The sequence below is a fragment of the Hyperoodon ampullatus genome, assembly GCF_949752795.1.
Source record: "Hyperoodon ampullatus genome assembly, chromosome: 11".
NCBI lineage: Eukaryota > Metazoa > Chordata > Mammalia > Artiodactyla > Ziphiidae > Hyperoodon > Hyperoodon ampullatus.
This window is the reverse complement of record NC_136924.1, coordinates 58,867,424-59,006,552: the sequence shown is the minus strand read 5'-3', so window position 1 is coordinate 59,006,552 and position 139,129 is coordinate 58,867,424. Positions and strand designations below refer to the sequence as shown.

The window sequence follows — 139,129 nt, the reverse complement described above, 5'->3', positions numbered from 1 at the left end:
TTGTGTGTGTGTGTGTACAAGCACGTGTGACAAGCAGGCCTCCCTCTGGGCCAGGCTGCTGTCCCCTACCCCCCAACCCGGTGAACAGATCTCTTAACAACAATCATAATAACAATAAATAATAAAAACAGTAGTTAACAGTCCCTCCCTAGCAGGATAACAATAAAATGCAAGAGGAGATGTTTTGAGGAGGGGACAGGGGAAGGAGTCATGATCACAGCAACCGAGGGCAGACAAGAAAGGAAGGAAGTTAGCTTCTTCCTATGCCCTTGGGGGGCTGGGTTGGGGAACCCCCTCCCCAGATGAGGTCCTGCGGCCAGAAGAGGAGAAGGAGAGCCCGGAGGCCGCTCTGTCCTGCTTCTCTTTCTCGGCTTTTGCTTTGTGCGATCAGGGGAGGAACCTCCATAGCGGTATGGTTAGTGGCTTTGGGGACTCTTTGGAGACCCTGTTTTAAAGAGGAGGGCAAGCGTGCAGGGTCAGGCCCTGCAGGGGCAGAGAGGGATGAGGCGACAACCACAGCCGGGGTCCAGGCCCGGAGAGCGGCCGAGGTGCCCGGGAGGACCAGCCGCCGGGCAGAGATCTAAAAACATTTATGGCCTCGCCCGGAGAGAGGGGAGAGCGAGGTCGGGGCTCCAGTAGTCCAGGGAAAGTTGCCTTCCTGGGGTCTTTTCAAAAAAAAAAAAAGAGAGAGAGAGAGAGAGAGTGAGTGAGTGAGAGAAAGAAGGGAGGGGTTGAGGCGCGTTGAATTTTCCTTCGCGGGCTTGGAGCGGAGCGGATTTCCATAAAGGAAGAGAAGATCACGGTCCCGGATCCTTCCACGTCCGCCTCATTCTATCCAGGTACAATTTGCTGATAATCTTATTAATTTATGTGTTGGGGGGAGGACTGAGTCATACGTGTAGAGATGCGACTGACACTCTCGCGGGGGAGGAAGCTGCCCCACAGTTTCGGGTCTAACGAAATTCCCTTCCTTTAAAAATAATTGTATCCAAAAAAAAAATCAAACAGGAAATATAAAAACGCAAATTAGCCAACTTTTTAAAAGAGAAATAAAATAAAATGATCATAACAAATGAGTGTGAGAACTTTAAAATTTTTTAAGTAACCTTGTCAGAGGTTTGGATTCTTTTTTAGCAGGTGGTGACCCATCTGGTCAGAAAAGAGACCGAGAAGCACACTTTCCACTGAGACACTTCTTTAAGGCCAGTGTAGACACACAAAAATTCGAAAGAGACCCCTGGGCGTCCTCGCATTTGAAAACCACACGGGGTGGAAGACACTGTGATAACCAATCGGGCAAAATAACAATAAAAGGAAAGAACAGCGGTCGAAGCGCTGAGCGCGGGGCGCGCCGAGAGGGCCCAGGTTGGGGTTCCAGGCAGCCACCCAGCGAGGCAGCTGCCCTGGGCGATGGGGCGCTGGGAGGGCTGAGCACCGGCGGTGGTGTGCGACCCCGCTGGGTCTCGGCCTCCCCGGCCCGGCCTGCAGCCCCCTTCTCCCAGCCTCCGCGACACTCCTGGCTCTCTCGGCTCGGATGCCCCGTCGCCCGGTCGGGGGCTTCCCTGGTGCGAGGATTTGGGGCCTAAGAGGACAGTGATTCAGGCCAGACTCTGCTTCATTTTTCTCCCCCTAGGCCCTCTCCACTTGCCCGAGCTCTCGGCCACCGGGAGACTGACGCGGAAGGGGCTTCTGGGCTGCCCCCCACCAACTCCTGGCTGGTTTCCCCAAGTCCAGCGACCTCCAGCTCTCTTTGGGGGGAAAATAGTAGTGCCCAGGCACCTCTGCACCGTGCTCTCATCAGGAATATCTTACAAAGAAGAAGAAGAAGAAGAAGAAGAAGAAAGGCGGCTTAGATTCCTGTTTACATCTAGTTCTACAGATCCCTTCCTGTCTGGAGAGTTTATTTATAACTCCCACTATAACTCTCTCTGTTTGGAGGCACTGGTGACTCTATTGACAGACTGACGTCTAGAAAATATTGCTCTGTCTCTAACCATACCTAAATGTGCTGTGGCTGTATTTACAGATTTATGCTTGAGGAAAATATAATTATTTCCATTGTATTTGTGCATATACAGTAGTTGTAAGAGCAGATTTATATATGGGAAAATATACGACTCTTTTCTAGCCATCCAGCTTTATGGACATTTGATATCCTGACAGATTAATATCTCTGAGCAGCTATATAGATAAATGTATATCGTTGGAATTATGTATCAGGAGATATATACTTATTGATTGTGATATAGAGTAGTTAGAGCATTCACTTAGAGCCATATATGGCTATGGAGATATTTCTATATTATTATCACTATATATAGGCATATCTATTTATAACTGCATAGTTATAAAAATAGACATAAGTAATTATAGTCCTATATGTACATGCTGCTATCTCACTAGAGTTATAGACACTTGCGAATATAACTCTATAGAGATATCTGTATGTATATAAGGGTGTAATTATCTCATGATGTGTGTGTATTTGGGCTTAGGCCAGTCTATCTCTGTACAGGCATATTTATATGCAGGGGCTGGGAGAGACTTGTTCACGGAAATGTTTCCACAGGGCCAACGGAGAGGCTGTATCTGGCCAACAAGGAAACCAGCTACCAGAATTCTTTACTTATGGAGGATGGAGTTACAAGAGGGTAAACAGAGCGTAGGAAGCCTCCAGGAGAGGAGGCAAAAGGAAGGAGATTGGGGCTCGGCACAGATAGTTAGGGAGGAAAGAGGTAAACAGCGGGCACCCACTGAAAGCGGAGCCAGCTTTGTGAGGGACTGGCGCAGGCGGGCATGGGTCTTAAGGAAGGGGAAGCATTGAACTGTCCTACCACCCAGAGATACTCTCCACCGAGGGGGGGAGGGAGAAGGCCTTAAAGGGCCTTCGGTTTGGCTTTTAATGCACCAAAGATCGGCTACCGCCCAACCCCTCTCGCAATCCTGGTGCATTTCTCTTGAACCCTAATTTTGCGGTCTCAAAGAGTAGGCTTTAGCGATGAAGAAATATAGGAGGGACAGGGCAGGAAGTGGGGTGCACTTTTGCCACTTCTGTTCTCTGGTAATATGGCCAGAAAATCGAGGTAATGTGACCCAGTAAAGCTTGCTTTAGCCTGGGTCTCCTGTGCCCCTGGGGACCCTGGTGGACTGAGGGATGAATTTTCCAGTATTGGGCCTATTCTGATAGGAGTTTGGGGAAGGTCTTCCTCACCCCCCCTTCTCTGAGGCCTGGGCTTCAGGGGCCTAATTCTGCTCCATTGGACCACTTCTTCTCTGTTGCTTCCCAAATTGGGGTTTCAAGGGGCCCCTCCAGCTCCCTAATAACCCTGCCTTGGGCCTTTATAGGGAGAATTTGACCTTAATGAGCAGGGACCTGAACCTCTGTCCCTCACTTCTCCTACTCACATCCACATGGCTCTCCTGCCAGCCCCCTTCCAGGTGCCGCTGAGCCCAGGCTCCACAATTCTTCTCCTGTACCAACCATCCCCTGGAAAGAAGACACCCTCAAGCCCACTTCATTTTTTTTAACTGGAGAGTCACAGGCATCTTTGCTGAATGGTTTGCGTGAAGGCGTTTCCCCGCTTAGTTTTAGTGGCCAGCAGGGCTTCCAAGATCTTTAGTATGCTGGGAAGGGAGTGGAGACCCCTTGCTGGGGTTAAAAGCCAAGAGCCAGCCTCCCACCCCTGCCCACTGGAATGGAGCTCCAGAGCAGGGACTCTCTCTGCTGCCTGTCACAGAGGGGTCATCCAATACAAATGACTACTTGTTGCAGTAAACTGAATGGCAATCAATTCAAAAGCTTTTGGCAGAGGGAGTCTCACCCTCCCTGACCACTGGCCACAGGCTAGGGCATCCGAGTGTCCAGGCTGGAGCCGGGCTGGGGGATCACGTGGTCACTGGCTGCAGTGGGCTCTGGTGGGGCCAGTGGTTAGTGCCAGGGCAAGATGGTAGCTTGAGCCCTGAGATGGGGGATTAGGGGGTGGAGTGAGGCGCCTGGAGCCAGGAAATAGGGGAGGGGGCAAGGCAGGCTCCGCCCCCCACCCTCAGTCTCCTGGTTCCCCAGACCCCCAAATATATTAAAACTAAACCAGAGTTGAGACCTGGGCTAGGATGGAGCTGCCAGTGGGCCTGAGGGGCCCAAAGAGGAACCCCCACTTGATCCATTAAAAAATATACAAATGAAACAAACATAAATCAGTGGAGGCAGTTAGCCCTGCTGAGGAAACACCTCTATGCCTCAGCCCTGCCCCAGGGATGCTGCCAAACTGATCAGAATTAATGTTTAAAAAATTTTTTTAACTGTAAAAGGGCTCACAAATTTTCTGATCCAGTCATACCCCCTGCTCAGGTTGTTTCATATGGTTATTTCTTAATTGTCCTAATTCCCTCTTGCTTTGGTCCCTGCAGAATAGTTCCTTCTGGGAGTTTGGGGACAGGCAATCCCTGGCATGGGGTGAGATAGGCAAGTTCAGAGTTTCCCCATCTAGCGAGGATCCAGGTCTGCAGGATCCCATCAAGGCTTGAAGCAGGGAGAACCCTCCCAAATTTGGTTCCTTTTTCTCCTAAGGACCCTTAGAGGCCATCTGCCCGGTGTCTGGGTGAGGGACTGAGGTCTGGAGAGGGGGCCAAGTTAAACCTGGAATCTCATTTCTAGTCCCCCAGCCTTTGACAGTTTCCTCTGCAGATAACCAGTCCCCACCGCCCCCGCCCACCCCACCACAACCCTGCAACACCTAATGCCCACCCGGTTGGTGGATGCTTTCCCTATGGAAATGCAGACAGAGAACTGATGGGCCTGCATTTGCATAGTTTGCCTAAGCTGGACTCTGGGCAGGTAGCTGGACTCTGGGCAGGTATCTGGGCTGGGGCCAGGAGGTGGAGGTGGTTTGCTGTAACCCGCAGAACCTGCAGGGTTCAAATAACAATTGTCTTTGGCCAAAAGGCAGGAAATGAAGAGATGCTGGCCATATGCTGTTGAGCCTGGAGAGGTTGGGTCCCTTTACCTGGGCTGGAATGGCTCTTAGCTGTTTCTGGGTACCAGACCCCTTTGAGAGGCTGTTAAAAACAATCTGCTCTGTCCCCAGCCAATCACGTACACAGTGTGGACAGTTGCCGGGATTATATGGGGCTGGGAAGCCTGGGATCTCTGGGTTGGGTGTCCCTAATTTATATATTTATTTACCCTTTATTTCTGTGACCCATCCCTTGTGGTCTGCTTTTTGCCCTCACTGAGTCCTCCCCAGGTATAAGCCCTGCCTTTCTTGGCAAAGCGCTTTTCCTGCTTTCCTTCATGAGCAGAGGTACCAGGCAGAGGCCTTACACGTTTCTGCTGAGCTCCTTATCTGCTCCCCTGCAGAAACCGGGCAAGTGGCTGTTAACTGAAGCCTGGTCTCCACTGCCCAATTACTCCACGAATTCCTGATGGTGGGGGGGTCTGGGGGCATCTTGGCAGCAGTGGAGACCTGGCTATAAGGGGACCAATTCCCATCTCTAGTGGAAACTTGTATGCCAGGAGCAAGTTGCAATTGCTATAATAACAGTCATAATAATAACAATAATAATTTATTTAGCATATCATTAGATGTGTATTTATTGTCTTCCCTCAGCTTTTTCACAAGTGTCTCCTAAGGAAGTCTCACAACACCCAGGGGAGACAATAATAAGCTAATTACCACCCTTCAGCTCCTTCTCCTCCTCCCATCCACAAAGTCACCCTCTCAGAGATGGAGCATTTACAGAACTCCTCCCGGTGTTTTACACCTGCTTAGCAGTCTTCCCAGTCCCAATTCTCCTCTCCCATTCCCAGATTTTTCCATCCCTGTTAGGGAAGTTTCCCCATAATTAGGAGGAGGAAAGGCCGGGGAGGGGAGTAGCTGAGGCCCAGAGAGTTGTAGGTATTAATATTGTTTCCCTGACATCACAGCAGTACCTAGGATAATGTGGGAGGAACCAAATTCTCAACTTCTCTGATGGCTCTTTGGGGGCAGAAACTGCCTGCACAGGGTTCCCAGGAAGACCGGGTTAGAGAGGGTACTTGATGCCATGATGCCAAAACATCGGAATCAAGTGTAGACGGGTGGCCCGTCCTACAAATGTAACAACATCAGTGGCCTTCAAACTGTTCAGGCCAGACCTCGGAGATGCCAGGCCCCACACATCTATTGGCCTCTTTTGGCAATGGAAAGAAAAGGAGGAGAGAAGGGAGGAGGGAAAGAAGGAAGACATATGTGTGTTTGTGTGTCTATACACGTATGTATATAAATTTATCCGTACATACATATTCATACACATATTTTTTCCTGAGTAAATAACCATGACAGTGGTTATACTTTTTAAAATATTTCTTTGTACTTTAAAATGTAAATTCCTATCTTCTCAGAGATTATAATTAAAATGAAAACCAGACATGTTTTTGGATGACAGATTCTGGGTAGCCCCAGAAGCTTGGACCATCTAAAAGGCCCCCTGGAGTCCCAGTGATCTGCAGAGTACACTCCAGAGTACACTTATTCCTCAGCCCCAGTCCAGGGTGGGGGACTGAAGCTGCTGTCATAGTAGTGTTGGTTAGAGACAGAGCTGCTTGGCCAGTCATTGAGATCCTGGGTGTTGCTGCTCAGACCACCAGGATGCTGAGGCCAGCCCTCCACCTCTCTGCCCAAGTACAGAATTGCTCCTGGAAAGAAGCCAGTCTGGGCTGGAGGGTGCAAGAGCCAGGTAAAGTCAATATCAAGGTGAACTGGAAAAGTCAGAATTGCATCTACTTCTTTTTTTTTTTTTTTTTTTTTTTTTTTTTTTTTTTTTTTTGCGGTACGCGGGCCTCTCACTGCTGTGGCCTCTCCCGTTGCGGAGCACAGGCTCCGGACGCGCAGGCCCAGCGGCCATGGCTCACGGGCCCAGCCGCCCCGCGGCACATGGGATCCTCCCAGACCGGGGCACAAACCCGCATCCCCTGCATCAGCAGGCGGACTCTCAACCACTGCGCCACCAGGGAGGCCCGCATCTACTTCTTAACCTCTCTAAACCGTAGGTGGCATAGTTGACATTCTCAGCCGGTCCCATAGCCCATTTGGTGTCTTTTCTTCTTTTTCTAGTCCTCATGTCTCTCTGCTGCCCACACTTTCCACTGTATCCCTCTGGCCTTTCCATATCCCCAGTTCTATCAAAACTTACTTGTCCTGAGTCCCAGCCCAGTATCCACTGGGTAAAATCCAGATTGCCAGATTAGGAAACCTTAACTAATGTGTTCACATGTACATTCTCCCAGGAAATTGTGTGCTTTTTGGTAGGGATCTGCAGGGACCATTGCCCAGGTGGAAAGAAATAGCTATAATGATGGAACTTCAGATCCATGGCAAGTGGCATGGTATAGATTTGTGTGAGGGTGGTATATGATTTTTCTTAAACCATATCATGAAGGCAGCCACCCATCCTGTCTGTGGGGAAGACCATTTTTGCCCCAAACCTAAGGTTTCCAGGCTGCTTTGAGGGGTCCAGAACTCTTTCTTCCTTTTTTTTTTTTGCGGTACGCGTGCCTCTCACTGTTGTGGCCTCTCCCGTTGTGGAGCACAGGCTCTGGACGCGCAGGCTCAGCGGCCATGGCTCACGGGCCCAGCCGCTCTGCGGCATGTGGGATCTTCCCGGACCGGGGCACGAACCCGTGTCCCCTGCATCGGCAGGCGGACTCTCAACCACTGCGCCACTAGGGAAGCCCCTCTTCCTCTTTTATCACCAGTTTTTGAGAGGTCAAATTAAGTTGGAAAAAGACTGGATTCCATTCAGGTGAGAAGATTATGCATGAATTATCAGGGTTTGGGCTTCTGATTTGTTCAGAATATGGTGATTATTCATTCCGTGACTCAGTTCCAATTCATGGGTAGGGTCATGAAGCCCTCTCAATACTCGTAACTATAATAGCTGCCATTTATAGAGGATTACTCTATGCCAGGTGCTTTATACTGAATTTGATGAAGAAATGTGATCTCAGAAAGGTTAAGTCACCTGCCCAAGGTCACTGAGCCAGGTTTGAACCCTGGCTGTGTATTTCCCCGTCTGCTAGGTCTTAACAGTTCCAAATCATGCCTCCTGGGTTAAATAAACCAAAGATAACCATGGAAAGGAAAAAATTTTTTTTCTGAAATAGTTTTACATCCTCTGGACACACAGAGGCAGCTCCACAAGGCACTTCTACGCTGGCCGATCCAAGTGCATGTACACTCAGAGTTTTCATCCCCCTGAATTCAGCTTTCCTGGCAGCCTCTGTGATTTTTTCAGCATGATGACTAGCCTCCCCACTTAGAGTCAGCCCTTTCCCAAGACCGGAAATATACCCAGAGTTCAGGCACCTGGTTTCTAGGGGAGTCCTTGAGTTCCCACTTCCCCAGGCAGAGTCTAGTTTTCCCCTAAGGCTTAGCCAACGTGAAACTGAGAAGTATCTAGAGATTAATCTTCAGAGCCCCTCATCTCCCTGTGCATCCCCGCTAAGCACTACTTTTCTGATTCTATCCTTGTTTGATAAAGTATCCCAGCGGTGCTTTTGTATTTTAAAGGATGTGATGATGCGCAGAGGACTGCACTTAACACCATGCGCCCTAATGGTGGAACTTAAGGCATTTCAGCAGCAGGATAATTGGGGAGGGGGAAAACAGAGCCTTCCCAGGGGCTTTAAACTGCATCACTGCATAAGGCTGATTCTGCATCTCATTATCCATTAACTTCAGTTGAAAGCTATAAAATTGGATCCCTTTATTCTGATATTTGAAACTAAGCAGAGGGTGGGCGGATTTCTCCCTTTTTACCTGGCTGCTGGCATCCTGCAAACGCCCTCCCCATGGTCCTGCCCCATCTTGTCTTGGCCTCCCTCCCCTCAGGGGCAGAGTCCTTAAGGGAGACAGCTCCCCATGGTGTGTCTGCAGGGGCCCTGTAGGAAAGGTTGAGTCGTCAAATGAGGAGACACCACAGCTAACACCCCACTCCTCCAACCCCCACCACCTCTGGAATGAAGATGGAGAGTTTTCTGTGCCTGGCTTGGTTCACAGAGACACATAGTCCATCATTTGATTTGCTACAAAGAGTATTCCTTCCCCGCCCCACAGCATCCTCTCGTTTTTGCTTAGAGTCTCAGAGCTGGAAGGATCTTTGTGATAACCTAATCGAACCACTTCATTGTAAAGGAAGGGGAACTGAGGCTCAGACAGAGACCAGAACCCAGGTATTCTACTCCCCAAACCAGTATTCTTCCCAGTGTCATACTGCAACTGGCTCGCTTTGCATTTCAGCTAAATACTTTTGGAACTTCTTCCTCCAAAACCCAGGATCTGAGCTTGCTTTCCATGGCAGAGAACACAGGCACCAACCATCATGTTAATGTGGACTCTCTTGCCTGGTTATGGCCACTTTTTTGGCACATGCCTTATACCCACACCATGCTCCACAATCCCACTGGAGCCCATCTGTGATTTCTGTGAAATTAGAGGACCTCTCTAATAAGCAGGGAAGACCTGTTTCTGTGCCACATTACATGTCAGCTCACCTCAATCCACTCCCTAGAGCTGGTCAAGACCTGGAGAGGGGTTGAAGGTCTCAGGGCAAAGAGCAAAGGGGTAAGCACACCTTTTTTTGCCTCTCACATCCTACCTCCAGCCTCAGGTAAGGAAAGAGGCTGTCTTGAACAGAAAGTTTTCCTTAATATGTTGTCAAGCCTTCCTCAAGCTCCAAAGGCAAAACCAAACAAAACAAAACAAAACTCTCTTATTGTCCAATCCTGAGGACTGGAGGCAAGGGAAGAGGCTTGAGCTTACCATGAGGAATGCCGAGTATACATAAGAAAGAATTTGCCAGTCATGAAAGTTGTCAGACACCTGTGTTCTCTGAACACACCAGGTAAGTTCTCATCCCCCTGAGACAGTCAAGTTAACCTCACAGGGTTCCTTCCAGGCCAAAGATTCTGGTTAGAAACTTCCTTTTCCCAGTGTTTGGTGGTCTGTCTCCAAGGTCTCTTCAATACCTAACATCCTGTGATTCCATACTAAAGGAAATCCCCGGTTACACTACACAACTTTTACTATCTTACCAGTGATGTTAATTGTAAGTAGACACAGCTCCAGATAGATGCACTCATGAAATCAAACACACAGCCTTGCATCACAACTTTATTCTTCCAAATGTACAGCCACGAACACAGCCCTTTCTTCTCCTAAATGCCAGTGTAGATCCAACTTTCAATGCACACAACATTTGGGTTCCCTGACTCTCAGGTGCTGCTGGTGCATCTTGCAAAAATTGGTTGAAATGAGAACATTTTAGTCAGTTAACTAGTTTTGCTGAACACAGTGCCACACAGCCCCACTGGTTTATCTCTGCTTAACTGATGGATCTTGTTTTTAAACTGTCAGATCTCACCCATTGTTTTTTTTTTTTTTTTGCGGTATGCGGGCCTCTCACTGTTGTGGCCTTTCTCGTTGCGGAGCACAGGCTCCGGACGTGCAGGCTCAGTGTCCACGGCTCACGGGCCTAGCCGCTCCGTGGCATGTGGGATTTTCCCAGACCGGGGCACGAACCCGTGTCCGCTGCATCGGCAGGCGGACTCTCAACCACTGCGCCACCAGGGAAGCCCCTCACCCATTGTTTTTGACTTAGAATCACTCTGTGGCCATGTGAGGCCTAGTCAACCACCTGGTCTACTCAGTTCCATCGCTGTTATTCTTTGAATTGATTGGTAAGCTCACTCAAAAAAATCAAACCCAGACAACTGACAGCCTCACTCAGGCCCAGAGAAAGCACTCTCAGGTCATGTCTATAAGATGCCAAAACACCCACTTGGGTCAATCAATTCAGTGAAAAATCAGTCTAACCTACAGCTGTGGTACAGTGTAGGCAAAGCAATGTTCCCTTGTCAGCCTGAGGTGACTTGCAGTCTGTACATGACCAGCATCCTTCCCCTTCTCACCAAGCTGACTTATTAGGACAAAGAAACATGTGTTCGTATGGGCACATGCACACATACATACCATGCCACTCTACTCTTAGTCTTGTCTTTCTGGGAGAGAGAGGACTGAGAGATAGAAAACTTGTGCTGGCAGGAGCAGTGGGAAGACCTTGGAATGACTTCTCTTAGGCACATATGTGCATGAATGTGACTCAGATTGTAGCTTTGGCCAATATTTGGCCCAGTTGATAAGATGAGAGGGAATGAGCCAGCTAGAATGGGGCTTGACCATGTTAGCTGCTCATGAGTAAAAATGGCCCAACAAGCATTTGCATGCCTCTGGGTTTTTGTATTTGTGTTTTTGTATTTTTCTTCCAGGACTTGCATGTTCTTGTATCCCTGTATATTCACATATGTCAGAGTGTTTGGGTTTGTGTCTCTGTGTTTTCCCACATGCCTGAGTTTGCATCTACTTGTACATTTGCATCTGTCTCTGAATGTTTGCATGTGTTTGTACATGACCTGTATATGAACGGGTGGATTTGCCTGTGCCTCTGTGCATATCTTTTTGGGTTTCTGTATGAGGATGCTATTACATGTATCTGCATGTCTTTGGAGATCAATGACTCCAATGAGACTTCAGACATCTCTCAAATGCCTGGCAAGCCAAAGGTGAAATCTGATGCTGGAGAATGGTTGGGCAGGCCCTCTGCTCAGATTCCTCTGGCTCAACAACTATTTTCTTCCACGATGAAGTCTGCAGCACCTTCCAAGGGCCCCTTCTGGCTGCCTCCAGCACATCTAGACCTCCAGGGTCCCCTCTCAGTCCATTTTTAATGGACCTAGTGAGTAGAGGGGAGTTTCTGGAGGTGCACTGGGATTTTAAGAGGGAAATACAAAAGGAAACTTCATCCTTTCCTCCCCATTCTCCTCATTTTCCCTTTCTGACATTCATCAATGCTGAGCATGAGGCACAAGGAAGTCAGCCGCTCTGCATTTTTTAGAACTTTTTCATGCTTTAAAAGCTAAAAAAATTTTTGTTGAAATTTTTTTTTTTTTTTTTTTTTTTTTTGGCGGTACGCGGGCCTCTCACTGTTGTGGCCTCTCCCCTTGCGGAGCACAGACTCCAGACGCGCAGGCTCAGCGGCCATGGCTTACGGGCCCAGCTGCTCCGTGGCATGGGGGATGTGGGATCTGCCCGGACCGGGTCACAAACCCGTGTCCCCTGCACCGGCAGGCGGACTCTCAACCGCTGCGCCACCAGGGAAGCCCCTTTGCTGAAATTTTTTAGGTTGGTATGATAATCATATTGTAGTTAGGTTGTAGAAAATCCCTTTACCTTTTAGAGGTATTTATTGAATTGTTCACAGAAGAAATGATATGATGTCTGGGATTTGCTTCAAGGTATATGAGGTAGTGTTAGGTTCAATCTAGGTGAAACTAGATTGGCTGTGGGTTGATCATTGTTAAAGTGAGGTGATGGGTACATGAGTGTTTGACTATATTATTCTCTCTATGATTCTGTTTAGATTTTTCCGTAGTAGAAAAGAATCACATTCATGCAGGCATCTCTTATTCTTTCCCCACTACACTCTCCATCTGGAGATGTAGCTGAAACTCTAATTATTTCCCCCCATTGAATGGATGAGGAAGTGGAGGGCCTTCACTGGGTAAGTGATTTGTTTAAGGTAACTGGGAGCAGAAATCTCTGACTAGAATTCCGGCAGCCTGCTTCCCACCCAGGGTTCTTCTCATTGGACTGTGCATAAACATGAGCCTTATGCAGTCGTAAAATATAGAATTTGTGAATAAATTTCTATCAGATTAATGAAATTACTGAGGTTCAGTTGCTCATACCTTTGCATGGTGCTTACCTAGACAAGTATATGGACATCCAAGGGTTCCACATTTGCATCTGCAGAGACACATACACATCTCAGTTCACACAGCTATCCTTCCCTTAGTTGTACACGTGTAGATCACTTATTTTGAAAACGTGTGTTGCACGTGATGTCCAGGAAAAAAAAAGAAGATGGGGATCAGATTGTTACTTCCAGGTGTGCCTGTTCTGTGTGCTCATGTGAACTGGGCTATCTACATACCCCCGGTGAGAATGTACAAACAGGGGACTTGGAAGGAAGAAATGTCCCTGAAATTAGACAGATCAAGACCAAGACCACAGACACAGAGAGTTTGGTGAGGAAGGGAAAACATTGGTAAGCTGGTGCCTTGTACCTCTCAATAAAGCTGCAACTTCACATGCAGGGATACAAGATATTTTTTTTCCTCTCATACATAGATATGTTCAGATAAATAAAACCACCACATGTACTTCCATAAACAGTGCATGGCACCCAGCCACCTTCATGTGCATGTTACGCAGCCACGTCTTCAGAGGGAGGGATCCTGAGTAGGTGAGCACAAGTGTTGGAGTCAGAGGACAGGAGTTCTGGTCTCCTGTCCACCACTTGCTGAGCATTTCATCTTCAGCAAGTCACATCACTCCTCTTTGGCTCAGTTTCCCCTTTGGAAAAACAAGATTGACATGAATAGCTAAGCTGCCCGTGTCAAACTATGCTAAACATAAAAACTATTTTATCTATAAATATATATTTTACTCTACATATTCACAATAAAATAATGAATATGCACTGATAACATACATAGCACATAAATATTTGTATGTGTGCATATCTATCTATCTATCTATCATCTATCATCTATCTTTCTAATTTAATCTATGGGATAGAAAAATTGAGTAACTTGCCTAAGATAACACAATTCAAATACAGCATGGACTAGTGAAATGATGATGAGTCTTGGAGTTAGAAGCACCATTAAAGAGCTAAAAAGGTGTCCAATATAGTTATCATGAAGTGAGTTCTGCTGGTTGTCTCAGTTGGTTAGATCAGTGGTTCTTAAAGTGTGGTCCAAGGATCCCTGGGGGTTCCAAAGACCCTTTCAGGAGCTCTGTGAAGTCCTTTCTCTCCCAATATGTATCTGCATGAGGCTATGTACTTCATATACTTCAAACAAACAATATATCACAACAAATTGAATGCCGAAACAGATATAAGAATCCAGTCATCTTCTACTAAGCTAGACATTTAAAAGATATGCTTAAATGTAAAACAGTGACATTCTTCTCACTAAATGCTATTTTTTTCATTAAAAGTTAGTTATGATAACATAATAGATTTATCATTGTTTTAAAAGACTTTTAAAATTCCAGTTTTCATTTCTAGTAAGGTAAATATTGATAGGTATAACCCACATAAAAAGAGCTCTTTGAGATTCCAATAATTTTTAAGAGTGTAAAGGGGTCCCAAGACCAAAAAGTTTGTGAACCACTGGGTCAGAGTCTGTTGTTGATGAAGACAAGAACCTGTTAAGGCAAGACCAAGCCAAGTTAGCAAAACCAGGTTAGGTTCTGCTCGCCCTCAGGCGGGTGCTGTCCCTACACCCTCAGCAGCGCTCCCTGCCTAACTCAGTCCCATACTAACAGCCAGTGCCAAGTCCATTATGAGCAAAGAATTGGTTCAGAGTGCCCACTCTCGGGTCAGGCAAGTCTGACTGGAGTCCTGGTTCTGCCAGTGGGGCATATCAGTAGCTACCTGGGCCTCACTCAGCTTCCCCTTGTGTAAAATGGGGATATAACAACTTCCTTGCAGTGTTATTGTAAGGCTCGAATGAAATCAATTTAGCACAGTGCCTGGTACATAGTAAACACTTAAGAAAATGCCTATTATTGTTAAAAATAATAATAGATAGCACTTTTACTGAAAGCTTACTGTATGCCAAGCACTCATCTAAGTGCTTTTCATACATTAATCCACTTAATCCCAAGGCAATTAAGAACACTGGTAGGAGGTAGTTACTCTGCAGTTGCTGCTGCTACGTGGCAGTGGTGGTGGTTTCCCAGGTCCCGCCTATGGGCAGAATAGTGAAGATTGGAGGGTTAGATAAATGTTTGTGGATTTGATTTAACTTTGACAGGTAAGTGAGAGTATTAAGCGAGGAATCTGATCTTCCAGATGCCTCTGACTCCTCTGCCTCCTTCTTTATATAGCCACCCCAGGCCTATGGAGCCAAGTTTTAGGATCAAGAGTGACCCCTCAGGCCACATGGCCTTCAGCAAACGGGCAGGCCTTTTAAAGCAGTGTATGGGGAATAGGGGACAGCAAAAGCCTCTGTCACCAGTGATATGAGTGATAAGTCAAAACACCTACTTCATAGGTGCTCTACTTGGGATGTTATTCTCTGTCACTCATAGCCTCCACACACACACACACACACACACACACACACACACACGCACGCATGCCTTCAGCAAATTCACCTCCCATGCATATATGAACAGAAGAAATGAATGTGTTAAGGTCCTTGCCTCATGCGTGTTTTGAGGGTGTACCTCTAGGTAAACACGTAGCAGACAGAAAGGACTGTGTGACGTTATAGATTGCAGGGAGGAACTCTCTCCCCAGTTTTCTCTCTTCCATCCTGACTAATTAGCAAAGCTGCCACAACAAAATACGAGCGCCCGTCTCCTATATCTTTCTTAGATCGGGTTCCCCCAGAGAACACCTTAGCTGGTCTAGGTCTACCCAACCAGTCAGGGGTGGGTTGGTAGTTCAGTTGCCGCTCATTGTCATGGAAACTGAGTGGCAGAGCAATGGGGGAGCGTGAATCTGGGGCTCCTGGCCAACCACTGATCTTCAAGGAGAGAAGAGGGGCAGGATCCCAGGCAGGGCTGAATCTCAGGACAAAGCTGGAGGGAAGGGAGGGAGGAGGATTTACTCTCTTCTACCAGTTTTCAACTGTGGGCACTAGGGCCAGGACCTCAGGATTATTCCAGTCTGGTGCTCTGGAATATAAGGTGGGTTCTTGCTAGAGACATGTCTACCAGACAGAGTTCAAGAGTCTTGGGCCTGAATGATCCGGACGGAGACCCAGCTGGAGTAAGAGGATAAGGCAGGCTCTTGTTCACCCTCATTATGTTTACCACCCTCTCCATCAAGCTTTGGAGACCATATATTCCTGGATATGAGTGGAGAGAAGGAGGATGTGAGGGAGTCTTATTTTGGTTTCTTTTTTATTTTTTGGATGACAGAGAAAAGAGACCCTCCAACGTGTACAGTGTGGACACTGCCTTGGCCTCCTCAGTTAGGTTACAGAATTCTGGGGGGGATTGAGGGAAATTCTAATTTCTCAGAAAATGACTTTGCAACCAAGGGAAGGGGCAGGAGAGGGTGATAAAGAATGACCAGGTAGAGAGGTTAGAAAAGGCCATCTCCCCTCTATGGTCAGAATATGAAGGTATGTTCAAAATCTGGAGCCCAAAAAAGCCCAGCAGAGAACGGGGGCAATAATCTAAATAATTCAGCACCAAACCCTTCAACCTCAGATTCCCTGCTTTTACCTGAATTTAATGGGTAACTGTCCCAGTGAGAGGAGAGACTGGTCCCTGGGGGCCAAGACTCAAATTGTGCAATTCCAGGACCCTGTCCAGCTGGAAGAATGAAATGAAAGGGACTGGGGGTTGGGGAGGGGTCTCAAGGTTTGGCCTCAAAGGTCTCTGGGCTCTGGGGTAGCAGAATAGACGAGAGGCCAGAGGCCCTCCATTTGGGGGCTTCTTTGACTGCTAGAGGGGGAGGGAGGGGGGAAGAGGGAACGAGGTGCGGGGGAGGGGCAGTCAGGAACAGATGCTTCCAGATCTAAAGAAATAATTTGAGGGGGAAAGGCAGGATCAAACGGAGGAAGACGAGGGGGAGGAGGGGGGAAAGGAAAGAGAACAAAGGTATAGTGGAGGTTGGAGCCTCTTTGGTGGAGAGATAAAGGGCAGTCTGGGTGAGAAGGCTAAACCAACATCTGCCCCGGGCTATAAAACCTTGTTCTATTTGCTGCTGGCCGAGGGGCCACTCTGGAGTGGTCAGATGGGCCCCCGAAGTGACCTGGACTGGAGGCTCAGCCAGGAACCTTTGAACCTCAGCTGTGCCTCCCAGGTTGTCGCCCCTACCTTTTGGTTCCTCTTCTGCTTTCTCAGTTGGAGGGGAGTTTGAGGAGGAGCACTGGGGCTGGGGATTGTCCCGGCAGATTATTGGGAGATGACAGGGCAGAGGAGCAAGAATTCGAGGAAATACGGAGCACAAAAACAGCAGTAATGCAAGGCTTCCTTGAAACTGCTGAGCAAAGACAGACAGACAGAGCTGGAGGCAGTCACATTCCAAAATGGTTCAAAATCATCAGAGAGACTGAGTCCAAGAAGAGAGGTTTCCAGCTGGGAGGCCCACGCATGTCCCCATCTCACCTCTGAGTCCGATCAGGCAGGATAAAGGTGAGGTGGGGGGCTGGAGAAGGGCAGCTAAAGGCAAGAGCAAATGCACATGGGGAATATTCCGTTCCTCTCCCCAGCTTTCCTTTCCTCCAGCTAGAACTCAACCCCTGTTCTGTAACCTTAATTACCGAGGTCTGTTCCAGCTGAGTGGAAAGACTCCACATATACAAAGTTACAAATACTGGGTTACCGCCCAAAGGGACAGAGTCACAGACAGGAGCCAGGCAATCAGCGGAGGGGGGCAACACCTCAGAACAAGAACAAACTGGTTGGGGGACATCTCCCAAGTGACTCATTCCCACACTCCCATGGATAACCCAGCCCTGTCCCCGTCCATCAGATTGGAGAAGGTGCCGCCCCCTTTCGTAAGAGCCCTAATCCTAACCTGACATCCGGAGACAAAGGCCAGGGGAAGAGGGAGGCAATTCTCCCTACGATTTGGGGTGGAGGTGGGGGGAGGACCTCCTCTGATGGAGGAGACTGTTGGTTTGATGACCCGGGATTCTTCAGAGTCACCAAGTCCCGGCTTGGGAATGTTTACTACTAACTAGATCTCTCCTCTCCGTCCTTCCACACAGAAATCTTGAGAGGGTCCCATTTCCTGCTCTTGTAACTCAGAGAAAACTATCCTTTCATTTCCAGGAAATGAAATCTCCTTATTTGGCGGTGGGGAGTTGGTCGGTAGAGGAGCAATCGAGAGTCCGCTCCATTTTCCACGAAAAAATGGAAGGTGGAATAGGGGGAAGCAAAGGGAGCTTGGGCTCTAAAGGGCGAGTCCCCGGAGGTGGAGCGGAGTTCACCGCGCAGTGAACCCGCTCGGCCAGCCACGCAGCCCGAGGCCCCCGCCCCGCGCCCTATTGTCCTCCGTGCGAGCCCGGGGTCGTGACCCAGCTGAAGGTGACACCGCACCCACCCGGAGCGGACGCGGCGTGGAACCCGGAGGAGGAGCCAGGCCGCCGCCGGCCTCTCGCATCTCGCCCTTGCACCACGCTTTTGCCCGGGCTGGTCACATTTCGCCATCTTCTAGACCCTGGCCGCTGCGAAGAGGGGAGCTGTGACCACCCCCACTCCCCCCCGCCACCCCGTCCCCATCCCCGGCCCGAATGCAGGCAGTTGCTCTGTGCCCTGCTGTCTTACGCCCGGCTTCCTGGGAAGCCAGAGGCCAGGAGCGGGGAACCTAGGGTTGGGCTGTTTGGCCGTGCCTCAGATACGCTGTGATTTAGGGTTTCTCCGCCCAGAAGTTCAAATATACTTCCCACTCCCAATCTCTGATGCTGGAAGAGAAGGTCAGAAAGGAGTGAGTAGAGGTGATACTTCTCTGGGCTGGATCCATAGCCCATCACCACTGGCAGCTGGCAGAGCGGATCCTACAGGACCCTACATCTTAGGGAATCTGGAAATTGCTGATGGGGACTGGAAATTTAAAATAGACCCTTTCCATTTATTAGACTATGTAACCCTATTTACACTCAAACATACTGTGAGACCCTCCCTACCCATTCTTGTCTCCCTTGCCTCCTAGTTCATCAGCTAGCTGGGCCTGCAGGAAGCGGCAGGCTGGAAGACAGTGCTGCAGAGGACCTTACCCCTGCCTGCATGGTTGTGGGCTTGGCCTCTGGATGGATCCTGTGTTCAAAGAAGCTACAGAGCTGACACCGGAGAGAAGAGCAGGAAAATCCCGAGGCATAGAGGGAGAGCCAAGCCTGAGAAGAGGCTCCTGGACGTGGGGGGCAGTGAGCAGACCTTGGTTTCTCTCTGTTCCCCAAGTCCAAAGGGGATCTGAACTCCTGGAGCCGCACAGATTTTAAGATGGCTGAGGGAGCCCTTCAGGTCTCTGGTTCAAACAGTGCACCCTACCATTTTTAATTCTCAAGAAGCAGCTAAAACTCGGACACTCAAATCAGCCACACACTGCAGGAGAAAAGTTGAAATGGGGCTAGCTAAATGGGATGCAGAAAAAGCAGGCTGAGGAGGGTGGTCAGTTCCATCAGAAAGATTGGTTACAGGCAAAGACTTTTTTTTTTCTACTAAATCTCCCAAATGTTTATTTTGGGCCCCTACCCATCCAGATAAATCAAGCTAACAGATTAGGAAGTTCATAAAATTGTATTCTTAGGTAATGATATCCAGAGAGGTAATAAATATTCCCTCGGCACTGATGGCTGCTGGAGTTGGGGGTTCCTCCATCTCTTTTTCCAAGTCAGACAAGGATTTCTTGAAAGGGGAACACTTTCATAAGAATTAGCTCTCCAAAAGTGGGGTGCCAGATAGAAGCTGTGGAAAACCATGAGAAGTGGCTTTGTGAACCACGCTCCCCCAGGACTGGGCCAAAAGCTGAGGGAAAGATGGTGAAATTGCCCCAGCACGCTGCTTCTCCCCATCATAGCAACCTCCATCTCAAGGACACCCTTCGGAGTCAGTCTCTTTAATCTTAGAAAAGCAGACAAACTGTGCCTAGCAGAGCGTACCCTGGCCCCAAGCTCCAGAGAACCCCTTAATTGTTTATCTTCCCTAGCACACCCCCAAACACACACATATACATACATCTAACAGCAGGAATGTCTCTGGATTGCAATCCTCCCAGTCCATGCTCAAAAAAAGCTGATGCACAGATTGCAGAGAAAACTTTGTAGGAAACTTCACACAAGTGGCAGTGAGAGGCCCTTAGAGAAACAAAGTTGCCCAGTCCTTCCCCCCAGGCTCACTTTTTCGACTCTCTCTCTCCTTTTTGAGCTAAGTTTCTTCACTCCTCAGGTACACGACTCTGCACAGAAACTCCATTCTTCCCAAGCAGAAGCCCTCCGCTCCTGATTGGATTTCCCGCCGTCCCTCCCCAAGACCGGGAGTTGAGATAAAAGTTGAATCGCAAACAGAGATAGAGTTGAAACTGCTGTGCTTCTCACCCCCAGAGCAGATCAGTGCTAACTACTTACATGTCAAGGGGATTTTTGACCTGTGGGGAATCTCCTGGTGCTTGGAGAGAAGGACCTTGGAAGACTGGTGTCGCCGTTTTCACCCCGTCTTCTTTTTACTTAGCCATTGGAGAGACACACAATACGCTAGCAGGCATTCATGCGCCTTGCCTCTCCCATTACTCGGGCAAGAAATCCCCAGCCCTACAAAAGCAGTGGCATCCTATCTGGAGACCAGGGGCTGAGCAAGGGCTGGCTTGGGAGGGTCGGAGATGGGGGTGGGGGAGAGGTCAGAGGCGCTGCCGAATATAAAGGCAATGGGAGAGAAAATGCTGTGTCCTCCCCGTGAACCTGGGCTGCGTCCTCCCCCCCACCACCACCCCAGCCTTTTCCCACTGCTCAACCCAACTTCAATAAAAGCTCTGGCCCTCAGCTTCCCAGTGAGGCTGTAGCAGCATCCAGTGGACCAAGACAGCTGGAGCTAGGGGCCCCCGGCCCAGGTCGGTCCCCACACCCGACATCCTACTCCTCCCCCCCAGCCTGATCCCATTCTAGGTGGCCAGGTCCAAGGCAAAGGAGAGTTTTGGGGAAAGAGGAGAGAATGGAGCTCGCTGGAGGGAAGGCCATAGGCCAAAATTTTCCAAAAATCAAATGTAAGAGGGTTTAATTTTGTTTTATTTGTTACAAACTAGGGATGTCTGATGTTTCCCCTTTTCAGACCGAGAAGGACAGAGAAAGGAAGGACAGAGTGACCATGTGTGAGAAGAGGAATTAAAAACAGAAGCCCCTAAAGAAGGAAAAATAAAAGAACTGTCCCAATCCTTTTATGCTGCTTTTCCGGAGCAAGAGCACGTCCCTTCAGCAAGTTCAGGAAGAAGCTTAAGACATAAAAGAGAGTGAATTTTCCCCTCCTTGCTTTCACCTCTTCCACTTTAGGGAGGACAGGGAATAAATTCCCCTGAAACCAAATGAGCAAAGTTAGGAAAGGACTATGGATCTTAATTTCCATTTTCCCCTCTCTTTCCATCTTAGCTTCCTTACAGGATTGGAAAGACACCCAGGTCCACCCCTCAGACCTTCCTTCCCTTCCCCCAAGCACAACTAGACCCCCTTTTCCTGCCCTAAAGTCAATTGCCTCAAGATGATGGGAGCCACAGTCAGATTTGGCCCCTAATTCACTTGATTACATAAAATCACTCCAGATAATTGTTGGCCCTGCTTCCTCACACTGTAGGCAGCTTGTTTTGCTGTCCCCAGGGCACCATTGAGGGAGGAGAAAGTAGACCTACAGGACTGATTCCCCCCAACACACACACACACACACACACACACACACACACACACACACACACGCTAAGTACCAGTCAGCAAGTCCTTCAAGAGGAAATAAATCCAAAGCACACCAAATAGATTTTCATAACTTGGTTCTTCTGTTGCCTTTCACTCCAGAATTTGGGGAGAGAGGACAGCGGTATCCATGGCTCCCCTACTTACCCCAGATATCTTCTCCGTCTCTCTTCTACTTCTGATAGCCCTCCATCCTGAAATTTGGTTAAACTGCCTGAGAAGCTCACCAACTACCTCCTCACCTTCTCCCAACAAACAAGCAAAAATTTGAGCAGGCCTTGCTCAGAGCCTGGTCCCCAGGACCAGAATTCTTTGGAGGCTTTGGCTTAAATTAATCATTCAGGTAATCCAGCTCAGTTTTTTGTTGCTGTTGTTGTTTGTTTGTTTGTTTTAGCCCCTAAGGAAACAATTAAAAATTTTTTTTTACAACCAGGCAGCCTTGTTCTGCCTATCCCAAGCCCTGCGGGGACCTGGGAAGTTGTAGGAAGAGGGGTGGTCCCTGCCTCTCCCTGTGTCTTTTCTCAACACCTGGCAGGTCCATGATAAAAGTTAGGGGGAAAAAAATAAAAGTGCTTCATTATCTCTAGGAATCAGGCTTTGAGGCCTACCCATGCAAGGGGGGCCTCCCAGGCCTCTGGCCTCCACTTCACCCTTCTTTCCAAGTCTAAACAAACAGAGAAGCCATCCTGACAGGTCACTTTGCTGCTTCAGAGTCACCAGCTCAAAATGTTTCTTCTTTTAAGGAGAACAGGCATGCTGAGTGGGCATCTTCCTTAATCCCTTATTCCCAAAGATGAAAACTCTTCTTCCTCCCAACTCCCTAAACTTGCCTTCTAGTCTGCAAATTAGGCAGGCCTACTCATCAGAGAGAAAGGAGAAGAGAGGAGAATGAAATAGACAAAAGAAGGCACTGTGCTTAACTCTAGAAAAGTGAGACACTCCCCCCCCCAGCTCTACTCTAAGTACCCCCAGGAGAGTCTGGCCTCTGCAGACTCAGGGAGAAATTGGCCCTAATCTTCCACATCCCCTCTCCTGAGATCCTCTGCCCCAAACCTTTTGCTGGTTCTTCTAAGAACCTTGGGAAACTGGAGTTGAGAGTTAAGATTTGTGTGTTTGCTTAGAGTAAACTTCGGCAACTATATAGAGAAGGTGGGATGTTATACCAGGTCAGAAGGAGGAGGGGGATAAAAAGAAACCATCAGACATTGACGTAAAACTAATTCACATCCACTGGTTTATTATTGATCACGGGGCATTTCACATCGACACTAAAATTCTTTATTGCAAGTTTTACAATAATCAAGTAAATTCAGTCCCAAAACACAATAACCACGATGGGGGGGCTGAGGGGTATTCTACCTATAGACTGCCTCCCTGAACTGAAAGTTCATTTTTATTTTCTTTTGGCTCCTCAAACTGAACAGCTCTGAGAGGCTCTCCAGATGCATTTAGCTTTGTCTGCTGTCTTCCCCCCCGCTCCTCCCAGCTCCCCCCAACAATAATACAAAAGAACTTCATAGCTTTGTTCTCCTTAAAATGACTTCCCCCTCACTAACCTCCCCTGGTGCATTTTCAATGCAAAAGGCCTAAGGAAAGAGCGGGGAAGGAGGAGGAGGAGAAAGAAGAAGGAGGAGAATTGGCTTAAAAATCTCTTTCCTTTTTTCTTTTCCTCATTTCCCCTGAAACGCACCTAAACCAGACCATCGTACCTTGCAATATATAATTTTTGCAGCTTTTTTTCCTTAAAAAATAAATAACCCCCCAAAATGGCCTTTAAAAAAAAACCCAGCAGGTACCATGCTAAGACAACATCACATGCTTAAAAGGGTCCTTAACAGTGGAAAGGAGAGAAGGGCAGGGGGCTTGTTTGTTTATCTGTTTTGTCTGTTTGGAGATGACAAGGGATAAGGTGGGAGGAAGACAGAAAAGAACCTATATATATATATATATATTAAATTCTATAAATAAGAGTCAATTTGTGTGTGAGGGGAGGATGGGGGCCTGGGGTGGGGGCAGGGTGTGAGTTATGTTTTATAACCTGGTAATGTCCTCTGCCCGTTGCTGCTCCGGTGGCGTGGCGCTCTGGGAGTGGTCTTCAGAAGTGCCCGGGGTGGCTGCCGAGAGGGTGCTGGGCGCAGCGCCGGCCGGGGGCGCTGACCTGACTTTGGTGTTGGGGAGTCGGTGGTCCTTCTTCCATTTCATGCGACGGTTTTGGAACCAGATTTTGATCTGCCTCTCAGAGAGGCACAGCGAGTGGGCGATCTCGATCCTTCTCCTTCGGGTCAGGTAGCGATTGTAATGAAACTCTTTCTCTAATTCCAGGACTTGCTGCCGGGTGTAGGCTGTCCTCGAGCGCTTGGGTTCCCCTCCGTTATAATTGGGGTTCACTGGGGGAGGGGGAGGGGGAAAGCAAATAGTGGGGTTCAAAGGCAGCAGGCTCCCCGCCCCCCACCCTCACCCCATCCTCAGCTCTGTTGTAACAGGAGGAGGGGGTAGTGGAAATAAAGTCATCAAGCTAAACGGGTTATAAAGAAGTTGAAGGGAGCTGGAGACTTTGTAGTGTAATAAGAGGGGAATCCTCATTGCAACGACACTGAATTATTTATGCGCCCTTAGAAAGCGAGCATAGTTTTCACACATACAGAACAGATCGTAGCACATGGCTCGGACTGCCCAGAGTAGCTAAGCCATAAAATTTATGGGGGATGTAATTACCCATTCTCGCTCGTAAATCCAGTTCAATTGTGCTAACCCAGAGTCGCTCCTGGAGAGAGAGGGGGAAGGAGAGAAAGGAGGACGGGGGCCGGAGGGGGCCGAGGAGGGTGGGGAGCGCTGGGGAAGAGGGGAGGGAGGGGGAGAGCAAAAAGCAAAGTTGCCTACCCGTGCTAACGTGGATTTTTTTCATCCATGGGTAGACTATGGGTTGCTTGCTGGCGGCGCTGGAGGGATGGTCAGGGGCTGGCTGGCTGCAGGCTGGCGGGGCTGGGGACGGGGAGGCGGAGGCGCCTGAGAGAGGCGCCGGCTCGCAGAGCGGCTGTGATTTCTCGGGGTGGTGGTGGCCCGCCTGGGCCGGGCCGTGGCCTCGCGAATTGCCCGGCCCCTGGAGACTGGTGCAGCTATACTGGCGCTCAGGGTAGCTAGGGCGCGGAGGCGGTGGTGGGTACAGCTCCTGGTGGTGATGCTGGAATCCCGATTCCCTGGTCCGGCCGTAATATTCCGGACTGTGTTCAGGGATGTAGCTATTTTGCGAATATTCTTCGCATGGAGGAAATTTCGGATCGATGTAGTTAGAGTCCATCAAATACGAGCTCATGATCATTAATTTCTGGAGTGGAAAATAATTTTTCTCGCTTTGTCGTTTTTCTGCTCCATAAAGCCCTCCTACTAGCTAGCGACCCTGTAAAGTTACTTTCACCATGTGACTCCGCCGGCCAATCACACGGAGCAACCCAGTCCCCGGATAAGGAACCGAATCGCTTTATTCAAAATGTATCCAATTTTTTGTGTGTGTGTGGTGGTGGTGGTGGTGGTGCTGGGGGGTGTGTGGCGGTGATGCGGGGTTAGCTGGCAGGGGCTGCGGTGCCCCCAATGCACACCCCGCCGACTGACAACCCTCCCCTGCAAAAGGAGATGGGAAGCCCCCAGCTCCCTTCCAGAGCCTGGGCATTGGGGGGCTGTCGGGAGGCTGTGATTCAGCCCCCTCCCAGGGTCTCCCCTTGGGCCTCCGGTGGGCCCCTCGGTCTTCGGCTCCCGAGCTTTTCTAGAGGTCTCCATTCATGGCGATCCTGTCTCAGTCTGTGTAGGGCACCGTGGCAGCGCCCTTCTTTCGCAGGAAGAGGAAGTTGAATCAGGACTGGAGTGGAGGTTGGATGGGGAGAGGCCCAGGCTGAGCCCAGGAAGCTGGTGAGCCTGGGATGCCCCCCATCCAAGGAGACCAGAGTCCAGCCCCCTTCCCCATACACACTCACCCAACCCTCTGGCCGTGGGGCCGGCGAGGCAGGGTCCCAGCTGGACCGGGCAGGTAGAGGCAGCGGGATGCAAATGATTCTGACGTCATTTCTGGAGGTCTGGGGGTTGAGCCCCCGCTGAAGAGAGACAGGAAGTGGTTGGCAAAAGCAGAGTTCAGAAGCCTTGCCCTCCCCGAGTACCCACTAACCCTCCCTTCCCAGCCCAGAGCAGAGGATCTCTCCTGCTGGCCGCTGTTTCCACTCTCCATTCCGTCTGGCCTGCTGCTTTCTGACAACTGCCTCCAAGGCTGGTTCCCAAGGACCTGGAGCAGGGAGGAGTGCCCTGGGATGGTGCCCAGCCAAGGCCCAGGGAGCTCTTCTTTCTCCATCCCCACAGAGGGCAGAGCTAGCTAAGGGGGAGGCCTTCGTCTGTAGAGCCTGCTTCCGGCCAGGGATTGTATCCATGTAACACATGTGTTTACATGTAAACACGCATCCTCAAGGGCCAGCTCCAGGCCGCCTTCCAAAAGCTGAAGGGTGAGCTCACGAAGCTGGGGATGCTGGGCGGGCCTTGGGGGTCTCCAGCCCGTTCCTGCACCCTCCCCTCTCTCTGCTACCCACCCACAGGAATACCCTGATGGTGGGGTGGCAGGGCCATGGAGGAGGGAGGGGGCAAGGAAGAGCTGCTTTCTGACACACTCCCCCTCAGCTAGGGGTGGCCACATCTTACACCAATTCCAATTAACTGATCCCATAACTCAGAGTTGAGGGGGGTGGCAGAAGGGAGAGCCCAGGGAGGGAGCCGGGTCCCCTTGTTGCACTTGATAACAATTATAGTTTAAAATCATAGCTTGCCGGGGCTCGGCTATATTTTACTTGATAACAATAAAAGTGACACATAAAGTTAACTGTTTATGTTTTATTTATTAGACTAAATCTGCCAGCGGTGGTAGAAGCGCTTGCCTCGTCGCTACAGCTTTTATAGGGCTGTAAAACGTCATAAATCAGTCTCGCGGAATCGCCCGCACTCTTTGTGTCGGCGGCAGCGCAGGGCTGGCGGCCGCTGGCTGCCTGCTCCCTCCTTTCCACGAAAAGTCGTAATGTGATTTTTTTCCCCTCTGATTTTATTATTATGATCGCCGCTGTGATTAGTCAATCTACCTTTAATTCGCCGCCCTACGCTGCCTCCTCCCAGCCCAGCCTGGTTGACACTTGAATAAGTACCTTTGAAAACGGCATAACAACTATTTGAGGGTTTAATTAGAACATCTGCAATTAAGGGAATGAGGAAGGGGAAAGGGAAAAGAAATAAAACCCTTGTGAGAGGGAGGCTGAAGGCGGGAGATTCCCAGTCTGTCTCGCACCACCATTGGGATGTCAGAGGTCCCCACTTCCAAATTAGGGCTCACCCTGAGGGCTGGAATGAGAGCTGGGCCACAGCCGATGCCCAAAGAGACTGATTCACCCTGCCTGGGCCCCTGGCTGCCTTCCCTTCTGCAATGCTTAAGGCCCCCACACTCACCCCAGGCTCACCAAGAGCCAGTGCTTGGGGGGGGGGGCAGTCCCTGGATACCCTCTCCCCAAGAGGTCAGTGCCCGACCCCTACCACCAGATGGGTGAGAGAACCGGAATTCCCTGGAGGTTGACCATCTCTTAGAAGAGGTTCTCAGATTTCCAAAGTTGGTTGAGAACTCCTGCCCACTCCTGTCCGGGACCCTCTGCGTGTGAGGACTGGCTGGTTTGGTTGGAAGAGGAACTTGAGACTGTGAGATGGGGAAGGCTGCTGCTTGGTGGACAGTGATTTGGAGTGCGTGAGGGTTTTATTATTGGTGGGAGGGGGATAGGTTAATTATAAGTTGTTGGAAGTGGCAGAGGGAAACCATTGCTGACTGCTGATCTACATAAAGATTCTGAACCCAGCCCCAGACTGCTGCTTGGGGAGAGGCAAAGCTCCTGAGAGCTCAGGTAGGGTGGGAGGAAGGCTGCTGAAGGAGAAAGCCTTCCAGCCCCACCCCCATCCTCCCTTCTAGGCCTGCACCTGGATCAGGCTGCCCCACCTCATCCAGGCAGGGAATAATCTCTGCTCCACCTGGCTCCCCTGCTCCCAGTCCTCACATTCACCTTCTAGCTGCCCTGCCCCCGCCTCAGCTCGCTTTTCTTCCATCTCTTCACCCTCTTGGGCTTATTAGGGAGTCCTTCCCAAGGCATTGCACATGTCACAGCACCACTCCCTAGGATTCTGAGCTCCTGCAGGTGGGTCGAGGGAACGGGAGCAGGAAACCCACTTCAGGTCAGTACGTGTAAGTAGATCCAGAGAGTTCAGATGCCTCCAACCACGTGTCCAATCCGTCTTTGGTTATTACTGCTAACAAATATATATGCATTCATACTATTAATATTTATTAATGTATTAAATGCCTCCTTATGCAGCCATAAATCTGTGGAGTTTTCGTTCCAGGTTTTCAGAGCTAATTCGATTGCACATCCAGAAAATGAAATCTGGGGGACTCCTCCAAGTATGCCCACACTTATCTACATCATTTACCAAAACCCTCTCTTTGGGCTCCTATATCTTCATAGAAAGAAAGTTGCCTATGGGGAAAATAACAAGCCAGACTCTACCACACACACACACAAGAACATTTTCACCAGGATATTATTGCAAGCACAGAAATAAGATCCCTTCGGAGGGCTTCTGTACTTAGCACTGGCTTAACGGGTTAGGGAGGGGGGCAATAAAGCGGTTCTTGCCCGTGATGAATCCTTGTATCTCCTTTTGTGCTTCGCCCTCCTGCCTCCTCAGCCCAGGGATCTCCAACCCCTGCTCTGCCCTCCACCTCTCTCTGCCCCAATTTTATTTTTTATTTTTTCTGATCACCTTTTGCCAGTCTCTAAGCAATCACTGTCTGAATGCCCCCCTCACGCCATATCCTTTCTAAATCTTGATCTCGTTTCTCTTTCGGAAACACGTTTCAGTACAAAGCGCTTCCCTTCTGACACCGCTGAAGAAAAATATGTGTCCATTGTGTGCGAGGCCTTATTGTGCCCGGATTACCATACTGACCGTTGGATAACCCATATTCCTCCCCTCCCCGGTAACAAGCTGCCGGCTGAGAGACCTCAGCGGCTCCACTGATTCTGCGATGCCTTAAAATCTCACCTCTCAGAATCCCTGGATTTTCCTAGGGAGAAAAATAAGTGGGAGAACCAACTCAGGACTTGGAGGGCAAAGAGAAGGAAAATGAGGGTCATTCCACTCCCCACTCTCAGAAGTGCAGGATGTGGGTGTGTGCGGGCACACGCGCCCATGTGTGTATGTGGTTTTTGTTGTTGTTTTAGAGATTAAAAATTGCAACATGTCTCTTTCTTCTTCCTCAAATAAATTGACTTTTAGATGGTATACAATCAAGTAATTCATTTCATTTTTATTTTTTCTCTGAGCAACTTGAAAACCCCAATCTAAAGCAAGGCTCCCATTTTTCCCCATGTGTGTATATGTATATATGTATGTGTTTTGTCCCTTTCTAACGCCAGCAGGCAGGGCTAATGTATGCAAAAGAATATGCAAATGCTTAATTGATTTTTTCTTAAATCTCTTGTCAGTAAAAGTAATGAATTGGTCTAAAATGATTTTAATAACCCAGAAGTGTCACCAGAAAATACTCAACCTTTTTTTTTTTTTCCTGGAATCGCTTATAGTCTCAAAAAAAAAAAAAAGCAATCATGGAATGTTAATTTGCCCCCCTTTAAATATTAAAGATGAATCTCTCTTGTTTGTTCGGAGACCATAGGCAAGGTCCTCTCATGGATTTCCCTCTCCTTGCTTTGCCTTCCTTGGAATTCAATTTTCCTCAAATCTCGTTTAAAGTGGCTTTTTAAAAAGTGGCTGCATTTTAATATTGGTTAGACAGAGTGACCTGCATTTCACCTCGGGTGTTTGACTTGTTCCAATAGGTCACTGCCATGGGGTTATTGATGGGGAAACTCCATTGAAATTTGTCTCTTCGCAAATGGCCTTTAGATCTTCCAACGAGTTCAATAACTAGTTATAATGTGGAAGGGGAAAAATGAAGGCCCTGGGCTAACGAATTTGATGTTTCATTTTTATGCTGGAGAAATTGTTAGTTAGAGATTGGATTCCCCACCCCCTTCCTTGCCCATCCTGGCCTCACTGACTCTTGTCAAGTGAGGTCCCCACTCTTGTCCAAGGCTGCTGGATTGGATCCCCTTTAAAATTGGGGCTGGGGTGTCCCTTTCTCCCTTTGATGCAAGCTTTAATTCTTCTTTTTTGTTGTTGTCGAAAATTCTGACTTATGGCTGCAGGAAGCTTGCGCTGCTGAAGATTTGTAACCTGAACTTTCCTGTTAGAGGGGGAAAGGACTTTTACTTTTAAAGCTCTCTAAATGTGGTTTTGAAAGATCTAGGAATTAGGCTGGCTTAGGGGAGCTTACAGAGAGCTCCCTGACCTGGTGCTCCCAGAATTAAGAAGCAGATAGGAAGGTGGGATCCCTTTGGGGAGCTGATGTGGGCATCTCAACATGCTCTTGGCCTCTGAGCTGCCAGAGACCCATGGGATCAGACACCCAGGACCAAGGAAGGCAGGGACTGGGAAAGGCTAAGGATAGAGGGAGAATTCCAATAGAGCAGGCAAGAGAATCCTGGGTCTCATCCAGGGTCAGAAACAGAATTCATGGGGACTTGGCCCGGTAACTGCTTGCTGAACTTCCTAAGAAGGGCGCCCGGCAAAAGCCCAGTGCCCAGAGATGATGCATTTTACTGAACTGGAGAGAGCAGAGGAAAATGATGGGGGGGGGAGTTGAAGATTTTATAAGGTTTCCCCCTTTTTTTCTGGAGTTCTTAAGGAATGGGAGAGGAATGGGCAGGGAAAGGGAGGAAAGGTCTTCATTTTATTCACCCCAGTCACACCCAAGTTGGGGAGCCGGTGACTTCTCCAGAGAAGCCTCTGTGAGAAAGGGCTGTGGAGAGCTTGTTCTCTCCAGGCTGACCCAGCCATACCCGATCATTATCATCATTAACCTCAGTAATATCATCATTCCCTCACAAACAGAGCTCCCTGCGTGCCTTATTTTTTTCCTCCAGGAACTGTTCCTTCTCCTTCCCTGCCCAAAGGGTCCAGTTAGCTCAGGCCCAAGTTTCCCCTTAATAAGCCCACTCACCTCCCTTCCAAACCTGGATCCCTAGATGACAGTCATTCCAAAGGCAAGCCTTGATTCCTGGGGTGGAGGAATCCAGTCCGAAAGCAACATGTAAGTGCCTGAAACTAGGGTGCCACTTCCCTCTATCCCCTTAAACCCAGAGGCAACGTCTTGGTGCCATTGCGCTCTCAGACAAACCTGCCTGGACAGATCGGGGCACCTCAGGGATCATCACACGCCACAACCCCATGAAAATGGGGGAGCCCGGGAAGGGCCCATCGGGCGGCTTCAGGGTCCGGCCTAGAAGAGGACACACAGCCTGCTCTTTCCAGCCAAGCGGGGATCAATAGGGATCTGTCACAAACTTCCCCGCAGCCCCTCCGCGCCCCGGCCGCGGCGGGAGAGCCCCATCCTCAGGCCGCTCGCCCACCTCGGCTCGCACCTTGGCCGCCTCCTCTGAACCCCGGACCCCCAAGCTCGGGCCTCGCCCCCTCCCCGTTTTAATTACGTGATTGATTTTCGCTTTGGCCGCGTCGGGACGCCTCCGCCTCCGACTGTTTAAATCTTTCGGCTCCCTGTTTTGCATTTCCGAGTCCTCCTGATGGGCTGTAATTTAGAGACTGGCCCTCGGGCGGCTGGGTCCGGGTCCGGGCTGCGGCCTCGCCCTACACTCCAACGAAATGGTCCTCCCGGGCTGTGCGGCGCGGTCCGCTCTGCAGCCACTTCACCGCGCGGGGGTCTCACACCGACCGTGCTCCTGCCCATCCGCCTTGCTGAATTATTTTGTGCTCCGTTATCTCTGATAGAAAAATGTTCCGCGTTGGAGTTAGCACTCCATGCCTGGGCTCGGAGCCGGGCTGCTCAGCATTTTTGTTTTCTCTTCACCCGAATGAGGGGTGTATGTCTGGGAAGGTCTGGATCGAGACCCCGGGAAGCGCGACGCCCGGCTCCAGGCTCGGCGGGGAGCTCCAGGTGCTTCCCCCAAAGACCCGCCCCGCCGGCGGCCCAGAAGCGCCGGGAGAAGCGAATTCGGCCGCAACTTTCCACCACTTCGGCGCGAGTGGGACCGCAGGGCCGGCGGCCCCCAGCCCGCAGTTGGCCGTTGGGTCTGATTTTGCTCCCCAGCCCCAGATAGAGACCCCATCACCCGGGCAGCCCCAGCGGGCACCGGAGCAGCCTCTGGGAAGTGGCCGCGGTCCCACACCGGAGGGACCGAAGGTGAGGCGAAGTAAGGGAAGGACGGGAGGCATTTCCACGGACGGGAAGACTAGATGCGGGGTGCGGAGAGGACAGGGAAGACGTGAAATTTTAAAAAGGAGCCCCTTCTCCCACCGTAGCTGAACTTCCCTTTCTCTCCTCCGGAAGAAAAAAAAAATCCCTCTTTTTCCTCCCTAAACCGCTGGTCTCCCGCTTAATCTCTCATCTATTTACAACTAATAAACACTTCTCTGATTATTTCCCCATGTCCTGTTCGTTCTTTGACCCTTTTCAATGAGGCGAGCTCTGAGTTACTATTAGCACTATTTTATGATCCTGCTTTTCCCTCAGGGAGAGGAGGGAGTTGGGAATGTCCTTCTCACTGGGGAAGAAGTTCAGTGAAACGTGAGTTGGTCACAACCTTCTCCCTGTCCCCACCACCACCTGCAACAGCCCAGCCCCAGCTCCCTCAGCCCCTCTCCCCCCACCCCTTCCCGCAGAAATGTTGCCGGGTAAATAAGAGTCCGCCTGCCTGGCTATTAGGATTCTGGAGACGTTGGCATCTGTAGCAATCATTAGTCAAAGCCGCGCAAGCCAAAGGAGCCGAGGAGTTGGACAGAAAAAATCTTGGAAATGATATACAGGAGCCGTGGAGGCATCAATCCCGGCCGATAAGAGCTCGGCTGCCGGGAGTGAGGCGGCCGCTTAATTGGGCCCTGGGCACCAAGAACAATTGGGGAGGAGGCATCTATGGGTCGGGCAGTGACTCTGGCACCATTTGGGCACCCTACAAAAATAGTGGGGGACTTGAACGCTCTTCTCCCCAAATTTCAAAGGCCCAGTTGGCGTGGGGGGACAACGCCTCCGTCAGCCTCTCCACCCTGGGAGCCAAGAGGAGCGGAGCTAGAGGACTCTTCCCTTCTCTCTCCCTTCTTAGTGACTGTCTTGGGGGGGGTACTGCAGGTTGGGGAGCCTGGGCTGGGATTTCAGGTCACAGGGACAGCCTGGAGAGGACTGTGGCCCCTAGAGCAGGTTTTCGGGGGCAAATAACTCATTTGAACTCAGCCTTGGAGATAGCAACAGAATCACTCCCTTTAATAAGCAAAACAGCCCAAAGATATTTGTTCCCTATCCCCACTCACCTGATGTCTTTATTGACACAGAGATAGAGAGACAGAGAGATGCAGTAAGTTTCAGTCCTTCTAGAGGGAGATCTATGCCCCTACATATAGATACATGCATTATGGAACCATCTCTAAACATACCTTCAAATATTTAAGTTTGCAGCAAAACTGCAAAGACTATAAAGATCTCCAAATATGTAGCTTCAATATGTAGCTATTTTATGAGTTGGGACTTTTGCATAAATCTAGATAAAATTTTCAAAATAGAGATTGAACAACACACGCAGAGTTCTTTCCAACCGAGGGAAAAACCTCACCAATTATTCATCCAGATATTTAGGGAGAGCTATACCAATACACCCCAGCTTATACATCCAACACTATAGAGAGATTGGTAATGTGCTCACAGGAATTTGACAGAGGACCGTTATGTTCACTGTGTATCTATAAATCTAAATATCTATAAATCTGCATTTAAATGTGGAGTAGAGAGGGATGTAAAACACACAGCCTGTTATACACAGAGCAATCTATAAATACATTTTCACGTATACAGCTATGGGATTGCTCAGCTCTCTATAAAGACACGTGTATTTGCATCGAATCTTAGGAATGAGGGAGATTCTCTGATCCTTGTGGGTTTGAGGTACCCCAGCCCAGACTTCTCTGGGAAATAAATGAGAGTAAACTGAAGCCTGTGCAAGTAAGTGCTAAGAGGGCCCAGGGACTCATATAATCTATGGCCTTATTTCCAGCATATGGGGCATCTCTCTGGCGATGGATAGGAGCCCTGACAACTGGACCTGAAAGCATCCTGACTTGATGTAGCCCGAACTGAGACAGAGGTAGAGGACTCTTTACTTCTTTTCCCTTTAGCTCCCTAACCCAAAGCTGGGGGACGGATCCATGGGAAGCTGGGGTGTCTTTAGGAGGGGAAGGCTCATTAACATTACAAAATGGAGCCATTTAGGTAAAATATGAATTTTTTTTTTTTGCAACAGCTTGGTTAGAGAGAAATGTGAGAAGGCTGTGGGCTTACACACAACCCTGCACCCATCTTAATTACATAAAACCCAGTCACTGATTGCAGAGAGTTTCCTCCATTCATACAATGCTAGATGGAGTCATCTATATGCCCCCCTCCCATCCCTTCTCTTCATGAGCTCTCTCTTACAGACCTGAATTCCCACCCTGTCAAGAAGGGGTTTGGGGCTCAGGAAAGATGTCACAGGGAGACAGCGGCCCCAGAAGAGAGTAGAGCCCCCAGGAGTCATGGTATCTACCACCAGGCTCAGAAGCTGATTGCTTTCCATGTTAGTTCCTTTTTAACTAAGGGGTTGGGGGAACCAAGGTCTGTGTGGGCAAAAGAAAATAAAAGATGGCATGATTTTTAAATCTGGAGTTTTGAGGGGGAAAAATCACTAATGAGCCCTTTTCTTATTGGAGGCAGAGGATTTGGGGGACCCTGGACTTCCTTTGATTTTTCTGCTTTGGTTTACTGGGGAAAGGGAGGTAAGGAGGGCCCCAGGTGGGCTTGGAGAAGTGCAATCCAATCTAGTTGGCCAGCTTGGGGGAGAGTGATTTACAAAGCAAAAGCTCAAATGCTACTTCCTGAGAAGTCACCAGATCAAAACAGCCTCCTCTAGGCTTTATGACCCCATCTCTACTCCCGACAGGAAAAGCACCTTCAATAAAACCTCAGCCCACGCCCCCATCCTCCACCCAGAGGAGGGGGAGAGACACAATGTAAAATGAGGGACCTGACCCTTACTCACTTCATACACACACACACAAACACACACGCACACACACACACTCACAGACACACTGGGTTTTCCAGCCAGAAAGTTGACTGTTTTTTTTTTTTTTTTTTTTGCAGTACGCGGGCCTCTCACTGTTGTGGCCACTCCCGCTGCAGAGCACAGGCTCCGGACGCGCAGGCCCAGCGGCCATGGCTCACGGGCCCAGCCGCTCCGCGGCATGTGGGATCTTCCCAGACCGGGGCACGAACCCGTATCCCCTGCATCGGCAGGCGGACTCTCAACCACTGCGCCACCAGGGAAGCCCCAGAAAGTTGACTTTTTAAAGAAGTATTTACTAGACAAGAATTTTCTCCACTATCTGAGCAGAGAAGCAGCCCTAAGATATTTGGAATTGAGCCTGAAGAGCAGATTTGATCAGATAAGGATCTGGCCTCATAGTCCCACATTGCCTTCCAACCCCCTACAACTCAACAGGCCAACAGGACACTAAAGGTCACCAAGAGCCTGGCTGCCCCCATCTGTGGGGGCTGCTTCAGGGGGTTGGTTTTCCAGGGAGGCAGAAGGGAAGATACTTAACAGATGCCTAGGGCTCGAGGGCATGAGTGGGGAGGGGAGGACAAATGGTCTTCAGGCTGGGCTGATGGGAAGAATCATGGGCTACTGGGAAGTTAGTTTAAGGCTGGTTTACTGTGTCCAGCCTGGGCTTCAGACCTCTTTCATACACACTTGGACACATACACTTGGCATTTTCTATGCACTTGTGTCAGGTGTAGAGAAGTAGCCTCCATCCTGCAAAGGCTCCCCAGCATGCCCAGAGCCTTCTGGTCAACCTCTCATTCTAGCTTCTAAGGCCTGGTCATCAGCGGCTGAACAAGGTCCTGGATAACCTAGCCCAACTTCCCTAAGTCCCAAATTTCATCTCCCTCCCACCCCCACCCACACACAGTGAATCTTCCTAGGAGTGGGAGAAGAAAATGGATCCCAGGGTTCTTCTGTAGGACTCAAGGACAAAGAGATCTCTATTACCTCAGTTCCTCAGTCCAGACTCCTTGGGCTCCTGGGGCCCCATCAAAGCAGTGAAGGGAGGTATCACAACAGACACACCATTCTGGGTTACAAAGACCCGACAAAACGGACGTGATTTTCTTGGCCCTCTAACAGCTAGTCTCTTCTTTAAATTGAAGTTCAAAAAGCCAAAAAGCCCTAGCTTGGGGTCCTGAATCCAGATTCTGTCCTTTCTCCACCTCTAAGGGTCTCCAATCCCACTGAGGAGGAGGCTCAGAGCAGTGCCTGTCTCTCCAGGAAAGGAAAGCACAGAATTAAAGCCCAGGACAATGATGTTTCAGCTCAGAAACTCAGCCCAAAGCAATTACACAAAGAGAGGGAGAGTCAAAGACACAGATAAAGTTGACCTGGATATTAAGAGGGGCTGAGGCAATAAAATCTCTCTTCCCAGTGCCTGCTTAGAATGAGCCAACACTCCTGCCCTTTCTTTCCTTACTTTCCTGGAGTCTGGAAACTCCAGCATGAGATACCCACATAGAAGTGAGGATTGGTCTCAGACAAGACTACCACACCATCTACTAGGGAAAAATAAGTTTGTGTGCTCTAATTCTAATTCATGATAGAGGTCAATGGAGTGGTGGGATTGAAGGTGACTTGGGAAGTGGGGGCTCAGTGGTTTCTGAGAAGAGCTGCCCTCCCTCTGGCTTCTCATTCTAATCCTTCCCACCTGACCTGTGACATTGGCCCCAAATCAGCCCCACCCAGAAGGCAAACTGACAGGGGTTGCTGACAAAGCCCAGCTCAATCTGGGCTATCCCTTGACACCCCCAGAGGAGGGCTTAGAGGTCTGGGTGGCACAGCCCATCAGAACTCTTGCTCCTCAGTCAGTTCAAGGAGGGCAGGAGTTCAGGAGGAGGAGAAGGGGAGGGGAACTCAACCAGAAAATTAACCCTGGAACAAAGCCTTGGAGACTGGCGGATGGGGGTGGGGGGAGAAATGCCTGGGTCTGGACCTGAAAGTCAAGTGTTCAGGAGACCTGAGGACAAGCACTCCTGCCATACATGCACATTCTCTGTGCCATCAGATGGTCTTGCTCAGAAATAGTTTATCAGCCATTGCTTGTTCTGACCTAACCCATGTATAAACACAAACACCAAAATCCACACCTTCAGTGGCTGTGTCCTTTGATAACCATTGGCCAGGACAAAGGATCGTCATCATCATCATCATCATCATCATATCTTGTTAAAAGAATGGAAAGGAAGGGGACTTAAATCCATCACCTGTTTAGTATGGGGGCAGGGAGGGGGAAGGGTCCTGGTTTTCTGTGCTGATTTCCTTTTTCAGAATGCTTCTTTCAACTGGCTTGAAGTTATTCAACAAACTAAAGGTACCAAATACAACTTTCAAAAAGTCTCTACTTTTGCTCCCTTCCCCAACCATGCCAGAGACACTTTGATAAAGCTAATGGCTTCTGGAGCATTTCCAGAAAGATAAATCAAAAGAGGTCTCTTCTAATCACTCCACCTGTCCCCAAGAGAATCAGAAGAGAATGAAAACGAAAAGGTGTGCAAGGTAAGTGTATAGGGAATAATCATAGTCAGAATTTGAATTCAGGGCTGGAGTTCGCATCCACACCCACTGTACAGCCTAATCTAGAGTGCATTATCTATAAAGTCCAGGGAATTGGGTAAGATCACACAGGAGAACATGAGAATAATACAGAGGATGCCCCACAACCTCAGATCCCAGTACAGTTGAGACTGATCTCGAAGTATAACTTTGTTAGAACTGGAGGACAAAAGCCAGACTCCCCAGAGCTGGGTCAGGGACAGAGGAAGAGGGCTAGAATATTCTCAGCATCACTTATCCCCTTCACATCAGAGACATGGAGGACCCAAGAACTAAAGAGGGTGGTGGGGAGGGAGGAAGAGGAGTCCGGGTAAGGCCAAGACTGAGACCCCAGTACTTTTTGGCTGATTGGTTGCTAAAGGCCATGTGACCCTGCTTAGCGCATTTCTGATTGGTTGCTTGACCTCTTCTAGGGTTAAAGACCTAGGAGCAAAATTAAAAGCTTTCCGGGTTAGTTGGGGCACCTTGGCACCTGATGGACCGCCCATCCCCCTATTCCAGAGAAACCTCAAATTCCAGAATGGGGGAAGGGTGGGAAAGCCAAGAATCTCAAGGCCCGTTTGTGTTTGTACTACTTCCATTTGTATTAGTCCTACAAAACAGCAAAATAAATAAATAAATGTAAAAAAAACCCCACCACAGCAAAAAAACAAACAACAACAACAACGCCGTGGCAAATTATCTGAGAGGAAAGACAATCTGCAATTACTGGGGTGGGAAGAAGGGGGTGATATTTACATGGAACTTTTGAGCCTAAGAAACAGGAAAACGGGGTGAGGGAGTCATAGAAACCCTCCGGGACTGAGATCTGGCCAGGAGTGGGGGAAGGCAGCGAGTCTTGCCTGGGTGTGGGACTTTGGCCCTGATTAAATTCTGGATTGAAGACCATTAGATTCGCTCCCCAAGACCCAAGGGAGGCTGGAGGGAGGGGGGGAGTCAAGTTATAGACCAAGGGAAACTCCCATCTCCCTGCTGCTTGGATGGAAAGTTTCCAAAAATCCTCAAAATCAGACTGGGTGGGAGGGGTAGGGTCGGGGAGGGCCCCTAACGAGAAAGGGAGAACACGAGAGTTAATTCTCCAGTGGGTTACTGGGAAGAGTCCGCTGGGATCCTAACGCCTCTCCAGAAAATAAAGGGGTGGGAGGCTGGAGGGGGAGGCCGGTGTTGAGGGACTGAGGCCCGGAGGGAAGGCTTTGGAGAGTTCTCCACCTGGGCGCCCCTGCTCTTCAGCTCCTCTAGCATGTGACAGTCCCCTAGAGGGAGGGATGGGGCTCCAGCTCTGACAGCAGGTGTCCTTGGGTCTCTGTCCCCCACCGCCCTGCCAGAGTCTGCCTGGACCCCCTGCCTCTGCCTGATTCCTGTTTCTTTCTCAGTCTTTTGGGCGACAGGGGCACGGTAACAGCATCCTCCTCCTGTCCCCAGCTGCACCTCTCCACCCAGTGGGCGCCCAGAGCCCCTTGCCCCCAAAACATTCCCTCCCCCTCTTCTCTGGCTCCCCTCCTCGCTCCCCTCCCCCTTCCCCCTGGCCTAGATGCCTTGCCCCCTAAGGACCCGCTTTCCACCCTGCTTTGGAATCCCTGGCCCCTTCAGAGAACCTGCGTTCCTATGTTGTCATTTTCTTGGTTTAGCTCCCAGTGAAGCACGGGGAGGTGAACACTACGTGTCCTCCACACGCAGGTGCCTCTGTGCCCAACGCCTCTGCTGTTCCTTCCTAGAAACCTGAAGGGAGTCTCAGCCTGAGATTGGCCCCAGGGCACCATGCCCATATTGGGTCCTGAGGGCTCCATCGCCCAGAGGCCACTCTCTCCTCGGGGCCAGGGGACTTTCCTGGCCAGCCTAGTAAAGACATTGCCTCCACTCCCGTGCCCATTTATACTGCACTCACAGCAGGAGCCTCTAGGCCTCCAGGGCCTAGTTTTACCTCAGGCCAGGGCTAGGGATGCCAGGAAAGACCCCGACAGTTAGAGGGAGGGGGAGGCATGAAACCACACTGGCCCCAGACAGACTAAGACCCCAGACTGTGGAGAGTGGGACAGCTGCCCACCCAGGCCTGGTGGTGAAGAGAGAGAGAATGTTTCGGGACTCCCTGGGCTCCACCCGCCAACTTTAAGATGCTTCCGCCATTTCAGTTCACAGCCTGTGGGCTCAATAGTCCCAAAGGCCTCCTTCCCTGTCCCCCTCCCCAGCTGCCTGCCCTGCCTGGGCTCTGGGCCACTGGCCAAGGGCTGAACTGGCCCCTCCCCAGAACAAGGGCCCCAGAGGCCCTTTGCACTTGCGCCTAGAGTTTACACACTCCTAACAAACGCCAAACATCCCTGTGTCTGCCGCTGTCTTTCTTCTCAACTGAGAAGGGAGAGGGTCAGGGAGACCTGGCAAAGCTCTAAAGGACCCAGGTCTGTCTTTACCCCCGTCGACTTGCAGCTGGAGGGACTGAGGGGCTGGGGGTGGGGAGGGCTGGTCTGGGGAGACAAGCTCCCCCATCCTCCTACCTCCCAGCGGCTTCTCCTCTTCTTCTCCCACCCCGGCCTGGGGAGGCCTTCTTCCCCTCCCTTCATGAGTGGGAACTGCCTCCTCTTTGCCGGGGGGGGGGGGGATTAGGTAAATGGGAGAAAGGGTCAGAGAGAGAGAAAATTAACTTACAGCGTTCGTCTGGGATTCATTTGCGAAGATGTAACCTCTCTCACCATCATCCCCAGCGCCGTAATCCCCTCTAACTGCCAGGCCCTCTGTCCTAGCATTAAACCTCACCAGCAGCTGCGTGGCTGGACAGTTAAGATTATATATGATGTAAATATATTGTGGGTTTGTCAGCTCTCCCTACACCATAAAACTTGGTTTAATGACATCACGTGGTCCCCCAAGAGCCACTCATGGGCTTGCCTTCAGGCCATTCACATAAATAACCTCCAAAAGTTTCAAACTCCTAAATTCACATAGAAGCAGTGCGTGTTTCTCTAATGCTCAGTTACACTAAAAAGCCCTTGCGCTGCTCCTTGGCCTCACCCCCATACCCCCCTTGCCGGGTGGGGAGAGGGCAGAGGGTGGATCTTTATTTATTTATTTACTTACTTACTTCCATAAGGACCTGTCGCCTTCGAGGTCGTGTTGATATTTTTTTTCCTCCTATTTTTTTCCTCCTCTCTCCTCTAATTGCTCAGAGTGGGCCGTGTCCCCCTCTTCCCACTCCCCCGGGAAGGTAAGTCATGCTTCTTTCCCTTCTTTCTCACTGCCAGAGGGGGTGGGTTCCAGGGCAAAGTGGAGAAGCAGGCTCCATGGTCTCTGTTTAGGACCCAGAAGCCCCTCCACTAACTCCCCAAGAGCAATGCCAAACCCTGGTACTTGAAGATTGTTCCAGGAGGCTGGCTGGTGAAGCAGAAGCCTCTGCTCAGGGAGAAAGCAAGAGTCTGGGCCGCACCCACTCGCAGTGCAAGGGAGTACGTCCGAGGCCTCTGTCTAGGTTGTGATCGCTGATGCCGCTGAAGCAGAGGCTGGGCCCTGAGCGCAGGTCTGCGGACTGTGACAGAGGGAGGAAAACTGGCAGGCACGGCTGTGTCTACCCAAGTCTGGCCGACTGGAGTCACTACGCCAGCTCCTCCAGGGAAAGAGAGACCCAAACCCTGCGGGGAGGAGGCATCAGTGCATAGTGGGGCTGGTGTACCCTGCCCAGCGGGTCTGAGCCACACTGTCCCCACCCCTGGCCAGGGGTGATGCGTCCCCTCACCCCACCCCACCTCAACCCCTGGGAGGAAGCGCAGGGCCTCGCAGTCAGGGAGGCTGGGGTGGGTGATGGTGGACACCACGACCTCTTTCTCAGTTAACTGTCACCCACTGGAGACACCAGTGCTTCTCCACGCTTCACTGCTCGCTGAATAGTTTTACTCAGCATGGAGAAAAAATTAAAATAACTCCCTGAAGAAAATTACACATTTTATTGAGAGAAAGGAGACAGATGACTTGGTGCAGGGCTGGGCTGACTGCTGAGCGCTAGTGGAAGAGAGACATTACAGGCTCCCTAACCTGGCCTGAGTGCAGTGAGAAGGGGAAGGGTGTAGCCATGGGTGTGCAGTTCAAGAAACATGTGTGGAGACCTCCTACATGCTAAGTATGGGGTGAGGCAAGGCTCTTGGGTCTTTCAGAAAAAAAAAAAATGACAGACTGGCAGCTTAGGCAGTGGGATTCAGAGAAGTCAGTCCTTATAATAAATCCAAGGAGCATCAGCATTAATAACCATAAATATTCTCCTTGCCCCTCCCCAAAGCCTCTCTGCTCCCTTTCCCTCTTGGCTGCTGGAATAGACTTCTAGCCCAGATCCTGAACTGGCCCCCACCCCCAGTGTGGGGGGCCTAGGCTTGGCTCCAGGAAATCACCCCGTCGTGGGAGGCGGGAGAGGAAATGCAGTAAAGTTTTATGAACCCTTCCCGCATTTGTTTCTCCTATAAAGTACTTCCTCCCCCATCCCATCCCAGGAGCCTGGGGCAGAGCAGATCTTTGGCCTAGGCCAGCCTCAGGCACCACCTGAATTATCTGCCTTTTCCCCTTCCCTTTAGCTCCCCCTCCCCCTCCACACAAAATCCCAGAGACTGAGATAAATGATGGCAAACAGACCCAACTCAGGCACTGGTCTATGCAGCTCCTCTCCCAGCTAATTGTCCTGCATAGCCCTAGGCCCTAGGAGGTGGGGAAGAGAGTCTGAACATTTCCTGCCAGGCAGGTACAAACTGCAGGTTGCCCCACTGCTTCCCCACCACCTTAGAAAGCTCACACACCTCCTCCCACAGCGCCCCTCTACTGAGCAGTACCAACTCTTTCTGAGCATCCTTTTGGGACCAAATAGGCCCCTAGGCTGAGAGCTCAGCCCTTCCTCTATGTCCAGCGAGGCCCGGGGACCACGTAGCCCTGAGAGAGCTCTGCACAGGCCCAGAAGGGCCTGAGTCTGAGCACCATGGAGCCATGGGTCCCTGGTCCCTGCAGGTTAGCTCTGGCATGCTGTGGGGCCGCTGCTAGAGGCTAGAGGCCTCAGATCCACCCAGCCAAAGTGGGAGTGGGTGCAGAGGCCTGAATGCCTGGGACAGCCACAGCATGGGAAAAGCCAGTACAGACGGCTTGGGTGCCCTCCCCTTCCCCGAGAGGTCCTTCTTGGAGCCAGGGATTGGGAAAAAAGCTCAGTTCGACCTTCACTCTTCTCAATACTCCTAGAGGCTCCTAAAAATTCTTTTAAAGGAGAGGCTTAAAGGCTGTGGGCCTCCCCAACACCCCATAGCCCATTTAGACGATTTCCCCCAATACATGCCCCCCAAATAGAGAGGAGCCGCTGCATCTTTAGTCCTCGTCTCTCTTTGTCTTTATTTGATATGACAAAATATAGTTTCAGGAAAGACCTGGAGTCAATAAATAGTTGGACAACAGCGATGAGAAGGACACCGAAAGTCGTGGCAGGGACTACTGGGGCAGCCAGGAGCCTCTAGGACCTTTGCTGGGGTCCAGTAGCAGGGAACCCCAATAGCTGAGCTAGCTAGCGGTCTGAGGCTGGGGGCCTGAGAGGGCATGCAGAGAGCGCAGGCTGGACAAGTTCCCGGGCTTTGGGGTGGGGGGCGCAGGCTGGGAGAGCATAGGGCAACCAAGGGGGTCCTAGGGAGTCAGTCATCTTCCCCCTTTCATATGCAAATCATTTTAAAAATGAACATCGAGTTTAGTGGCTACAAGGAAGCACCCCGAGTCTGGTGCCAGACTCCGCCAGGCACAAACATCCTCTTACCGAGCCCGCAGCCGGGAACAAAGGAGAGGGCGAGGCCGGAGGGTCCCGGCGCGGGGCCTGAGGCGCCCGCAGGGCCCACCTGAACCCCAGCGGCCACGCTGGGCAGGAATCCTGAGAGGCAGCCCAGGCCGGGTTCGCTCAGCACCAGCCCCTATGCCACAGCCCTCTGGGGAGTCTGCGGATAGCCTGCCCTGGGACCTCGGTGCTGAGCAGAACTGAGGGGAGTCCGGGCAGCGCGGGCAGCGACGCGGGAACCTGGGGTCGGTGGGGATGCGGAATGCCAAGGGAAAGAGCTTTTGTCTGTGAGGCTGGGGAGCCGATGCTCCAAGCCCCGCCCTATACCGAGAGAGGAAAACCGAAAAGGAAAGGCGCAGGGACCGAAGCGGGCTCGGGGTGCTCTCAGCGGGCCTCCCCGCTGCCTCTAGAGAGCCTCTTTGCTTTTCATTTTGGAATCTTTCTTCCACTTCATCCTGCGGTTCTGGAACCAGATCTTGATCTGTCTCTCGTTGAGACACAAGTTGTTGGCGATCTCTATGCGCCTGCGGCGAGTGAGGTAGCGGTTAAAGTGGAATTCTTTTTCCAGTTCCAGAGTCTGGTAGCGCGTGTAACTGGTTCGGGACCGCTTGCCGTCAGTCTCTGGAATATAAACCCCCCAAGCCAGGAAGGGGTGAATAGCGTGCAGCGCCCCAGCTTCCCCATCCCAGCCCCAGGCCCCCACCCGCGGCCGGAGGGAGAAGACGCGAGCGGGGCAGGACAGGCCCGGCGGGCCGCGGGCGGGCCCGGCCCAGGCCAGCCTGGCCCCGGGAGAGGCGCCTCCGCCCAGGCAGGAAACTTTCCGCCGCAGCCTTCACTCAGCAGCCGGAGGGGCTGAGGGGGTGGAGGGGAGAGGGAGACCCAGGCTCGGACCGAACAATAAGCACCCTCGAGATCCGAGCACCGGGGACCCCCCTCCCGCCCCTCCCAAGTCGCTGGAATCTTCCGGAGCGGCAAGCGGCGGCCGAGCCGGCTCCGCAGGGGAGGGAGGAGGGACCGCGGGGGGATCCCCGCTCTGGAGCCCCGCGCTCCTCACCCTTCAGATCCCTCTATTTTTTTAACTCCCTCCCTCTCCCCCCAAAATTGAATATTGCCTTTTATACACGTTTTGTTCCTATGATCCAATTATGTCGTCGTAAATTTGGGCGCACACAGCCTCTAAGCCTTTTAGTGGACAGTTTTACGAGCCATTGATGCCTGGATCGTAAAATTTATGGCCGCAGGTTTTTTTTTCTTTATTTGCCCCGCATGGCCTATAAAACCCAGGCGGACCCGAGCGCGCAAAATGAAGTCCTAAAGTTTACCGTGGCTCATGTGCAGTTTGGTCATCCACGGGTAAATCTGTGGCGGGGCCGGTGGCTGGCTCAGTCCGGCGGGCTGCCCTGTCTGCGCCTGCTCCTCTTTGATCTCCCCACTGCTCTTAGCTCGCTCCTCCAGCGCTGGGCGAGCCGCCTTCTGACTGTACATCCCGGGGTTCAGAGGAGCCGCTTCATCTCTGCCCAGAGCGTGTCCCGGAGCGGCCGCGGCGCTGCAGGCGGGGCGGTCGGGGTGAGCCCGGGGGTTGGCAGCCATGTCTACCCCGTGGAGAGAGTTGGAAGGCGCAGGCGGTGGGAAAGTGATGCTTAAGTCCAATCCGCCGTAGCAGTACCTGGATGCCTGCACCTCTGAGGCCGATCCATAGTTCCCACAAGTTTGCATGTTATAGGCAGGGATATTGGGGCTCTGCTTATAGAATGAATTGGCTACGTAGGAGCTCATGGCGGGGAGGGCCCAAAAAAATTTCTGCACCCTTTTTGATTAAGGGTGATTTGTGACTCTTTGAAGTTGAGGGGTTTTTTGTTCTCCAAAGTGCACAATTTATAGGTGGAGATATCTCTTTCTTTATCCTATGCGCTCTTCCCAAATAAGGGAGCCTTAAATAGAGTCACGTGACTCGAGCGGCCACTCATAAATTTGGCTTGATGACCTCCGGGAGGTTAGTGATGGAAGCCGGCGAAACGCATCTTGATATGTTGGCAAAGCCCAACCAAGGGGGAGAGGGAGTGAGGGAGAGAGAGAAAGAGAGAGACGGGGGAGGAAAAAAAAAAAAGGTTCTTGGAATTGGGGGGTAGGCGGGACAACGAGCCCACAGCGACACCTGGTGCCTCCTTGGAGGAATCGCAGCCTGGCTCGCTGGCTGGCCTTCAGGACTCTGGATTTTCCACGCTGTACAGGAGAAGCTGGGTGTTGCTGCAACAAACCACTGAAATGGCCTTTTAAATTGTATTTAATTTTAAGGGGAGATGAGGCTTCACTAGGATGCATAGAGGGTTTGTTTTGTTTTTTGGTTTTTTGTTTTCTCGGGGTTTTCTTGGGTAACGATGGCCCCATCCTCCCCAACCCCGGGGCCTTTCAATGTTCAAATGGCTGAGGGAAGGGGATTGAGGTAGGAGAGCCCCTACCCAGGCCGGAGGGGGCTTATCTCAGGTTCTCTAAACCAAGGGTCGAGGTCCCTTTCCTTTGAGGCCCCAGGGCCCTAATACTGCTGAGGAGGTGCCTGTCAGCCTGAGAAAGTGAACCCAGCCTCTGCAGAGGGAGGCAGGATGCCCAGGAGGAGGGGTCCCGGGTGGGCAGAACTAGATAGGGGGCTCATGGGACTGAGAGTGCTGGGGACTCTGGGATGAGCCTGGAGGTGAGGAGCCAGGGGAAGATGAGTAGGCCTCCTCATCATGCCACGGACCCCAGAGTAGCAACAAGGCAATTTTCAATTGTATGAGTGGGTGGATGGCTAGCTGGGTGGGTAAAGAACCAGACACAATGAACTGGAGGACTGCTCTGCATCCCTGGGTATGACCCTGGTGTGGTACCCATGCCAGGTATTTTGGATGGAAAATAGATGTTAATTGAGGGCATGGAGAAGCAAGATTCAAGCTTCCACAAATATTATATGAGCAGGGCAGAGGAAAAGGCCTGTTTTGTGCCCTTTGGAGGAAAGGCCTCTGGACCAGGCTTTCCAGGGAGCTGGGTTCAGAAGGTCCACAGGAGAGCAATTTCTGAGCTATCTGGAGGTGTCCAAAAGGATCTAGCTGGGGGTGGGGGGATGGGGGTAGGCAGGGCAGGCGCCTGGGCCACCTTCACATCCTGTGACCAAGGGCTCCGCAGCCATTCGGCCCCTTTACATCCCCCCTCCCCTAGCCCCAAGTCTTATTCTTTCCTGACTGTCTCTCCCCAGGAAATATCCGCCCCGGCCAGGAGAAGCCCCCCTCCCGCCCCCGCTGGCAGAGGCGCTGGAAGGGGCGCTGGCGGGGGATCTGGAAGGTCTGGAAGACTGGCGGATTTTTTCCCTCTGGGAGACCCCCTCACTACCTCACCCCCTAGGTCCACTCAGGTTTCTCTGGCTGGGCTTAGGAGAGAAGGCCTGAGCTGGGGAAGGGCTAGGGTCTGGCTGCGCTCCTCACTGGCCTAGTTTGAGGGGAGAAGAAAGAGTAAGGAACCAGACTGGGGCTGGCGCTGTAAGGAGGAAGGAATTTGGTCCCGGCCACGTCAGGAGTCCCAGAGCAGGCGAGAGCTCAGTTTCCAGGCTTTCTTTTCCGAGATGTCCTTGAATCGCTCAATCTCTGCCGAAGGGCTCGGGTCCCGCGGTCTCCTCTTTCCCTCGGTTCTCCGCCTCCGCCACGTTTCGCAAGAGTCGGCCTGGCGCGGGCCGGGGTCTGCCCTGCTGGCTTCCGGCGGCGCCTCCCTCCTCGCTCCGGGGAGTGGGCGGGGGTGACCTGGGGCCTGGATAATGCGTCCTTTCTGGCCTTTGGGGCCCGGGGTTCAGAAGCCGAGGACCCCAGACTACCAAAGGCAGGAAGAAAGGCCTGTGTGGGACCGGAGACCACTCCGACCAACCCGGGCTCCCACTCTACCCCCAGCGAAACCCCGTGCGGCCCTTTTTGCGGGGCGAGGGCGTTGCTCTATGTGGGGAACCCGGAGAGGCCTCCCAGCCACCAGCGCGATCCCCGGGAGAACCGGGAGGCAGGGCTCAGCGCCGGGCCGGGCGAGGCGCGTGCAGGGGGCCGGGGGCTCGCAGGCGGCGGGCAGACGCGAGAGCGCTCGGAGCCTGCTCCAAGTTTCACCCCAAGGCCGGAAGGCGAGCGAATTAACAGAAATCCCGATATAAACTTTTAAAAATAGTATCAGTTTTATTAAATATTCGAGAACGGATCCAGAGGTCGGATTTATACAGGAGGGTAACACGACGGGATTTTTAAAATTTATTATTTTTCTCCTACCGGCTAAACAAACGTCATTCACTATTTTTTCTCTTTTTGTACTTTTCCCTCTTTTGTTTTTTTTTTTTTTTTCCTTTTTAAGATGGGATTGGAACACGGACGGTGCTAAACATAAATATAAATACAGAGACCACAAATACAGCTAAAAATATTCACACAGATATGGTCACAGTTTGTAATATGCCATAATGATCCCCAGGATTCTTTAAATACAATTCGCCTGGGCTGGGCATTTGCTGGGGCAGAGGGGCCGGGCGGGGGCTGCGGGCAGGCCCTGGGGGTTGCTGTGGGACCACCACGCACCCTACTTGGGCCTCCCGCCCTCCCCGGCTGCCACGCCGGGCCCTGAGGCCTGGGAGCGGAGGCCCCCGGGCCCGGGAGCCGGCTCTCTGCGCGGGGGCGGGGGCGGGGGTGGGGGGCGCCGAGAGGGTGGGAGGCCAAGTCCTCGTTTGGAGGGAGATCTGTGGAGTCTGAAGCGAGGTTCAGGCATGAGCCCCAAGGCCTGGGCGAGGGAAGGGGCCTGCAGACGAGCCGAGAACGAGCTAGCGAGGGAGCAGGAGAGGAGGAGGCGCCTTGTGAAAGAGTCTGTGCGGTGAGGGAGGGGGTCCAGAGCTGACTTTTCAGGTCCATATTTGACTCCCTAATTTTGTCTCAGGAAGTCCAAACATCAATTGTGCCAGTGATAAATACAGAGTGTGTGATTAGAAGGGAGTTGGGGGGAGCGAGGGAGCAGGAGAGAGAGGGGTGGCAGGGACAGTCCTGGTCACTCTTTCTGCTTCTCCTCTTCTGTCTCTTCCCGCTTTTCCTCTTTTCCGCCCAGGCTGTCGACCGCGGCCCCTCCGCCGCCCCCTGAGAGCGTGGACGTGAGATTAGACTCTTTTTTCCACTTCATCCGGCGGTTCTGGAACCAGATTTTGATCTGTCGCTCGGTCAGGCAGAGCGCGTTGGCGATCTCGATGCGCCGGCGCCGCGTTAGGTAGCGGTTGAAGTGAAATTCCTTCTCCAGTTCCAGGGTCTGGTACCGCGAGTAGATCTGGCGACCGCGCCTCCGGTCCGCTCCATAGCCGACCCCTAGAGATCCGGGCACAAAACACACTAAAAACAATCAGCAAGGCACCCTCCGCAGACGATTTAGCCTAGCACAGCCCTGACCCTCCCAACTTGGCCAGCAACTCACGGGCCCCCTCGGGCTCCAGCCTTCTCCTCTCTGCCTTGTCTCCACCCCCACTGGGGGGACTACAGCCAGGATCCCAAATTTATTCAGTCCCCCCACCGCCAGGTTGGTAGGTGGGTCCCAAAGAAAGGTGGGGGTAGGGTGGGGGACAGAACCAGGCAGAAAGCTGCAAGTCTAAAAGCTGATTTTCGAAAAATCCCAAACACGGGGGATGGGGCCCCATTTCTGAACGACTGGGTTCCCCCATCTCCCCAAGCGCCCTAGCTCCTTGGAAACTTCTCCCCACTTCTCTGTCCCCTCCTCTCCCCCTCCCTTCTCCTCAGCCTGACTCGACTTTGGGGGCCTCCCCACCCCCTCCCCTCATCCCCTGCCCTGTTCCTGCCCCCTCAGCTCGCCTTGGAGCCCTCCAATCCGTCAGGGGCCGAGGGGGCCAGGCCCCTGCGAGCAAGCGGGAGGCGAGCAAAGGGGGCAGAAGAGGGGGCCCTGTCTCGGCGTCGGCGAGGAGACGAGCGTGATTGTTTTTATGGGGCCATAAAAAACTCTCTCCGCCCGTTCTTCTAGGGAAGCCGGTCATAAAGCCAGTTCAGTTTATTTAATTTATATCTCGGAGCTGTAAAACTCACCACTGTGCGAATTCATTCGCTGCATCCAGGGGTAAATCTGGATACTGGCTTTCTGGTCCTGGGGCGCAGTCCTGCCCTGCTCAGAACTAAAATCCTGAGCAATTGAGGTCTGTGTGTTATGTCCTAAGGTGTTTTGTCTGCAGTTTGAGAGCATGTCTTTCTCCTGGTAAAAGGAATTAGATCCATAGTCATACGGCCCTCGGCTGGAACTGAACACGACATTCTCCTGTGGCGAATAAAAGGGAGTCGAGTAGATCCGGTTCTGGGCAACGGCCGCTCCATAGGTCGAGAAATGCCTCACTGGATCATAGGCGGTGGAATTGAGGGCGACGTTGGGGAGGACGTCCTGGCCCCCGGCGAGGTGGCAGGATAAGGAAGGGTTAGTGAAGTAGGAATTCATCCCTTTGCCTTTACCTGGTCGGGCTATGATTTCTTTAATATTTATTTCTGTCTCCAGTTTGTACTCGGAACTAGATGGTTATAGGGACGGCTCCAATCCAGGACAGACAAAATGACAAAGTCAGCTGACCCCCTCCCAGCCAATCGCAAGCCAGATGTCAAGAAGGGGGAAAAAAATCGCTTCTGCTTCTGTTGATTCCCTAGTTGAGACTAAGTGTGTGCTTTGAAAGTAAGACTTGGATTTCTTTTTAAAATATATATGTAAGGGAACTGTTTTGAAGGTGAAGGAAGGGTGAATGTCCCCGACCAGGGCCTTGGGGCCCAGAAAAGGAGAGCTGCACTCCCAGGAAATCTCTCAGCACCAGCTAACTTCGCTGTGCTGTAGCCACAGCCAGGGCTGGAGAAATCCCTGTATTTTCAATCTGATTTCATCTTTTATATCTGCCCCCTTCTAAAATTACATCTTGATTTCTCCATGGGAGGAACTCCCTCCCAGCTCAGGGAGATCCCCAGAAATCCTACAGGAGATCCTGGTTTGATACTCCATGGAGTGAGTCCACATCATTAAACCAGTATACTTTTCCCAATAATTTTTTTTTAAAAATCAAAAGTGGAAAGAAATTGCATAAAACATGGTGCTCAGAGGAAGGAGAGTCTGGGGTGGAGGGAGCCTGTGGGGAGTCCCTAAGTCTAAAGAGGGAAGAGTGAGACTGCAGGGTGCAGTGGCAGAGCTGAGGTGTGCAGCCATGCATCTGCTTCCTCTTCCTCCTAGCCCCCCATCTACCTCCTCCTCAGGATCCCTTTTGGGGGGAACTCTTGAAGCATTTTTGCCTAAAAGGGAAGATTTATTTTAAAAATAAATAGGAAAGGAAGAGAAAAAAGTAAACGGTGGGAGAGAGAGAAAAAAAAGGAAGAAAGGAAGAAGAAAGAACTCTGAGAGTCTTTCTAGACACATCAACTCCTGTTTATGTTGGTGAGAATTTATGATTTAGAGCCAGCCAGGGCCGTTGGGGTAATTCACATAGGATCCAGCCAGAAAGAGAAGGCCGGCGGGGTTCTGATGGACAGTGAGTGTCTTGCAGGCTCAAAGCCCCTGCCCAGGTCAGAAGCCCCTGCTCCCTCGGACTCTCTGTCCTGCCAAGGGAGGTGCCCCTGGACCTGAGCTCTGGGGCTTGGAGATTCTAGCCAAGGTTTCCCGGGGTGCTCTCACCCAAGGGCCGGCCACACCTAGTGGGGCCGGGCCTCTCAGCAGCCCCCTACCTCCATTTTCTTCCCACCTGGGGGCTAAGAAAAAGGAAGAGAAGGTTAGGAAAAGGCGGCTGTGTCCGAGGCTTCTGAGGGAGCCGCAGTGGGCAAACAGAAACAGAGGAAGGTGTGCAGATGTTCTTTTCTTTTTTCCCCTGATTAATCCAAACTTATTTTGATATCGTAACGTAGGCTGAAAATGCTTTGAGTTGACAAAGAGGGGGTCAGTGGGGCAAGTGAAGGGAGCAGTGGAAGCTCATATTTTCGCCTCACCATTTTTTGGTGGTGCGGGGGGAAACTGGCTATAACAAGAACCCGGATGTCTCCGGATTTTATGATCTTTTCCTTCTGTGTAACAAAGCGGAGTAATCAATGGGTAGCAATAAAGCCATAAACGGGACTACGCTGGGAAAAAAAACTCGTTTATTCATCTTCTGTAACGTTAAGGTTTCCCTGGAGTGTCACTAGGGGGGAAAAATAAAGTTTCGAACCCAAAAGCAGACTGTGTAGGAGCTGATGGAGACATGTTAGTTAATACATGAACCTCGTTACGGGATGGAAGAGTCTTCCTGGGAGACAATTTGTGTTGACTTTTAAAAATACAGCCCCAGTCCTTCAGAAAGGAGGGAAATGTGTTGGTATTTAGAAGGGCAGGGGAAAGGCCCCTATAGTTATTAAGGTTCCCCCTCTTGGACCATACTTTCCTCTCCCCAAGGAGATGAAGGTGAAGCGTAGAGGAGGATTCTTAAATTGAGGAAGAAATTTTTAGATGAGTTGTCTCATTTTGGGGTGCCATGGCAGGTACACAAACAGACACCAGCGTGAGCTGCTTTTCGCTCTAGAATCCAGCTGTCCTCGAATTGAATTCGTGGCATGCCTGGGCAGTGGTTTCCAACAGCTGGCTGGGGCTCCAGGCCCCCTGGAGGGCAAGAGGGAGAGGGAGAGAGAGAACTGGGGAAGGGGTGGAAGACCGAGGGGGCTGAACTAAGGAGCAAGTCAGTGCACCCCTGGATACAAGCAGCCGCTCTCAGAGTTCCCATCCTCAATTCTGTTCTAAGGGTAGCAGTGTAACACGTAAAAGAGGCCGGAAGAGAGAGTAAATTCCCTCCCCACCCCCACCTCCTTTTCAGAGAGATTGCTAGAGGGATAAATCATGTCAGTGATATTTCCTTCAAGATATTAAATTGTTGCAATGTACAACAAATTGAATGATGGAAGATAGGATGTCTTAATGAGGTTTCGCTTTCAATGACTGTTATTTTCTACGTATTTTAAAATCTCTTTCATGGGTGGGTGGGGGAAGGAAGAACCTTGAAAGAAAGAAGGGGCTTCTGGGGAAACGTGCTGCAGCTCCCCAGCAAGGATGCCTGGGTTTCCTTGAGCCCCTCCTAAACCAAGTCTGGAGGGGAAAGGGGCCCCAAAGTTAGGGAGAGTCTCCTTTAGGGCCTAAAAGTGGTGGGCGCGGGGGTGGGCGACCTGAGGAACAGAATGTAAGTCTCAGCCCCGGAAAGTTAAGTGTTTTATTACGTCCCTAAACAGAGGGCAGAGACTGAAAGGTCTCACCGATTTATAATGAACAGGAACCAGCTGCTGGGGGAAAGAGGCAGAAATGCTGGACGGGGGGAGACGGGGAAGCAGAAATACAAATAAATTCCCCTACTGCTTAAAGACTTTCGGCAAAATTAATTTCCAACACACTCTTCCCCCATCACCTTTCATTCCTGAGGAATGAAGCCTTCTTCTTTCAGTTGGATCTTTAATTATGCAGCTGAAATTTGCTGGAAGGATTCGCTCCAAGGGGGGAGAGCAGGTCAGATGAGCCGGATCTTCCCTCCATTGGATTATATTTTCCTTTTTTCATTTCATGATAATTTTATTTTTTTGGCGAAAGAACAACTGTCCATGGGGGGAAAGCTGGGACTTGGGTTTTTCTAAATATATTTATATTTTCCTGTTAAATTTGTCTGAAAACAATTATGGAAACTCATCAGCAGAAGCAAGAACAGATGTTTTATTAAAACTGCAGTTGAGCTCTGTAAATATGCACAAGTCCTGGGAAGGAGGGGCGAGAACTTGTTCTTTGTTTCTATAAAACAAGCCTAGAGAAATCAGAGAACACCCCCCATCAGGCCCATAGGTCTCCGACTTGGTCTGCCCCTTTCGGCCTCCGGAATCAGGCATCAGGGGGTTTGGCAGAAAGAGCGGTTCACTTTCAGAGCTGGAATTAGTGGATTCAAAAACAGAATTCCAAAAACACAGAAAAGGAATGAAGGCGGAAAGTTGCCCGCTCCCTGTTTCAGCCACCCCCCCATCCAAAACACATGCTTTTCATGAGCGCTAGTTATAGGAGAGAACTTACTGTAGGTGCCCTGGGCCTGAGTGGGGGGCAGTCATTGGTCTGGAGTCCCCAAAGTTGCATTGGAGGCTGGGCACTTGAGGGTTTCCCAGGGCAAGTATAGGGCTCCTACTCCAGCCCTACCCCGCTCCAGGCTGGGGGCCTGTGTAGCTCTGAACTGGGGAGAGGATGGCTGGGACTGGACGCTGGCCCTGGAGGGGTTCATGGACAGGCCTCATCTTGCTTGCCTTTGCTTTCCACTCTGCTCTGGGAAATATATTAATTTCTTGGGTAAGGGTATCTGAAGTGAGAGGGATGAGATCTGGAATTTTTATTTGGGGACAATCTTCTCCAGAGGTCCTGCTTAGTTCGTATTCTGCCAGTCTTCTCTCTCTCCCCAGATCCCCCAACTCTGCACCGATGTCTGTGACTCACCCAGCCTCGCACACAGATACACACACTCCATTCCTGGCTGCCGGCGCCACCAACTACAGCTCGGCGCCTCTGGAGGCTGCTCAGGGACGTGGGCACTGGAGCCGCAGGACTCAGCACTCGGCCTGAGTGCCTGGCTGCCTGGAAGCCACTATAGCTGCTGACCCACCCCCTCAATCCTCGACTTCCAGGGCGGGAGAGGAGCTATTGCCCCACTGGTCCCTTTTGTGCCACTGGGCGAAGGCTGAAATCCCTCTTGCAGAGAAAGCTGAGTTTCAATAATTGTTCAGCTCACCTCACAATAGCACTGTTTGGTTAAGGCTTTGCTGCTCTAGAGTGACTGCTCAGTTGGCCCGACTGACTTATGATTGGATTTTTTTAATTTAAAAATTTTAAAAAAATAAATCCTACTCCAAATGCCTAGTGTTTTGTGTACGAGCTCCTTTGATCTCCACAGAATCCTGAGTAAAAGGATTGCAGAGTTTCCTAGTCTGCCAGATAACCTGAACACGGGGAACTGGGTCTGCTTGGGGATACCAAAGCATAGCTGATGCAAGGAGCCCCCAGCTTCTCAAAGATCCAGTGGGGAAATTGTCTGAGCTCACACCTCCCCATACACACATTGCATTGCAAAAAAGAATGCTATTTCGTCTTTCAAAGTTCAGGCGTGGAAACACTTGGAGAAAAGTGAAATCTGACACACCCAATCTAGAAATGGATCCCATTTGGGGGTGCTGATATTCTGGGGACAGGGCCCAGCCTGGCTAGCTGAATGGAGTTGGGGGTCAGCAGGGAGCGGGGAAGGAGGAAAAGGCCAGATGGGGGCATGTCAAGTGCCTGAGAACTGCCCCAAACACCTCAGAGGCCTGGGCTTTTGAGCTGAGAGGTTGAGAAGCTGCCCAAGCTGCTTTTGCTTTATTTGCAATTAAACAGAGAAGAAAGGTACCTGGAGGGACGCTGCTAACTCACATCATATTTTCTCTTTTCCCTCTCTCTGTCCAGATTTCTGCCTGACCTTTCCTTATCACCACTCCACTCAATGCTGCTACCATTAGCAGACACAAACTCCCACACCGGCATTTGTTTGGCTTCTCAATTCACTTCTCTGGCTGAAGGTTGAAAAGTAAAATAGGTCCTCAGCATCTCTGTCCCATAACACTCAGCCCTGAGCCCCTTTCAGCTCCCTCTGGAAGAAATCATTTTTGGCTTTGGGGGCCTGGCCCCCAAGCCTCCCACCTCTGTCCCAAGCAGCTGAATATTAGCTGAGGTGGGGGCATACAGAGAGACTTCGGACATAGTATCTCATCCCCCATTGGGAATGGGGAGGGAACTCAGACCCTGAGTGACATTTCAGGGAGGGAAAGCAAGTAGCCGTGCTCGGCCCAGGAGGGAAAATGAAAATCCAGAATATTCAGAATATTTTTGGCCCCCAGAATAAGGACAAAGGATCCCCAACTTCCTGGCTTCTCTTATACCCCTCCACACTGAGCACTGTTTGGACCCGTTTTGGAGGTTTATGAAAACTGTAAGGTTCAAGAACAAGGCATTTATGACGTCACAGCGAGTTGTCATGAGGAAATTGTAAATGTCATAAAAGTTATGTACGGCTAGGTTGTGTGTGTGGTTCCCCGCCTCCCCTCACTTTCTCTCTCGCTTTCCCCTTCTTCCCCTGGTCTAAGTTTTCCCACTTGAAAATAAAATTTTATTATGTTCTAGAACAATAAGCCAACAACGAAACATCATCCTCATTTCCCTATAAATAATTTTATCCTTTATTGTTTGCAGACCTAAAAGAACCATTTAATCTGCGCTGGCGAAAAGCGGGAGAGAGATGGGGAGGGGGGAAATTAATGTCAGAAACTAGAATATTACTTACTTCGGTGATACTCTTTCAGGTTTGATAGCCAGGAGCAAAATCAGAGGCGAACAGCGGCCTCTCCAACTCTACACCTGGTGGGATTGGAGATTTATAGGATCTTTAGTGAAGGGGCAATTTAATTTTGTAGGATTTGCTTAAATTCACTGCTATTTTGGGGAGCTGAGGAGAAGGGAGGGTGAGCGACATGCTTTATCTAGCTTTATGAATCCGCCAACATTACCCTGATTTAAAAACCCAACAACCTATGTCTCAGGGAAAACTCCTGCAGAAAGGAGTGAGGTGAGGGGGACTCAGCTTTCTCAATGAGTGTGGCCCCCTTAAGGAAGCGGTTGCCAGGGGGAAGGAAGAAAAGCTGGAGGCTGTTCTGTCTCTCCACCACCAGGACACCCGGAGGTTTATGGTGTCCCCATAATTCCCCCCACCCTATAAACAGCTGCCCTATTTTAGGACGATTTCTGCTTCCTCCCCTCGGAAAGGGAGAGTGAGGGAGGTGGTAATGGCGGAGCGGGGTGCCGGAAAGGGGAGGGAGTTCAGGATAGCGCTGTACTTTGTTCTCCTGCGTGAGTTTGCTGGTTTGGCGGGTTTCTGACGCAGGGTGGCAGCAGACAAAACAAGTAAACAACTCACAGACACAATAAACAGGGGCGGCTGCGGCGCCGTGGCAGAGGCCGGGTGAGCAGCACACTTTGGGGGTTATGTCACCCTGGCACCCGGGGGCCGCCCAGGCCTAAAAGCTCAAGGCCGCCCTTGGTGCCGGTGGAGAGAAGGTGGGAGAGAGCTGCACGCCTCGGGGACCCGCAGCAAGTCTGGACAGGAGATTCTGGGGAGAAACCTGATCACCTAGGGAGTGGAGGAAAAACACCCACCAGCCCCTCTCCCGTCCTTACTTTCTTTCCTGGGCATTTTAATGGACATTTATACTCCCCACCCCATTCTGTCTTTCCCTGGGCCCAGAAGAGGGAAAGAAGGCTGGTTAATTCCCAGCCCTGGCGCACACTCGGTGCTTTAAGCCTGCAGGCGGTCAGACCCAGCTTCTTCTGCCCCATCAGCCATCTCCCCAGTTTAGGTAGCAGAGAGGATTAAAATAAAGTACCACCGGTAACCAGATCTGGGTATTTGGGGAATTTAGAGAGCCCCTAATCGGCCCCACAGATGACACAGGCAAAGCTGGGGCCCCGTGAGCGGCCAGGGCGAGCAGGGGCGGGGGAGAGATGCTCACCACACCCCTACCCGTCTGGCTGGCTTTCCCCCCCACCCCCGCGGCCTCTCCAGGCACCCTAGCTGGCAGCCGCCCCAGACCACCGCCCAGAGGCCACCTTATTAAGCACTCCAATTCCCTCCGCCACCTCAGCAAGGCTTCAAGCACCAGGGCCCAGCGACTGCTCAGAACTGCTCACAGGCCTACCTCACCCATGAAAGTTTCCCACCAAACTCACTTTCAACACAACCGGGTTCCCCTGCTAAAACGGTCCTGAGCTGGGGAAGATTGCAGGGAGGTGTGGAGAGAAAGCAGAAAGGAGTCAGTCTTTCCCCAGCCCAGCTACTTGGACAGCAAAGGCAATAAGGTCTGAGAGAGCCTTTGTGGCATCCCTTGGTGACTGACAGCCACATACTCCGATTCCAGCACGAACACATTTTCAGCAGAGCACGCACAGAGGGCACCCAGTGCCTCCTTGAGCCCATGCCCATCTAGTGAGGGCTAACAAAATTTCGCATGCACATAAAATGGTGTTTGAGTGAATATAGGTATGGTTATATACAATTAACCATTGAGGAAATACGAGTCTGTATATATTCATGCATAAGTCTGCGCCTGTACATTTCAGCCTCTATCTAATCAATGTATAAAGCTACCAAGCCTGGTTTCGGAACACAACAGCCAACCCAACAAGGCCGCCTTCTCCAAACAAGGTCTCGTTCTTCGTGGGGATCACAACTGTCAGACCAGGGAGAGAAAGGGTTTGCTTTGCCCATTTTTCCTTAGCTAGGAGCTGGCGCATGAAATACAGCCCGTGGCAGGACTGACAAAGCCCCGTAAGGGACAGGCCTGAAGCGCCCAAAAGAGTGGGCTCAGAGGAGACTGCTGGGGGCCCTGGGCTCCAGGGAGTGTCACCAGACCCTGACCCACGGATTCAGGGCTTCTGTCCAGCCTTAGTTCTGGGTGTGCAGAGTCCTTGAGCCTGATGCTATTCTCAGCTGCCCTGGCTATTATTAGACAATCACAGCAGTGCTCTCCCTCTCTAAGGACCTTGTCTACAGGGAATCTGGCCTGCAAGGAGGCTGAGGGTTGCCAAGGGTGGCCCCTCTTGTGTTTCAGTTTGAGCACCATCGAGGGAAAGAGAGAAGGGAAAGAAAATCGAAAGTAAGGAGGGAAGGAAGGGACTGGCATTTGGGGCTGGGTTTTTTCCCTGGCCAGACTAGAACACAGAAAACCAGGGCCAGTGACTGTTGCTATGCTGTCTCTGCATCTCTCTGTGTCCTGAGGAGGAGTCTAGGGGTGAAGGGAGTGAGGGCCTGCAGGACCCTAGCCAGGAAGGGACAGAAAATCAACTGATAAAAATGTAAGGACATTTCAGGACGGTGCTGTTAACCCGACAACCACGAACCCTAGCACGCTGAAGTCTCACCAGCCACGTTCGGTTAGATCCCTGTAGGCCGAGGGGAATACCCCAGCCTTGCCCAGGCCCACCCCTCCAAAGGAAGGGGGCCCCTCTAGTATTCCAGGTGAACCCCTACTGGCCTGAGAGGCCTTCTCCAGAAACTGTTGTCCTCAGGGGTGAACAAAGGAGACTTGTCCGTACTCCCCCCGTCCCCCCGCAAATCAGTGCGGCCATCTGCAGGGGTGGGGGCAGACAAAATACAGCGAAAGAGAAATAGAGGCCTCACCGATCGGCGGTTCCCACAGTACGCCAGGAGAAAGGCTCCCATTTTCAGGCTTCCGGGGCCCCTCCACTGGCCACTGTACTCCCCTTGCCCTTTGCAGGTCGCACGGACTCGGGGCCTCGGCGGCCGCAGCCTGCCTCCCCGGGGCGTCAGACCCTGGGCCGCGCCGAAGCGGCGGGAGAGCGCGCGGCCGCCGGAGCAGGCGGCGGGCTGGGCCCATTTGGGAAGAGCCAAGGCGCTTTTCTCGATCGTAAACAAGGAACGCGAAATTAGCCCCTCGGCAGACGCCTCTGCCGACACACACAAGTCCTACTGGGGGTGGGGGGGTGGAAGGGGGAGAGAAAATGCCATTTCTTCCCCCGGGAGAATACCTCCGAGGCCTTTATGTCGGCTGCGAAAGGGGAATTTTGGGGGGGCAGGAGAGGAAGGGAAGGGGATTATGGGGGTAGGGGAGGGAAGATTCACCGTCAACTCGGGCCCAAGGGGTTTGATTTGAATGCAGTCGAATTATATTTTTAAGAATTTGATAAAAACAGGTTATTCACCCCTTCCCCCCCCAGGCGACCGGTCGGGGTTTAAACAGGAAATCGAGGAGTGATCCCCTCCCCCACTCGGGCTTGGCGGAGAAGCCCAGTTGCGCGGTTGGAAGAGGATGGGGGGGTGCTCTTGGCTCGGACTGGAGGGGACTCTGGCCCCCAGACTCTCGGATCTCTCCAGGAATATGCACCCCCCTCCCCCAGCTCTGGGGTGTGTCTGCCTGGGTGTGTAAGCGATTGTGTGTGCATCACCGCCCTTTATAAACAGAAGCTCACACATATAGGTGCCGCCTCGGACCCAGGCCAGGGAGCAGGGCGGGGTCGTATATCAAGCTGCAACACATTCAGGGCTACGTACATTTGGAAGAAATTAAGCCACTGTGTTATGAAACCATGTGTGTTGGGTTAAGACTATACAACACACCATTAGCACCAATTATTAAGAAGCTCCCGAGCGCCCGGGACCCTCCAGGCCGCCCAGTTCTGACGTCCCTATCCCATGAGCCAGCCGTGCCTTGGGTCCTCACTGTCTCCTCTCACCCAGGAGACCCCGCCAGCGAGGCCTGGTCCTGTCCCCACCCATCCTGGGGCCTCCCCAATTCCCACCTCCGCCCCAGACAGGGCAGATCCCAGCCCAGAGCAGCCAGGCGACGCGGATGAAGCAGCCCAGTGGGTATCCTGGGTGGGGTGGCGGCGGCTGGGGGTGGGGGACTCCGGGCCGCGGGGAGAGAAGGCAGATTGGCCCCTTTTCTCCAAGCACAAGATGGCTTTTGAGTACCGAGTACCGAGTCCCCCAGCCCCAGCCCCAGCCCCACCCCCACCCGTCCACCCGCAGTGCAGGGCACCTCCCATCTTTCCATCCGCTCGAGTGGGGGTGGGAGCAGGGGCGGGCAGACGCTCTCCCCTCCGCCGACGCGCACCAGCCACCAGCCTCCCCACTAATTGCCAATTAACAGGCCCAGCCGCCCGCCTAGCTGCGCTCTCTTCCTGCTCATCTGCCCGGCCCTGGGCCCGCACTGCGCATGTGTGAGCTCCAGCGGTCGCGCTCTCCCGGAGACAGGGAGGGGGCTGCGGAGCAGGGAGGGGGCGCTGGAAAGTTTGTTTGGGGGTTGGGGGGCTGACTCTGCTCAGGGAGCAATGGTTACAGCCTACACGTTCTCTCTCCTGCCCTGGAGATTGAGCTCCGGGCCCCCTCTGTCCCAGTCCCATTAGCCAAGAGGCTGCAGATCTATAAAACGTAGGGACATGGTCCGCGCACTAGACCCAGGCCTTGAGCCCCACCGGTGCAGTCCTCTGCCCCCCCGACCCCCAATTTCAGCGCATAGTGACATAAGGACAACACACTTCCCCACTACCATATTCCAATTTAACCCAATTTCTTCTCCTCCCTCCCCTTCCCCCCCATAATTGCCCACGCGCCCACCCTCTCACCCTCTCGCCAGCCCCCTCTCCTCTCTAACCAAGACAAGCCGCTGCTGTCCTTATCTTGAAACCGCCACCCAGTTACGGACCATTAGTTACATATTTGAACCAATAAGGAAACACTTACCGGGCGCTGCTGTCACTCTCCCTCTCCCTCTCTCTCTCTCTCTGCCTCTCTCTCCCACTCTCTCTCTTTCTCGTCTTCCCTCATTCTGTGCCGCTGCCGAGACTGCTTCAGCTCCACATACATATATATACTTTATATAAATTTAAAAATAAAAAAGAGTAGTCCCAATAATCAAAAAGCCAAATAAATTTGAAACAGAGTTGCGAGAAGGAGGCAGGAGGGAGAGCCTGGGAGAGGGGAGGGGCGGAGGCAGCTGCAGCTCCCTATCTCAACTGCTCCCGCATTCCTCCTGCCCCTTGGGGGGCTAGAGGGTCGGGAAGGGAGAGAGGGGTACCCTCTACTCCTGCCTCTCCCCCCAGCCCCCTCCCCAGGTGCTTCCAGCTTCCAGCAACTCCATCTGGGAGGAAAGAAATTAAATGAGGGGAGAAAATAATTATTAATCAGATTAATTAAAAAAAAAATACTGGTAATGAAGGGAGCGCCCAGCGCAGGTTTCCCTGGCAATGGTTAGGCTCTTACAGGGAGGACTGTTCTGCGGAGCGCTCCGAACGGACAAACCACAATAAAAAGTTCACGTTCATGGATGGAATCCACATGACTTCTTGTGGCCAATCCAACTTGTGAGTCGATCGTAAACTTTTATTACTCAGCTGTAAATTTTCTGCAAACAACCGGGAATGCAATGCATTTGTGTAGCGTGTGCAAATGGGCGCCACGGTCGCCATGTTTACCCAATTCTCTCGCAGAGGGAGCATCCCCAGACCCCCACCGCCCAGTCCCCACGGGCCGGGCTGCTCCTGGCTAGCGCGGAAAGGGCAACGGGGGGACTTGACAGGAGAGAAGGAAGGATTCTGGCCGCTGAGTCGGCTGCCTCCCTTTGCCATACCGAATTTTACATATTTTCCTTAATAAATGGGGTATTAAGGCTGGCTCTGGCAGAACCAAAGCTTTGCAAAGGTTTGTGGCATTGGGGCAGTGCCGGCGGCGGCGTGAAGGGACTGAGAAGGGATTCACTCCCTACTCCTGCTCCCTCCCTACCCCTGTTTTTTCTAGGAAGCGAACAACATCCTTCCCAATGGGGCGTCCGGGAAGCCCCCCCCCACTCCACCCCAGCTGGGAACGGGAGGGGCAGGCGGCTGGAGGCCTCATAACCAAGCCTGACCTGGCCACGGTCTGAAGAGCAGAGAGGGTTGAGACCGGTCCTGGGCAGTCCTGCGGAGGCAGCAGGAGGGATGGGAAGGGGGGGCAGCCTCTAGAACCCCCAAAGCGCCCGTCATCCCCAGGTTCCCTTCTCAGAGAAAACGAATGACATTTTCCCCCAAGACCATCCCTAGTGTCAGGTCTCCTCAGTTCCTAGGTTCAGATGGCAGCTTCCTCCTAATCTTTCTAGAATTAAAAATAAAATAAAGGCCCACGATCTTGGCTCCCACTTCTTTTTCCTTTGGGTGCATGGTCATGTGAAGCCTTTTTTGTCTTATCAGGTGGCCCACACCCGCCTGCCTTTTTCAGAGAAATTCTAGTATCTGGGCAGCTGGGACACACCTTGGAGGCTCTGAAAAAAGAACCAATTCTTCCCTAAATTCCACCTTCCATGCTAAACACCGAGCACCCGAGACTCCAGACCCCTGATTTTGGCAATGAATCCAGCGTGGGGGAGCCCAGAATAAATTCCCCCATAGAGACTATTTGCCAACCAGTCGCAACCCAGCCACTTTCTCCACCAGCTGGAAATTTGAAGGTGTAAAGTTCTTCCCTTGGTCCCAAATTAAGCTGGCATGGGGACTTCCGTGGCTGGGTGCCCCCACCCCAACCAACAGGGGGTCCCTCATCCCCTCCCCAAACTTCCTCCACAGTAAGAGAACAGTTCCCTCAGCCGGATGCAGAGACCTCGTTCCTTTTACAAACCCACCCATAAATTTTATAACAGGTAGTTAAAAATTACGACAAGGAAGCGCTGGCCCAGCTTTTCACAATGGGCCGAGGGGAGAATGGGGCAGCACTGCGGGCAGTTCACCGGAAATTTTACTTCTAGTCTGTGGCATAACCTGTCCTGAGTTCGCTTTAACTAGGGCGGGGTGACTCTCCCTAGCCAACACGCGGCCACTGGAGCATCTCATTTAGGGAAGCTGAGGCTGGGGTTAGGGCACTCACTACCTCCCTCACCCACCAGATCCCCTGCAGGCCCGCTACTCCCTGGGCCTCTGCAGTGAAGTGGGGAGGGAGAGAAAATGCCGAGAATTTTCAAAAATGCCAGAGAAACGAATTTGCCCCCCAACTTAATAGCTGCATTATCCCTTCTCTACGGTTGGGATTAGAATAATAAATGTAAGGCGAAATGAGCGAGATGCTTCAACTTAGCAGTTTGAAAGATACTATTTTTCACAAATCACAAATAGCTTTCGGAAGCCACTTTGATTGGCTAATAAACAAGTAAAGAATGGGAGAAAGTCCTATCTGCTGCAGCCGAATGGTCCCCATTCCGGTAATGGGACGGCGGGAGCATTTGGGAGGACGGGTTTCTAAAGAGAGTGCAACCCGCTCGCAATTAACTTCCCCCGTAAAATGGGTTTTGCCTCCTTTTCTCTCCAAACGAGAAAACAGAGGCGGTGGGCACCAGGGTTGGGGGATCGGGTGCTGCAAGAGGGGGCGGCTGGAGCTCTCTTGGTCTGGCCCAACCGATGCTTCGCATCTCAAGCGATGCCGGGTGCCAGACGCACCCAGCCCTCCGACACCGGGCTTGGGGCCACCGGCACTGCGCGGCCGGGGTTGAATGGGACATTGGGTGTGGGGCAAATTCGGCGAGGTTCTTCAAAGCCACTGAGTGTAGGGTCAACCCACTCGGCTACCGGGCCAGCGATTTGTATGAATAGCAATCAGAAGTCCACATTTAAAAATGAAACGGCCCTCGCCAGCCCTCGGAGTCTGGACGCCTGTGGGAAGGCCCGAGGTCGGAGCGAAATGCTCTCTTTTCAGGCCTCCCCGGCGGGTTGCCGGTGTTTCCCGCAGCAGACGGGGTTACCTGGATACCCCGCGCCTGGCAGCAGGGACCCCAGGTTCCGAAACATTTCCCCCAGAGCTGCTCAAAGCTGTTCCCGGCTGCCTGCTGCCTGCGCTCCCAATCGGCAGCCTCGCTGGGGCCGCAGGAGTCCCCCATTAATGACGCCTGATCCAATCCTGTGTTCAGGACCACTTTGAGTGGGGGCCAGGCACCCAGATGCGGGTGAAATTACACAAAACTAGAGTCGACCTGGGCCTAAGTCTGGGAAAATCATTGACCAGGGAACAGAGACAGAGAGAGACAGAGAGAGGGATCTGGCCTCAAAAATATTTCAGTCTTTGGGGGTCTCTGGTTTTTAAGACCAGAAGATCCCTTCCCCTCCCCTCTCCCCCTCTCATGACTGAATCAGATGACTTGTATCTCTGGAATTTGGTATTATTTGACCAGGATCTTACTGGCATAAACAGATTTCTCTGTCTAGGACCCTCCAGGGAGGAGTGAGAGACACCTTGCCCCCCTGAGTCCCTTAGCCTTTAACCCTTTATTTTGGGGAATGAGGAGTCCAACGAAGACTGTCCTTACCCTGCTGTGGCTGGGGTGGGGGACTATACACTCAGCAGCACCCCACAACCCAGGCCAATTGACCCACATTATAAGGGCAGGGCAGGCTGCCCAACTGCCAAGGTGAAGCCAGCAGTGGGCTTGAAACAGCCAGAACAGAGGTTGGAGTAAATGCAAGCCGCCTAGGTGACAGCGACGGCTCTGTGCGGGCCACATTCGCAGTTCAGACTGTGGGAGCATGCTGTTGGCATGCCAGTCCACTCACCTTCTCCTTCTCTCCTCTCCCCTGGGCTTAAGCTTCCTAGCCCCCCACACTCAGGCTTCTTCCAGCCAAGCCCTCCAGACTGCCTTGAGCCTCACATCCTTCCCACCCTGTTCATGGTCTAGTGCTGGGTGCTGAGTACCAAGGGTTGGGCATGAGGGGCATGTGGAGATCAGAAAGTACCCCACTGCCTCATCCTCATCCTCAGCCCCAGCCCCTGGAAGAAAAAGGCCTAGTTGCCGGAGGGGCACAGGGGCAGAGTTTTGGTCTGGGCCCAGCCCAGGACGAGGAGGAAGAAGGGGGATAAGTGGGGAGAATATGCTTTCTTCCCATTGGGATCCTGGCATCCAGAAACCCACTTTGTTTGGAGCCAAGGTTCTCCCAAGAGTATCTTCCTCCTCCTCCTCTTCTTCACCTCCCCCCTTTCACCTGCCCTCCCAGTCCAGCCTGTTCCTCTCCACGTGAGTGCCCCCAACCCCAAGTCAAATCAGTGGAGGAAACCTTTACCAGAGTGTTGAAAAAGAAGCATAAGGAGGGGAGGGGGTAGAGAAGGGGGGGTGCCGGGGAAAAAACAAGTCAGTCATTGCAGCTTCAACTCTTTTTCTCCTCTTTTTTTTAATTATGACTCACGTATACAATACAAAGTACTTGGACCAGAAACAGGGCTGCTGGGACACAAAATCTACATTCATAGCTGGACATAAAGACAAATGACGAAAAATTATTATTATAGATATATTTTTAACGTTTTTTTTTCTCTCGAGCACATTGCATAAACAGAGAATTCAAGACAGAGTTAACTATACATTCAGTGCAATTTAGTTCTACTCTACTGGGGTTAGAAGCACAATAGAAGCGCACAGGACCGGCGGGCTAGGCAGTCTCAGTTGTTGGGTTTTTCTTATTGAAATAAGCAGCAACAAACGACAACAAAACTGCATTACAAATACTCTCAAAGCGGGATTTCTTCCTATAGGTAGTGATAAAATACGTTGGAGGTTTCTTTCTTTTTTTATTTTAATTTTTTTCTCTTTTTTTCTCCCATATTAGGATTTTTAAAAATTTCTCTCTTTTATTTTGTTCAAGGTTATTGCAGGTTCCCTTTAGGTAGTATGTTAAAGATTTATTATCACTAGTATTATTATTATTATCAGTATTATTATTATTTTCATGATTATGGTGATTTCTGAGCGCTCACCAATGCAGCTCAGAGGAAGCTGGGCCCAACAACAGAAATTAGACAGGAAAGGGGAGGAAGGCATGGGCCCGAGTGACCATGGGATGGCTAGGTAGGATCTTAGCGGGTGACTGCAGGCTCCTATCTACCCGTGGAAAGGGACGGGGGAGGGGGAGACCCCCATCTGCTTCAGGTTTCCATCAGGTTCCTAGAGAAAGTCAAGGGAGTCTTTCTAAGCGGGGAGCCCCAGGGAGGAGGAGGGGATATTCCTCGTTATCATTTAAAAAATGTCTTTGAACATCTTCCCTTTCTTTTCCTTCCTTCCTTCAATCTTCTGTCCTTTGGGGGGAAAAAAAAAAAAAGTCAATCTAATACACTAATCCTAGCTTGAAAACAAAGCCGCCACGAGTCTTCTTCTGCAGTTCGAGGGGGTTCCCCTCTAAAATAAATACCAGAGAAGCAGGGAGGTGGCAGGGTGGCAAGATGGGGCCGGGAGAAGGGGCAAAGACGCCAGGTCTCAGACCTTAAAATCCAGGCAGGACTAAGAAGGGTGGGGGGACGGACAAGTGTGTGTGTTGGGGCAACGACTGAGACAGAGAACTTTTCGCTGTGTCTCGGTCTCCCCACTCCAGTCCCCAAACAAATAAAGATCCGGGGAAGTCCAAAGGTAATAAAACCCGAGCTGCAAGTATCTGACAGGTAGTTGGGGTTTTGAGTGTCATTCTATTCTCTATAAAAGCAAATGACAGTCGTAAACTTCTCAATTTATCCGCTACCATAAAACGAAACTTCAAGGGAGTTGCTAAAGGGGGGGGGGGTCCTCTCTTTTTTGCTCAGTCCTTGTTTTCTTCCTTTTCCTCCTCTTCTTTCTCCTCTTCCTCATTTCCTTCTTCCTCCACCTTCTCCTCGTCTCGGGCTCCCGGCAGTTTATCCTTGTTGTTCTCCTTTTTCCACTTCATCCTTCGGTTCTGGAACCAGATCTTCACTTGTCTCTCAGTCAGTCCCAGGGCGTGAGAGACTTCAATCCGGCGCTTTCGTGTCAAATAAGGATTAAAGAGAAACTCCTTTTCTAGTTCCAAGGTCTGATACCGGCTGTAAGTTTGCCTTCCGCTGCGCCGCCCCGGAGCTGGACAGAACAGAAGCCCAGTCTGGTTATGTTTGGGTGGGGGCCTGGCTTTCCCCTGTCACTCTTCCTCCCCTGAAGTCCCCCCTGTGGTCTGCCCAGTTCCCCTCCCTCCTGCAGAAAAGGCAAGAGTGGAAATCAGGCAAGGGCAGGAAAGTTTGGGGGGTTTGTTTTGGTTTGGCTTCACCTTGGGAGGTGGGGGGGCAGGCACTGGGGTCTGTCTGGAAAGTAGGGGCTGGCAGAGGCCAGGGGGGCACTGTAGAGTCTCCCCAGGCCTGCAGTCCCAGAAAACTGGCCCTTGCAGCTTTGTTCACAAGTGCAGAGGGGCATTGGGTGAGCAGGGCTGGGGACAGACTCTGTTTCCAAAAGGAAGGCATAAGGGCTGGGGGTGAAGAAGTGGGGCTCTGTTCACTGCCCTTCCTCGGATCTCTCTGCCTAATGCTTTTCCAGAAGAAAAATAATTGATCTCCTGGAATGTGTCACTGCTTGGCCTGATTGCTAACTGGAGACCAGCAAATAAATCACGGGCCATCCCCACTGGAACTTGTCGCCTTCTCGCGTCCCCTTTTACTTCGAAACTGGGCTCTGAGGGGCCACCCTTGGAGGGGCTCATGACCTGAGCTGCCCTGAGGGTCTCAGGGAGACCCCGCAAGCCTTTGATTGGGGATAGCTTGGCGAGGGTCCCCTGGACCTCAGAGCTCTCTAATCTGCATGGCCTCCATCCTTTCCGGGACTCTTTTTTCTTCTCCCTGGCTCTCTCTCTCTTCTCTCCAACTGAGGGAAGTAAAGCAAAGTTGGGGTAGTGGCCCTAAGGTTAGCTCTCTGAGAGGAGGTGGTGGGTGCCCCAGACAGGCAGAGCACCTGTCCTTGGGGTCCCGTCACCCTCTGATCCAGCTAGGGAAGGGAAGCAGGGGTCTCCCTTCACCCCAAGACAGCCTGGCCACTGTCCTGGACTGAGGCTGTCTGCCTTATGGAGAAACTGGCTTGCTCCAAAGGCTGATAACCTCAGGGTCCCCGGCCCCTTCCCAGCCACCTCCCCAACTTTGACTAGAGATGGTGAGAGGGAGAGACAGAGCGGGGTGGAGGGGAGAGAGAGAGAGACAGACAGACTGACTGACTGACAGAACTGAAGAAAACGTTCTTTTTAACCCTTTGCACCCAGACACCACCTTTTCCCCCACCTTCACCCCAACCCCCCAAATCTCCCAGGCGAACTCCGTGCCCCACCCCCAGCTGAACCTCCCAACCTCCAGAAACCCACTCACGCCCGGGGGTGGGGCCCGAGAGAGCCCCAAGCCAGGAGGTAAAGCGAGGGCAGACATAAAGGAGGCAAGGGCGGGGGGAAGACCCCGGAGCGCGGGAGACCAAGGGGGAAAGAGAAAAGGCTTCTCACCGTGGGGTCTCATCCATGGAAACATGAGGCTGGGAGACGAGTTTTGATTTAAGTGGCCTTGTCCTTCGCTACTGTTAGTGTTGGCGGAGGATTTACAGTCGGGATATTGCACCACGCTCGCCTCTTGTTGAGCCCCATAAAGGGACTGTCTGGGGAGCGCCTCGTAGCCATAGAATTTGGAGGCGTCTCCGTGGCAGCTCAGCGAGCACGGGTTCTGCTGGTAGCCCGAGTTGGAGATGCCCGAGGTGCCGTGGTGGAAGAAGTCTTGGACGTGGTGCGAGGCGTGCTGGAAGCCGGGCGCCGAGCCGCCGGGCCCGTACACCAGCGCATGGCTCCGGCCCACGCTCTGCGGGAAGCGGCAGTCGTAATAGGCCGGCTCCAGGGACTCGCCGCCTTTGTACTTGGAGAACAGGGGGTTGACGAAGTAGGAGCTCATGCTGGGCACATGAAAACCCGCCGCCCTCTCCCCTCTGGCTCCCGACTCCCCCCGCCCGGGACCCCGAAACTGCCCTCCCCCTGGGAGCGATCCCCAGGCCGGCCGGCTCCCCGGGGCGGCGGGCCGGGCTGGGCAGGTGGGGGGCGCCTGGGTGCCGGCGGGGCGGCGCAGCTCCCGGGCTGGGCGCGGGCGGCGGCGGGCGAGCGGGCGGCGGCGGCGGCGGCGGCGGCGCGGCTCTCTTCACTGTCGGTAGGTAGAGCTCGCGCTCTCGCACTTAGCTCTTTCCTTTAACAGCCCAGGCGAATTCCTCAATTCCTCAGACTCCCGGCGGTGGCGGCGCTTACACGCGATTCGCGTTCATCAATCCACGACATGAAGACAGGCGAGAGGGAGAGAGGGAGAGAGGGAGAGAGGGAGAGAGAGAGAGGGAGAGAGGGAGAGAGAGAGAGAGAGAGAGAGAAGAAAGGGAGGGATGGCGGGAGGGTGGTAGAGGGGTTCAGGGCTGGGGGGGGACCTGGAAGAAGGGCAGGGGAGGAAGGGGGAGGGATGGGGGTGTGGTATGTCGGTGGGGGGGTGGTGAGCCAGCCCTAGCTAATGACTAGGGCCAGCTTTTCCAAGGTGCGCATTCAGATTTGAAGGTGCCTCTCCCCCCTTCTCTTTTCCTTCCTCTCAGAGAGAGACAGAGAGAGAGAGAGATACCTGAGCCAGCAGGTCAACTCAGGTTACCTCAACAGGTATAAGACCCCCGAGGGGTTGAATGCCAACAAGAAACAGTTGCTCCCCTAACCCCCAAAGATGGGCTCCCCAGGGGGGTCCTTAAGTCTGGGGACTCTGAGGAGGAACAAGCACAAGCGCATCATATCCCCAAACACTTCAGGCATCAGAACCCTCCATGGCTCTTGCCCCTCCCCAGGGTGGGAAGCTGTCCTGTCTTCCCTAGATCCTTAAGATTCTCTTGCCTGCCTGCCTGCTGTGGGTAGTGGAGAGGGCCAGAGGCAGGGGGCACTCCATATACCCAGTCAGGGCTGCACTGACCCTTCAGACACCAGCTCCTGCCTGAGGCAGGAAGCCCGGGCAATAGCCACGAGCTTGCTGGAGAGCAAAGCTGCCGGTGGGGACAGAGAAGGAGAGGGCAGCTGGTGGGTCCCTGGCTTCTGGCTGGGCTGATCCAGGAGGTTTCTTCTTAGGAGACCCCTTGTATCTGGGTTGGAGGAGACTAAAAGCAGGCCTCTTAGCTGTCCCCACATACCCTAACCCCATAGGAAATGCCAGTTTGGCTAGGAGGGGCCCCCTGGCTTCACCACCCCCCCACACACTTCCCCAGGCAGGCTGCCCAGGCCAGGATGTGGATGGGAACTGTCAACAGACACTCTTTAAATATTTACCCACACTTTCTCTGGGGGGCTTCCCCCATCCCCAAGACTGGGTAAATTCAAGTTAATTCTAATGGATAAAGGAACCTTATTCCATCAGCACCCTTTCCTGGACATAAACATGTACAATTATGTGGACTTAACCCAGACAGAGAGAAAAGGGAGAAAGTCAGAGAGCTGTGGATATGTGTGCTGTGTGCAGGTGAATGAAGAAGAGCAATAAGAATGATTTTTCCGGTCCTCCCCCTCCACAGTGTGTGAGGTTGTCATACACAGGGCAACGCGGGGCCATACTCGGGACCCACACATATTGTATGTGCTACCTTCCATTCTGAAAAACATCAAATGCATGCTCACTCAGCTATCACGCATGCCATGCCGGGAAGCACCCCTGTCACCTCACAGACACTGTGCACACACATGCACATCTAGGCACATATGAAAATAAGACCTGATAAACACACATGCATCTTTAGCTCTTTGCATCATGAAAAAAAATTGCTACCTATTTTCCTTCCACATCCTGGGGTTTCAGGGTTGGATGAGGAAGGAGGCGGTTAGAAAACCAGATCTTTTTCTTCCCCATCCAGAGCCCAGCTTTGGGGATGGAGGAAGAAATGAAAGTGCAGGGGAGGATGGTGTAGAGAGAATGAGCTTCCCCCTTTTGTATCTAAATAATTGCTGAGGAAATGGCCACTGTCAGCCAAATTCCCAAAGGAGAGTCACTGGTGGCCCAGCAAGAGACGCTTCCAGGATCCCCTGAATTTGGAAGAACCTACCCCCGTCTGACTTAGGGACCGCCCAAACTCTGTGACACCCAGAACTCTGGCCCTGGAGCAGCAGGAGGGGGGAGGGTCAGCGGAGGGCCGTGCCAGGGCTGCAGGCCTCCCCAGGGTCCATGGCAGTAGAGGGCATGACAGAGGTCTCCTCCACTACCAGAGCACGCTGCAGGTTTGGTTCTGGCCCTGCCTTTTCTGAGCCTGTTCTGTGGCTACTGAGCTGAACGAGACAGACGCTGGGCTCCCAGCTTCTAGGTCACTGGGGACTGTCATAAATACTTTCTCTTCCCCCCCCACCCCGGGAAAGAGGAGGCTGGGCAGGCCAGATCCGCTCTGGGGCCTGCGCCTTATCTTTTAGGGGCTGGGGGGATATCTCGACACTTTATGGTCCAGCGAAAACCCTGCCACAGAACTAGTCTTCCGGGCCTTTGTGTCCTGGAATGTGACTGTCCCGAGTGTGCTGCCAGCACCGTCTGCTCCGAGAGCCCACCAGTCCCGAAATCCCTGGTTGGACTTGGTTTCCCCTTTCGGGGTGGAGGGGGGGCGTCCCTCGCCTTTTCTTTCTTTCGTTCATTTGATTGTTTTTTTCTTTTACGCGTATCTGGTTGATTTCTCTCCGGGAGCCTGGATATAAAGGAACCGCAAGCAGCCATCCTTGCTGGGGCGTCTCTGTCCCTCGCCCCGAGGCCTGCACCGCCCTCTTAGGTACCACGGATTTATGGTCGTTTGTCCGGGTCATTCTGCCTTTTCGTGTTAATTACGCGCTGCCTGCTTCGTGCTTATCTCCTCCGCAAAGCGATTGTTTTCGGCGCCCGCCCTCCTGAGATTCCCGAGTCTGCTGCCAGAGCGAGGGCCCACCTCCCGCCGCCACTCTCGATTTATTTACACCTCACAGGTGAGAGGATTGATTTGCTCAGAGCCAGAGGGGCCGGGCTGGGCCGGGGCGCCGGGCCTTCTTGTCGCTGCTCCTCGGGGCTGGGCCTCAAACGTCAGTGCGGCCAGGCCGGCCGGGGGCACCGCCGCCGCCTCTAACATTGAGCAACAGCGCCACCTCGCGTCCACTTGCTCCAATGCAGTCCGGCCGGGAAAAAGCCAACAGCTAGAGCAAGCAGGTCCCCAGGCTTGACCCAAAGGTGGGAGGTGGGAGGAAGGAGTTTCCAAATGGGTGCGCGTGAGAGGGGTCCCCGGAAGGGATTTCCCTCCGGACCGCTTCTCTTTTGTTTTCTAAATTCTCGAAATAAACCTTGTCAAAGGTTTCACACTATTTTCTGTCACCCTCCCTTCCCGCATTAAGAGACACTGTGAAAAGGAACTGCCGCGATTTCCCCCGCGTTCAGGCGCATTTCTGGCCTCGGAACACCTCCGCGCACGCAGATGCACGCCCCGAAGCTCCCGCGACCGCCTGCCCGCGGCGCGCACCCTAAACTCCTCGCTCCTCTTACCCTGCCGCTGGCTCCGCACCGCCTATTCCGCTGCCGCCTGCAGGACTTTGGGGTGGGATTCTGACTTCTCCCGGCTCTTTGCCCCCTGGTTTGTAGCCCATCCCTCTCTCTCACGCGCGCGCTCTCTCCACCTCTGCCTCCCAGCCAGTGAGGTCCTGTTCTCCGTGGACCATAGACAAAACATTCCTATAATCCGATTTCAAAGGAAAGAGTGTCCACCTTATTTAAACCATAAAACAATTAAGCCCAGACGTCTAGCCAGCTCCGCGCTGCTGTTTTGTTCGGCCCCATTCAGAATCCAGCGCAGGGAGACAAACAGCGCCATAAAAGAGGCATTTCGGGGCCGCGGAAATGTACCTATCCTCTGCCTTCCCAAGTGGAACAACCTTTAGGGTTTTGTGATTCTGACAAAGGAGCAGAGGAGAGGTGGGAGGAGAAGATTAGGGCAGGGGGGCGTTTGCAAGCCCCTCTTTCCTCCCCAGCTTTCGTTTCTTTCCCCAGATGTGTGTTGTGTTGTGGTGGTTTGAGTTCACAAATGACAATAAATAAAACTAGAATCCAATCCTGACCTGCAGGCTGGAGGCCGAGCTGGTACTGAACAGTGGGCTGGACCGGGTGGGCCTGCTCTGGATCCCACGCTCTGCTCGGGGCCCTCCTTCCTGCCCGGAGCAAGGCCGGCTCAGGCGGGCCGCAGGAAGCAGGCCGCGCTGACGGACTGACGAGGGGAGGCGACAGGGCCTTGGAGCAGGGGCGGGGTGGAGGCCCGGAAACGCCGCCGAGCTCGGGCCGGAGAGAAGCCTGAGTCCCTGCGGTCAGGACCGAGGGAGACGGGTGCCTTGTCCTCCGCCCGGTGCGGAACTGAGGCCAGGGTCCCAGAACAGCAAAATGGCCCAGGGGAGGAGCGAGGAAGGGAGAAAAGAGAGAAAACTACAGGCAAAGCACCTTTCAAAAGGACCGAGAAAACAATCGCTTCTGGAATTGGGGAGGTCTCTTAAGCGGGGAAGACGAGAGGAAATATCAAAACAAAATGTTCACCTCTTCCCACCTTCCTCCAGCTCCCGAAATTGGAGTATTTAGTAGAAGCAGGGAGTAGGAGATTCAAATGATGGGGAAGGGGCTGGTCCCTACAAGTGCCTCACCAGTCCTGTAAGGTGATGCCATGGAGGAAGCTGCACAGGGACTGGGGTCCCCAATTGTTTTCTCCTACGGTGGTATTCCCCAAGTATTCAGAGCAACATTCTGCACCCTCGCCAGAATGGGCAGCCCGAGATATTAAAGGGCTATATTTCAAGCAGTCTGAGTTTAATAGTTTCCAGATTGGGGGATTTCCGAGAATGGGGGCGCCGGGCCGAGTCATACCCGGCAGCTTGAGTCTGCTTCTGATTAGCAGATGAAAACTGCCGGTTCTGGGGAAGGCGCTCTGGGGTGCTATGCAGCCAACCAGACCCGTTGGGCTGTTACACACACATCCCCACATCCTTGCCCCTTGGGTCCCACAGCCACCAGAGAACACCCCATTCCTGGCTAATCCCTGACCAGCTTCCTTGGGCCCTAGCTGCGCCATCTCCCAGAAATGCTGCAGCCGCTCAGCATAACCCCGGCACCCCCAGATCAACATTCAAAATAAGCACCAGAGAGAGAGATTGATTAGAAAAGAGAGAACCAGGAGGTGGAGGAGAGAGAGAGGAGCTGAGAATACATTGAGAAGTAGAAACTAAATCTAATTCTGATTCTGGTTTTGCCATCTTTCTCCTTCCTCCCTCTCTCCCTTCCTTCTCTTTCTTTCCCTCTTTTTCTCTTTCCTCCCTCCCTTCCTCCCTCCCTTGCCCACTTCCTTCACTCCTTCCTTCCTCCTTTTCTTCCCTCCCTACCCTCTCTCTGCATCTTCCTTCTTTCACTCTCAATGCCCAGTGCCTGTCCGGCTCCCTAAGGCCTGCTGGGCCTTCTTCCTCACCATTCACCACACACCCTCCCTAGCACTGCCCCCACCCACCCACAAGCCACCCCTCAAAGCACCGATGCAGCCGGGCAAGAATCCAGCCCGGGCCCTCACCCAGCACCCAACTTTCATCTTTACCTATCTCTTCCCTCCGATCTCATGTACTCATAAATTATTACAATTAATTACAGCCAGGGAAAACCATTCATGGTGTGCCCCCACCCCCAGGGACTCCATCGAGCTACCAGGAGACTCACAGGCAGCCAGCCTGGGCAGGCACAAGCTGGACCCGGGCCTCGGCAGCCTCCACTGCACCCTGGGAGCCCTCAGCCCCATCGCACCCTGCCTGGAGAAGCGGCGGGGACTTGCCCTTCCGAAGCAGAGGGAGCCCCTTGCCTGGCTCCCGCCTCCCCCAAAGGATCTAAGCACTTGCTTCCTCCACGCCAGAAGCCTGGGAGCCACAGGGAGGAGAAATAACGAGAACTGGATACGGTTGGGTTTCTGGTTCTTTAAGTGACTTCGATATATTAACACAGAGCTGTTCTACCAGAACAAACAGAAGCACGTTACAGGACGGACTCTGGGGATGAGGAGACACTGCTATGTACACGCCAGAGGCGCTGGCCTGAGCCGCCGGACCCAGCCTGCGGCATGGTCCCCGGCCCTCGCCCCTCAGCTTCTGGGCTGGGAAGCATTCTTGTGTATATGTGTGTGTCTTTTTTTTTTTTTTTTTTTTTGTACAAAATCTGCACGCAGAGCACCCCAGGCCTGGGGAAGGATGGCCCAGACCAAATACAACACAGGAGAAAAAAAATAGAAATATAGCGATTCAAGTACTGGCTTCTCTGAAGAAAGGAGAAAAAAAATCACATTTGTGTGTGTCATTTATTTCAGTTGCGCTGGGAGAAGAGAACGCGGTTTCTCTCCCGGCCTCCTCCTCCTTGCTGGGTAGAACTAACTAAAACACCAATTTCTCAACACTGAACCCTCCCAAATCGCAAGAGTTTTCCTTCTCCCCTTCTCTTTTTTTTCTTTTTAAGCCGACTGGCTTTTCTCTATCTTGCTCTCTCCTTTTCTTTTTCGTGCTGTCTCCCGCCTGGGTTGGGGTATTCTTGTGGGTTTTTTGTTTTTCCCTTGGCTGTGCCGAGGCAGCAGGCTGGGGCAGGGTTTAGGATTGCTCCTTGTCGGTTTTTTCTTTATTCATCTTTTTCATCTTCATCCTCCGGTTCTGAAACCAGATTTTGACCTGCCGCTCGGTGAGGTTGAGAACCCGGGCCACCTCGTACCGACGGTCCCTGGTTAAATACATATTGAAGAGAAACTCCTTCTCCAGTTCCAGCGTCTGATACTTGGTGTAGGGGCAGCGCTTCTTCCTTGTGGAGCGGGCGTGAATCCAGTTGGCCACGGGGTTGCCTGGAGGGCCAAACACAGGCAGGGGTCAGTGGAGCCCCTTTCCAGTCCAGGACGCCTGCCACCCCACCCCCAGCCTCAGCCAGGCTCCCCAAACCCAATAATTGAACCTGAATTTGGGCACGTTTTGCTTGAGGAATTTCCCCCCTTACTCCTTTTGCGTTCTCCCCCCTCCTCATCTTCCCCCTCCTCGGTTTCCAGCACCTAAAACGATAGGAAATCGAAGCTATCAAAGCCTCTACAGTCTGGTCCTCAGCTTCAAGAGTAGTAATTTGAGAATATCCCCATAAAAAGTCCAAATTCCCAACCGTTTCATAGGCCCATAAACGCTTCTCTCTCTTGTTTTTTATTTTTATAGCGAGGTCTCTCTCCTCCCCACTTCCCTCCTCCTCTGCCCCCTCCCATCCTCCCAGCCCACGACCAAGTCCTGAAATTTCAGCAGTTCTGCTTCCTGACCCTGAGAGTCCCCAAGCCCCTCACTACCCTCTCCAGTGCCCCATCTCCGCGCTCTCCGAATTCAACCCTGCTGAGGCGAATTCTCAGAGTGATGCTGGGATGGCAAAAGCCTTTCTCCTCTCCCCAGGGAGCTGCTGGCCTTGGGGACAGGCTCCCCTATATCTTAGCTTCCCTGTTTGGCTTCCAGTGCCCCCTCCTCCTGCCAGCCCCAGGACAGGCTCTGCAGGAGCGAAGCCTCCAATTTCAGGTTTATGGGAGTAGCTGAGGGCAAGGAGGGAAGCCTTCAGAGGGGTATAATTAGGCCCTGGCCCCTTACGGGGCTGCAGGAAAGGATTTCCTGCAACCCCCTCCTGGGACTCCCCCAGACACTTCCTCACACCCAGGGGCTGCACCCCTTCCCGTGCTGTTCCCCCTTCTTTCCTCTTTCTCTGGACCTGCAGCTCTCACCTGTCCCCCCACCCCACCTCACCCCACCTCACCCCACCTCACCTCACCTACCCCTGCCTTTCTTTGCAACACTCAGATGGCTCCTGTTTCCCTGATTGGCGTGTGTGTGTGTGTGTGTGTGTGTGTGTGTGTGTGTGTTGTGTACAATTCTCTAATCTGGGGAGATACCGCTTCCCGCTCCCCACTCCTCATCCCTGACCCCCATTCCCACCCCTCTCTCCTGCAGACGCTCAGAAGAGGGCTCTCAAGTTTAAGGAGACTGGGACCCCACTTCTCTCCCCCAACTCTGGAAGTCCTGATCTCTCCAAGTTCCCAGGCTGGGAGAGCCCCCAGACCCCTCACCCAGTGTTCCTGGGGGAGAAGCCCATGGACCCTCTGTTTTATGAATCTCTAGTGGGGTGAGGACCCCTACACTGCCTGGGAGGTAGGGGGGTGGCTTTTCTCCTTGGGGTTATTTCCTCTCTGCCCCCAGTGTCCTCCCCATCTCTCCCCCATCCCACCCCAAACCATAAAATGAACCTTGCCCCCACCCCATCCCCTGGCCCTGTCTGCATTTCTTCGAAAGTAGCGACTGAGCCAAAAAGCCTGGGCTGGGGGTGTGCGGGCGGGGGTCTCATCAAAGCCAGCTCCTGGGAGAGGAGCCCCCCTCAGCCTTCTCCGAACCTGGCTCCCTGGGCCCCCTTCTCAGACCTTCCTGCCCCTGAAAGCTCCCCAAGGTAATTCGCTTTTATTGAGTCCTCACCCCCTCGCCCTCGCCCCTCTCCCGCGCTCCCTGCGCCGCTCCGAGGGGCTGTAATCCGGCTCCCCCCGCCCGGCCTCCCTTCCCCTCCCGCGCGGGTTGTAAAGGAAAATTGCTCCCAACTTACTGGGGTCCAGGTCGGCCTTCTCCTCTTTGTGCTTGCTGCCGGCGAGGGCGTCCGCCTCGGGCGAGGGCAGGGTCTGCGGGGCGCGGTCGCGCAGTTCCCCGGGCGAGCCGTACATGTAGTCCGGGTAGCTGCGGCCGTCGCCCGGGCCGCAGTCGGCGCGGCGCCCGGGGTAGGCGTCCGGCTTGAGGGCGTAGTGACGACCCCCGGCCGGGAAGCTGGGGAAGGAGACGGCGCCGGACAGCGGCTCGAGCCAAGTCCGCATGTAGCGCGTGTCGGCGCCGAGGTGGGGCTGGGGGCCGTACGGGTGGTAGACCACGGACGACTGCGAGGGCACGGGCGCCCACGACGTGCTGAACACGGCCGGCTTGGGCGCGAAGCTACAGGACGGAAAATCGCTACAGTCCGGCACCAAACCGCTGGGTCTGGCGGCGGCGGGGTGAGCCCCCGTGGCCGGAAACCTGGACGCTAGGAGGTCTTCATTGTCGTGAGAGATGAGCGAGTCCACGTAATAGTTACTGATGGGCCCCGTCGCCGACATCGTAACAGGGTTTTACATACATAAGATTATTGTATGAACTGTATATGTACTTTTTATCTCCTCACAGAACAATCAAGGCAGGTAATTATTTTTCCAGCCTTTTCCCCGCAGCTCATTGGCTCCCCGGCCCCCACGTGATCGTATTTACCCAAAAATACGGCGCGGATCAATGCGCAGGGGCTTTTTTTCCTGGCTTTTTTTTTTTTTTTTTTAACCTTCTCCCACCCTCTTCTCTCTGCTGATCCCCGCGACCTGCGTTTTCCTGGGGGTTCGCAACTCTGGACCCAAGGACCCGGCCACCCCCTCAGGACAACTCGCATCTCAGCAGAGAAGCCCCTGGCTCGTGTCCACCCCTAAGCAGATGGCCTCCGCCCCCACCCCCGGGAGGATTTCTTGATGGGGTGCAAGTGCCACTCCCCGAAGCCAGGGTTTCCGGACCCCCGGGGCCGAGCTGGGCGCGGGAGCCCCGCAGGGGCGGAGAGGCCGGCCGAGGTAGGTGGAGGAACTATTTCTTGACGTAATCCGTCTCTGTCGGCCCCGACGCTCCCGCAGTCTCTGCGCGAGCCGAGATCAGCGATTGTCAGTTCCGAACGTGGCTTTTAAAAATACGTTTTTAAACAGTGTGTATGTATGTATTTCTTTCAGGAGCAGCAGCAGCGAGGGAGGGAGGGAGAGTGGGAGGGGACTGGGGAAGCTGGGGTGGAGGGAGGGAAGGAGGGGAAGGGGAGCGTCCTTCTGCCAGTGGCCAACTCAGCCCCCCAAATTTGGGACAGGGGAAGCTTGGGGAAGGTGGTCCGCGGGTGGGAGGGGTAGGACCTCGGGACCTCCGTACACCTTTGTCACCAGAAGTTCTCTCTTGGCTTTGGCACAGATATGCAAACGCCTTTATTTTAAATTTATTGTATCTATTTATCTTTCTTTGCCAGCCTGGAGAAGTGGAGGAGAGACCTAAACAACTTCAGTGGGTTGTCCCCATCCCGTCTTCCTGCTCGCCCTCCTTTGCCCCCAACTCCACCTCTGAGACATCCTGCCCTCCCCCGCCCCCCAAAAAGAAGTCACTCCAGGGCTCTGTCTGCAGAGAGCCAGGGTGAGAGCGGGCAAGGCGAGAGAGCGACCTCGGTCGTGGGCAAGTAGCTTGTTTTTACGTCCTTCAATAAAAATTTTATGAGGATCATTTGATTGTTCATAAATGTGTCTTTCATTAAATAAAATTGTAGGCTGTTTTTGGAACGGGAAAAAAGCTACAGAGGAATGGGAGAAAGCAATTTCTTTGGAGTCAGACACAGGAATTCTGGAGGGGTAGTGTGATTGTAGGGAAGATCATACAACTTGGATTCCTCCCCCCAATAAGTTGGTCGCTACCCTCCTCCTTGAATCTGGGGTTCATTGCCCAGCCCTCTGCTTTCCATCACACTGTCCCATGGTGGTTTAGCAAAAGTGGGCTTTAGGCAAGCAGGAAATTATCAGCGTGGGTGCAAGAGAGGGGGCAGGGAAGTTGGCTGGGGGCGGGGGAGAAGAGCAGGTGATGTCCCCAGAGACAGATATACCCTAGGCAGGGCAGAGTGAGTTTGAAGGAGGGGTACAATTTCAGGGTCAGCAGGAAAGAGTCCAGTTTGCGCTAGGGGAGTGAGGCAGGAGCTGAGGCTAAGACACAGGCTCTGAGGCAGCAGGGAAGGATGAGTTTTCCCAGATCCGAGATGCCTGCCCTTCTTTCCCCTCTTGTCCCCAGGAAGGGACCAAATGCCAGGGGTGGGGGGCAGAGGCTGCTTCCCCCACACACACCGCACATCTCTGTCGACGTGTCTCCTCTGGGGAGGAGAAGGGCTAGAGAGAGGTGTCCCAGAGAGTGTAATATGTGTGTTTGGGGTGGGGGGAAGTTGAAGGGGAAGGATAGATCTGCAGCTCGAAGCACTGACCCCAGCCTGCCAGGCCCCCTCCCCAGTCCCTACCTCCCCCCACCACCACCCCGGTTATGTCCTTTTCGGTCTAGCAGGGCTGGGATTTCGACGCATGGGGGGCGCGTGACGTGAGAAGTACCCGGCTGGGGAGAGACGACCCGGGACCTCAGCCTCTTTACCCTCGGCTCTGATTATGTTCTCCTGCCCCGGACTGGACTGGTCTGGGAAATCCAAATTACACCAAGAAACAGCATACCTCTTGGCCTTGATGGAGTCGGGGGTTAGCTGTCAATCAAAAATTCTCCCTCACTAGTTCAAGGAAAAGACAGGAGATTCCCATTCCCCTGCCGAGGCTTCCTCCAAATCCCCAGCGCCATCAGCACCTCCCCCAGCCCAGGCGGCTGGGGACCCTGCCTGGCTCTTGGGTGACTGCTGGCAATGCTGAGCAGAGCTGTGTAGCCTTCAGAGGGCCTGGGGCCAGACTGCGACCAAGGGGACATCAGAGGACAGAGCCTGAGACAGACTGAGCCCGAGACAGCCTGAGACAACAAGACTGAAGCACGGCGCCAGGCCCATAGAGAGGAAGGGAGGAAGGAAGGAGAGAAGGAAAAAAGAAAACGGATTAGGATAAAAGAAAGAAAGAGGGGAGAATTACAGAAAAGAGGGGAGGCAGGATGAAAAGAGGGAGAGAGCAGGGAAAGGAAAGCGTGCAGAGAGCGAGCCGGAGGAAGGGCGGTGACAGGAAGGCAGGACGGGGTAGGGCGCGGGCTGGCCGAGCAGCCGTGGCATTGTGCAGCCCGCTGGCTGGCCGGGCCTTTGCCGCGGGACCAGCTCCGGCGCGGCGGCCACTTCTGTCTGGACACAAAGGAGGAAGAGGCCTTCTCTCCTGCCTCTCTCGGGCGACCTGCTGAGGTGGGTACACCAGGCCTCTGGGATATAGAACCCTATCTCGGCCCAGGCAGCTGCCCAGGCAGCTGGGAGCTGAGCCACGGACTCATCAAGGAGCAAAGAAGACATGAGGAAGGAGAAGGTTTCACACCCGCTCCTTCTTTGCGTCTTCGCCAGGGAACAGAGCCCATCTGTCCCAACCTCAGTCTTCTTAGAAGAAAGATGCCCCTACAGCCCCTCTCCTGTGGGCCTCTACTATTTGGGAGAGACCCCAGACATACTGGCTGTAAACAGATGACCCTTTCTCTGCTACCCACTTCAGTCACCGCCTCCTTTTCAACTCTTGAGCAGCCTGCCCACCCTGCCTGCCCACCCAGCAGAGGCAGCAGCAGTGGGGCAGCCTGGATCACCAGGCCCACGCACTCTGCTGCCGTCAAATTCCCTGTCAAACTGAGGGGAGAATGTCGCCTTCATTTCGGAGAGTGAACTCAGACCCTCCTCACTCAGGCACAGACACAGCTGTGGATCAGGAAGCAGGCCTCGCCCACAGCCCCCTCCCCACCAATGCCCCATTTTGCCTAGGCCTTGCTGAGAGAGGCAGCCAGGAGGAGGGGGGCTGGAAGAGGCTGGGAGTCCCTGAGTTCACCAGGCCACCAGGCCGAGGTCCCTCGGGTTCCACAACTGCATATGGGTAGTACCCCCCTTCTCTGCATTTGGAGATGCGGTGGCAGGTCAGGGCTCTGAAGCAGACCTTCAGGCTCCCCCCAAATCCACGCTTGTAGGTGTCGGGGCACAAAGGATGTGGGAGCACCAGGCAGGAGGGGTTTGTCTTCCCAGGTTCAGTTACGCCTGCTGAATCTCTCGCCCGGTTCCCAGCCTCCCTCTCACCCACACCACTCCCTTCAATTTTCCTCATTACCGATGGGGAACCCAAGGGACTGGAGGCCACTGGGAGTCCCTGTTGGGGACAGGCGGGGGGGACCCCAGCTTTAGCTAGCAGCTGTGCATCCACTCTAGTTCTTAGAGCTCTCTTCTGACCCCAAAAGACGGCACTGGGCACAGGAGAGGCCCCTCAGGGGGAGGAGCACCCTTACTGCATCACCTCAGACCTGGACAGCTGGGACCACAATCAAGCTAGCACCACCGTGGGAAGGACAGACAGACAGAAAGACAGGCAGGTTAGACTCATCCCCTCCCTTTGCCCTGCACCTCCCTTTTAGTGATTTAAATTCCCTCCGGTTCAATCCACACCGCCAAGTTCGGATTAAATTTAAAACAGGCTTTTCCCGGTCCCCTAGCGGGTCATCCCCGAGCCCGAAGGCAGGGCGCCCGCTCTCGGCTCGTCAGCGCGGAGGAGGCTGTGTGTACTCCATTTGCTTTCATTTTCCTTCTCCCCCTGAAATGGGCTCAGTTCACCTCTCCGTTGCCCTCTCCTCCTCCCCGCCCCCTCCTTGGTTCCCCTCTACTTTCCCCCCTTTTCTCTCCTGATCCCTCTTTGTTGGGAAAAACACACCCACACACACAACTCCTCTTAGCTCAGGCCTGCGCTGGAAGCAGAAACTGAATTCTCCTGGCCTGCGGCGAGGAGACCAGCGTCCTGCACCCACCCCAGGTGGGTACCCGGGATCCCTACACACTAGGAGTCCAGCCGCTAAACCCAGCAGGAGTGAAACCCCCAGGGGCTGTGAACGTGGCCCTCTCAACGCCACGGCCTACATTCCCACCGGCCCCCTGCCCAGCCGCCCCACAGCAAACGGGGCTATTTCCAGCTCCCCCAGTCCGGTCCGGTTTCCCCGCCTGGGGAGTGGCTGGAGGCGGAGCGGCCCCAGAGCTAGGGGTGCTCTGCGCTCGGAGCCCCCGTGGCCTTGGGCGCCTGGTTACCCGATCTTTGTGTGATGTGTGTGTCGCAAGGAAATTTGCAGTGACTTTGGAGCCCAGACTGAGGAAGCCGAGGTGGCGAAAGGAGAGACAATAAGGGTCCGAAGTACAATTAAGGGGCCAGAGCCGCTAGTCTCTCCCCGACCTTCCCTGCCAGACTAGGAGCTGTCTGGCCTCAAACCTCAGGGCAAGCCGCGAACCTGGAGCCGGAAACTCAGCCCATGGTGGAGGGAACCAGAGGATCCGGCAGCCAGAAAGCAGGAGGAAAGCTCCCTCCAACTTGGGCGCGCACCAAGCAGCTCCGCTGAGTTGCAGAGAATTCAGTGAATGAACGTGTACATTCCGACGAATTTGCCCGATTTTTTCCAGCCTTTGGAAGGACAGCCTAGGGTTTGGGACGTCTCAGACGGACGGACAGACAGGCAGGCAGGCAAACCGCATCTCCGGAGGCAGACAGACTCACAACATGAGTGTGAGCCTGAAATCGAATACAGGTTCAACATTCCCCAGGCCTCTGTGCCAGGCCGGGTGAGCGCCGATCTCCCTACCTTCTCTCCCCTCCAGGGCGTTGGGCAGAGACCCGGGAGACTCGGTCCCTCTGGCTTGGTCCAATCCCGCCTCGGGAAGCGCCTTCGTTACCTGCTCCTCGGCTCCCCACGGCCACAGATGCAGGGAAGCCGCCTCCGCCGGGGGAGGGAAGCCCCGGCCACCGCAGCCGCCGCTGCCCGCCCTCCTTCCCTCCCTCCCTCTTCCTCGCCCTCCCTCCCTCTCTCCCTCCCTCGCGCGCTGCCGCTCGCGGGGCCCTCCCGCGGGCAACCTGTTCTGGACCAAATCCAGGTAGCTCCGAAAGAGACAAAAAAGAAGGGACCTCTTACGTGGAAAAGAAAGAAAGAAAGACCTTTAACTGCATTTATTTTTCACGCTCTGACCCTTGGTGGGCCTCAGTTCAGACGTCCTGGGCCCGGCCCTGCAGCTGCAGAAGTGTGCGGGGCCTGCCGCCTCGCCCACGCTGGCCGCCGCGCCCCGCGCGCTGCACACTCTGGGCCGCCGCCCCCGCAGCCCAAACACCAAACAGACCTCAAGGTCCTTACAACAGACTCAACCTCCGGTCGCTCGCCTCGCCGCTGGCCTCTGCCCAGGAGCCCGCTCCGCTCCGTCTGCGGCCAAAGTCCACACACAATCCACCTTGTTCGCGCTCTCGCGCCCGGCCGGACACACTTCCTAGCCAAGGCGCCCACTGGCCACCCTCGGGCCGCGGCCTTGCCTGGGGCTGCAAACCTCCTCCCCTGCACGGGACCCGCACAAAGCCCGGTGTCCTGACGCTCCCACCTGCAGCCCCCTGTCCTTGGCCGCGCTGCCCTTCACCTGTTCCCAAGAAGGGCTGCATCTCCGAGCGAGCCGAGGCAGGCCGGTGGGCCCGGGCGGAGGGTGCTGGGGAGCCGAGGTCCCAGGGAGGCCACAGCGGCTCGGCCGGCTAAGCCAGAGCCCCCGCAGGCGGGCGAGAGATCTCAGAGACCAAGGCTCTCCTTGGCGAGCTCTTGCCTTTTCCTCCTTCTCCTGCAAGTCTTAAACACACGCCGAGAGTTCAGCTCTATAAATCCTGCTCCTCTTTCCCATATCATAATTAAAAAAAACCAGTAGGGGAGGTTTTAACTTTTATTGCGATTTCTGGAGTTGGGCTGCGGAGCATATATTAAGTTTACGCTTATGCACTCTCGGCGGGGAGGGTTCTTTAAGAAATAAAAATCCATCTTAATATCCGCAGACGAGAGATAATTTTTTCCCTCCTCTTCAGGCTGTTTCTTTTGAAAACTCCCTTCCAGCGAAGCGAATAAATAATCGCCTTGCCTTAGCCATGATCCACGGCCCCAGGGCCCCTTGGTGGACTCTGGCCACCAGACTGGCCCTCACCTTGGCCCTGTGAGAATGTACCCCATTCCCCAGGCCCATAGCTCTGTGGCCATCCACCCCATAAGCCCACCAGCTCTGAAACAAGATATTGGGGGAGAGAGACCCAAAGCACAGAAGTCGTTCATTGGTGAATTTCGGCCCATCAGGGATGCTGTCTCCAAGCCAGGCACTCCTGATCACCCAGCCCCTGCCTGGGACTCCCTTCAGTCCAGTTGGCCCCGGGCTTCTGACAGCCTGAAAACTCAGAGACTGCTAGGGGCTCCCAAACTGGGGAAGCCCTTGCCTGCCTCGTACCAGCTGGCCTTCCTCTCTGAAAACCTCCCCATTTCCCCGGGAGCCATAGGGCGATTTGAGCACTTCCTTCCAAGGGAAGAGATTTTTTTTCCCCTACCAAGGGCTGGGGGACAGACAGAAAGAGAGACTGACAATTTCAGCTGGGGAGAAGGAAGGCCCTATTCCCATTTTCTCCTCTAGTCTCCATGGGGTCTCTTTGTACACGAAAGAGAGAAAGATACACGAGTGTGCACAAAAATATAAACAGGGGATCTGAGAGAGCCTGGAAGAGATAGAGATATAGAAACAGAGAACCATGCTCATCCAAGATTACATATAAGCCCCCAGCAGACAACTGCATGAATACAGAACTCCATGTATATGTTGTGTTCCGGGGACATGATTTTGTTCCCTTGTCTGAAAGTTTATAATGTTTTAATAATCATAATAATTCCAAAGTAAGAGGACCAAGAACCTGGCTTTCTCTTTCCCAGTCTCTCTGGGAATGGGGGTGTATCTCCCCATTCTCCCTGGTCCTCCCCAGTTTTCGCTGCAGGCAGAGAAACCTCGCTGGAGAGCCCTCTCTCTAGTAACCAGGACCAGAATTGAGCAACCAGAGGGGCCAAGGAGGGGAAGAAGCTTTGCAAAGTTGCACACTGCTTGGATTCTTCCTAACCCAGACCCTCCCCTCCTCCCCCTGGCATCAGCCAACAACCTCCCCAGCAATATGGTAATGGTGGGCGCTGGCAGCCTCCATTCACCCAGACATTTCCACACAGTGCAAAGACAAGCAGCTGCCTGACAGGCACAGACACAACACACCAAGGCCTATGGGCAACAGACAGCTAGAAAGAGACCAGAGCCAGATTCTTGCCCTGATGTTTCCCAGTAGGGTAGGTGTGGGGGGTTTCTACTTGGACTGGGTGGCTTTCCTCCAGCCTACTAACACCCTAAATATGCCCTTCTCCTGGCGACGGAGATATAAAAGGGGAAGGTGAGGTGGCTGAGCTGCTGCTCAGAGTTCCCCAACTCTTAGGACCCCAGGCACCCCACTTTTCTAAGGAGAAGCTCCAGCCCCAGCCGACTGGAGGCAGATTTTTTTCCTTGGAGGTGGAAGGTAGGAGAAGCTAACTCTTCCAGAGACTCCTTTCTCTTTCTGTGGTCTTCTCTCTCCTAATCATCCTGCCCCACCCTGCTACCCAACTGAGCTGGCCCGCCAGGCCACCTCTTACTCAAATTCCTGAATTTTCTTGGAATTGGTTAGACCTTCTTTGTCTGTCTCCATCAGCTGGGCCCAGGAAACAATAGCTGCAGGAAAAACTCCTCTCCCTCAATCATGGGGATGGGGACAGGCTGAGGAGTGGGCAGGATAAAGTGGGGTTCTCCAGACTTGTGGTGTAGCCCCACTCACAGCTAGCCCGCCTCAGCCTGTACCCACTTTGCCTTATCTAGGAGGGGGGCTGGGGGCAGTCCCACTGGGGAGGGTAGGAGCGGGATAGGTGGGTTGGGGCCCTCGACGATAACCGACTGATGTAACTCAGGCAGTTTCTTGTTGCCGAGTTCAAAACTCAATCCCAACAACATGAAACTACCTAAGCCACAGATCAGCTGAGCGAACAGGGCGGGAGATTCAGCTTTGCATCTATCAGGAGAAGGGAAGGGGGTTGGGGAAGGAAGAAATTCAGCCCCATCCCCCTTTCCGCCCTCACGACCTCCCTAAGGACTAGAGAGTAGACTTTGGGTGGCTGGGTGGGTAGGGGATCTGACTGCCTCATCAGCTGCTAGTCTAAACAAATCGCTCAGAGAGACTCTGGTGAAATGGGACCTCCAGCTGCCAAACCCCCGCCCCGCCCCCAGCACCGCAGTGGAGCTACCCCCCTGCCTCTGGCCCTGGCCCTGGGGGAAGCTGGAGTGTCCCTCCACTCTCCAGCTGGGTCCCCTGTCTTGCCCTTCTGGCTCTCCTGTGCTCTCCTCCTAGATTCCCTCTGATCTTCTCCGTCTCTCAGCTGGACTCTGGCTTCCCTTCGTCTATGTGTGGCCGAACCACTCCAGAGCCTCTTCCAATCAGGCCATTTGCCTGGCAAAGCCCCACGGCCAGGCAGAGTGGGGACCGAGAGCCTGGCTAAGGCTCACATCCAAACCAGCAGAAAGTAGGAAAACCTAAGCTTCAAGCTCCAACACTCTCTAGCCCATCCTCCCTCTGCTTCCCCCAGCAGACGACCAGAATGAGAGACATCTAGACCCATGTGTCGAACTCAAGGCGACCCTAAGTGACCGAGTAAAGAAAGAAGCCAAAAACCACCAATTTACTCCTTTGACCGCCGAACCCCAGGGCAACGGGCTGGGGACGGGGGAGCTCACGGCCACTGCCCTCCACTGCGAGCCGCCACAAGGCAAGCCTGGGCTCTCAGCAAGCGCGGATGCACGAAACACCTTCCACCCTGCTCTGCCCACTGCGCGCTGGGCACCTGGGGACGCCGCTATTCCCCACTCCACCGCCAAGAGAAGAACAAGAAACCGCTTCTCTTACCTTGTCGCTGCCTCGTCCTCCTCCTCCTCTTGCCGCTGCCCGTGCTTCTGCTGCTGCTGTCGAGGGGGGGGGGGGTGGCTGAGCTCCTTGTCCCCCTCCGGCGGTTAAGTTTATTCCTTTCCTTGGATAGGTGGGGGGCTCTTGGGGTTCCCCCGAGCAGCGGTGGGGTGCGCCTGGCCCAGCACCCCAGGCAATCAGATCCGTCTGCTCCTCAAGATTGCAGTTTGCTCTCTGCCTCTCTCCCTCCTCCAGTCACCTTTAAATGCATCTTTTACTGCAGCACCACATTATATTTGCAGATCATAAAATCCACCTCTCGCGCGCACCAAGACCGTCCTGACATTACTGTTTTATGACCTTGACTTATTGTGGTCACCTGGATAATATTTAAATCAACGTTATGGTCTCTCACTTACATTAAACCCGCCAAGAGATGTCCTAGAAAGGCTCTAGGAGATGAGTCAAACACAAAACACACACATCCACACACTCAGCCTCTTTGGGGGGAGGGTGTCGCTAAAAAAACCACTAAAAACAAAAAACCACCCATTTGAGGATTATGATTCTGGAAATTTATTAGGATTTTCTTCTCCATTAAGGAAGCTACATGCAAAAGATACAACATACAGAATATCTTTAAATAACACAACTCCCAGACAGGGACAGGGCGATATTTGGGGGAGGGGCAGTCTGTCTTTGCTTCACTATGTTCTATTTTAAATTAAAAAAAATTTTTTTGCTCCTCTGGATGGAATTTCTGAGATGGCAGTGGATGGGGGATGTAGGGGTGCTGGGAGAATGGGAGAAAAGCAGAAAGCAGTACAAATACGAGACTTCAAGCAGATTCTCAGAACGATTGGGAGGTGAAGACACAGAGAGGGTTTGGTGCAGGCGATGGACGCTACGACAAACACACAAACACTAGCCGAACTTTCCAAAACGTCTATTATTCTAAGGAGGAAATGCAGCAAGGAAGGAGCGATTCTGACTGTGCTCTTCGAGATTACAGACCTTCTCTGGTTGATTTTTTTTCCCTCTTTTTTCCCCTATAATCGGGTGGATTCGACCTTAACTTTGCCTAGAGAACGGGATGTTATGTGTGAGTGCGTGGGTGAGTGAGGGGTTGACACACACACCAGCCACACTCCCACCCTTGTCTATGCAGGCACACCACACCCCACAACCCAGCACCCCATTTCTCATGCTTTAGGTGGACACATCTTCGCAGCACGAACCATAGGTCTCTTGAAAGGAGTGTCTGAGGTCTTCACCTTTTTTTGCAGGCGTGTTGCATTTATACTCAGGGAGGAAAAAATATATATACCACCAGGCACAAAGGGAGGAGGGGCGGGGAAAGGAGGGAATGGGGGAAGAGGGTGAGTGGGAGGGGAGGCCCCTCGTTCAGGTGAAATTAAAATTGGAGGTCAGTTCCCGGATTCGATTCTCTCGGTTCATTTTCTTGAGTTTCATTCTGCGATTTTGAAACCAGATTTTGACTTGTCTGTCTGTAAGGTTAATGGTCTTGCTAATCTCCAGGCGGCGCTCTCGCGTCAAATACATATTGAACAGAAATTCTTTCTCCAATTCCAGCGTCTGATGTTTAGTATAGGGACACCTCTTCTTCCTTCCGCTCTTTGCTGTCAGCCAATTTCCTGTGGTGTTTTCTGCCTTTATCTCCTCTGTTAAAAATAACATTATTTACATAAGTATCCCTCGAAGAGGCAACCCTCGCAGCACTGCAGCCTTGGCCAGCTTGCAGTGGGGGCAGCTGAGGGAGCACAGGGGAGCTGTTCTCGCCCCACAGGCCTGGCTGGTGGGGTCCTCTTGGCCTCAAGGCTCTTAGAATTTCTTTGGGGTCTAGACTTACAGGGGAGAAAGACAGAAAGTACTTGCGTCCAACGCGTCTATTAAATTTAATCACCCAATCCACCTTGACCTAGCATGTTCTGAGTACTCCTGCTCTCCCTTGGCTTGCTGACCCTGGTGTGCACTCTAAGCCTCACCAGACCCCGCCTCCTCTCTGTTCCTTTCCAGCTCTGTAAAAATCCAACCAGAAGAAAAAGTGTTTTCCAGGCCTCAGACCGGGTGGCAGAGGCCACTTTGCGGCCCAGAGCAATTTCCAGAGAGCTTTGACCCCTTCAACACAGTGGAGGGATGTCGCCCCAGACTCTGCAGCCAGAGGCCATTGCAGCCGTCTCTGCACCAGATCCCCAGCCCTGGCTCCCACCTGAAGTGTCACAGAGCAACTCTGCCCCATTGGATCTCCCATTGCCAGCTCTTCCTATCCCGGCCATTTCCCCCAGGAGTACCTGAGGCAGGGAGCTTGTGCAGGCAGCAGAGGTCAGGGGCAACAGCCATGGGGCATGTTGAGGAATCCTCAGACAACTGCCCTGGCCAGAGACCTAAGGTCAAGGGAGAGAGAGATCCTGAGGAAATGCAGCCTCCTGGAAATCTCCTGCCTAGTCTATGTAGATATGTATGCATGCGTGTTCATGTGTATTTTTGCAGAGATACACACTCCTACACATATGTACACACACACAGGGATATGTACACATGTGTCTGTTTATATCAGGAGATGCTATAAGTGTGGTGTGTATTTCCCTTTCCCTTATCTACAGCTTCTCCCCCCGCCCGGCACAAATTCTTGCTGAAATGAACCAGCCTTGCTCCTCAAGCAGCAGAAGAGACCTTGGCCATCTTTTCTAGGGAAAAATCCAGAGTCCAGAGACCTGAGAGGGACACCCAGCAAAGGACTCTGCTGATGGCTCTGTGTTCTATCTCCCTTTCTATGCCAAATGAAACTGCCAGGTTCCTGGATCGTAGCTTGATGGGGAGTGGGGTGGGGGCCCTAGGGGAACCAGGAGGCATCAGAAAATGCAAACTTGAGGCTGCAGTTTAAAACACTTGAATGTCCTTAATTCTGTTCCCACCTCTGCACCTGCAGCCTCCTGCCAAATTGTTTAAAGGCTCTCCACATCTAACTCTGTGCCATTTATTTTTTATTGGGGTTGTTGGGGTCTGGGGGAAGGGGAGAAATGACAAATGGGGAGTCTGGCCCAAAGCCCTCTTGCCTCTGGCCTGGTGGAGGCACCAAAATGAGGGGGGCAGGCAAGAAGGGAGCAGGCAGAGTCAGAGGGATTAGTTGGGGTGGGAGGGTTTAGATGGTATGGGGATGGCAGGAGAGAAAGGGGAGCCTACCGGAATGGGGGCAGTTTGAGCTAGGAGGTAGGCTTGTTAACCTTGACTTTGCTTTTGGTGGGGCTAGAACACAGCTTTTCCTACCCTAAATCTGCACCCCAACCAAGCTCGGGGTGTGCGGAGATGGTATAAAATTAAACTTTTGTGCTGCACACGTGCCACCAGCAAGGCTTCGCGGGTATGCGTGCCTCTCTCCCCCTCCCCCTCATGAACACGCCCGTGCCCACCTTCTGGCTAGGGTCTCCATGGGCTGATTTGCCAAGGCCACCTTTGATTTGCAGAGGAGACCCAAGAGGGCGAGGGTCTGCCCTCACCCGCCAAAACAGTGCGTGTGCGTGTATGAGAGGGCATGCGTGTGAGTGTGACACAGGTCGCCTCCGGGCATACGTGTGGACCGCATCCATATACAAAGCGCCATAAGACCCAGGCCGCCCCCAGTCTGCTCAGTTTTCACTGTTTCATCTGCCTCTGCACCCAAAGAGCCCTTCTTACACACAGCCTCCAGTAGCCAGTGCTGTGGGGAGCAGGTTTATCCCCTGCCCGCCCCCCACCCCGCCCCGCCAGTTGGGCCTTTTCTAATGCTTTTTGCTCCAACTTTTCAGGGAAAGTCTCCTCAGCCTCCCTCCACTGCTCCCGTTTCCTCCACATTTTCTCCAGGTGTCAGAGAAGGGTCCTGAAGGCCCCCAGTACCTGCAGCAGAAATGAATCTTGAACCCCGAGCTTGAACTCTGGCTAGGCTTTCCCTCGCCACCAAAATTACAATAAAATCCAACTAAAGCCTCACTCCCTTTCAAGAGAAAACCGCTTACCATGCACACAGAAATTTCCCAACCACTCATTTGTAAGCTGCTTTTGGAAACCAACGGGAAAAAAATTTTTTAACGTAACTATAAAAAAAAGGAAACAAAATTTCAAAGGGGAGACAAAAAACTTAGAACATTCCAAATGCCCTGTTCCAACGCCATACGCAGCCTGGGCGTCTGGGGGAGGGAGGGACGTGGCGGGCAGCCCTTCACCTCCACCTCTTCCGGCCCCAGCACTGCTGCCAGAGGCCCCCGGCCGAGCCAAAAACCGCAGGAGCCCAAGCCACACGCACAAATCAGACGCACAAACAACAAATCGCGCCTCGCAGGAAACAATTTTCAACTGGGAAAACGCAGTAAAGCGAAATCCCCCTTCTCCCAAGTCTTTCCTAGTCCCTGGCCCAAGATCGCCATTTTAAGCTTTTTGCATGCTTCTGACCTGAGCGGGGGTGGGGGTGGGGGGGGTGGCGGGGTGGGGGAGTGGGGGGCATCAGCCTCCCAGGACACGAACGCAGAGCAAGCAAACCAAAGCCAGCACGCGCCCGGGATCGGTCCCCCGCCCTGGGCAACACAAGACGCTGCAGGCTGCCCGCCGTGCGCACCACCCCGGTCTCGGCGCCCACGGCCGCTGCCGGCCGGCACCTCCACTTCGCCGCTTACCTTCCCTAGCCAAATGAGGCGCCACCAGCCTGGCGCTCAGCAGGCACGAGTCTCAAGCCGGGGTCGCATTCCCAAGACCGTCCAGGGCCTCCTCGGCCCAACCCTCTCCCTGCCCCCGCCCCGGCCACGAAGACCAAGTGCCCGAGCGTCCCACCCGGGCCACGGCCCAGGCGGCCTTACCTTTCGCTTCGTTATCCGAGGTGTCTGGGCTGGAGTCGGCGGGTTTGGCCCGATCCTTTTCGCTCTCCAAGGGGCTGCCTTTTGGGCCCACCAGGCTCTGCTCGGTCTTGATCTCATTGGGGCTGGGGGTCTGGCTGTCGGACTTGGGGGTCTCAGGGAAACTCACTTTACCCCGGAGCTGGGGAGACTCCAGATGTTCGGCGCGCGGGTTGAGACTGGCCCGCTGCTCGAAAGGGGCTTCGAAGTCGTTGGCCCCGGCACAGTGGGGCGGCTTGTCCAGAGCGGAGTAGCTCGGGCTGGCGCGGTAGTAGCTGGGCACCGGCACCTCGTGCTCCCCGAGGCAGGACTCCTGCAGGGGGTGGGAGTAGAGAGCTGCCTCGGGGCCACTTTTCGCCCGCTTCTCTGCGCTGTACATGCAGCAGACATTCTCCTCCTTGACACTAGGTGGGTAGGAGCAGGAGGATAGCGGCCTGCCAACAGGTTGTTCCAGGCGGTAGGCGGCTTTGGGGTCGCCCCAGGAGTCCAGCTGCGAGAGGTAGGACGGGTAGGTGTTGAGGGCGAGGTTGGGGCTGCTGCCCTCGTCCCTCTTGGAGAGCGAGGGCGCGAGCCCGCAGCCCCTCATCACCCCGCAGTTGAAGTCACTCCCAGATTGCATATACATGCCTGCGCTCCGGCTATAGCGCTCTCCTCCGCCCGGCGCAACCAAGGGCTCCGCGTACGAGTTCGGAGTTACATTGCGAGGGCATGTCATTTTCAGAGAGAGGGGTTTTTAAGGAGCAATACTACTGCGGAGGAGCTGACATCTTTTTTTTTCCCCATCCGGGAGGGGGGGCGGTTGGAGGGGCGGGAGGGAAAAGAAGGGGAGGGGGGGAAATATCAGCTCCATAATTATCCGCGCATTCGGGCCTCACCATGTGACGGCTAGACCAATGGGATTTGAAAATGGCCTTGATGATTCAGACGGCCGTGACGTCAGCGGGGTCAAGTTGTCTGCAGGCGGAGCGCGCAGCGTGGAGTAACAGCGCCACCTAGCAGCCGCCTCGAGGTAGGGGCGCCGGAGCCCTTCCCCGCGAACAAAGGAAGGGCCCCCGGGGCGACTGGGGCAGGAGCGGGGTGGAGGGGGATGAGGGGGTTCTAGGGAGAATGGGGTTTGTTTACCCGGGAAGCAGCCTATAACTCTTGGGGAGAGGGGAGCGGAGAGGGGGAAAATGCGGGACAGAGTGAGAGGGTGAGGCAACTCGGGGCTCAAAACAGTCACATTCAAACTAAAAGGTCAAGACACGATTCAGGTATTTCTTCCCGTCCTCACCTCCTCTTTTCCTCGCCTCGGCCCCCGCCCCCACTTCTTCCCCTGGGATGGGAGTGGGGTGAGGTTTGGGGGAGGGATCCTGCGGGCAGAGAAAGGGAGAGGAAAAAGTTAAGGAGTCCCAAACGGAACTAAAGTTTCTCCTCTCCTGCGTCCTCCTTCGTCGGTCTCGGCCCTTGGGGCTGGGAGCTCAGCTCGGGACCTCCCGTCACGGAAGTTGGTTGAGTTGCAAGTTCCCCGTGGGGATTGACGGGGAATCTCCAGTGTCTGGGGCAGGCCAGGGAGGAGGTCAAGATGACTTCAGGGCTGCTTGGAAGAGGGGGATTCCGAGGAGATTGAGGGGTCGCGGGAGGAGGAAGCCGGCAACCAAAGGCACCGGCTCCCCGACCAGGGAGTGCGGCCTGGGCCTGGCTGGGTGGGCGGCTCCTGGGTTATCAACTCAGGGGCAGGAAGGCTTTGGCCTTGGAGCCGGTTCGGCTGCTTTGCTCCAGGCCCTGGCGGCCCTCGCTTTCCAGTTGACCTTGCCCCAACGAAAACAGGGAGCATTCCCGAGAGAAAGAAGGAACCCGCGGGGCCTCGGGCGGTTTGGGGGAGTCTCATATCAACCGGGAAACCAGGGCAACGGACGCGACAAAATGCGACCCAGAGAAGTGTCCTTCAACAGAGCGATTTTTTAAATAAAGGGAAGCGAGAAATAAGGGACAAGGTATGTTTCAAATAGTTCTTTCCGTTTCTTCATCGCCTTTCTCACAAAGCGAACTTAACTCTCTACCCTTTCCTCAGGAAACGGAATCTGGAGTATAACTTGTCTTTCCGGTCGCCCCACATTTTCCCCTGGACCGAGCCACGGGTTTCGACTTTCCAAAGGGCTGGAGCCTGGCCGGGAAAAGACCAGAGCTCCAAGATGCCCTGGCGCGGAGGAGTGAAAAGGCTGGATCGCTTCTAGGGAGGCCCAAGCCCGCGGCTGCTAGAAGAAGACTTTGCAAAGAAATCCGCCGAAATCTGTCATCCAGAGTGCGAGAGACAAGGCGCAGGGGTCCCTGAACCCCGGGAAAACTGGAAGAAAATGTGTAATGTGTGACTTGCTGGCAGGGCCAGCCAGGGGAGATTTGAAATGCTTTCGTGCTTTCATTTACAGAGGTCGCCATGGGCTCGGCACAAGGGGTTGGCCCCAGCAAGGTTAGCCTGTTTAGGCCCCAGATGAGACTTGGGACGGCCCCGGTGGCCGTCAATCCAGGGAGCCATTTGTCCCACCCCGCGGGAAACGCAGAGACTTTATGGCCACTCTGTTTGTATTATCTGTGTAAGTCTTTTCCCCACCAGTTTGATCGAAACTGTTTGCTTTTACGAGGACCCAACGAAAATTCCCCGTCATATTTATCAGCCGAGGATAAAAATTTAGTATGGGAACTGATATTTCCTCATTTATGGGGCGATGAAATTAAAGACCAAAGCAATTGAGAATTATATGGCTTTGGGGGGGTTCCCTCCCCCCTTTTTCACATCTCCTTTATTTTCCTGCCTGGTGTCCCTGTCTCTGGAGTTTGGCATCCCAGTCTCCTGCCCTTGCCACCCATCTTGGGGTCTGCTGGGCCCTCTCCCCCAGACCCAGGTGCCGCTTGACCACCTCAGCTTTTCCTGGTCTTTCTCTCTGTGTTAGTGGCTGGGGGCCGGGACAGCACTCCCTGAGCCTCTCTGCCCAGGCCAGGTTGGGGCTGCGGAAGGTTTCCAAGAGCCTCTAAGGGGAAGGGTCTGAGCCCAGCCCGGGAGGGGGTGAGGGAGGCGGCAGAGTGAAGGAGACAAACTCCAGATAACCTCTCAAAAACATGAAGCCCCACGGCTTAACCTGGGGAACCAGCGGGAGAGAAGCAGAGTCACTCGGCTTTGAGACCTGTCTCCCCTACCAGCCTGACCCCCATCCCAAACTCACTCCTCACCTCAGCCCTGGGTGGGGATGGAGTCGCTTTCAGAATCCTTGCCATTGTTAATGGAAATAATCCCCCTGGGGAGAAGGAGCCTCCTGCCTCTACTCCCATCTCCTCACAAGAACGAATAGTGTTTAAAGTTGAAATAATTAGAAGTATGATAAACATGGCCCATTAATGAAAAAAGAAATCAAATTCATCAGCCTAAGTGGGACCCCCGGTGGGACAAATGTTTGCCTTTAATTACGCAGGATAAACGCAAACCCAGAGCTGTTAAACAAGAACCGGAAGACGCCGACTTGAATAACTTGTTGGGTTTTTGCAGACTTGGGATTCTGCACCAGTGGAGACGAAAGGAAGGAAGACGTGAGGGTGAGGACGGGCAGAGGGGAGCGTTCGTGCGGGTCTGGGAAAGTACAGTCAGGTGTGGGTCCCAGCCCTGCCCCCTTGGGCTCCGTCTTTGCAGAGGCCACGAGCAAAGGCTGTTTCCGTCCTATTGTCCGGGCCTGGTGTTCAAAGGCACTCAGGCTGCCACGGCCATCCCACTTGCCGCCTGCCGCCACTGCCGGGCGCCTACCGGCCAAGCCCCACCGGGCCAAGACCCTCAGGCCTGCACCCCAAGGGAACTGGATTGGGGTCCAGAAGAAGTCTGTGTTGCTAAAATCACCCTGTTAAGCCATTTCCCCAACTTTCCAGGAGTGCTGCATCTATGCCTGACTCCCCGGGGCTCCCTCTTCTTGCCTCAACTTGGGGGATGTGAAAATCCAGGGGCTTCAGGCCAGAGCGGGCTCAGGCTGCACCTACCTTTTGACCAACCCCTCCTACCCCGAGAGCTCTGGCCCCCTGTGCCCTTCTTCCCGGTACCTAGACCCTGGAAGTGCAGCAGGGGTGAGCAGCTGGGCCTCCTGCCGCCAGTGGGACTGTGACCAAGGGAGAGGTGGAGGGTGCTCCTCACAGACTTCAGGGTGGTCAGCGGGTTCCAGACGGCAGGCTGAGGACTGGGGCGCTAGGGGTCCCCATGTGAAAACAGAAGAAGGAAAATCTAGTGCTCAATGAACAGAAAGGAACCTCGGCTGCTTTCCAGGCTCTAGCCCTCAAAGCACCCCAGAGGCACCCAGATTTCTCCAAGGAAAATTAGTGGAGCTTCCCCACAAGGCTAAGGACATCATCTAGGAAATTCCAAAGGTGAGGTGAAAAGAAGGAAGAGTGTCTTTCCCTTTGGGATAAAATAATAAAATAAAATAATTATACCGTGTGTGTGTGTGTGTGTGTGTGTGTGTGTGTGTGTGTGTTGAAATCTCAAGTGAAATGGAAAACAAAATCACACCAGTGGTTAAAATTGCAGGGTTTTCCCCTCTTGTTATGGAGGCCCAAATAAATCATTCTCTTCTCAAAACTTGAAGGAAAGATTTGCTTTCTTTTTCTTCACTAACACCGGGCTCTGCTTCGGCCGAATTGGGAGCAGAAAAATCCCAGGCAAAAGACAGAATGCACCGAAGCCCCCCAAACGGAGTTTCAAACAGGTACAAGAGGAAAGTGGGAGGCTGAGGACGCTTGGAGGGGCCTCTGGTCTACTCCGGATCTCACTGCCACCCTGGCGGCAGCCTGGCCATCAGAGTCGCTCTCACATCTGGACGTTGTACACGTTTGCACCCAGATGCTATGGAGGTTACCGTCTAGACCTGTATCTGACTTGGTGCTTGATTGTATGTACACGGCCACAAATATTCACTTTACCCAAAAACGTACTCTCTAGGATCCCCGCATCCCGAAGTCTAATAGCCAGCACAACTGCTTTCTTGCCCTGCTGAAGCCAACCAGTTATTTAACTTTGCCTCCTGCATTGAAGCCAGACAGTAAACACATCCAGTAGAAGCTTTGGGAGGAGGACGGGTGGGATGATGTCTTTGGCGGGTGGCGGGGGTGGGGGGAGCCTTGCTCCCCATATTATGGTTTGCGCCCAAGTTGCCCAGTGGGTCGTGTTTCCAGCCAGAGTCAGGGCTGCGGTCTGCCGGCTTACTTCGGAAAAAATCCCACTCCTCCTTTACTGGCTAACTTCCTTTTTGAAGATCTTTGTTTTCCATCTTTCCCTCCACCCCTTTCTTTCTTTTTCCATCTTCCTCCTTTCTCCTTATTTGTTTCTTTCTCTTTTTCTCTGCAATTCATTTGTTTCCTTCTCTTTTTCTGATTCTTTCTCTTGTCTTCCTTAGTTCTCTCTTCCTTCTTTCTTTCTTTGTTATACAATTTATTCTTTACTCTTTTCTTTCCTCCTAAATGCTTTCCTTCCCCTTGACTTTCTCCCCTAGCTCTTCTTGTTTTTCTCTGTTGTGCTGGGCACCGTGAGGGGGAGAGCACAAGGCTCAGTAGCATCCCTTCCCAGCCCCACTGCTCAAGCTTGGAGTTGACCTTCGCCCGCCTTCAGCCCTAACTCGCCTCCTCACAAGGCGAAGTGTAGAGCTGTCAGCCGCTGGTGGCCAGGGCTCAGCAGTCACTATCAGAGGGAAGGAAAAGCAGGCGCTGGGGCACATCCTGACTAACTATGCTGGCTCCCTGAATGCCCAGGTCCAGGGCTTAGGTATCCTCAAGTCCATCACCCTGAAGAAGCCTCATCCACCAGGCCTGTCTTTGGAGAAGTTGCTCCATCTTTGTCCTGACTCCCAGAGATGAACATTAAAATAGTCCCTGTTTGAGCCCACTTGATACCCCAAGGCTGGAGCTAGGGGAAATGAAGGAGCGGGGTTCTGTCAGTCCCAGGTGAGGGGCAGATCCAAGAGGTCACTTGCAGGCTTAGCAGCCCAAGGCCACGTCCCTATACAGGCACCTTTGTTCTTCAAGCTCCTGGAGTGCAGCCCGCTAGCCTTCCTTCTCTCTCCGTCCTACAATCACTGCAACCTCTGGGCAGGCATTTCTTGTCATCTTGAATTCTGTCTTTCATCAAACCCTTTGTGGACTTTGCAGGAGGCAGGGTTGCAGGGCTGTGTGTGCAGAGACTCTCCCCAACTTAATGGTCTGAGTCAAGGTTATGGGTCTCCACTTTGTGCAGTGGGTTGAGGGTGTGTGCAGGGCTGTGTGTGTGTGTGTGTGTGTGTGTGTGAGAGAGAGAGAGAGAGAGAGAGAGAGATGCCTACAGAACAAGAGGTTGTGATGGGGAAGACCTGGTCTAACTGACACTGTCCGAACTTCGCGGTTCTGTAAGGGTGTGTCTCAACAGCAGAGTGGCTGGGACTTTCCTAGCAGCCCCCAAAGCTGGATCCAAGGTGGAGCTCAGGAAGGATTAATCCCAACCTTGAAGCCTTGTTTTGCCTTAGTCAGAGATACAGCTCCAGACACCCCCCCTCCCACCAGGACCCCAGAACCTCTCTCTTCCCAACCTCCCAGAGACCCTGAGACTTGGTTCCATGGCAAGACCAAAACTTTAAGTTTTTTAAAAAGGAGGAATCTTGTAAAACTTTTATGCCAAACAAAGTTATAAAAACTTCCCGGGCGTTGCCTTTTCCAAAGGTTTATATGAATAATAAAGAGTGCAGTCGCGTGCACACAGTTCTGGCGGGCTCTGAGCTGGGAGGGTTCAACAAACAGCATTATCCAGCCCTGGGGCAACAGGAAACCCCAGGGGCTGGCCCCTTGAGGGAATATTGGCCCAGAAATGAATTGCCCTACAGATTCCGGAGAGGGGCGGGGAGAGGGAAGGGGTGGCGCCCTTGACTCCCTTGAAGTTCAAAGTTCTTTGTCCTGGTGAGAAAAACCCTCTCTGCCTTCAATCCACTCGAGAAATTATTCCCCAGGTAGTTTCTCCTCCTCCGATTGAGAAACGGCTCCAGGTATCCCCAACTCCATTCACCTTTCAGACACCTAGTCTGTAACTTTCTTGCTTGCCTAAAGCAGAGCTCCCCATCTTCCCCATCTGGGACACCTAGAACCTGCGGGCTTTCTCTCAGAGGCGCTTGGCTGGGCTCTGTGAACCGTCTTCCAAGGCGCCCTCGCATCGCCATCCCCCAGCAACCTGGGGGTCTACGTGACAAAGAAACACCAAACCCACTTCTCCTTCAAGTCCCCAGGTTCCCCCTGCACCCCCAAAGCCCATAGTGGGAGGGGGAGGGGCCCAGAGTGCTCTCTCAGCCCACACCACTTAATACCCTTGTAAACTCCCACGTGCGCTATAAACTTGGATTTTTACAACCAACATTCCTCCTTAGCTCCGGGAAACTTTGAACTCGGCCTCGGGTTTATTTACTGGTTGGGGGGGGGATTGGGGGACTGGGAGCTGAGAAAGGCTGGAGGAGAAGAGGGGGGGAAGGAGGTTGCGGGCAAGGGGGTAATGGAGTGGGGGTATGGGGTGTGTTGGGGGAGCCAAGACTGTCCACTGCGGATTTGTTTACTATTTAGGGCGGAAGCGTTTTCTAACACAGGCCAGATTGGGTCGTTAAGGGCGAAATGAAACTGGGTTTAGAGGCGCGGGGTGGGGTGGGGGCACTTTATGGCGGCGTCTAGACGAGGCTCTTTTGTTCCCGGGCAGCGCCACGGCTGGAGGGGATTACCCGAAAAGGTTGAGCCCAGAGTGCCCCTGACCGCCAAGGGGGGTCGGACATCCCGGGGGCCCGAAGGTGGGTTTGTTGGGGGGACAGAGACCTCTTTTTTCTAATTTTTAGAAGGTCACCGAGGACTGGCAGCTTCCTGGGCTGGGATCATAGAAAGCTTTTGTTTTTCTTTCACCATGACACCCCGCCTTCCTTCAGAAATCCCTTCTAGAGCTGGGGATCTTTTCTGGGCTGCACATTGCAGGGAAAGTGGTAGCTTTGGATTTTAAATATTTTTCTCCAAAATCAAGAGCCATTTAGAGATCAGTATTTTGCTTTATAAACAGGTTCATTCTATATAGTTATCTCCATCCTATTTTATTGGAAGCACGGCTGTCAGGCCAATAGCCCTTGTTATGACTAGTGGATAAACATCATAACTAGAGATATCTCTCATGCACAAGTGCACGCGCATGCAAACGTGCATGCACACACACACAGAGAGAAGATCCTCAGCTGCATTCCTTCTGACACTCACTACACACTGACAGTGGTTACACACCTCAGAGGACACAAGCCCTAGATGTGTATGTGGTCAGTTTTACTCCATACTATAAGCAAAAGCGTACACATAATATTCCTTTTCATGTGCACCCATAGGCATCCGACAAATATTTGTGTGTGGGCACATGAGGCAATTGTAGGGTTGTATATACACCCCAGTTTGCAAATTTTGTCTCAAGACCTACATTTACAAATTAGAGATTCAGATACCCCTGTCATCAAAAACGATGGAACCTAGATGCAATAGTCCATAGTCGTGGTGCTTTTTTCTTTCACTCAACAGAATTATATTGATGAAAACATTTTCTTCAAATTACAGAAGAACAGTTCCAAAGAAAAGGGAAAGATGAGAGAATTGGTCCTAAACCTCTGCCCCCAAATAACGAATTTGGGACAGAGATCGCCAGAGTGCCTTCAACGAATGCGCTAAAAGGACTATGGTTATCTTTATACAGAAGAAACATGCAGCAAATATATATATGGGTGTGGTGACCATCCTCATGGGTCACCTCCTTCCCCAGCGCCCCACCCCAAGACAAGCTCTTACAAAACAAATCTCTGAGGCTTTCTATGCTGGGAGACCAATGTATAAACATCAGGGTGGCCCCAGCCTAGGGTCTTGTTGTGTCTGGAGGAGCCTGGCCATTTGTGCTTGAGGGGAAGGGGCCCAGCCCTACCCTCCCACCCTCAGGGGCTGGCGGGTGAGGAAAGGGAGGGGGCTGGTTTCTCCCCCTCTCCCTTCCCTCCCTCAAAACTGTATATTAAAATTCCAATACAGTCTTCTCATAGAGGGAAAAAGAAGAAAAGAAAAAACGAAAGCCCTACCCTCAACCCTACACATTTAACTGCCACAGACGGAGACATCTGGTGGGAGGGCGGTGGAGCCAAGAAAATTCCTATAAATTTAAATTCGATGATGGTTACAATTAACTCCACAACAAACGTGTGCTTAAACGGAAAGCGTTGCTGGGCGTTTGGACGCAGCTCGAGCTGCACGTGAGAAATGAGAGCTTTAAGAGTCGCAGTGGAAAGTCCTCAACTTGAGAGCGGGAGGAAGCTACCGCCACACTCTTGCCCCTGCCCGTGGAGAGAGGGGTGCAGGCCCGCCAGCTCTGGCCTACCTCACCTTCACACGCCTGTCCTCCTCTGCTGGGCTCTGCCCGCCTGCTTCCACCTCCTCCGCCTTGGGAGCATTGAGGGTTTTAAGAGGAGAGGGGCTAATAAAAGGGTCAAATAAAATCATAATATTGAACAGAATGAAATATCTTTATTTGCCACCAAAAAAAAAAATTCACAGCAATCCCTCTGGGACAGGAGCCGGGTGGGGATTGCACACGTACACACGCACTCACGCACAAGGAGATGGGTGATTCAAATCTCATTCCAGGCGAGTCCTCCCCATATCCCCTCCGGGTAGAAAGAAATGCTTGTGAAATTTATTTACAAAAATTCAGGCCTCAGCATGGGGGAGGCGTCCAATCCCGTCTCCCTACTGCCTCTTCCACCCCAATCTTTTTTTTTTTTTTTTTAAAGAAGGTAACAAATGCATAGACTATAGCTATAAATTCGCAGACTGGGGCACAGCTTGGAAAAAGGTTAGGAAACCTCAACGCACCAGTTAAGAAATGTCAAAGGAGGGTTCTGCACGTTCAAGGGGGAGAACAACTAGGCTTGGGCAGGGCCTGGGCACAGACAGAGGTAAGACACGACTTTGCACACCTAACACCAGGTCAAAGGAACAGAAATTTCACAGCAAGGCGGGATCACATTTAGCTGCCCCCCAGCAGTGGGGCGTGATGGGGTAGGGACGGGGAGCCCGGGAAGTCTCCCCTCGCAGACACGGTGTCCTAGCAGAGCTTCTCACATGGGCAAGGGAAGGCTTGCAGTTCAAGGATTGTTCGGCTCAGGAGCCCACTACTCACGCCCCTCCCCCCACCCAATCCGAGCAGCAAGACATTGTTGCGAGGTGTGTTTTCTTTTAAATAAAGATTCTTGGCCTCGGCGCCAACGGTGTCCACTCGCCGTGGATCAGACACTTTCCTTTACCCCCCTTTCCAGGCCGGGTCCCTGTCCCACACTGAGTCAGACCAAGGTGAAGGAGGTTCCGGAAAGAAGTGCGGGCAAGGGCAGTGGGGGCCAGCCCTGGCCACAGTCCAGTTTTCCACCCGCGGAAAGAAGGCGAGTTAGAAAATAAAAAATAAAAATAAAATAAAATAATCTCCCCCTTTCCCCCCTCCCCCCAAAGGGCCCGGTCTGCGGTTACAGCAGAGGATTTCCCGAGAAATACTGCAGCCGGTCTCTGCTTAGTTTTTTTTCTTTCATCCTTCTGTTCTGAAACCAAATTTTCACTTGTCGGTCCGTCAGGTTCAGCATCCGGGACAGCTGCAGCCGCTTTTCTTTGTTGATATACACGTTGAAGAAAAACTCTCGCTCCAGTTCCCGGATCTGGAATTTCGAATAAGGGCAGCGCTTCTTGCGGGTGCGGGGGGCGTCTGGAGGGGAGGGGAGGGGAGGGGGCAAGTGCGAGGAGAGGGGGAGAGAGACACGTGAGACCCGGGCGACCCCAGCCCCACCGCCGGGCAGCCCTCCCGCGGGCGCAGCGCTGGGCCGAGCCACGACCTCCTGGCAGGGCGAGCTCGTCCCCCATCCCGGGCCACCTTGGGACCCGCGCCCCCTCCCCTCGGACGACGGCCGGGGCTGGCGGAGTCTGGGGGAGAAGGAAGCCAGCCGGGGCCAAGTGCGCCCCCGCGGACAGCCCCCCCCCCCCCCCCACGACTTCTGCTCAGCCGGGCTCCTCTGACCCTTCCTGCGCTGCCCTCCTAGTGACTCTGAAAACCCACCGCCCCCCGCCCCCCGAAATCTGGGGGAACCGCGGAGAACAGGCGCGAAGAAGTGAGAACGGGCGAGAGTCGTGCGGAGGCAGGGAGGAAGCGAGCGAGCAGGCACCAAAGACACCCCAGAGGTGCTTCCGGGGGCCCTGGTGCCCCGGGACGCCCGGCGGGCCGCGCCTTCCCCGCGGCCAGGCTAGGCCGGCGCAGAGGCCGCGGGCCGCAGAGAAACGCTGAGCCCCAGGCCTGGAGCAGAGTGGAGCCCTGAGCCGCCTCATCCCCACCCCCTGTCGCCGCTGACCCCCGGCTTGCTCCGGTTTCTGCTCAGGGACACACGAACACAGTTTGAACATTTGGAAAATAAGTTTTTGAAAGAAGCAGAGCGGCCCTCGCTGGCCTCCCCGGCCTCAGGTTCTGCTCCATTGCCTCTCTCCCCCACCACTCCCCCTTTCTGAGTTTCTCCCTGTCTTTCCCTTGCCCTCCCCTTTCTCCCCCTCCACCCCTCCCCTCCCTCCCGCCCCCCGGCAGCCGGGCTCCCCATCCTTCCTTAAATGCTCCTCTAAGTTCACGATCAAAGTTAATATAGCCCGCGATGGTGGCGCTTTTAAAAATTTCACAGACCGAGGGAGATAACGGGGAGGGGGTTCACCCAGCTTTTCCAAAGAGCCCTTTTCCCTCCCTCCCCACCCCTTCTCCATCGTAAAAAGTCGAGTCGTTGGGAGAGAGGGCTTTGTAGGTTATAATAAAATCCTTTGAATGCTTATAAAACTCCACATAAAATCGGACTGACCCAAAACACGAGGCTGTCCCCGCTCCCCTCGCCTCCCCCCTACTCTCGCCCTCCCTCTCTGGCTCCCTCCCTCCTGCCCGCCTGTTTCCCGGCCGCTGCTACCTACTGGGGGCGGCTCCCTTGGCCGGCTCCTTGGCCGCCGAGTGGGCTGAACCGGACGAGCTGCGATTCGTGTTTTCCTCCTCGGCCTCGGCCGCCTCGGGCCCCGCCTCAGCCCGGGACGCCAGTCCCGAGGCCGGGGGCGCCTCGGGCTCCCCCTTGGCCTCCCCCTTGCCCGGGCAGGGGGGATCGGCGGGCGCGTCGCCGCCACCGCAGTAGGCGTTGTCGAAGAAACGGTCGAAGGCTTGGGGCAGGACGCTGTTCTTGTTGACTGAGGAGTAGAAGCCGGCGGGGGCGGCGTGCGGGGCGCTGGGGTGGTGGTGGCCGCCGTAGGAGCCTTCGTTTTTCATGAGGATCTCGGTGACGGTGGAAGGAGGCAGGCACTCCCGGTGCATGAGCTCGTCGGCAGCCGCATAGCAGGAGGAATAGCTGTTCCGGTGGTGCCACTTGCCGGAGGGCTCCAGGCCGTAGGACACCTCCCGGACCGGGGGCACTTGGGCCGGGTAGGGATAGGAGATCTGACGAGAGGGGGCCTGGGGCAGGAAGGAGGAGACCGTGGAGAACTCGGGCACGTAGTAAGTGCAATTGGGCAGATAGAGGTTGGAGGCGCAGCTCCCTCGCTCGCCGAAATCAGCGCCCCTCTCCTTGCGCGACGGCGAGCAGAAGTTGCCCAGGTTGACCGAGTTAAACATCGTTCTCTTCTCCTGCCGGCTCCAGATGGAGGTTTTGGACCTGATCTAGCGAGGGGGGAAATTTTGGGAAGGCGAGATGACGCGTTATCCGTCTTAGTCTCTCTCCCCGAGCACGTGATCCAAAGTAGATATTGTCATATATCAGTTCGGAGCACTTCGCAGTCGTAGGAGGGGTTCTCTCTTAGGTAAGATGGGGACGTTCAGGCGATTGGTTTGCAAACACCGCAGAAACATTATGAAAATCAATTGCAGATTTGTATTCGTTTTTCTCTTGACACTCCCCTCCTCTCCATTCCACAGAGCGAGCAAAGGAGGAGAGAGAGAGGGTTGGGGTGGGGTGGGCGGTGGGATGGGCGGGGGCGGGGGCTAGAGGGGGTAATTGTATTTTTTTCTAGCTGCTGCTCTTTTTTATCCCCCCCAGGATTGGGAGAAGGAGGAGGGTTCTCACGTATGGGGGGGGGTCTTGCCTCCTCCCTGTAATCAGCCCAAGACAGGGCTAGGGATGAGGACCTCTTTCCCCACTGCCTGACTCTGCCAGAGATGTGAATCTTTTCCCCCAACTCTCAGGGACTCTTACCCCACCAACCTGAAGAGGGTCACAGCGCCTGTTTACAAGAGTTTGAAGAAGTCGATTCTTTTCCTGGCCAGGGCTGGGTATCAAGGCTCCCTTTCCCCTTTGGAGAGACTCCCTGGAAGTGTATCTGAAGTTTCCCAAAGGTGAGGCGGCCCAGCAGCAAGCCAGTGTCCCAACTTTGTCTGGCTTGCTGTGCTGCTGGCGGCTAGGGACTCAGATTAGTCATAAACAGTGGTAAGCAGTGAGCCAGCCGCCCAGCCGGTGCCTGGTGAAGTCTGGGAAAAACCTTCTCTAATGTTGTGTTAAATATTTAGTACGAGAGAGTGGCCCTGGGTGAATATTTCATGCCTGACTTTATTGTCAATCAATGCACAGAAAGCTACAACCACTGTGGATTTTTAAGTCTCAAACCCGCAAGAAAGAGGTTGGAATGAGAGTCCTGTGTCTTCTCTGTCAGGGGCCCTTTGGGTTGGTGGCTCGGTCTCAGCTTCTTCACTGAAAAGAAGCCCAGTGTCGGCTCTAGGAAGGATATGGTGGAGGGACTGGGTTTGGGGCTCCTATCCTTGGATGATTTGGGGACTGTGAGGTGGATGGTGGGGCCAGGTACAGGTCTCTGGAATAGACCAGCAGGGCAGTGGAAGGGAACTGAGGACCCTGGGTGGGCTGGGCAGGGCCAGAGGTCACTTTCTAGTGGAAACACCCAGCCCTGCTCCCCACTCCCCGGGGGGCTGCAGCCAGGCCCTGGTGGGTGCCACTTTCCTGTTTCTCAGTCCTGCCCTTCCCTGCCAACCTCCTGGATGGCTGTGACCCCAGAGGTGGACTCAGCGCTTCTGAACTTCCTTGCCTTTCTTCCCACAGGACACATTTGGGCAGCTGAAAATCAGTTTATTGAAAGGTTCTAGACTGGGTGCCAGAGCAACTGCCCACAAGCAGAAAGCAACCTTGCATCCAAGGAGGAGCCACCACGGCATGATCTGTTCTGTTCAGATCAGCAGGAGGAACTGAAGCCCCCGGGGACGCAGCCCACCGCACCCTTAGGAAAAGCCAGAAATGGCTCAAACCCTCTTTTAACCCCTAACTGTTGTTTGAAATTGGTTTCCACTTTAAAAATATTATTTGTATTTGATTTTCCTTGTTGAACTTGACAAGGTACTGAGGCCCCAATAGTAGATGGGGAAGACACAAAAAATTGTACCTTGACCCCAAATACAACCCCTTCCCAAATCATTCTTTCCCAACCCTCCTGTCTCCTCAAATTTACTTTAGAGCAACACCTGGGTTGGAACAGCCTTGGCCATGGGTCCCATTCTCGGGGAGGCTCTGGCATATCCAGGGACAGGTCTCCAGCATCCCTCTACCCATTCATTGCTGGGCACGGCTTCCCAAGCCCTCATTTAGTCCTGGCCGGATCTTAACTAAGGGCCAGATCTTAACTAAGGGCAAAAAGGAACTAGATTAGGGCTTTGCTAACGAGAAGGCTGCAAGAAAAAAAAATCTGTTGCTTTTCCTCTTTCCCCTACCTCTTTTTATAGGGTGTACTGGGGCCGGCATTTTTAATTATAATGATGGGGAACTATGGACTATGGCTTTTATGGGGTTTGTGCTCTCCTCATTAAACTCGAGTTTATTGGAGGCAAAATGCTCCCCAAACAGTGATAGGAACTGGTAAGAGGGAGCTGAGAGGTACCCCTATCCCTTGCAGAGGTGTGGATGAGCGTTCAGAGTCTCCAGTCTGGCTTTCCCCACTTCCCCCAGGGCCCTGGTTCCCCCTCAATCCTGGCCTCCTGGGCCTTGTGGGGCCCAAGCCCCCAAGGCAAATTCTGCACCGCCAGGGCCGACAGTGGGGAGGGGGTTCGCTTCCTGTGAGGAGACAGCTGTGGGCCTGAGCACTTGAATTTGACCACCAAAGTTTATTCCAGGGCCACCATAAAAGTGAGCCAGGCTGCTACAAGGAGCTGCTGGCGGCTCTATTTCCTTGAAACAAAAAAGAAAGGCAAGAGAGAATGTCAAAGGAGTCGATGTTCAGGAAATTCTAGGGTCTCCCAATAGAGGCTTGTGAACATTAATATTTTTCCCCCTAAAATTAAGGCACAAAGTTCAAAAAAATGTTTTTCTAGTTTTGGTCTGACTTTTAATTTTTTAACAGCTTTAAAAAATCCCAACAACTGGAGGTTGCTGCTGGGGTCAAGGAGAGAAGGCCTTGGCTGCTGAAGTCAGGGAGACGTTGATTGGCAAAAGTGCCCACTGTGTGGGCGAGTGGCTTCCCTGCCCAGTCCTAGGTCCAGGCCACCCTGAAGCATAGGCTGAGCTGCCTGCCCCAGCCGGCATCCCTGAGCATCAGTGCCTCCCCCCACGTGAGACCCAAAATCCAAAATTGGTTCCCAAATTGATTCCCAGGAGCCCTGGCAAGCCCCAGGCCGCGGAGAGGAGGCGGCTTTCCCCCCTCATCTCATGGGTGCCTGTGGCCTCTCCACCTACTGGAGTCCCAGCTTTCGCCTGAAATCCTCCTCAGCAGGGCCATCCTGCCCGCCCCACTGGCTCTGGGTGGCCTCATTCAGCACCGCCTGCCTGCCTGGCGGCTAGCAGGCAGCTGCGGTCTGGGCAGCCGCCTCGGTACTCTGGCCAGGGCCACGACAGACTCTTCCCTTTCACACACAGACACCAGAGGTAGCTTCAGAAGGGGGCAGTATCTCCAGGTCCCAGCCCAGCACCCCACACACAGTACTGGGCCCCCTCAGAGCTTGTCCACCTCCTGCTGCTGCTCTGGAGAGAGCAGACTGCGGTAGGGAAAGGGGTCCCCCCCACAGATCAAGAACTGGGAGGAAACCCCAGTTTGGAGAAAGGGGGCCCTTAGAGCTCTCTGGTCTGTAAGTTCAGTCTCTGTGGGGTCAATAAAGAGATAGGCAATCAGCGCATGGACACCTTCAGTGGATCCGAGGCTGGGCCAGCGAGGATTGCATCCTTTTGCACAAATCTCTCTCCCTTGCAATGCCACTGAGTTTAATAATCTCTTTAATGTGCTTGGGGATTTTCAGGCCAGCGGTTTATCCTGCACCCCCACCCCCAGCCAGGGAACTAGAAGGGAAAGGGACCGCCAGTTCTCAGACTCCCATCTCTCCTCAGCCCTGGCCATTGCCCCAATCCCAAGGCCCCAATTCAGGTCACCTAAGAGGACGCTGCTCCAAGGTTCCTCCGGCCCCTGGATAGGAGGAGGGAGAAGGGCAGCCCCTCTGCCCCCACAGCCCCACCCCCTTTCCTCCTCAGCGGAGGGATTGTCCCGGGAGGCTAGCAACGCGACCCCATTTCTCCCAATAAAAGTCCCATTTTACGAGCCAGTTTCACTGGCCCCTCACCAAATGCTCTAAAATCAAGGAAATGTCTTAAAAGCGGTCTGGAAATGGAGCCACTACCATTGGACCTTGGTCTCCAAACTCAGCTGCAACAGCACACACACACAAAAAATGCCTTTTCTGGGCAGAACTGCAGTGCTGAGCCACCCAGATCTCCGAACTCTTGGCCCAGTGGAGGCCGGGTTGGCCGGAGCCGCCATTCCCCAGCTTCAGCGCCTACTTAGGCTCGGACCCAGTCCGCGCAGATCAAAGTGAGCTGGCGGCATTTTTATGAGATCAACTTCAGTGGCCCTTTACTTGTGATCAGATGCCTGGGTTGAAAATGCAAAAGGGAACAGCCCATCAACCCAAAAAGGAAAAGGAGAGAGAGAGCGAGAGAGGGCGCAGGCATGGGGTGAAAAAATTCAGGTGACACATAGCAAGAAGATTCCTGTCACCCACAAAAAGACCCTTTCTTTGCCTGCAGCAAGAATTGTTTATGGGTCAGTCCCAGCCTCCAGGCCCTGCCATTTCTCCCCAGTTTCGGGAGCCAGGAAACCTGACTCGCCTGTGTTCTGAAGCCTGATCCGAAAGCTTCCACAGTGTGGACCTGCCACGTGGGGCAGAATGTGGCCGCCTGTACTCCCTTGCCCCGGCGGGGAAGTCGCCTTCTGCTCACGATTCAAAAGTCTCTCCCATTTTGCTGCTCTCCTCTCTGCGGTCTCCGTGGTTCTCCGGTCACTACAGTCAGAAGTTGAGTTACAAGAAGATTCGCCAGAGATTTATCGCCTGGCCCCAAACTTGGAGAGCCTCGTTGTCATAAACAACCGTCTATTGTCTAGACTTTTATCTCCGGGTGTGGATCATGCATTATTGAAGCTCAGGAGACACGGGCCTGGCTCTGGGGGGTGTGCGTGCAGCTGAGTGCTTGCCCCCTTGCCCCCAGGGGTTTCTGCGGGTAGGTTTAGGAGGGGACGCAAGTGTGTGTGTGCTCTTGGAGCTGGGAAGGTATACCTGAGGGTCCAAGGGTGAGGGCTCGAAATGGGGAAGGTCTGTCTGTGCCTGGGAACATTCTGGTGCATGTACTTGTGTGTTGGGTGAGAATTTGTCACGGTATGCTTTGTTTCTCGGGCATTTTAAGTGTTCCTGTCTGGGCTTTTGCGGGTTTTATTAACCTGTATCCGCTTGGCCTGTTATGTCCCTTGGAAGCAGATCATCTGGTGTTTTTCAGTATTGGGCCCATTGTGTGTGTGTGTTTGGCTTATCTGAGAAAATGGGTTTGGGTGATACCTTTCCAGTCTCGTTCCCTCAGATTCCCGCACCACCCTAAATCACACCTCAGCCTCTGCCTTCACCACAACGTCTTGCCTTGCTCCGCTCACTGCAAGTCCCTACATCTCCCAAGTGACTACCAATTTTCTGTCACAAACACAAAATACATTTTTGCAGGATGAGGTCTGGCTATCTTTGCCTTTCCCACCCTAGGGGGAAATCTCCCAGCTCGTAGTAAACTCCCTCCCTTCTTGGGGCTCCCCTTCTCTGGGCTGAGGGGGACCTCAGAAAGGGCTTCCCCAGTCCACTCTGACCTTCAAAGATACTCTCCAGAGAACTCCAGATAATGCCAGAGAGGGCCTGCCACTCCCTCCCTGGGGCTTCCTGGCAGCAACTGTCCTCACCCTGGCCACCCCCTCAGCCCCTTGAGTCCAGGCAGTAGGAAGTTTGCCCAGATTAAACGTCAGTGGGAGAGACACTTATCACCTTAGATCTCAGGGTCAGAGGCTGTTTTTGAAAGCCAGGCTCCTTTAACACCAGCAGAGATAATCAAATCCCCCCCACTTTGTTTCTCTTGATCAGAACACAGGGTGGCAGGGCTCCAGGCATACAGGCCTGAGAGTTCCCTGCCTGCCCCCACTGCTCCTGGCAGCTCCCACCTGGGCCCCAGACCCCACTTCAAGTCCCAGATAGCTCTTAGGCACCCTCAACCAGGTAGGTCAAGTGGGAGGGGACTGATCCCAGACTCCAGTTGAGAAGGGTGTAGGTGACAACCAGCAGGGGTTTGTGGGACATTAGATTTAACCAGAAGCCCCCCATCAGTGCATCCCTCCCTTCCCTTGCCATTAGAATTCCCATTTCAAAAGCAATGATTAGGCCTAAAAAAGGCTGAGTGGGCGCAGAGCAGGCGAAAACAAGCTGTGAGGTCCTGGAAAGAGGTGAGCCCTTCACAGACACCTCCATGCCATGTTCATTCTCTCTCTCTCTCTCTCTCTCTCTCTGTCTCTGTCTCTCTTTGTCTCTCTCTCTCTGTCCCCTAGTGCTGCTACCCTGGTACCCTGGAGGCAGAGGGCCAATGATTCCACTTCAGGCTCCTTTCTTCGGCCGCCTTCCTTCGCCTGAGCCCGCCGGCTGCCCGCTGCCCGCTGCCCGCTGCCGGCTTCCCGCAGCCCAGCCCGCCGCCGCCTCCACTCCGGAACTCGCTTTCCCTCCAGCGGGCAGGCAGCGGCGTCGCCTTACTCCGCCTCTCTCCCTGCCTCCCTCCACCCCTGCCTTTCCTCCACTTCTCAGACCAACAGATATCTAATATACTTGTCTCTCCGCACCCAAGGCCTAGGCTGAGCCGGCTCAAAGCTCAGGGATCGCAGCCGCGTTACAGGGTCCTAGCGCGGCGCGCTTCGCTCCCCGTCCCTCGGCTGCAGCCTCCTACTTTGCTAGTTGCCGGGTTCAACAGCTTCTCTCTCGCTTTGCCGCTTCTTCCCCCTTTCTTTCCGCCTCTGGATATGAGAAATAAATAAATACAAGGCTCCTGCTTCATCAGCCCTCCCCACTCCTGCTGCCTCACTTCCCCTCCTCCTTACCGAGTGTACCGCCTTGTTTTCGAAGAAAATCTTAATAGTCAGACATCTAAGCTGTAAATGAACATTTTTTTCTTTGTGACGGCTAATTTTCTCTCCAGTTCTTACGTCTTGCTCCGCTTCGCGGTGGAATGGAATGGATTTAGAAGTCTGCGTATGGGAGGGGGGAGTGGAGAGATGGAGCCCAGAGTTACAGACGGTGGCAAGAGATACGGAAGACCGAGAGATACGGAGAGAAAAAGAGGCATTGGGGTGGGGAGAGAAGGGAGGGAGAGGGAGGGAGGGAGGGAGGGAGAGGGAGGAGGGAGGGAGGGAGGGGGCCCCAGCTGGCGGGAGCGGAGCCAGAGAGAGAGAAAAGGAGAGAAAAGTTTCCCGGAGTCTTCATTAGTTGACTTCTCTGTCCACTGCTTCCCCCAGCCGGCCAAGCTCACCCCCAATAAAGGAAGGAGGTGGGGGTCTTTATTTATTTTTTTTAAGGCCCCAAAGAGTCCAGTGTTTACAAGACCAGAAATGCCACGTCCACGTCCTGGCAGAAAGAAAGGCTGAAATGGAGGACTGACGGCCTTCCTTATAAGGTACGATGCTAACTTGACCTTCACTTTGTCAGGGCGCCCCCCGCCCACCCAGACCACTGCAGGCAGCCAGGCAGAGCCCAGGCGACCCTGGCCTCTGCCTCCCTGCTTCTTTTTCTCTATCAAATCTCTCCTTTCCTTTTTTTTCACTTCCTCTTTTTCTCTTTTGTCCTTTTCTTCACTTTTTCCTACCTTTTCTTTTTTATTCCCTTCCTTCTCTTTTTCCCCTGCTTTTCTTCTTCCTGCCCCTTTCCTTTCACTCATTCCTTTTATTCTTGCCTGCTGGTTTCATGGTTTCCCTTGATTCTCTCTTGCCCAGCTCTCTATTGCAATCTCTCTCTCTCTCTCTCCTGATCTTTTGAATCCTGGAAACAAGAATAAATATTTTCAGTACTCTCCCATCCCCACCCCAGCTGACCTCCACAGCCCTAGCTTGGCCTCTGCCCCCATCCAGGTATCCCTGGGGAAGAGGGTCCAGGAAAGAAGGCCAATTTGGGATTATAGGGGCTTCACTCTGGGCCCAGTGCCTACTTGAGGATGGCAGTGAATTTGGTTTTGGTAAGACTCTGTCTTCCTCTCACTGGCCTCACCCGCCAAGTCTCTGTGACCCTAGTGGTCTTGAATGGAGGATGAAGCCCTTGTTTGTGGCGGTATGGGGAGAGCAGAGACCACTGCTCTTGAGACTAAGGGGGAGACTTAAGGACCAAATTGTTGTTTGCCCTTCTCTCAGCTTCCAGCCCCTAAAATCCTAGAGATTTCACTTAAGACCTTTGGGGAGGGAATTTAGAGAATTAGGGATTTCTGGAGATTCCCACAAACATGAAAATAGGAAAGAGACAGATTATCCAGGCCTCTCTGCTTTGCCTCTTGTTGCCTCCCAGGCTGCAACAAAGCCTCCGACATTAACTCTAATCATATCTTGTATGGCTATAAAATAAATGATATTATGGACACCCCTATAATTATCTATTATTTACTTACTTGTGATAACTGCAATACTGGATGAGGCAGATCTATGCAGACAATGTAAAGCCAAGCAAATATCCTGGAAAATGAAAGTGAATCTGTGTCCATTCTTGAGTATGTTCCAGAATCTGTAAGCCTGCCTAGGACCTCCTTGATTTAGGAGTAGCCATCTTGTAGGGGATAGGGTCATATTGGGAGACCCTACCACTTCCTTTCCCCCCCTACATCCCACTTCTCCTCCTCCTTTGCACAGACACCAGAGAGGATCAGACAATCAAAGGGAAATTCTTTCTCTCTCCCCCTACAATTATCCAGATAATTGCATGAATTCTTCCTTGAATATTGCTGTGTAGTCAGGGTTGAGATTTCAGCAGGAAGTGCAAGGGACAGGATTCCAAATGGGAGAAGCTGAGAGAGTCCTGTGTTCTTACATTCCCATACTTTATAGTTCTGTCTAGTGTTACATTGTTTCTTCAGGCAAAGATCTTTGTTCTCTTTCAGTCATATTTCTCCCTTCCCCCTCCCTTTCTCTCTCCCTCCTCCCTTTTTCCGGTCCCTTTAAAGGAGACCCAGATCATCCTCTGCTCTTAATAGATGACTATAAAAGTAAAATTAATTCCCCCCTGCCTTTTAATATCAATATCTCTCTGTTAAGTATGCACATTGGTGAGAATAAACAGTATTAAGTGCTGCAACCCAAACCAGCAATTATATCCAAGGGTTTTTTTGGGGGGAGTGTTTCGTTGTTGTTATTTGTTTTCCATTGGGCTTATCTGGGGGTGTTTACTCTGCCGAGAGATAACCAGGGGGTATTTGTATTATTTTTACAAGCTCATTGGGGCCTGAGCCAGTACCAACCTGGTAGAAAAAGCAACCATGAAGCCAGAGAGAGAGCCAAAGGAGGGAAGAGAGCGCCAGATGGAGATGAAAAGGAACCACGCGGAGAAATGCAGGGAAAGAAGGAGGCAGCAGGTTCCGGAACAAACGTGGCAGAGGGCAAGACAGGCACTCATGGACAGAGGTTTATGTATTTTTATTAAAAATTTTTTTAAAATTTGGGGCTCAGTGAAGAAAAGGGACAACTCAGGAAAGGGGAGGGGAGAGGGAATTATTCGAGTCACAGCGTGACCACCCCAGAAGGGGAGAACACTGGATACACCAGATCCTCGGTGATCCTCGGTGCTGGTGCTGGAGCAGGAGCAGCACTGGGCTCGCTCTGGTTCCGATTTGCCGCCGTCCCACAGCCCGTCGGGCTGGGCTATCGAAGCCCCCCCCCCCCCTCGCGGCCACCAGGGCTTCCTCGCTTTCCTTATCATTCCATCTTTATGACGAGGCTTGTTAACAAGACCAGCGAGCTGGCCACGCACATCTATCTCTGCCGCTCGAGCTCAGCCAAGCAGCGGCCGGCGGGGGCGGGGTGGGGAGGGGACTGGTGAGGCACTAATTAATTGATTTCTTTGGACAGTAAAGTATGGCCGCATCTACATGGAACCTATCGACTCATAAACAATATCTCTGTTGGGTGTGAGTGTATTGTCTCTCAAAGAATTTTTCCATAGGCGTGTGTCATGTAGTCCAGGATTTTTAGCTGCTAAAGAAAGACCCAAGTGGGACTCATTTTTAGGGGGCCAGATCGGAGTTAGCTCAGCTCCAGAAAATACTTTAAGTTATGACTGCCTCTGAAAAAGCGTTGGGAATGGGTTTTGTTGAGAAAAACTTGGGTTATTGGATAACCTTTCCCAGTTGCTTGTGTAGACCTGGCCAAGGTTAAGGATGGGAACTGGAGTCGAGGAGCTGGGCAGGCCGGAGTCCTCTTCCTGGTCATCTGGGATGGAGTGGGGCTGCTCTCGGATTTGAGAGGAGCATAGAACACAAGATCCAGCCTTTACTTCATACTGCTCCCTGGACTTGAGTTTTTAAAGTAAATTTTTAAAAAGTTAAACAAACCTTAGCTTTCAAGAAGCCCTTGCATGCCCAGCACACAGCCGGAACCTGCCTGTTAAACACCTCACCTGGTTGCTGCGCTTCCTTCTTTCCCCCTTTCCTAACTGGCAGCTCAGAGTGACTGTATTTGTATCTAGAAGAACACATCCTGAGACAGAAGGGGTAACGTAATTCTACAAGGCTAATTCCATACAGGAGTGATTATGCAGTCAGAGCCTGCCGCAAACAGGACCTAGGGCTCTAAATATAGACCCTGACCTCAGACAAGAGAAGCAACAGTTAAATAGAGATAGAAGACCACTCATATAAATAATCCACGTAGACACAGAAGGGAGTTTGTAAAAGACAGAAATAATAGAAATACGGGACAGAAAAGAGGTTCAGCTGATAGAGAATGTCATTGCCAATGCCTGTTTTTAAGATTGCCAGAGAAATGTGTATTATAGATACAGTAACATGTGAAATCAAAGTATGTACTTCAATGTATTTGGTACACATACACCATGTATACAAACATAATTCACAGAATATATTTTTCATACACTGGGTTGATAGGCACTTTGTGTATATATAATAACATGATGTATATTTTCCATGCAGTTTTTTAATGTGGATATATTAATATCTGGATGCATTGTTCATGTACTGATTTTATATGCCCTTTGGAGTGTATACATCCATGTAGCTAAATTGATGTAGGACTGTACCTCCCCTGCGCAGGATGTGTGCAAGTGTACTGTTTAATCTATGTAAATGAATTTTTACATGTGATGGGTATACATGCTATATGTAATCTTTTCCCAGGAGGTCGTTTTCCCATACAATAGATAAGAGTGCCTCCATATGTATATTTTCTAGAGAAATATATTTTCCATGCCCAGAATGTACATGTAGTATAGATCTCTGTGCATTTTAGACTGTTTCAGTATATCGGTTATGTCGGCAGTATGGTCAAGCGTGCATTTTGTGGAACATCTTTTCCATGCTCCGAATGTGGACTATGCGTCTTTCACAGGGAGCTTTTCTAGCAACAACTGCCGGTGAGTTCCGCACAGACCGGTCCTTGAAGGAAGTTCTCCACTCCGGGTCAGGGAAACTGACAAACGGAAGGCTTATCTCGGAGTCCCCAGGAAGCGGCTCCGGCTCAGAGAGGAGAAATCACCCCCAGGCAACCGGCTGGGTCACACTGGCTAAAGGTCCGCTGCGTTTGGTCTCATCCAAGCCCAGTTCCTCGGCTCTGGTGCCAGGCTCCCTCGGGCGGCACAGGCTTTCGGAGCCTGGGGCAGAGCCGCCGGCGGTGACGAACCCGGCGGGAGGGCGGGCCGCCGCTGTGGGGACGCCGCGTGCCCAGCAGAGGGAGGGCACTTGGGAGAAAGGCCTGGTTCCCACAGCCCGGCTGCGCCTCGGACTCGGGCTGTTCTTCGAGGTCACCCACAAACCCACGGAGCGTCCCCCCGCCTCCGGGCTGTGGCTCAGGGCCGAGCGGCTGGGCGGGTCCGGGTCTTCGCGGCCTCCGCGGATCTGGCCAGCAGGGGTCATCCGGTCCTTCGCGGGAGCCGGCGGCCCTCGCGCGGCGACCGGAGCTGCCGGCTCTGTTCGGGCGGCGGGGCCGGGGCTGGGAGGCGCGCCGGGTTTCCTCTCCCCGGGACCCCGGGCACACCGGAGCCGAGGCCGGGCCAGGCGGGCGGGGAACTGGACTGAGGCCCCGGAACCCTGTCCGCCGGGCCGGCGCACGGAGCGCTCCGGGCGCGGGGCGGGGAGCGAGCGGCCAGGCGCCCGCGTCGGCCACCAGCGGCCGGCGGGCCTTTGTCTCGGGGCCTCCCCTGAGCGGCGATCGCGAGCTCGGCCCCCGGCTGCCGCGGTGCTGGGCGTCCGGTGGCGGAGGGCCCGGGACGCACGCTTCTCCGCGGAAAACCGGCAGCTCCGTCCGGAGGCATATACCGAAGGGCGGCCGCTCGAGCCTAACGCTCGGCTTATACGCGGCTGCGGGATCCCAGGCCTGCAGCCCACCTCGCGCTAAAATTACACCGGGACCTTCGGCGCCTCCCTGTGCCCGCCGCGCAGAGAGGGTTGGGGGCTCCGGGGTGCGTTTCCCGCACGGGTCGGGGGCCTAAAAACCGCTCCTACTTTCCTGGTGATGGCGGGGAGGATGGGCGGGAGCTCCGGCCGGTCTGGAACCCAAGGTCCCGGGGGTTTGATTTTTCGAAGATCGGGGCCGGCGGTCCTGCTCCGCTCTGGGTCTGAGCCATCGATCGCGCCGGGTTTCCGGCTGCATTAGCATCCACAGAACCCGGGCTGCCGGGCCCATCTCCCACCCGCTCGATAGTGGCTTTAAGTACCCTAGCTGCGTCTACTACGCAGCTCAGAGTGGAGTAGAACTGGGTGATAATCAGGGCCAAATACACAACTCATTTGAATGGCGTAAGCTTACACATACACAACAGTGAAATTATTTTTCTACCTGGATTATCCAGATAACTCTCTCCTTTTCTTGTTCCTCAAGACCCAGTTAGAGACACAGGGTGCTTTGTCTTAAATCAGTGGAGTAAATTGTAGTTTGAGGGCTTAAGCCAGACAAATACTTGCAAAATAGATGCAATCTTTGCCCAGATCCAGAGCTCAGCCAAGTCCTGGGTATTTGGGTTGTGGCTCCAGCCATGACCTTCTCTTTGGCCACGAGACCCAAGGACTTGTTATTCAGCCATTGGGAGGAGGTTATAGTGTTTTTCCTTCTCTGACAGCTTCCCCAGTTATTGAGTCTCAGGGCCTGCATAGACAAAAACCCAACAAGGAACCTTCTCTCTCAGATCTGCAGTGTCTCTGGGAATAAATCAAGGGAATAAATTAAAGGCCAGTTATTCCTGACCTCTCTAAATTCCCTCTTTCCTATTTAGCCAGAAATGCCTTCACTGTTAATTCTTCCTGTATAGATGTGGTTTAAGAAGAGGGTAGTCTCTTGCCTGGATTCACTGGGATTCAGACCTCCCCCCATCTTTATTCATACTCAAGGGCAACCACTCAGTCCCTCCCCTACACCACCAGCTCAAGGCTGCCAGAAGCTATCCAGTCCCCAGCCTCCCCTGAACTCTGTGGGCCCTTTATAGGAGTACTCTCAAAGCTTGGGATCTCCTTCCTGCCAGAATCCTTCAGATGCACACTCAGCAGGGGATTGGGGCAAAGGGAGGATGGGATTTGGTCTAAATCTGCTACTTTTCCTAGTTGCAGAAGTAAAGAAAGGAGCGGTGAAAGAGAAAGAAAGATTTCAGGGCAGGAGGCGTGGCTCGGGGAGGCTGGGCTCAGAGGGGGGCTCTTGTTATTCTGGAGCAGGCCCAGGAGGGTGGAGGGGGAATTTGGAGGAGACTCCGTGATTGGAGCCTGGCTGTGAGAAAGGGAAACTTGGGGATCAGAGGCTCACGGGTGGAGGCAGAGGGAGGGCATCCCATCCATAAGGAAGGAGTGAGGTGGAGGTGCAGAGGACTCATGGGCTCAGCTGAGACTAGACTCTGGCCTGGACCTGGGCCTCTCTCTGTCATGGCCTGGAGAGGCCGCAGCTGGCAGAGGCGGAGCCTATTTCACCAGCTTCAAGGGGTCTTTAGTACCCTCTCCAGTCATCTTGCAGTGCACACAATGTGCTCTCAGAGTGAAGCCACAGGGTTAGAACCATCAGGGTGAAGTGTGGACCCAACAACCCCTGCCCCTACCCCATGACACTCTCACCATCCCAGCTCCAACCAGCTCTTGCCCCTACCCTGGCTTCACTTCTTGGAGATCTTGCAGCTCAGACTTCCTTTTTGTGGTCCTGAAGGTAGTTTCAGCCTCCTCCGGGCTGTCCACATTATTTTTACAACCCCACGACTCCTAAGATATCCCTCTCCTCCCCCCAATCTACCATCCCCCAATTTTCTCTCTGCTAGTAATTGCTTGGGACTGGAGATGGCAGCTCAGCAACAGATCTTGGTTGCTTGTATATTTTTGTTGCCCCTGCAACTGCTCTTCCATTATTATTATGCGTTTATTATTTTTATTATTCACCTGGGCTGGAAAAAATAAAGTGGGGGAACAGCTAGGAGGTTGGGGATCCCATTCTTTCTGGGCATAGGAGACCATGTGTATGGAGCCAGTTTAAAATTTTTCTCTCAAAAAAATCACATCATCATACCATCATGTTTTAATTATTATTATTAATATTAATATGATGAAGCAACTCTGTACAAGGACTATATAAAGGGAAAACGTGCTAGAGACAGACGTTTGCATAGGAGGGCACACTACAGAGAGCCGGGGAGGGAGGAAAGGAGGGTATCTACCCACAGGGATCACACTAGGTACTAGCAACAGACACAGAGAACAAGACACAGATTGCCAGAGAAGCTCTTGGAAATCAAGTTTAAAGCGACAGGAAGAGAATATTGCATATCTTTGTCCCCCCACCCCTTTTGAAGTGTTTTGGTCTCCTTTATTAAGCTGGGAGAGTCAGGCTGGAGTGGTGAAACTCAAATCCAGCACCCCAGAGACCAAGAGGTCACAGGAGGGGCTGTATGAAGGGGTACATGGGTGACCAGGCAAAGAGGGGAGTGCCTCATACCCAGCGCCAGCCCACAGGGGAGTGTGCAGACAGCTGGAACGGTGGTGATTTCTGCAAACTTGTACATAGGTTAATGTGGGTGGGGAAGTGTGTCAGGTGCCCAGTGGGGGATGAGGGTATGTGATTGTACGGCTACTCTGCAGGGCTGTATTTGGGGATATGAGGCTGCCTGTTTGCAAGTACAGTCAGGAGAGTGGTGTGGGCCGAGTGCTGTACTGGACAGCTGTGCCTGTATGTTTGCCCATGCCTCTGCACAATCTTTCACAGGGACTTGAATCTGGTGGGAGAGTGGATTGCCTTTCCAGGGTGTGGAAGGAGAGACTCTCCCCAGGTGGGAAGAACTCCAAGCCAGTTTCACACTGTCCAGGCTGGGCTTAACTCCCATCATTCCCCTGCTTCTCGCCCTCTTGATCCTGGCAAGGGTGGGTCAGCAGGTGGGAGCTTGGGGGACTCTCACCAAGGGGAATCAAAACAGAGTGCAAGAAGGCAGGGGGGCTCCTTCACAGCTTCTCTTTCGGAAGCCAGCCTGGGATCTACTGGGCTGGGGCTGGGGCCTGAAGGGGGCTATGAATAAAAGGCCCTCGGCTGAAGAAGCCACTTTCTGGCCTCCAGTGGGTTTGGGGGATGTGCCCTTCCCTCTTCTCTGGTCCTCCTAATCTTTGGCTCCCTGGCCTGGGGGCGGAGACAGCGGATCCTGAGACAAAGGGCGCCGTTGGGTAGCAGGTGGAGTAGGGGTGGGTAAAAGAGAGAAAGGAGTTGGGTGGGGGGCTGCAGCGCCCCCTCCTTCATTGTCACCAGCCTGGGAAACCCGGGCTGAGCGGGGGCCTCCGCGGCCGGTAGCCCCTTTTAGGGGCGGATTCTCCTCCCGCCTCGTAAATTACGCCGGTCCAGCCTCCGGCCGGCCGTGACCGTGAACGCCAGCGGCGAAGGGAGAATCTGCAGCGGCTGCCAGAAACTCTCTCGGCCAATCAATGCCGCGCTTCGCAGCTCCTTTTACAGCTTCCTGGGCTTCCCGGAGGGCCAGGTGGGGGTCCCTGGGGTGGCTACTGAACCTGAGGCTGCGTCCGCTCAGCTCTCAATCCCCCGCTTGCGGCTTCCGGTCCGCAGCCGCCTCAGCGGCAGGAAGAAGAGTGGATGACAGCACACCTGTGAGCGAATGGGCGCAGGGGGCTCGGGAGAGGGCTGGGGACCAGGAGACGGTTCGGGTGGCCTGCCCTAGAGGGGACAAAAGCCTGATCACCTTGTCCACAGCCGAGTCTGCCAAATGCTTGTGCCTCGGCCTGCTCTGCGTCCAGGCCTGGAGGACCCAGACCCCAGCGGACTTGGACATTGCTGATCATTCTGTTCTCCCAAACCACACTTCCTCCTAGCTTCCCCCACTCTCTTCTGCCCTCCCAGAGCTACCCTGACCCCTTCCCTGCTCTCTGCCCATCCTCCACTCTTGCTCCCTCCTCTCAGCCTCTCCTAACCCCAATAACTGCAAGTTCTGAGAGCCTTGGTCCCACTGTCCCCACCCTCGCCTACTCCTGCAGGCAGACAGACCTAAGACCACGGAAGGAAAGTGGTGGGAGGGGACGCCTGAGTCACCTTTCCTCCAGATCTTCAGAAGGAGGCCCAACGCCCCAGTCCCACGTCAAACTAGCCCCTCCCCAGCGCCTCAGCCTTCCCTGCCCCTACCCCCTGCCAGCAGCTGTGGGCTTCCTCTCTCCCTGGCTGGGTTCTTCCCTTCTCTCTGGGACCTGGCAGGGTCTGCTGGGGGTGTGTGGGAGGGAACCACGAACAAAACAGACAAGAGGACGTCCCAGGAGGACCTGCCAGAGACGCCTGGCGTTCTAAGCGGGGACTGTGTCCCAGGCAGTGCCCCCTCTTGCTCTCTGCCAGAGACAGGCTCAGTCTGGGGCTGGTGCCCGTGTCTTGCCCCCTAAAAGAAGGAGAGAGCTTGCTCCCTCAACAGAAGTCTTTTCTTTTTCATTCTGCGGTTCTGAAACCAGATCTTGACCTGCTGGTCACTAAGATTCAAGCGGTCTGAGAGTTCTCTCCGGCGCTGCCTTGTGATGAACTCGTTCACCAGAAACTCGCCCTCCAGCTCCGCCAGCTGCAACTTCGAATAGGGTTTGCGCTTCTTCCGTGAGCGGCTGTGGATCGGGTACCAGGGCGCGCCTGGGTGGAGACGAACCAGCAGGGTTGGCCAGGAGACCAAGAGGTGACAAGCCCAGTACCGTTGGTCCTTCCCCAGCCCCTTTCACCTTGGCCTAACACCCGACCCCAGGCTCTTCCTCTCCTCTCTTAGGAAGACTCCCATCCCCACCAACTCCTCTGCCGTCATCAATCTCTTTTTCTCCCTTCACTCTTTCTCCTTGCCTCGCCTACTTCTCACTGCAGTATCCCAGAACCTTCTAAATTCCTATCCTCTCACTTCTCCCCAAACCTCTTCTTCTCCAGGAGGATATCCTGGCCCCTTCCTCTCACATCCTCCAGGATGGGGTCCTGATTAGTTAGAACAGACATGAGCGAGTGACAAGAGTCAACCACTGGCCTTTCTTTAAAAAAAAAAAGGTAATGGGGGCCTGTGGGAAGGTGGAAAGAGAGGCCCTGGGAGGGCAGGGACCAGCCTCTGGGTCCCCACGCCCCCAGGCCTGGGGAAGTCTGTCAGAATCCCCTTTCTCCGGAGCTCCCTGCCCCCTCCAGCTGCAGGCCGAGGAAGAAGGGAATCTCTAGTTCTTTTAAGGGGATATTTACATGTTTATAGGGCTTCCCCCCCACACTCCCTTTTTTAAAAGAAGCGCTTCCTCACCACACAGTCTGTCACCCCAGGAGGCCCTAGCTCAGTCCTACACTGCCCCCCGCCCACCCCGGGTCAGACGTCCCGTCCGGAGTAGCCTCGCGAATGGGCCGGGGTCCTTACCGCTGGCCGCGAGGCCGCCGCCGGGGTTTAAAGGCGATACCAAGCTGCCGGGGTCGCCCGCGCCGGCGCCCTTGTTGCCCTCGTTAAGCAGGGACGAACTGGAGTCGGATTCCAGCGACTGGCACGAGGGCGGGTCGTGCGGGGGTCCCGCGCCACCGTCGCCGCCCGCCGCGTAGTCGTACTTGAAACCGAGCGCAGGCGGCCCCGACGGCTCCAGCTGCAGCAGCGCTGCCCCGGGCCCGACTCCTGGGCCGGGGTCGCGCCCGCGCTCCTCACGCTTCAGGCCCCCGCCGCCGCCCTCGGCGCACGGCTCGCGGTAATAACCCTTGCTGTCCTCCACGCGCGCCAGCTCGCACGTGCGGCCGAAGGGCGGGTTGAGCGACACCGGGCTGCCGAGATAGGGCTGCGGGTAGCCATTGCACGGCTCCGCCGACGGCCAGGGCAACGAGCACACGTTGTCGCGGCGCGGGTAGGACAGCGAAGGCAGCCCGGGAAGCTGCGCCCCGGACGCGCGGAAGTTGGGGAAGTAGAAGGTGTCTCCCGTGTGGATGTTCACCAGCGGCCCCACAAACCCGGGATTCAGGAGATTATGCTCGCCCATTTCCGCGGGGCCCGACCGGCAGCTTCTACTTTATTGCTATCTGACATTAAACATAGTTAAACCTGCACCCGCCACCCATTGGCCGTCCAGCTCACGTGGGCGCCGCCGCCAGGGGGATGGGTGGGGACAGAGAATCCCCCCACCCCGCACCAACTCCAACTTCCCCCTTCCCCAATGGTGGGGGGGGGACGAACCGCGGGGGCAGATTTATTCTCTGGCTTCTGGTTTTTAAAAAATCATATAAAACCTAACGCAGAGATCGAGGCAATCGCCCGACACGGGGCAAGAGGAAAAAAGCCACACCAAAAATACCCTCACATACACGCTTCTGCACCCTGCACTACCCCCCCCCCCAGATGTATTATCTTCTCACCAACAGCTGGCCGAGCCCAGCCCGTCCCTCTTTAATTAGCTCCTTTATTAACTAAAACCGTTGGAATTTACAATATCTCCCCAATAAATTACTATTAGATATTGTGTCATATAAAGTTTACTGGCTGTTTAAGGAGACGGATGAGCCCTTTGGCTCGGGGTTTATTTACAGTAGAGGCGAAGTGGGGGTAAAGACAGGTTTCCCTGCCGCTGTCTCTCCCAGCCCTGCCGCTGCTGCGCTCCTTTTCCTCAGCTCTTTCTCCCCAGGAATTTAGGGAGACACCTGGGGTCCTCTCCTCCAGGAAGGGCTCAGGGAGGATTACTAATGCTGGGTCTTCCCCATTCTCCAGCTGGGAGCCACCCAGCCACACACCTTCCCTCACCGTCAGAGGAGGGATGCAGAAGAGAGGCAGAAGCAGCAGAAAAAGGAAGCACCCAGCTCCATGAGGACTTGCCTGCCTGCTCCTGAAAATCTGGGGGCTGAACTACTCTTCCCCATGACTTCTGTGGGTCAGGGGGGCTTCTGGGGGGGGTCTCTTGGAGACTTTGCAGCAAGAGGCTCTGGGCTCCCAGCAGGGCTTGGCTGGCCCAAGAGGCTCCTGATTCCCACTGTGGAGGAGACACTCACACCCCAGAACCAGCCTAGCATACCACTGGGACCATCAGATAACAGTGCCCAGCCCAATAGGTGTGCTGGGAGTAAGGGAAAGAATGCCAGAGAATTATCTTGTTAGGGGTTTAAAATTATTTTTATGGTGCTAACCTCAGCAGCTCCTTCTGCAGAAGGCTGAGAACCCAACGCTGGCCATAGGCGAAATTAATCGACATCTGGAAACCACAATCTGGTCTCAACCAAGTCCACAGACACAGCCAAACAGATTAAAATGAAAAAGGAAACAAAACCCTCAAAACTAGGTGTATTCTATTGGGGTCCAGTAGACAAAATACTCAGATTTCTATGTGATTACTTCTTCGGGCTCCTAGCAAAAGCGTGGCTTTAAGTAATACCAGGTGAGATCAATAGTTCAGCAAAAGTCTAAATATGAGAGAACACCAGAAGATTTGGAGAAAATTAGAGAGACGTGAGTCTGAGAGAATCTGGGAGAAAGAAATCCATGTGGGTGAAAGTTAAATATCTGAGAATGAGCGGAAGCTACAAAAGCAGACCGAAGCAGAAGATTCTCATCTCCCTCTTTTTCTCTCTTCTGCAGGACATGGCAGAGAGAAACACAGATTCTTCGAATTCCACAGCTCCCCGGGCGATTTCATATCCCAAACCATAGCTGGGACAGAAATGTGTCCGCGCGGGCGTCGCCCTGCCCGGCACAGCTCGCAGCTCAGCACCCGCCCCTCTCCCCTCTTCCCCTTCCCTGCCCTGGCCGGCCAAGGTCCCTCCCGCCCCCCCAGGAGCCCGCCCCGCGCCGGGCCCACTTGCCAGAACCGAAGCCAAGCGGTGGGATGCCAGCCCCGCGCAGTCACCTTCAGTCAGAACCACGAGAGCCGGGGCGCCGAGGAGCGGGCAGGAGACAGCCTGAAGTGGCCTTTTTGTGCCTAATTGATTAAGGGGCTGCGCGGCTGCACAGAGGAGCATCCCTCGGCTGCAAACTCCACGTCACAGCATCTCCAACATCTTATTTATGCCCTCTTTTCAAGATGCATTAATGAGCGTTACTGAATATTTAATTTAAAAAATTTATTTGGGGGTTATTTTTGGTCATAAAGATAAACAGGGTGTGACTTTAATATCGTTGCTGTTTTCAATCAGAACGTTGCGCCGGCAGCGAGGTCTCCAGGCCTCCAGGCCTCGCGCTCAGCCGCTATTGTTGGTGTGGGGGAGGCCGAGTTGAGCTCTGCGAGATAATCACTAGTCCTTGTGCGGTGGAGGTTTCTCCCCATTCTCTTTTTCCTTCCCAGATGACTCCAATCTCTTAGAAGGGAGACGCCAGGAGGAAGGTCTTAGCCTCTTCGCATCCCTCGCCAGCTCGAAAATCTCAGGCCCGGAGCTGTGCTCGCTGCCCTCCCGGCCAGGCCGCTGAGCACGCAGAGAGGCGGCCACAGGGCGGCAGATGCAATGCCGGGGAAATGAGGATGGAGTGAGGACTTCCTTCTTCCAGACACGCAGTTTCTCCCAGTCCGATTTGGCCCCATCAAAAAAGACCATTTTCCCCAGGTTTCGGACCCTGGGCACTGGCACAAACCCCTCTTGGGCACAGACCCCTCTTCCTTCCCCCTCTTCCTTCCGTGCAGCAGACCTGATTCCTCTAGGGGAGAGCTGCCTGCCGAGGACCATCAGCAAAATTCACATCCCCAGTGCCCTGCTACTCGAGGATCGCTAGGAACCTAGGGGTTATCAGGACCCCGGCGAGGACCCAGGCAATCTAGGCGCCCAGCCTCCTCGTGCACCACCGCGGTTCTGTGCGCCTTTTAGGCTCCCCGCCACACACGCAGCTCAGGCGCCCCTTTCTTAACCCTACTCGGACTAACGGGCTGCAGAGCTCCGCTCCCAGCCTGGGTCCCCGGGACCGGCGGGAGGCTCGGGTGCAAAGCTTCAGATCTAAATCCAGCCTCGGCGAGAGCTGCTCTCCAGGAGCCGACGCGGGACTTGGTGAGGAGAATGCTTAGGACTCGCAGCAGCCGAAGGCGCTGGGCAGCGGCTTCTAGCTGGGTTTAATCCGCCGGCACTTCGCAGCTCACATGGAAGACTGTAACGGCCTGGCAAGGCTCTGGACCCGCGGAGCAATCTCTGCGCCCACTCTTCCGCGCATTCATCAAATCACGAGGTTAGAAGAGGTGGACTGCCTGCTGGCCCCTGGACCACAGGTTCCTGCTGCAGCTGGCCTGGCTCAACCATGCCCCGCTCATTAACTCAGGGGTTAACTAAAACTGAAGGCCAGGATGTGGTCCAAGGCTTTCCTTGAAGACCCGCGGCAGCCCTCTTTGCCTCCTCGCATCCACCAGCTGGATGCGCCGCCGCCTCTCCCGCACCGACTCTGTCTAAGCCTCCGTCCCTCCTGCATCTTCACGGGCTCTGCGCTGGTCCTCGAGTCCCCACCAGCGCCGAGCCAGGCGAAAGGAGTTATTATAAAATCGACGCCGGCTCTGGTGGCAGGGGCAGAGCAGCTGCGGGAGGCTTAGGCCACCGCGGAGTGGCGGTGAGCCGCAGTGTTCGGGCTCCTCAGACAAACCGAGGTCGAAATTATATCGCGCGGTGCTGCCTTCTCCCGGATCAGTCGAGAGGCCAAGGCGGCCCAGTTCAAGGTCACTGCCTAGTTTGCACAAAACGGTTCTGCCGCCTATGCACATGAGGCAGGGCCTGGGTCTCTGAAGGGAGGTGAGCAGGAGCTGGGCTGGGCGGGAGAGGCGAGATGAAAAGCGGCGGGTGGGGAAGGTCTGGGCCCCAGCGCGACCCCTCGGCTCTCTCTATGTCGCCCCTTTAGGGCATCCTAGGCTTGGGGCAGGATTTTGTCGGGTTCAGCCAAGGCTGACGGGTGGAGGTAGGGGGCTTAGACTCCTCTTTCTTCGCTTCACCAGCTCATCCAGGGGTCCGAGCCCACCTGGCTCCCAGGCCCCCTTACGGGTGCCTAGGACTTAAGGAGAAGATTAGGAGGCCCCTTCCCCTGTGCTGCCTTCCAGGGCTCTAAAGCCTGGAGGAGCAGGGTGTGAGAGGGACCTTGGGTGAGGAGGCGCAGTCAGGCTCTCAGGCTCACACAAGCAGCCTGGGGTCAGCAGCGTCCTAACCTCCTCCAAGCATTCAGTGGCTCCACTTGTCCCCCTCCCACCACAAGATCCCAGCCCGATTGCCACTCAGGAAATGGGGAAGGGATGGGGGTGGTCCCAGGCAGGAACATCTGGGAGACCATCCCTCCACCCCTCACCTGAGCATCCCTAAGTGAGCCATCTTCCCCCATTTTCACTGTCCTTTCGGCGCACTAATAGTTAAATAATTTCGGGGTTCTGACATTTTCCCCCTCGCCAGCAGAGGATCTCCTCCACCTAGTGAATTACTGAGTGTCAGGAAAGGTGTGGGGACCAAGTTATTAAAAAAAAAAAAGCACCTTCTCCACAAACACCACACCTACAGTCGCCAGCAAAGTATGGGGAGCCCAGGGCCTGGTCTCCGTGGACCTCGAAGCTCAGTATGGGGTGAGGACTACCCAGAGTGCCCTCTGCCCCACAGCCAGCCGCTCCCTGTGACCATGGCCTCTGACCAGGCCTAGCTCTGGGGAGGGGCTGAGTTCTGCCTGGGGTCTGATCTGCCCAGCTACCCAACTGCTACCCAAATCCAAGCCTCCAGTTCGGGGCGGGGGCGGGTGTGGCGCTGGGCACGGGCGGATTGGGGTAAGGGCAACGGGCCCGGGAGGCTGGTGGGGGTGGGAGGATGCGCTATCCCTGAGGCTGGCTGGGCTGGAAGAGCGGAGGTCCACTTACCTTTGGAGACGGAAGAGGTTCAGAAGGGTGCGGGGCGGGGGTTCTCAGCCTCTAGAAACCCTCTGGGTCCCCCCTCCCAAGGCGGCCCGCAAGCCCAGCCGAGGTATCTGAGGAGGGCGGGGCGGAGGAGGCGGAGGCTGCGGCCAGCGGTAGGCGCGCGGGAGCCGAGTTGCAGAGCATCTCTGGAGAGGCCGCCTTTTATGGGCGTTATTAGCGCCCCTGTCTAGACTGGAGACGACACCTCTGTGTGTAAACAGAGGCGGCGGGCTCTGGCGGGAAGGGGGCTGGCGCGTCAAGGGGGCGAGTGGCCCTCCCCTTCTCTGGCCACCGGAAGATCAAGGCCTTTTCCACCCTCCCCCCTTCCCTGTGCTCCCTGTGATGTCAAGGTCAGAAAGACCTAGTCACGGTCAAGGCTAAAAGAGGAAGAGCCTGGTTGGTTGCGAAAAGGCTCTGGCCCCCTCCTCCTCCCAGAAGCCCCTGGCTCCCCAGGGCCCCTCAATCCTCCACCAGCGCGGGTCTAGATACACATCTGCCTGATCCGGCACTCGGAGTTTGTTGAGGAGTGGGCTCCTGAAACCATCCAAGTCAGACCCAGGTGGATCCTAGGGTGGGGAGTTCTCTTCTGAACAGAGGGGGGCTGCTGCAGGGTCCCCAGCTTCAATCCTCTGAGAGATGGAGAGTGTCCCAGGGGCTGCCCCCGCCTTATACCCACACGGGCCTGCTGACCGAGCCGCCTGTCGAAAAGCCTCAGGAGCAGATGGTCTGGAGACAGTCCTGGAGGGATGTCCCGAGAACTGCTGGCCTTACTCCCTCAGGTGGGTTCCTGGCTGTGGGACTGACTACCGGCCAAAAGGCCCATTCTGCTGGCCCTAGGTCTGTGGACGAAGATGTGGGTGGGGAAGGGGTTTTCTCCCCAAGCTCAGGAAAAGATCTAACTGAGCCCTCCCTAGCAGCCTGGTAGAGAGCCCTCCAGACGGAGAGTCCTGTGAGGCTCCAGCTCACCCAGGTCCCCCAGCCCTTGCCACGGGGAGCCACAAGGAGCCGGGGATGTCATCGGATTATGAGAAAGAGAGCGGGAACCTCAGTCCCAGAGAAGAGCTGTCCATCTCCCGGATATGCCTCGATACTCACAATCCTGCAGCCATTTTCTATCCCCTTGCACCCGCATATTTATTGCATCCTCACTCTCACACAGACACTAGGAGACCGGCCTTGGAAAGAAAGGCTTTTTATAGATTTGCATAAAAAAAAGAAAACACACTCTACACCCTGAGATCAGTGCCGGCTGACAACATTGCTACACGTGCACACACACAGGCAGAAAAGGCTGAGGAAATTCTGCACTGGTCTGAGGCTCTACACACACACATACACACAAACACACATGTACACACACCTTCACAGGAATGTCTCACAGAGTTCCCCAATGAGAATGCCAACTCTCAGAGGAAGGAAAGGTAAGGAACCAACACAATCAGGGAAAGAATCATACTTTTTCCCAACGCTGGGAAGTGTGTGTCTCCCCAGAACACATACTCACACAATACCTGTCTCACCTAGGAGTTTCCATTCTCATGCTTGCTTACTTTTATGGAAGAGACATCTCCAAAATTGATCCAGGCATATTTGATCCAGTGCATGGGAGGCATCTTAAACACCCTGTGGCACACTGGGGCTCGCAGGGACTCAGAGGGACCGCAGTGCTTGCTTGGGTCACTGGTGTACCAGTGCAACCCCAGTGAGCCTGCACAAGCTTTCTTCTCTTTTCCATCGCCCCCTTCTGGGGCCTTAGGGCGTATCCCTCCATGTGGGAAGACTCGCTCATTTGCCCTCATGTGGATTTGTGCGCAGAAGTGGAAGGATGCCTCGGAGAACTATAGAATTCTCTTTCCCCACTGAGTCTCCAGCTTCCACTGACTCTACAGCTGTGTCATGGGACTACCCAATGTACCCCCAAGTCAAGAGGGGTGGGGGTATCAAGGGAGCCCCGGGTCTCTTGTCTACTCAGTTCCTTTTTCTGACCAAACACACACATTTAATTTTCAATTCTTCCCATCTCAGGAGAGACTCAGGGGTTTTGGAGAGAGGTGAAGGTGGTGAGTGGGGAGAGAAAGGAGAGATGGAATTAGGAATGAACATTATTCCTGGGAGATTCATCTATTCCCTCCTAGATCTGTACTGCCCAGCGTGGGATTCTTTGGTGGTTAACCCAGAGCTGAAATGGAGTAGAACAGGACTGGCAACCGTATCAGTAGCGGAGCCTCCACAGAGGGTGAATTCCTCAGGCTCTTTGTCTCTCAGATTCGGGGTGTGTGTGTGTGTGTGTGTGTGTGTGTGTGTGAGAGAGACACACACACCCCCTGAAACATTTAAATAAAATTTTAAGAACTTCAGCCATCAGGCAAAGTGAGATCAGAGAACCCTGATTTCCAACCCAGGGCCTCCAGTCTTTGTGTGTCTCAGGAGCGAAAAAATATTATATATAAATAAAAATTGCTGCAGTAAAGATTTAATCCGAGATAACATTGTTTTAGGCTATATCGCTTTTTAAAAGTCTCTTAACCTGACAACTTAACGATCTCATTAACTCAGCCAGATAGGGAGATAGGCACAGACGGATGCGGCAGGGAAAACAAATTAGTGGCAGAGTCTACAGGGCTCCTGATTGCCTGGAACACTGGGGCTCCCAAGAATGCTGGAGAATACAAGTGAGATTGGCTTAGAGAACTGGGGGCCCATGGGGTCCTAGCAGCCCGACCTCTTGCATAGGTTGGTGGGGAGGAAAAGGGAGCAGCTCGGGAATGCTGAGCTTGCAGCGGCCTCCCAGCAGGGCAGACTGAGGGGACCCCTTCCCAGCTCCAACTCTGAACTGTCTGGAGGGATTTGGGACCCTCTGGGGGCAGTAGAGCCTCAGGAGTCTAAGATTAGCGCCCCACTGCCGCACGCTGCCACCACCACAGCATCCAGTCGCCAGCTGGGACACACTTTCTCAGCACAGAGATCCAGCTCTGAGCTCTGACTATTAACTGAAGTGAACCCACTCACGGGCTCCCAGGCCTTTTCAGTCGCTGATCACATCCTTCTCTCTCCAGCATACTCATCTATTTGGGGCATCAGGATGGGAAAGAGTTTTCTCCTGTCTAGATAGTATCAACAATCTGAATACCTCACTTAAAAAACTTACGTGGAGCAGAATATAAATTTGGGATCTATCCAGCTGGGGGTGTTCTCTCTACTCTTCCCCCTGCCCATTCTGGCTGAGTCAGGGCAACAGAGCCTACCCCAAGAGCCAGTAGATAGGAGGAGTTTCAGAAGGAATCTCAGCAATAAAATCAAGGCAAAAACAAAAAAAGATTTTATTTTAAAAACAGGTTTGTGGTATTTTTTTCCTTTTTGCATTCAGTACATTGTCATTCAGACATCACAATACTATATACAGATACACAACATTTTTAAAAAGCCTATTTTGGATGAACGTTTCAAAAGAACACTCTTTTGTAATGCACCAGTGGGAAGGGAGAAGGTGAGCCCCCATCCCCCAGCACCAAGTTGGCCTTTGAGGAGGGACATGTCAGGCAGCGTCTACGTTAGCTGGCTAATTGGGAGCCAGCTATTTTGGCCTCCTGGAAGAAAAACCGCTGTCCGCTGGACAATGAGTAAAAGTGAAAATGTGAGGCCTTCTCAGCTACTGCCTTGATGGAGAAGCAACTGGAGAGGGAATCTGCTGGGGGACCCGCTCTCCATCCCCTTGGAAGAGAAGCCTGTCCGTTCCCTAGAAAAAAGTTCTGCTTCTGTGCCTGGCCTGATCCTCAGCCTCACCACAGAGAGAGAAAGAGAGAGAGGAGAGAAGACAGATTTAGCAGCATGGTGGGAGTTTCTGTCTTCCCTGGATTTCCGCATGTTGATTGAGAAGCAGAACAGAGGAGGCCATGTGGGCAAAGGTGGCTCCTCAGAAACTCAGTTCCTTGGTCCAGGTGGGGGAGAAGGGTAGGTGGCTCCTCATCCAATTCCAGCTTTTGTTGAAACAGGAGAGAAAGAAAACCTAAGCGCTGTCTGTACTCCAATCACGATGCCAGATCCCTAATACTTATCATTAATATTAATGTGACTTTTAAAATATGCACAGAAAAATCTTAACTGGGAAATCTTGCCTAACTAAAGAGTGCCAGAGGGACAGGGAACAGGAGGAAGGACTGGAAGGAAAGTAGGAGCTCACCAGGTCCTGCTCGGGGTCGCACCCTCAGGGGGGTCATCTACCTGCCCGGGCAAAGGATGAGGCAAAAATGGGTCATTCGGGGTTCCCCAACTCTGCTTTGGCTGGAATGATTGGGCTCTTCGCTGCCACTCGGCGTTCTGGCAAGGCGAGGGGCGACGGCCAGAGGGAGTGGAGGCAGGCTGCCTTCCTCCCACGCCCGCCCGGACCCACCTCCAAAGCCGCTGAGGTGGGGTAGGTGCCATCTGCATAGGGGTGAGGGGTGAGGATGGGGTGGGGAGTAGAGGGCGGCAGAGCACACCCTCTGATACCCTCTGCCTCCCAGCGGAGTGGTTCCTCTTTCTGGTTAACATTAAATATTTGTCTGTACCCGAAAAGCGTCCTTCGGTGTGTTCGGATATGGTACAAATCGGCGACATAAATAGACGGGGCGGGCAGCTGGGTGGACGGTCAGGTAGAGTGAAGATGAGGCGCTTTTGATTTGCTGACCACCTTCTTCTCTTTGACCCGCCGGTTCTGGAACCAGATGGTGACCTGGCGCTCCGAGAGGTTCGTGGTAGCCGAGATGCGCCGGCGCTTCTCTTTGGTGATGAACTTGCTGGCCGCATACTCCTTCTCTAGCTCCTTCAGCTGCACCTTGGTGTAGGGCACGCGTTTCTTGCGCCCGCGCCGGTAGCTGTTGACCTCGGGCTGTAGGGGGACCACGTCTGGGGGGAGAGAGAAGGCGGGCGGCAGGAAGTGAGTCGCATGGTTGGACCCAGGACCCTGCGAGGGGCCTCAAGTCTGCGCGGGCTGCGGAGGCGCAGGTTCCGGCAGGGACTCAAAGGGAGCTGACGGATTGTCCCCAAATCTTTTGCACCTCTGTTATTAGCAAGGCCTCGACTTAGGTGAGGACCCTGGGGTATTGCCTCTGGCGCAAACTTTAAAGGAGGGGGCGCCCAAAACTCAGTAAACCAAGATAAATGATATTTTAATGCAATGTTTTAAAATATATAAATGAATGCCCAAGAATCCATGATGAACAAAGTATGAAAATTTTAAATTAATATGGGACCAGTATTACTGACTTTTCCTTTTGCCTCAGCTTCCAGTATGGCTCTACACAGCACTCCTTATTAGAATCCTTGTTCCCTTAGAGGGGTCCCTCCAAGTTGCACCCTGGTCTGCTAGCCTGCAGGATTGCAGGTATTCAGGAAAATCCCTCTTTCCTGCAGTTAGATCATTTGGGCATGGGTCAGTTTATACTCTGCCCCATTATCAGAGGAAGGTGTTGAGCACAGACCCCCAAGTGGGGCCTCTTGCCTTTGGTCACTGGCTCTGCACTAGGAATCTGAGGCCAGCACCGACAGCTAGAGAGAAGAAAAGTGGCCAGGTGAAGCCAGACTGCCTGGGAGCCAATCTCTAGGAGTCCAGTGTTGTGAGCCACTTAGTAACATCCAAGGTGGGAAGTCCTAGCACTGAGATGTAGGGAATCTCAGAGATGTAGGTCCCTAGAAGTAGAGGGTCCACACCCGGGTGTGTGCCCACCAGAGGAGACACCAAGGGAGCCCTTCTTGGGTTGAAACCAGCTGTTCATGTAAGTCTTCTATAAAAAGAAATCAGTGCCCCTCCCTTGCCCCCATAAATGTCCACTCACCAAAACAGCAAATTCTGTTCCAATCTGCTATCCTTGTCATTCCTCTGAGGCTGAAGGAGACTGTCCCCACCCCATGCAGGAACCCTAACCCTAAATTCTAAATACCTTGTCATCCCACTACTAGTTCAATTTCTTCATGCTCTGAGAATGTCACGGGCAATATGTGTCACTTATATACCCCTTTCCACTCCACCCTCACCTCTGTCAATAAAAAGATCATAGCAACACTTTCAAGGGGAAGTGGGGAACTAGGGAAATTATCTGAGTAACTCACCCTTCAATTTTTAAAAACGTAATTGGCAGACTTCTTCATGCAGGATTTAATGAGTAGGACTGAATATTTGAGATTTTCCCCTTCGTTCTTACTGCCCTTTGGAAGTGTAGACACAGTCTAGAATGAGGACACAAAGCTCTTCCTGAAATGCTTGTTCTCACTGCCCCCCTACCCCGCCCTCATGAAACACCTTCCTTACACCCTTTCTCATTGGCTCTGCTCTCTCTCAGGGACCCTTGTCTACACAGGATGGGGAGAGAAGAAGTCACCATCAAATGCAGAGGAGGAGTAAAGTACGCAGAAAGAATATGGGAGAGAGGGGGTTCCAGTGGCCTGGTCTGGCTGTCTTCATGACGACAATTTTCAGGAAAATTGTTGGACTTGTCACTTTTCTCTGCCTATGTAGGAATAGGCCAAGTTTTTTTTTTTAATCTGCAAAACAAAACAACTTCACTTTAGCAGAGCAGACCCTTTATGTTAAAAAGGATTTTTCTTTGCACAAGATAATTTTTTAAAGTCTCTCAGTTCTCAAATGTGTCTTACTCTTACAGATGTAACTATGATTTAAGAAACTGATGATTCTGAAATAAGAGTAAAACAGAGAGGGTCAGTAATGATACCGTGAGGCTCTTTTTTTAATCCTCGGAACATTTTTTCCAGTCTTATTTTATTAAACCCATTTTACAAGATAAGGAATCTGAGGCTCAGAGTAGGTAAAAGAACTTAAGTGGCAGAGCCAGGTTTTAAACCCAGATTTTTGGACTCAACATAATGACACAGTAAGTTCTAAAATGGAAACAGACCACTTGGTACAATTTAGCTTTAAAATACCTCCTTTTTCCTGGAGAGCAAATCGGATAAAAGTGGGTTTGGGTTCCTGAATTAACCAGATAATTGTTCCTGATTTTTTTAAACTTCACTTTCTGGAAATGTTCACAATTATCTACCCAATTTTGGGTCTCCTAAACCCCAACTATAAATTTCCAATGAGGCTTAATCAACAAATCCTATAAAGTCAGTTTAAAAAAAGCAGATAACTGGTCTAAATTGGTTATTTTTCTCTACAGAACGCCAAGAGTTGATTTGGCCAAGTTTTTCGTGGATCAGACCTAACGGCTGGTTGTTTTGGCCAACTGGGGAAATACCTTCAGTCTTGCCTTCTGAAAGAAGCCCCCTTTCATTGTCTGCTGTCTTGTCTGGAAAGGAAGTGGGATCTGCAGATGTGGAAACATCTGGAAGCTTAGGCCTCGAGTTGTGTCTATGCTGCCTAAAGTAAGTAGAGGACTTGGTGATTAATTTTACAATCAACCTTTCCGTAATCTCCCTTCAGAGCGTGTGGGCGCGCACACACACACACACGCACACACCCCACTTCATACCTGGGAACCTAATAGACACTTTTGAGGAGCAGATAAAAATCAGATAAATGCTCAGCCATAGCTCTCTCTTGGGGTCCTGTGTACATGTTCCTACTGCCCACTGGCTCTTGACCACCCACTCCCAAAACAGGGCTCTGGTCCTCCGAAGAGGTCCTTGTTCAGCTAGAAATCCTAGCCACTCTTCTCAACCAAATTCCAAAGACCTGTCAGTAGAGACTTCCAGTATGGCCCAAAGAGCCCATTATTTCCTTCTCTCTCTTACTCTCTCCCCCTATCCTATCTGTCTCTGTCTCTCCCTGTCTCCCCCACCCCGCCCCCTCCTCTCTGCTTCTCTCTTGGAATTTCTGCCTCTCTCTGTCAAAATTAAAAGCTGTCTATACGCACTATAGGAAGAAAAAAAAGAGCAAAGAAACAAGGGTCTAGATAATTGGGTGAAGGAAGAAGCCACAACTCATCTTGGCCCTAATTATCTGGATCTTTCTGAACAATTGCCTTCATCTCCCACACCAGCCCAGACTGCCATAGATGAGGTCTCTCCGAGCCAGAGGCACTGAAAAGAGACAGTAGTGTTTATGCCTAGATGCTGCCAAACAAACCACAATTGGATAGACAGAGTTATCTGGAAATGTCACTACTTTAGAGGAGCTCTGTGTGGGTAGAAAGATGGAGGGTGTCTGAAGATAATTTCTTATTCATCTGCCTTTTGCCTGGACCTCTGCACTCACTGAGATACACCAGCCCGATTCTACTTCCACACCGGGAGTGTGTGAGCACATAGCTGTTGAGATACCTGGGTTTTTATATCCACTTCCATGCCATAATTTGCAAGTGTATTAAATCTCAGTTGGGCTATATATTTTTTTATGTCAAAGATATTTTTTTCTAGGAGGCTGTGATAAAAAAGTGCTTACTTTTAGTTTTTTTTTTCTGGGAATCTTTAAGATGCTTATTTTGCTCAAAGATATTTCTGAGCTTCTCTCCAATCTCTCACTCCCACCTTGCTCCACATGCATACACAGCAATGCCAGAGCAGCTCCCTCTCATCCCCTCTTCACACTAAACCCACCTCCCACTGCTCTACACTTGTGCCTCTGCCCACAGTGGGCTTGGTGGGCATCTGCCCCTCTGCCCTTCAGCCCCTTAGCATGGCCTGTTGGCTACCAGCTACTGATGCTCCAGGAATTCCTGCTAAACCCCCATCTCCTAAGCAGCTTCCCATCTGGGTGGGATGGGAAATTAAAGGGCCATATCTCCACAACACATTATTGTACACCTACATGTGAGCTGCCTATCTTCTAGAAAAGTATTATTATGTGTTTCATATTAGGTGGCTAATAACAGAAATCATATTATATAAAAATATAGTCAATGCAGAGTAGGTAACGCATGACACCATGTACTAAAATTCTATCATCCTAAATCTTCTGGCAGCCAGAAATTGGGTGTCTAGTGTGGGTCCCACCTTGGTCAGTTGTGTTATACTAAGTCATCTTATAATATTTACAAGAATGTTATTTGCTACACTTTTTAACATCATTCAGTAATTTTTTTTTTAACCATCTGCCCTTGCCCCAATCCCGGATGCAGAGGAATTTCAGGCCCACCCTTAGGAGGTCTTCAGGTCTATACTTCCCCATGAAAATGTCCCTGGGTCCACATGTAGAGTTGGGGGGGGCTCTGGGCAGTATGGGGAGACATATATGGCTGTTCTGGGCCCCCAGGACCCCTGTAGGCATCAGAACGGAGCCAGTCAGCCCTCTCCCACTGAGCTCTGCTTATATATAGCAAGAGCAGACTCAAGCTCTGGATTCACTAGACCCTGAATCCTGATTTCTCAGCACAAAGCTGAATACGAAGCTCCTGATGTGGTTTTGAGAAACCTGGAACTGGTCTTTTCCCCTGTGGAGTGGGGGGTGGTGGTTTGCAGGATCCCTTCCTGTTCAGAGATAGCCTCAATTGGAAAGGGAACAGAACACCAGTAAATTCCAATCCCCCACCGCATATGGAGCCAGACAATACAGAGGGGTCCCCTGCCTGGGCCTGGACCTCAGATCCTTCCAAGGCAGGTCTCCCCCGCCTCCGCCCCACCCTCATCCTCACTCCCTTCTAAGAGAAAGAGACACTCCCCTGTGTCTAAGGCATGGGTAACTCTCTTTCTGCCCCGCATTTGGGGGAGTTAGTAGTGTGAACACCCACAGGATTTGAGCTCAGTACACCAGGGAGGCAAAGAATTTTATAAACCAGGAGAGGGATGTGAACTCCCTTTTCTCCACACCCTCTCCAGAGATTTTAGCTCTCTTGTTCCTTTAACAATCAGGAAATACGTGGCCAAATTCTTAAACTAAATCAAGAAAAGAAAACATCCTACGTTTCTGTAGATCCCGGTAAACCAGACCCCTATTTAAAAACAACAACATAAACTGTCCAGTGCCTGCAGTGCCTGAATGATCTTGGACATTCAGGCAAACAAAATGTTTGGGAGTTCTTATTTTTTTCCCCAATTAATCGGTGGGTTGAGCGTTTTGTCCAAGTGGTTTTGGATTCCAAGGCACCCAAGGCCCACCCCAGCCCCCATTCCTGGCCGGAAGCGGGCTTAGGAGGCCAAGAGCCGCGCGTGAGACTGGAGCCCGCTGGGGGAGGAGGAGACAAGCTCCCGACTGGAGCGGAGCCGGCGGCCGGGCGCTCGGGCGCCTGTGATTGCTTCACTCTCCGCCCGGCAGCTCCGGGGAACGTGTCGGAGCAGATTTCTTCCCCGGCGCATTCCTCAGAGCAGCTCGCCCGGCCGGCTCCATCGGCAGCCCAGCAGAGCCGGCGCGCCGGGGCCAGACGGCGGGGGTGGCTGGGGCGCGGAGCCCCGGGGCAGGCGGGGCTGGGACGGGTCCCTGGCGGCGGCGGCGGCGGCGGCGGCGGCGCTCGGGCCCCTTCCTTACCTGGAAAGGGAGACTTCCAGAGGTGGGCGGACTGCGACTGCTCCTTGGAGCAGTACACCTGACTGTCCCAGCCGTTGGAGAGAGCCCAGTGCTGGTAGCCTTCGACGGGGATGAGCGCGTCGTGACGCGGCTCCGGGTGCCCGCTGATCCCAGGCACCACAGACACGTCCAGGTAGCCGGGCATCGCCTGGTAGGAGCTGGCGAAGCTGGGATAGAAGGCGAACTCCTTGGCCCTGGAGGACAGGTCGTCACCCGGCAGGGCGCCCGACGGCTCGGGGTACTTGTCGCCCGGGTGGTAGGCGCAAGGCTTTTGCTGCAGGTTCACGTTGTGCGACAGGCGGCAGCCGTAGTAGCTGCCACCGAAAGGGTAGCCGTAACCCAGGGTGGCGCTGGACGAGGTGGGGGGCGCCGGCGGCGGGGCGCATTGGCGCGCCGCCTCCGGGGCTGGGATGTCCGTGTAGACGGCGCCCTGAGGGGCGCCCAGGGGAGCCGGCGGGCGGCCCAGCACGGGGTGCGGAAGCAGGTCGCGGCAGTGGCTGGCCGGGCAGCTGCTGCCCAGCCCGTCCATGCTCGGGGCTTTGCCGGGGCTCGCTCCGCTGCAGCCACCCCCCGCGCCGCCCGCGCCGCCGCCTCCCCCGCCGCCGCCGCCGCTGCCGCTCTCCGCCGCGCTGTCCTCATAGACGTACATAAGGCTCTCCGGCCAGCGAGGATGCAGGAGCAGCGAAGTCGTCATGACATGATCTGCTCGAGCTTTTTAAAAACTCCACTTGCCAGAGGCTGCGAGCTGGGGAGACACCTCGCTCCCTTTTCCCCTCCCCCATCCCTCCTCCCTTCTCTCTCTACCCCTCCCCTCCTCCTCCTGGTGCTTCCACCTCCCTCCCTACATGCCCTCTACGCATGCGGGGACATTTCATTAAGAAAGCACCGGCTCCCGCCAGCCTCCCCTCTGCAACCCTTCCGCGCCCACGTGACGCCACCGGTGCACGTGATGC

The 139,129-nt window shown here is 53.3% G+C and overlaps 9 protein-coding genes and 1 long non-coding RNA gene across 10 annotated transcripts; all 10 read right to left on the bottom strand.

Annotated features, from left to right (window-relative positions):
- Positions 1–23,548: 23,548 nt before the first annotated feature.
- HOXC4 (homeobox C4) lies at positions 23,549–25,593 on the bottom strand (the record flags this gene model as incomplete). Its single annotated transcript, XM_079715191.1, has 3 exons — positions 25,486–25,593; positions 24,398–24,842; positions 23,549–23,904 (listed from the first exon to the last, which is right to left on the bottom strand). The coding sequence occupies exons 2-3, from the start codon at positions 24,834–24,836 to the stop codon at positions 23,549–23,551; spliced, it is 795 nt and encodes a 264-aa protein (XP_079571317.1). The 5' UTR covers positions 24,837–24,842; positions 25,486–25,593.
- A 17,924-nt stretch (positions 25,594–43,517) lies between these two features.
- On the bottom strand, positions 43,518–44,887 carry HOXC5 (homeobox C5; the record flags this gene model as incomplete). The annotated part of the gene is made up of 2 exons (XM_079715884.1): positions 43,518–43,732; positions 44,434–44,887. 2 exons carry the CDS (start codon positions 44,885–44,887, stop codon positions 43,518–43,520), a joined length of 669 nt encoding a protein of 222 aa, XP_079572010.1.
- Positions 44,888–47,773: 2,886 nt separating this feature from the next.
- Positions 47,774–49,579, bottom strand: HOXC6 (homeobox C6; the record flags this gene model as incomplete). The annotated part of the gene is made up of 2 exons (XM_079715839.1): positions 47,774–48,453; positions 49,180–49,579. 2 exons carry the CDS (start codon positions 49,577–49,579, stop codon positions 48,146–48,148), a joined length of 708 nt encoding a protein of 235 aa, XP_079571965.1. The 3' UTR covers positions 47,774–48,145.
- Positions 49,580–52,865: 3,286 nt separating this feature from the next.
- Positions 52,866–60,512, bottom strand: LOC307060292. Its single transcript, XR_013811148.1, has 3 exons — positions 60,438–60,512; positions 55,467–55,540; positions 52,866–52,922 (listed from the first exon to the last, which is right to left on the bottom strand). It is a non-coding gene; the product is annotated as an uncharacterized lncRNA (long non-coding RNA).
- Positions 60,513–66,187: 5,675 nt separating this feature from the next.
- HOXC8 (homeobox C8) lies at positions 66,188–68,387 on the bottom strand (the record flags this gene model as incomplete). Its single annotated transcript, XM_079714186.1, has 2 exons — positions 66,188–66,561; positions 67,952–68,387. The coding sequence occupies 2 exons, from the start codon at positions 68,385–68,387 to the stop codon at positions 66,269–66,271; spliced, it is 729 nt and encodes a 242-aa protein (XP_079570312.1). The 3' UTR covers positions 66,188–66,268.
- Positions 68,388–74,110: 5,723 nt separating this feature from the next.
- On the bottom strand, positions 74,111–77,751 carry HOXC9 (homeobox C9). The gene is made up of 2 exons (XM_079715929.1): positions 77,100–77,751; positions 74,111–75,333 (listed from the first exon to the last, which is right to left on the bottom strand). Exons 1-2 carry the CDS (start codon positions 77,635–77,637, stop codon positions 75,089–75,091), a joined length of 783 nt encoding a protein of 260 aa, XP_079572055.1. The 5' UTR covers positions 77,638–77,751; the 3' UTR covers positions 74,111–75,088.
- Positions 77,752–88,416: 10,665 nt separating this feature from the next.
- Positions 88,417–92,610, bottom strand: HOXC10 (homeobox C10; the record flags this gene model as incomplete). The annotated part of the gene is made up of 2 exons (XM_079714621.1): positions 88,417–88,694; positions 91,860–92,610. 2 exons carry the CDS (start codon positions 92,608–92,610, stop codon positions 88,417–88,419), a joined length of 1,029 nt encoding a protein of 342 aa, XP_079570747.1.
- Positions 92,611–102,430: 9,820 nt separating this feature from the next.
- HOXC11 (homeobox C11) lies at positions 102,431–104,580 on the bottom strand (the record flags this gene model as incomplete). The annotated part of the gene is made up of 2 exons (XM_079714377.1): positions 102,431–102,663; positions 103,896–104,580. The coding sequence occupies 2 exons, from the start codon at positions 104,578–104,580 to the stop codon at positions 102,431–102,433; spliced, it is 918 nt and encodes a 305-aa protein (XP_079570503.1).
- A 16,740-nt stretch (positions 104,581–121,320) lies between these two features.
- Positions 121,321–122,905, bottom strand: HOXC12 (homeobox C12; the record flags this gene model as incomplete). The annotated part of the gene is made up of 2 exons (XM_079715955.1): positions 121,321–121,559; positions 122,305–122,905. The coding sequence occupies 2 exons, from the start codon at positions 122,903–122,905 to the stop codon at positions 121,321–121,323; spliced, it is 840 nt and encodes a 279-aa protein (XP_079572081.1).
- A 9,463-nt stretch (positions 122,906–132,368) lies between these two features.
- HOXC13 (homeobox C13) lies at positions 132,369–138,870 on the bottom strand (the record flags this gene model as incomplete). Its single annotated transcript, XM_079714164.1, has 2 exons — positions 132,369–132,625; positions 138,138–138,870. The coding sequence occupies 2 exons, from the start codon at positions 138,868–138,870 to the stop codon at positions 132,369–132,371; spliced, it is 990 nt and encodes a 329-aa protein (XP_079570290.1).
- Between the last annotated feature and the right edge of the window lie 259 nt (positions 138,871–139,129).

What these genes read in the sequence shown, in the direction of transcription:
- HOXC9 (XM_079715929.1), bottom strand. Translation starts at nt 77,637, where the DNA reads ATGTCGGCGACGGGGCCCATCAGTAACTATTACGTGGACTCGCTCATC. An exon ending in GAAGGCCGACCTGGACCCCA is followed by an intron (nt 75,334 to 77,099) that starts GTAAGTTGGGAG and finishes TTGGCCCTCCAG; the next exon opens with GCAACCCCGTGGCCAACTGG.